At 46.2% G+C, this 144,179-nt stretch overlaps 1 protein-coding gene across 2 annotated transcripts; it reads right to left on the reverse strand.

Annotated features, from left to right (window-relative positions):
• Positions 1 to 39,262: 39,262 nt before the first annotated feature.
• LOC120933692 (N-acetyllactosaminide beta-1,3-N-acetylglucosaminyltransferase 3-like) lies at positions 39,263 to 104,159 on the reverse strand. Of its 2 annotated transcripts, none has more exons than XM_040347043.1 (3): positions 103,948 to 104,159; positions 46,647 to 47,241; positions 39,263 to 40,076 (listed from the first exon to the last, which is right to left on the reverse strand). In XM_040347043.1, the coding sequence occupies exons 2-3, from the start codon at positions 47,236 to 47,238 to the stop codon at positions 39,556 to 39,558; spliced, it is 1,113 nt and encodes a 370-aa protein (XP_040202977.1). In that variant the 5' UTR covers positions 47,239 to 47,241; positions 103,948 to 104,159; the 3' UTR covers positions 39,263 to 39,555. The 2 variants fall into 2 exon arrangements, with proteins under 2 accessions (XP_040202977.1, XP_040202976.1); XM_040347042.1 differs by lacking the exon at positions 103,948 to 104,159 and adding an exon at positions 49,477 to 49,570.
• Positions 104,160 to 144,179: the final 40,020 nt, after the last annotated feature.

Below are 144,179 nucleotides of genomic sequence, written 5' to 3' on the forward strand. Positions count from 1 at the left end.
GTCGTTTACGTCCACGTCGAAATCAATAGGCCCGTGCGGCGTACTTAGCCGCAATGCACACTGGGAAATGAAGGCGCCGGGCGCATGCGCAGTTAAAAAAAAAAAGTCAAAAACGTAAGGTCAAGCCCCATTAACATAAAACACGCCCCCCTTACACACATTTGAATTAGGCGCCCATACGCCCGCCTGCTTTAGGCTACGCCGCCGTAACTTAGCAGGCAAGTACTTTGAGAATCAAGTACTTGCCTCGCTAACTTACGGCGGCGTAGCCTAAACACGCTAAGCTACGCCGCCGCAAGTTTAAACCATTCTCTCTCAATCTACCTAAATGTGTTAAAAGGTTGGTGCATATTAAAGTGGGGTCCACACAAAAATGGAACCTCCGCTTTTCAGAATTCTCCCCCCCTCCGGTGTCACATTTTGCACCTTTCAGGAGGGAGGGGGGTGCAGATACCTGTATAATACAGGTATTTGCACCCACTTCCGGGCATAAACCCCCACGGGGGTTACGCCACTCCCCCCCCCCCCGTCTTCTGGAAAACACACAGGTCCCAGAAGGCAGCAGGGACCAGTGAGGAGGCAGTAGGTAGACAGGCAGACAGGTGTACATGTAGGCGTTGAGTAAGGTATGGCTTATTTTATTTATAAAAAAAAAAGGAATACCTATGAGCAGGCTTCCCCCGGGTAGTAAAATATACTTTTTACTTTGAACAGTTGAACAGTATTGAGTGGGCTCCATGCTGACTTAGATGGGGTGTGTGCACTTCCATCCCCTTCCCTCCTGTGAGTGCCCTCCCCTTTACTATTAATCATTTCCTGTCATGTCATTTTGTATTAAGGGAAGTGATTGGCTGTTGGGTCCCTCACTTCCTGCTTTGTTATTCTTTTGTTTCCAGTGAATAAAAGAACCCGAGTTTCTGTGCTCTGCCCAGACGCTTGAGATTCCAGCTTGAAGCAGCACCGTTTCTGATTCTACCTGGTGCCATTGAAGTACTTCATATTCCTTGTACCAAACAGCTTGATACAAATGTGCTTTTAAGCACGAGGGAATTGTTTTGTGCTTTGTGTGCATTTAGACGCTGGTGTGGATTTGCGTACAAAGCCCAAGGGAATTTTTCCACGACATAGGGAACTGCTAACATCGAACGCTAACATCAAAGATACTTATGACAATGCATTCCTCGAGATATTGTTTACAGGGCCGTTTGAAGGAATTTGGGGGCCCCAAGCAAAATGGGGGCCCCCAAGCACCCCCCCTGCACACAAAGCCTACGTTAGCGCTACACTAATTTTTTACGCCCATGTTCTTACTCCTCCCCCCCTCCCTAGTCCCTATGTTTTTCTATTCTCACCTCCCCTTCTTCCTTGTAGGCTGCCGCTGTAGCATGGCCGAGATCCTCTTCCTCCTGTCAGTCCAGTGTTCTATCATTATGGGTCCCCAGTCCCCTATCAGATAGTACCCGGGCCTGGTACCGCTTGGTACAGGAGATTCAGTTTCCTGTGTTCCCGGCCGGACTGAAAGGAAGTGAGTACTCAGTGTGCACTTCCTGTCAGTCCGGCCAGGAACAGGAAACTGATTCTCCTGTACTGACAGGACTCTAGGAGGAAGGAAGAGGAGCTGGGCCACGCTACAGCCTGAAAAGGGGAAGTTGGGGGCCCCAGGCCAGCTTGGGGCCCCAAGAAATTGTTTGTTTTGCCTGTCCTGTAGCGACGGGCCTGATTGTTTTGTCAGCTGAGCTCAAGATGGCAAAAGAGCCATGAGGCACACAGAAGCAAGCTAAAATCCAAAAGAGACGATTTTTCTTCTGTGTGTACTTTTTACACATTCATTCACACCCACTCGTAACCACCGCCACTTGCCTCCTGTCCAATAAGATATTGCCAAGAGGTAGTCCCTTTAATATATTATATTTCTGTCCGTCTTCCTGTATTGGCCACTAGGGGCAGCATTGTCCATGTATCATGTCTATCTGCACTGGGCCGTCTTCAGTGTTAGCTAGCCCTTGTTCTCTTTGAAGCCTGTAATCACACATATAACACCAGGTGGGCTTGAGCCAAGCTCCTGTTCTACAACGCTTTGATGTATAATTGGTTACATTCCAACTTGGGGCTATCTGCCTGTATCAACCAGGAAGTAAAATTCCAGAAATATGATATTAAACCATGTTGCCTTCCAACAGAGGTTATCCTAGCCTGGCATAGCTGGGGCACAGGTCAAACATTCTTAAACCGATCTGCCTACCCTATAGTGCTGATCCCCCTGAGATTCCCACCATAAATCCATGTCTATAAGTAGTCATCCATGGTACCTGGTATCATTTTTTTAATATTTTTTTTCCCCTGTGGGTTCAGCCTCAGGCACCCATAGAAGCATAAACATGCAATACTGTGTGTGGCAAATACTCCCTTAAATATTGGGCTTAAAACTTGAGTCTATTCACTGTATACATGGAAACAATTGGCACAGTCACTGTATCCTCAAAATATGCTTTCTTTTCGCTGGCAGAGCAATTTTTGGACTGAAGATTCATTAAAAAAAAAAAAAATCATTATATATATTACTTTTATTTTTGTGAACTTTTAATATTTTTTTACTGTATTGCTATTACATGGAGGACCAATGGCTCCTGATGCTGATCAGTGCCCTGATTACATGTGTAGATGTCCCCCTGCGAGGTGATGCCGCTGATCTGCGTTTCTCGCCACACATTCTGTCAGTGTGAGGCGAGGAGTGCCGATTACAGGCATCTCCGTGTTTACATGTGACCGGCTGTGATTGGACACAGCCGATCACATGGTTAAAGAGCCGTGGCTCCTTACAGAGATCGGGTTTGCACCGTGACCTAGCAATACGGTGCAGCCGCGATTAGTGCGCAAGAGCGGCTGTTGTGGGACAACGTCATATGACATCTTCCCAGAATGAGAGCCGCACCGCCCGTCCATCATTTGACGGTGGGCGGGCGGCAAATGGTTAAATAGGTCAATGGACACCAGGTGCTAATTGGTATGTGCATGTGCTCATGCACGAATATTCGATTGAAACAGTATATCTAGTGTAGTACTACCCCACGAAGGAGCTGCTGATTTAGATTTGGGCCTGCCGTTACCTTCTCCTTGAAGAGGTGGTTAAAGGAAGAAATGTCTGCACCAAACACCAAGTCACTTTTTCTCCCTCCTACAGAGAGGGTTTTTATTAAAGTCAACTTCAGAAAAGAGGGATGGAGGTTTAGGGGGGATTCAGGCATCTGACTTGCGGATCACAGATATTCTGTTAGGTCCAGAGGAACAACTGTCTCCACGCTGGACTCAGCGACCACTGGATAGGCCCACTCTGACTGGCCTAGCAGCCGATGCGAAGCTCGATCAAAAGATAGTCTCTGCCACAGACTTAGTAAATTGTAGAACTTGTTCAATAGTCTCTGCCATAGATTAGGTGAAGGTAGAACTTGTTCGATAGTCTATGACACAGACTAGGTTACCTTCTGAGGGAAGAACTCAGCTCTCAGTGTCAGGATCTTTCAGCCGTTCCAGCAACACTGTGAGGTAAACTTTGAGATCCGGACATATCCTCCAATTGAGTCCTCAATTGCTTGGTCCCTTCCAGCAGGTAAGGCGACACAGGATCATCCCTGGATCGGTAGGCCCCAGTAGCTCCTTCGCCTACATCTCAGTTGCGAGGCCTCAGGCCAACGTGGCCCTAAGACGGTAACTGGCAACACATTCCTGAGGCTAGGAGGGCCCTCAGGTGAGGATTGGGAGACGAACCCCACAAAAATGGTGTCTATTCCTTAAGTACTCTCTCCCAGAATGAACAGTGGGTTGACCACGCCCTCTGGGCTGCTTCTGGGAAAGAGGTACCCAATGCATCCAGCCTGTTGCCTTTCCAACCCTGACCAGCGGTGACAGCGACACCAACTGTCAGGGGGAAAACCATGCGACCTGCTAAACTGAAACAGAGCCATGAATTTGAACAAAATCTCTCTGGGCCAAATTACTGCCCAGGCAACAATAATTTCAACATATAGCGCCCACTCATTGGGAGCAGCATTGGGACACTAGCATTGCCCCTTCACTTGTAAAAATTAGGACATGTGCAGTGCACACGAGCATGAGCACGAGCACAAGCACAAATCCTCACTGGCTTTCTGATGCTAGGAATCCGGTTTACCTTACGTAAGGGTCTGGTAGATATTTTTAGTGAGATCTCATGTTTTTTTCTTTATCTTTTATTGGGGTCCCCCTTAAAATTCTTATCAGATCTAAAGGGCCTGGTATGAATTATGAGGGAACGACCAAATCATTTTTATCTTTTTTTTAACTAAACTATCACAGACTTCTTTCCTTACATTGCTGGAGATTCCTGGCCATGTAAGTGGATAGGTCTGCTGACAGCACTCTTTGTCAAGGACACAGTGGTGCCTGCACCCCCCAGCGTGTTTATTGACAGCATGAAGCTGTCATGTATAACAGCAGTAGTCATACTACAATATACTGTACATAATGTTAACAGGTCAATGTTTTGATATTCATCTAAATGCCCTACTTGCCACGGCTCGGTCCAAACATAAACATTAAGCTCATCCCTATTCCGTATGTAGTACCCTCTACCATGGGTAGGTGCTAGAGTGAGGATTTTTGTGAGGTAAGCTGTCAGCACAGGTAACTTTAGGCAGGCCTATGCTTCAGGCTAGGCCTGCTTGTTTTGATCTGGGGGCAGGGAGTGGTTAGTGTAGCAGTGGGTGTAACCACCTGTGCTTCAGTGCTTGGGCAACTCCCCTGCTTCCAGGGAGATTGTTCTGGAAGAGGGACAGGGCCAGAAGCTGGAGTGACAGGCATCTCATGTGAGGAGCCCTGACCAATTCCCACTTGGAATTGGCAGGGGGCAGGCCTCCCATATAAGCTGAGGTAACAGCTCACTGGGGAGGAGTTTTCATCCAGGAGACCTGAAGAATGGAGTCCTAGATAGCAGCAGAAGCCCCATCCCCATCTGGGGAGGGGGGGTGTGAGGCCCAGAGGAGGAGCCCGTGAGAGCTGGGAGGGAGCCTGATCCTTACATGGAGGAGGTGTCCTGGAACAGAGGGGCTGGAGAACCTATTGGAATGGATGTCTGGTTAAAGTTCTCCATCATGGGCTCGGGGCAGGTGAAGGTCGGTGAGTGTGACACAGTGGATGTTCTGGAAGAGGCATGCCAGGGGAGCTAGGTGCGAGGCCAGAGGAGAGACTGTGGGATTCGTGTCAAATCGATGTGGCCTGCGGGCGCAGGATTTGCAGGTTGGTCTAGCTGGGATCAGTAGTCGTTCAACTAGAGCTACTAAATTACTAGGACGCCGGGGAAAGGTGCTGCAGACCTCTGGCCTAGTAACTACACATCAAATTACAGCCAAGTACAACTAATTACAGTCAGCAATCTGGGATTATTCAGAGTGATCCCTTGTCAAGTGACGATGATGGGACATAACAGTTTACAGAAGAAGTTTTGTGCAGGAGGAGAGAAGTCCTGGGAGCAACAGTCTGCAGGAGCTTTGCAGAGAATGAGCAATAGTCTGCATGGGTTATGCAGGGAAAGTGACTGTAAATGTTAGGGTTCATCAGTTCTTCAAGGCTCAATCTACTCGTTCAAATTACTTAAATGTGATGACAAAGCAACTTGTTCTATAGGCATCCCATATTCCCTTTCCCCCAACCAAGTTATATCCCCCAATAAACAAAAACAAAAACAACGCAAATGACTGTTCATTGTCTCTGAGGTGATAGATGGAGGTCTGGCCGCAGGGTGATATGGCGGATGTTAGTAACTAGTAGAAACCATATGCTACACGTAGTTATGCCCTTTGTGATACAGACTGCTACATCTATATCTAGGGAAACTGTTTCTGGATGAGGTCCACTTTAAGGTGACCTACCTTTGCTTCCATTGGAAATCTCTGCACCTCCCTCTACCTCATGTGGTTACAGTTTACCATATGCCTATCACCCGTGCCGTTTTTCTGCCCTCTCTCCTATAGCACCTTACAGCCGATGAAGACCTGTTTCTAGACCCTGGTCAGAGGTACAGAAGACAGATTTTCTGGTAACAGTCCCATACTGTCCATAGGCAGAAATTCAGAATTCCAGCCAAGAATTGAGGTCTCAGATTACCAGAAGGGAAATTCCAATATTTCTATGGAATGTTTCTCTTTCCTTTGGATGAGGTCTTCTTTAGATATGATTCTGAAGAACCCTAGCTCATGAATCATGTCATTGTGCCAAGTGTGTAAGAGCAAATCCCCAGAAATCTTCGGAAGTAGCCAGGAAGCCTCTATATGACCCGGATGTCTATCTGTCCCACTTTCACACAAAGACAGGGAAGACTTGAATAAAAAAAGATTAGATATGGACACATTGACTATAAACCACTGACCTTTCACTGAAAACGGAAACTTCGCCGCACACAGGGAAGAAATAACATCGCCTTAAGTTTATCTGTTTTGTGCAGAGGGGGTTTTAGAGGAGAAAGTACTCTGGAAGTGAGTCTAGGACATCCGGCAATGGGGATTCCCAGCGTGTGGCACGTCAATCATTGGTGGCATTCCGGAAAATGACTAGCTGTGCTGTACAGGGCCTAAGCAGTCTACATGCAGATAGGTTACGTAGTTAGTCAGGTTGAAAAAAGACACAATAACCAGCTCTAAAAGAGCTGACTGGGGCAGTCTGGGACTGGTTGAATCTCGTCTATTAGTAGAAAATGTCTTGAGGTTGGAGTGTGATGTTTGCGGTGTGGGCATATGTCCGCCGGCGAGGGGCCCTCTGTGCATTAGCGCGGACGATCGCTGAGGAGGGGATATGTTTGCTCCGCAAGGACATTAGTGGTTATAGACGGATGTGCTCTCTTTTCTCTGCTGTGTCTGATCAGCATGGTTTGGGATTCGTAGCATAAGCCTGTAGATAGCCTCCATTCCACCTACAATAATGGTATAATCTGAATATGCGTTATTCTATGGAATGGCGCAAAATAAGGATTCTATCAGCGATAATATGGGAGCTTGTGAGCGTTTTTGGAGTCAGGGAAGGCGTACATGCATTCCCTGCCCAGACACGCCCGTAAGACTTTAGCCAGCATTGTATGTATTCCATTCATGTATTCTATTCATGTATTGTATTCATTGTATAGGGCAATCCTGTTAGAGGGATGCCCTTATATGGTGCTTGTTGTGTGGAGAGGACATCCTGTGATGACGACTCCCATGGGGAGGTGATTAACTGGTGGAGTGATCACTTCCTGTTTGTGAGAATAAAGGAGCCGTGAGGAGCTTAAAAAAGGCAATGATGGCGGCGATGGCGAACTGAGAACAAGATGGTTGATGTTTGGTTATTTGAATGAATGGTAGACCTAATGCACGGTGAGTGAACCTTTTAGCTTAAAGATGGATTCTTTTACTAAGATGAAGTGTGTGCTTACTAGCACAGGCAGAATGGCGGTGTGCTCTGCATACCACCAAAACGGCCACATCATCCATCCACGTCAACCATAGTAAAAAAAAAATATATATATATATATATATATATATATATAATATATCGTACAATCCCATAAACCCAATTCTATACCAACAGTTGATCAAGAGGAAGGCGAAATACCCCAGCAGAGCATGATCCAATTTGCTATAACAGGGGAAAAAAATTCTTCCTGATCCCCTGAGAGGCAATTGGATTTTCCCCGGATCAACTTTACGATAAATGTCAGTACTCAGTTATATTATGTACATTTAGGAAAGAATCCAGGCCTTTCTTAACCTCCCTGGCGGTATGATTCTTTCAGAAAAAACATGCTGAAAGCGGTACAATTATTTGCAAGGAAATTTGGCGTTTTATACTGTAGGCCTGTAATTTTTAGAATTAACTCACTTAAATCTGACCAAACAAGATTCTAATAGGCATCCCGGGTATGACATTTTTTTAAAAACAAAATTATAAATTATAATATAATAAATAATTATAAATAATTATAACAAATAATAATATAATTCTAATAAAAATTATTTTAGATCAAATCAAAATCACTGAAATTTGGTCAGTTGCAGAATTGTCGCTGTCATTATTTTTTTTTATGACGAATTTCCCCACAAATCGCTATCGCACAATTCTGCAAGTGATTATAATTTATTATCGCTGTTTTTTGCTGCTCTAAAACTATTTTTGACATAAAGGGACACTTTTGGTTGCTATGGACAATCTACAGTTTGCAGGCAGAAAGAAAAGTTTTTATTATATAAAAGAACATGCAGGGCACTGGGCAGACCACTAGGGACAAGGGGGGTGTGTATTTCTTACATACAGTACTGTAATCTATAAGATTACAGTATACTGTATGTAATGTGTTTGTTTACGTTTTTGAATTTGGCGCCGGTCTCTGCTCCCGTGCGTCATAACGTCGCAGGGAACGGAGATCGGCGGCACAGGAGGACGCTGTGTGAATCGAGCGAGGTCCCGCTCGCTCACACAGAGCGGTGGCATCGCTGGATCCAGGGACAAGGTAAGTAAACAATGCCTGTGGATCCAGCTAGGCGAGCCCGAGTCTGACTCGGGGTTACCGCTCGCAGCATGAAAATCTAACCCCGAGTCAGACTCGGGAATACCGCCAGGCAGGTTAAAGCAATCTCCTGATCTGGCCAGAACCACCTCTGGAGGGAGTCTATTCCACATTTTCATAGCCCTTACTGTGAATAAACCTTTCCGTATTTGAAGGTGAAATCTCTTTTCCTCTAGACGTAAAGAGTGACCCCTTGTCCTCAGTGTTGACCGTAAAGTGAATAACTCAACACCAAGTTTACTATATGGACCCTTTATATATTTGTACATGTTGATTATATCCCCCCTAATTCTCCTCCTCTCAAGAGTGAATACATTTAGTTCTTCTAATCTTTCCTCATAGCTGAGCTCCTCCATGCCTCTTATCAGTTTGGTTGCTCTTCTCTGCTCTTTCTCCAGTTCCCCGATATCCTTCTTGAAAACTGGAGCCCAAAACTGAACTGCATATTCCAGATGAGGTCTTACTAATGATTTGTACAGGGGAAAAATTATATCTCTCTCTCTGGAGTCCATACATGCTTTGGAAACCGCAGCTTGGCATTGCATGTTATTATTGAGCTTATGATCTACCAAAACCCCCAGATCCTTCTCCACTACAGATCCCCCCAGTTGTACTCCCCCTAGCATGTATGATGAATATTCTTAGCGCCCAAGTGCAGAACTTTATATTTATCAACATTAAACCTCATCTGCCACATAGTCGTCCAATTAGACAGAGCATTGAGGTCGGCTTGTAAATTGTAGACATTCTGTAAGGACGTTATTCCACTGCATAGCTTGGTGTCATCTGCAAAGACAGAAATGTTACTTTTATCCCAGACCCAATATAATTAAAAAAGATATTAAAAGGTAAGGGTCCCAACACTGAACCTTGGGGTATCCATTTACCACGATATTTCCAATTCTGTAGAACTTACCTTACACATGAGCCGTGTGTACGGAACTGTATCGAACGCAGGTAAAGCTGTCCCACATAGATCAGTTCAACAAGTTCAACATATACACAGGAACTGAGGCCAAAGCTTTTATTTTCTAGTTTGGATAGACTGTAGTAGCGTTAGAAACCCTGTCATGTTATGGTTGCTAAATGGGGAATCTGGGATTGAAGCACCAGGCCACAGGTTAATAGTCTGAATACAGATTTATTCCAATGTAAAATCAGGTAGAAGACTATATGAAATGGCCAATGTGGGTTCAGAACTTACTCCATCAGGGCTGTGTGATAGGGTATAGGGCAGTGATGGAGAACCTTGGCACCCCAGATGTTTTGGAACTACATTTCCCATGATGCTCACCTACACTGCAGAGTGCATGACCATCATGGGAAATGTAGTTCTAGAACATCTGGGGTGCCAAGGTTCGCCATCCCTGGAATAGGGTGAAAGGGGTAGGTTCTGGCCTCCAAAACACGTTGGCCTTTCCTATAGTCTTCTATGTGGTGTTACGTTTGAATAAATATGTATATGGTCTATTATAGTGCAGTGCTTGGAAATCCATTTTAGTTGTATCAAACCAAGGAAAATGTGGAGGTCCTTTTGGGTGTAGAAGCCACCAACTCTAGTCGTAGGGTCTATCCAGTGCTAGTTATTCTTTCTTCCAAAGTTATTCTTGCTGTCCCTGCTGAGGCAATCCACCCTTTCTATTTGTCCTGGTGGTCATTGTCCATGGAACAGATAGTGATGGTATAGGTAAATTCATCACTGAAGCAAGACGTGATGACAAATCTTCCAGTCAAGATACTTGTTCCAGTACATAGACATAGGGTAGAGGTAGTGTCTCAGTCCCAAAGTAGTATGCACACAACAAATACAATTTAGCCCACAGGACTTTTAAAGAGTCCCACCTCAAACAAAATATATGAAAAATGTATTCTCATACATTTAAAAACCACATACAATATAACAACTAGTTAATAAGCATCACTGCATTAATAGTGTATCACATGAAAAAACCTTTTTGATAGGACTTACAAATGCCATAAAGATACCACCATCAATCTGTAGCAACTGTGCCACTAATCTCAACGCGTTTCGTGAGACAACTCTAGTTTCTTCAGGAGATGCACAGAGGAGTATGGTTGATTGCAAGATGATTGCCAACTCACGCCATGGTGGTCAGGCTGCAAAGTATATGAAAAAACTCATATATAGCCATGTATATGGTACCCCAAAAGGGAAAAAGAAAAATCAATAGAGGTTTACTATTCTTCCCCCGGGAGCTGTGAAGGGGCGGGGAGATGACAAAAGGTTCACAATAAAGAAGGTAAGATTATCCAAAGGTTCCGACAGGATGCCGTCTCAGGGGACACAGCCAGATGCAACAGAGCTTGTGAGTTCATATCATGGCCCTGCCAATAGGGCTGCTTCCAGACATACCTACCCTTAATTTATCCATTGCTATTGTAGGGATATGCCGCCCTGTACTGTATGTATTTGTAAGTAACTTTTGACTATGAATTACCACAGAGTTAGTTGAATACAGACAGGTACTTCCTGTCCCTGCTAGCTGGGTCATAAAACCCTGATTGGAGGACTTCGATGTAATATAAAAGGGAGTTTCCAGGAAGTAGACTCAGAGAACTGAGCCACGTGACCTTATACACACACAAGCTGCTGTATTTCACCCAGACCAGAAGCCAAGACTATTATGTCTTTGACACAAAGATGGGCGCCACTTCGATATCTTCCTCAGGGGCCCCTTGAACTGAATTCATCAGGCGGTATTTCTATTAATAGCTATAAATACTGGGTATATGTGCACAATTCCACCAGGATGCCTATCGGGCCCTTCGCTGATAAAACCTTTTTTGTACATTGGATGTACTGTTATTAATCTCTTGTTTTATAAAGCTTGTATTATTTCCATATTTGCGTGCATCTATATTCTTATGGTGAATGTTGCAGTAGTTATTCTGCTCCCAATTACTTTGTTTAGATTACTGGTTCATTTCCCAGAGGCCCTGTCTTGGGTGGCGGCACTGCCAACTTTATTATTGTAGCCAGGTGCTGGACTACTGAAACATGGAGAAGGAGATATTGCCCTCTTCACAGTCAGTTTAACTTTAATTTCTTATTGCCATTCTGGATGTTGTTTTGCACTATCCCCTCTAGTCAGCAGGGGGGCTATACCCAGGAAAGCCAATGGACTTCAATGCAGAGCACTGAGGATCATGGGAATTGAATCCCGGTACAGCAGCCATAGAATGGGACTCATGGACTCTTTACACTACAGTTCCCAGAAGACACTGACGCAGAGGGTAGTGGTGGAATAGCTGTTGTCAAACTGCTCTTTTAACTTATTCCTCTACACAGTGCAGGAGACCATCTGAGAACATCAGCCTGTGTGCCCACATCTCAGCATGAGACCAGACCGATGGAGACCAGAGCCTGAGAGCAGTGACACAGAGGCAGCGCTGCACAGACTGCAACAGTCCCACTCATTGGGTCCTTGCTGCAGGTTTACTGGAGTGTGTTCTTACTCTCCCATCCTCCACTCCTGTTCACCAGATGATCCATTTTCACAGAGACAATGGGTCCCTTTCTACAGTGGGATTCTAAAGCCACACCGCATGGACTGGTGAGAGAGCTCACCTTTTGCACACTGATAGCAGGGACTGATTTACTGGAGGTAGGATACTTCTTACATAGCACCAACACTGCATACTGATTGACCAAGACCGTTGATCAGTGCACCAAAGCTGCATATGGGCCCCAGCGCTAGCCAGCAATAGAACCCAGTAAAGAACTGCCCCCTTTAATGCCATTCTATAAGCCCTGATCCATTTTTCATTTAAAGGGGTACCTTTTTCCAGTGAGCTTAGGCTTAGCATAGTCACTAGTAATGCACTTTGGCAGTATAGTCTCCTGAATGTAGTTTACTACTGTTTACAGTATGCTGATCCTGGTGCATAGGGTTATCCTATACCTACTGCAGGATACTGATCACACTATTACTATTGCTAATCCACTACACTACACTATTACCATCCACTACAAGTTTCAGCATGGTCTGTATACACTGTGTGATATGTGACCAGAACTACAAGTCCCAGCACAGCCTGCATTCACTTTATAATATGTGACTCAGACTACAAGTCCCAGCCTGGCCTGTATACACTGTATAGTATTGGACTGAAGACTTTAAATCCCAGAATTGTCTGTATACACTCTATACTATAAGTTTGAGATAATGTGACACTGTTGCTCTCACAGTCCGATAACTGTGTCCAGGTGTCACAAAAGCACGTGCCACTCATAGTCTGGCTACCAAACATATCTGGCTAGCCTTTCATGCAGTGGGGGGGGGGGAGAACAATTTGTGCTCTATTAAAAAATGCATCAATAGCATTTTGCTGTTTGTTTAGGCAGAGTCGGCTTTGACCTTTATATTAGCCGCTTCACCACCACTTCTCCCTGCCAACCTCACATGCCGGATTTATCTGTTACTCGAGTCTCTAAAAAAAGGAACGGAACTGTTGGTGAAGCAAGAATTCAAGGAACCATTTACTCGATGTTCCTGTATACATTTACCCAAGACTTCCATTTTGGCTGTGGGAACCGCATTCCTTCTCTGACCATGGTCACGTACGAATGCACATTGAAGGGGCAGAGAATGGGAATGAGAGTATCAGAACAATGGCTGATTCTCCGTTTTTTTATTTGCCTGAATATTTCAGAGTAGGTCCTTTGAGAACTGGGTAGTGTAGAAATGACTATGGTCATGGTGATAGTTCAGGGTCAAGGTTCATGGTCATGGTTTTGGTTTATGGTTTTGGTTCATGGTCACGTTCATGGTCTTGGTTATGGTTCATGGTCTTGGCTTTGGTTTATGGTAATGTTCATGGTTATGGGTCATGGTCTTGGTTATGATTCATGGTCTTGGCTTTGGTTCATGGTTACGTTCATGGTCTTGGTTATGGCACCTGGTCTTGGTTTTGGTTCCTGGTCTTGGTTATGGTTCCTGGTCTTGGTTATCGTTCCTGGTCTTGGTTATCGTTCCTGGTCTTGGTTATGGTTCATGGTCTTGGTTATGGTTCATGGTCATGTCCATAGTCATGGTAATATGTCATGGTCACATCATGGTTATGGTTCATGTTTATAGATCATCATCTTGGTCATTATTATGGTTAATGAATTGTGTGACTTCCTGCAGACTCTATATAGTTCTATGATGAGTTTTGCGAGATTCACAAAACACCAATTTGCTGAATCAGCTTGTCTTCAACTCATTTACTCATCACTAGTAGAGACATTGGCCCGGATTCACAGAGAGCGGGCGCACATTACGCCGCCATAGCGCAAACCAATGTACGCCACGCTGACGCAGCGCAGAGAAGCAAGCATGGAATTTAGGAAGCCAGTGCTCCCCATGCTGCGTCGGCGTGGCGTAGGTTTCGAAGGCGCAGGCCGGCGTAGGTGGAAGTGGGCTTGACCCATGCAAACCCATGCAAACCCATGCAAATGAGGAGTGACCCCATGCAAATGATGGTCCGAGCGCCAGACAAGTACGTTTAACGAACTGCGCATGCGCCGTGACGTAGGCGCATCCCCCTGCACATGCTCACAACCATGTCGGAACAACTGCCTAAGATACGCCGGATCACTGCGTACGCCATGAACGTAACCTACGCCCAGCCAGACACACGTTCAACATAAAATACGCCGGCCGGCTTGTGTTCCCTGGTGCAGACCTTTGCATGTCTGCTGCTGGGTTACACCTCCTTTATGGGGCTTAACTTTACACCGGACGTACAACTTACACGCACCTTTCGTAGCCTGCGTCGGGCATGTTTGAACAGCTAATCAATGGGAGCGTCACTATGCGCCCAGCCTAAATGTGCGCCCACTCTACGCCGGCGTAAGCAAGTTACGTCAGCAGAGTGAAGCCTATTTTTAGGCGCATCTCTGTTTGTGGGTCTTGCGCACAGATACGACGGCGCACATTTACACTTACGTCGGCGTAACTTGATATACGTCGGCGTAAGTGCTTTGTGAATCTGGGCCTATATTCTGAAGATAAAAGATCTAGCTGGGCCAGTAATAAGGGCCCATTATTTCCCCCCCAAGATATCCTTTAGAGACAGGTTCATCCTCCATTAGGGAGAGGAAAGGGTGCTGGAAACTTGGAAAAGGACATTTGCCTCCAGCCAAACCCGAAACATACACTGCAAAAAAGAATGCAGAACCAGATATGTAGAACCTGCCTAAATAACTGGACTTTGAAGGTTTAACACAGGAGACACCAGATTAAAAATAAAAATAAAATTATTATACAAAATGTATAAAAACAAGGCATACAAGCCTAAAAAAGATTCACAAATAATTATTGCAAAATGTCTCTACTACCATACCAGAAGACCATAATTGTAAACAGCAAACAGTAAAAATCACTTTTAAAGCTAAATGCTTCCGATAACCCAATCTGCCAGGTCAACATTGCCAATAACGCGGCTTCTTCAGGACCCGATATGGCAGAGTAGAGCAACAAATATTACAGTGGTTCATGTGCGTCCAAAAACATGCAGCCCGGGGGCGGGTACAGGGGCACCAGGGGCCCGCAGTCACGCATGAGGGAACTCGTCATGGGCAGGGTGAAGACAAGAGCTATTTGTTAGAATTCACAGGAATGAATGTCATAAGAGGGCCCCTGATGTTGGTAGACAAGATAAAGCACAGTATGTGGCAAGAGGTCAGATGACTCTCCTCCATACAGTAAAGGAGATTTCAAGTATATTTTAACCACTTAAGTCCCGGACCATTTGGCTGGCCAAAGACCAGGCCAATTTTTGTGATTCGGCACTGCGTCGCTTTAACTGACAATTGCGCTGTCATGTGACGTGGCTCCCAAACAAGATTGACATCCTTTTTTTCCCACAAATAAAGCTTTCTTTTGGTGGTATTTGGTCACCTCTGCGATTTTTATTTTTTTGCGCTATAAATAAAAATAGAGCGACAATTTTGAAAAAAAATACAATATTTTTTTATTTTTGCTAAAATAAATATCCCCCAAAAATATATATATAAAAAAAATGTTTTCCTTAGTTTAGGAGTTTAGGCCGATACGTATTCTTCTACATATTTTTGGCAAAAAATTGCAATAAGCGTTTATTGATTAGTTTGCGCAAAAGTTATAGGGCCAGATTCACAGAAGAAATACGCCGGAATATCTACTGATACGCCGGCGTACTTTCAAATTTGCCGCGTCGTATCTTTAGTTTGAATCCTCAAACCAAGATACGACAGCTTCTGGCTTCGATCCGACAGGCGTACGGCTTCGTACGCCTTCGGATCGTAGGTGTAATACTTCAGCGCCCGCTGGGTGGAGTTTGCGTCATTTTCCGCGTCGGGTATGCTAATTAGCTTTTTCCCGCGAAAGTACGCGCGGCCGTCGCATTCTCTTACGTCGTCGCTAGTCGGCTTTTCCCGGCATATAGTTAAAGCTGCTATTTTGTGGCGTATAGATAGACTTGCCATGTTAAAGTATGGCCGTCGTTCCCGTGTCGAATTTTGATTTTTTTTTTTTTTGCGTAAGTCATCCGTGAATAGGAAAGCACGTAACTCACGTTGAATTTCAAAACATGACGTGGGTGCGACGTCATTTTGCGCAAAGCACGGCGGGAAATTTCTAAACTGAGCATGCGCATTTCAATCGGCGCGGGGACGCGCTTCATTTAAATGAATCACGCCCCCTACCCGCCCAATTTGAAATACTCGCCGAGAAATACACTACGCCGCCGTAACTTGCGGCGCAAAATCTTCCTGGATTCGAAATTTCGCCAGGTAAGATACGGCGGAGTAGCGTATCTCTGATATGCTGTGCCAGGGCAAATGTCTGTGAATCTGGCCCTGTGTTTTTTTACATCTGAAATGTCCCTTACCGGCATCCTTTTGGTCTAAAAATCCCAAGATTATAGATTCCCCGCCTCTCAAGTACCTTTTCAGTGTGTGTATGTGTATACTGTGTGTGTATACTCTCTGTGTGTGTGTATTCTGTGGGGCCCTATAATCTATTGCCTGGGGGGCCCCATAATCTCCTATTGCCTGGGGGGCCCCATAATCTCCTATTGCCTGGGGGCCCCATAATCTCCTATTGCCTGGGGGGCCCCATAATCTCCTATTGCCTGGGAGCCCCATAATCTCCTATTGCCCAGGGGCCCCATGAGTTGTCAGTCCGCCCCTGGGTATATGTGAATTATATGGACGGCCAGGGCAGTATTTGGGGGCTCACTGCCTGTCGACCTGCCCCTTCTCCACCCACCCTCCCCGGGAATTACCTTCCCCCCTCTTTTTTTGAGGGAGGGTGCACGATTTGTTTTCAATATCTTTTTATTAATCTTTTTTTAAATACTACAATTTACGATTATACAAGATTCTGTTATAATATGCTTTTGTTCCTTCTCATTATTCAATATACAGAGTTCTTTATCTATTAATTTGTTTATCATAAAAACAGAATACCCTTCAACATTTACCTACATATATTCCTACTATCTTCCATACCCATTTATCCTAGCATCCAATCATTCAACCAGACAAAAAAAAAGGGGGGGGGGGAGAGAAAATATCTCCCCCTTATTCTCTCTTCCATCCATTTCCATTTACTAATTTTTCACTTCATTTACATGTCCCCTTTAGATTTCTCTTTGTTTTTCATTAATAAATAATCTTTCATTTTTTTTAAGAACCAAAATTCATCCAATTTTTGTCATATTTCTGGCATTTGGCTATTTATGTATCCTTCTTCTCTTATTTGTCTTTCTATATATTGCATTTCGTTCATTTCACATATCCACTCTGCTATATTTGGGCTTTTATTTCTTTCTCCAATTGTGAGCTATTATTGTTCTAGCTGCTGTCGTCATATGATGAAAAATATCCTTCTTAATACTCTTTATTGATTCTGGCATCAAAGATAGTAATGAAATATCCATATTTGGATTCCTCTCTACTCCCGACACTTTCCGATATACCGTATTTTCCGGCGTATAAGACGACTTTTTAACCCATGAAATTCTTCTTAAAAGTCGGGGGTCGTCTTAAGGCTCGTACACACGATAAGTAAACCAGAGGACAACGGTCTGAAGGACCGTTTTCATTGGTCCAAACCGATCGTGTGTGGGTGCCATTGCTTTTTTTTAACCGAAGGTTAAATAACCTAACTTGCTTTAAAATTTAACCGATGGTTTTGCATACTAACGATCGGGTTTGACCTATCGGTTAGCAATCCATCGGTTAAATTTTAAAGCAAGTTAGGTTATTTAACCTTCGGTTAAAAAAAAGCAATGGCACCCACACACGATCGGTTTGGACCAATGAAAACGGTCCTTCAGACCGTTGTCCTCTGGTTTACCTATCGTGTGTATGAGCCTTAAGACGACCCCCAACTTTTAAGAAGAATTTCATGGCTTAAAAAGTCGTCTTATACGCCGGGAAATACGGTATATCGGAAAGTGTCAGGAGTAGAGAGGAATCCAAATTTGGATATTTCATTACTATCTTTGATGCCAGAATCAATAAAGAGTATTAAGAAGGATATTTTTCATCATATGACGACAGCAGCTAGAACAATAATAGCTCACAATTGGAGAAAAAAATAAAAGGTGAAGGTATCCCAGTGCGCATGCTCCTAATCACGTCGCAAATAGTCAATGCTTTAGACGTGAACGTAATTTACGCAAAGCCCTATTCGCGAACGACTTACGCAAACGACGTAAAATTTTCAAAATTCGACGCGGGAACGACGTCCATACTTAACATTGGCTATGCCTCATATAGCAGGAGTAACGTTACGCCGGAAAAAGCCTAACGTAAACTACGTAAAAAAATCCGCCGGGCGCACGTACGTTTCTGAATCGGCGTATCCAGCTCATTTGCATACTCTACGCTTTTTTCCTTTTTTTTCGGAGGGGGGGAGATTTTTTTTTTCTCTTTCATTTTTTCTTTTTTCCTTTTTTTTACGGAGGGGGGAGGGGGAGTGTGGGGGAGTTTTATTTTTCTCTTTCTTCTTTCCTTTTTTTTTTGCGGGGGGGGAGTGTAGGGGAGTTTTTTTTTTCTCTTGCTTTTTTCTTTTATCCTTTTTTTTGCGGAGGGGGAGGGGGGGTGGGAGGAGTGTTTTTTTCCCCTTTTTTTTGTGGAGGGAGAGTGTGGGTATGTTTTTTTTTCTCATTCTTTTTTTCTTTTTTTTGCGGAGGGCGAGGGGGAGTGTGGGGGAGTTTTTTTTTCTCTTTCTTTTTTTCTTTTTTTTGCGGAGGGCGAGGGGGAGTGTGGGGGAGTTTTTTTTTCTCTTTCTTTTTTTCTTTTTTTTGCGGAGGGCGAGGGGGAGTGTGGGGGAGTTTTTTTTTCTCTTTCTTTTTTCTTTTTTTTTTTTTTTTTTGCGGAGGGGGGAGTTTTTTTTCTCTTCACTTTTTTCTTTTTTCCTTTTTTTTGCGGAGGGGGGTGGGGGAGATTTTTTTTTCTTTCATTTTTTCTTTTTTTTGCGGAGGGGGGAGGGGGAGTGTGGGGGAGTTTTTTTTCTCTCTTTCTTTTTTTCTTTTTCCTTTTTTTTTTTGCGGAGGGGGAGTTTTTTTTCTTTCTTTTTTCCTTTTTTTTGCGGAGGGGGGAGGGGGAGTTTTTTTTCTTTCTTTTTTCCTTTTTTTTGTGGAGGGGGGAGTTTTTTTTCTCTTTCTTTTTTCATATTTTTTTGCGGAGGGGGGAGGGAGAGTGGGGGGGAGTTTTTTTTCTCTCACTTTTTTTCTTTTATGCTTTTTTTTTGTGGAGGGGGAGGGGAAGTGTGGGGGAGTTTTTTTTCTCTCTTTTTTTTTCTTTTTTCCTTTGTTTTTGTTGCATGATTTGATGAAAACCACAATGGTGGTAGAGAGATGAGACTCTCTCCTCCTCATGATTATTAAAAAAAAAGGTAGAGGCAGATCACAGATTCACTTATAAAATAATATTTTTTTCAAGAGGTATTATTAAAGTGGGCGGGGAGGAGGAGAAGGGGGAGAAGGGGGATGGGAAGATGAAAGAGAGAAGGGTAAAAGGAGGAGAGAACTTTAAAAAATGTGGCCCTCAGGGAGAAGTGTTCTATAGGATAGATCCATTTTTGTGTTTTTGTGTAAATACATTTTTATTCAACAACTTGACAACCGAGGACGTCATATGACGTCCTGGGCTTTGTGCGGTGATATCTGAATTATGGGTGCAGCTAGAGGCATCATTCAGATATCATCGTCTTCAGCCGCCGATTCTCTGCACCATAAGAACAATCAAAGCAGCAGTTCCGCCACTTGATCGTTCTTATAGGCAGCGGGAGGGGACGTCCCCCCCTCCCGCCGCCATCCGGTGCTTCTCCGAGCTCTCCCGAGCCATCGGGGGCACGGAGAGTGAATCGGCAGGTGCCGGCTCATGACGATAGAGATGACTGGTGACCAGATGGTCTCCAGTCATCTCTATGACCGTCGGAGGCCCCTGGAGCGACGTTGTGACATCACGCCGGGTTCCCGGGAGTAAACAAATCCGCAATCGCGGCTGTCGGCATGAGATCGGTGAATTTTTTTTCAGGATCTCATGCTTTCCAGCCTGGAAGAGATAAGTGGGGTCTTATTGACCCCACCTCTCTCCATAAAGAGGACCTGTCACACACTATTGCTATTACAAGGGATGTTTACAATACTTGTAATAGGAAAAAAGTAAAGTTAAAAAAGTGTAAAAATAAAAAAAATGAAGTAAAATAAAAATATATATATATTTTTTTAAAACGCCCCTGTCCCTGGTAGCTCGTGCTTCGAAGCGTACACGCATTCAAGTCCCGCCCACACGTGTAAACGCCGTTCAAACCACACATGTGAGGTATTGTCGCGTGCGTTAAAGCGTGTGCAACAATTCCAGCCCTAGACCTCCTCTGTAACATGAAAATAGTAACCTGTAAAAAAAATTAAAGCCTCGCCTATGGAGATTTTTAAGTACCAAAGTTTGGCGCCATTTCATGAGTGTGCGCAATTTTAAAGCGTGACGCGGTAGGTATCTATTTACTCGGCGTAACTTCATCTTTCACATTATACAAAAAAATTGGGCTAAATTTACTGTTTTGTTATTTTTTGATTAATGAAAAAAGGCGTTTGAAAAATTATTGCGCAAATACCCTGCGAGAAAAAAAGATGCAGTGACTGCCATTTTATTTCCTAGGGTGTCTGCTAAAAAAATATATATATATGTTTGGGGGTTCTGTTTGGGGGTTCTGATTATTTTCTAGCAAAAAAAATTTGATTTTTACATGAAGGAGAGAGGTGCCAGAATAGGCCCGGTGGACAAGTGGTTAAAGTGGGCGGGGATTGGGACGGGGAGGGGGAGAAGGGGGGATAGGAAGGGGAAAGAGAGAATGGGAAGGGTAAAAAGAGGAGAGAACTTTTGAAAATTTGGCCCTCAGGGAGAAGTGTCCTATAGGATAGATCCATTTTTGTGTTTTTGTGTAAATACCTTTTTATTTAAATGTAGTGGCCCGGATTCAGAAATGACTTACGACGACGTATCTCCAGATACGCCGTCGTAAGTCCAAATGTGCGCCGTCGTATCTATACGCTTATTCAGGAAAGCAGATACGCCTGAATTTTGGCAAGATACGACCAACGTAAGTCTCCTACGCCGTTGTATCTTGGCTGCATATTTACGCTGGCCGCTAGGGGCGCTTCCGTTGATTTACGCGTTGAATATGTAAATGAGCAAGATACGCCGATTCACGAACGTACTTGCGCCCGTCGCAGCAAGCTACGCCGTTTACGTAAGGCGTACGTCCGGCGTAAGTTTACCCTTCATAAAGCAGGCGTAAGTCATGTTAAGGTATGGGCGCGGGAACAGCGTCGTATTTTACGTCATTTACGTAAGTCGTACGTGAATGGGGCTGGGCGTAGATTACGTTCACGTCGCATGAATGGAGCCGGCGTATCTTAGGGAGTAAATTCGACGTGATTCTGAGCATGCGCCGTTCGACCGGCCATGCATTTACATGGGGTCGCGCTTCATTATAATACAACACGCCCACTGCCTTGCTACTTTGAATTACGCGGGCTTACGCCGGATCATTTACGTTACGCCTGCGTAAATATGGGAGCAAGTGCTTTGTGAATACTCAGCTTGCCTCTCAATGTTACGTCGGCGTAGCGCATATGAGATGCGCTACGCCTATCTAAAGATGCGCCGATCTCTCTGAATCCGGGCCAGTGTATACTTGTTTTTGAAATGTCATGAATTGTTTATATGTGTATAAAAATGTAATATAAATAATTGAAACACATGAAGTAATGTTGCCAAACAGATCATTTAGGCCAGTGATGGAGAACCTTGGCACCCCAGATGTTTTGGAACTACATTTCCCATGATGGTCATGCACTCTGCAGTGTAGTGGAGCATCATGGGAAATGTAGTTCCAAAACATCTGGGGTGCCAAGGTTCACCATTACTGATTTAGGAAATAATTGTCCAAAATGTAAGAAATCTGCACATTGAAGGGTAGCGCCCTCTTCCGGATGTCACCCTTCATAAACCGGTAGATCTTTGTGTGTGGACATTCCCCTGAACAATGGTCAGAAATGAATACTAATGATCATAAATTGCTTGCTCAGCACGGTGATAAATAACATTGCGTTGTAGAATTCTGTAAAAAAAATAAAATAAAATTGTCTGTTTAGCTTTCTCCCCGAGAACCTGGAGTTCTGCAAATATTTTCCTTTGCCGTGGGTGTCGTAGCATTTGGACTGGACTCAGAGGGGCCCCAGAATAGTCCGGCCGGGTGTTGGTGTTTGCTCACGTCCAGTGGAGCCTGAATGTCGTGTTTGCGCGTGGGGTCAGAGGTCGCAGCGGTCAGAGGTGGAAGTACTTTCAGCTCGTCAGGTTTTCCCAGAGACGTGCAGAGTGTGCGAGGTGTGTGCCAAGACCCGCGCTGTCATCCCGCCAAGGTCTGACTTGCTGTCTCTTCCAAAGGCCGGGCCGCCTGCCAACGCAAACAGATAAATATTAATATCGCCCCGTCGTGATTTGTGAGAGAGGGGGAGAGAGACGCGTCTCCTCGTGAAGGAGCGAGATCACAAGAGACATCAGGGGACAGCAGAGCTAGTCTCTTCATACTAAACAAGCTTGGGAATTGTGAGCTGGATATATTAAAGGGGTTGTAAAGGTTTTTTTTTTTTTTTTTATATATAGGTTCCTTTAAGCTCGTGCATTGTTGGTTCACTTACCTTTTCCTTCCATTTCCCTTCTAAATGTTTTTTTTCTTTGTCTGAATTTCTCACTTCCAGTTTCTCCTCAGTAAGCTTGCCCCCATCATTCGAGCCGTTCTGGCTGGGGGTTAGTCAGCGTGTTCTCCCCTCCCTTGGGACTACATCCCTGCGGGGAGACGCTGTTGTAACAATCGCCGTTGCGCCACCTGTTTTTTATTGTAACAGCCGCTTTCAGCGTCGTAGTGCGTTCCATGCTGGAACGCATACGGCGCTCGCGCGATGACGTCGCTTTGCTTCAATCAGTGCTAATGCACTGCACCTTTCCACTGCCTATAAATGCATTCATTTTAAATAGATACGGCGCTCGCGCGATGACGCCGCTTTGCTTCAATCAGTGCTAATGCACTGCACCTTTCCACTGCCTATAAATGCATTCATTTTAAATAGATACTTCGTTCTCGCTCTACCAGCTTTGCACATCTAGAGAGGGACATTTCTGCCCATTCTTCTTTGTAAAATATCTCAAGTTCTGTCAGATTGGATGGAGAGCGTCTGTGATCAGCAATTCTCAAGTCTTGCCACAGATTCTCAATGGGATTTAGGTCTGGACTGTGACTGGGCCATTCTAACACATGAATAGGCTTTAATCTAAACCATTCCATTGTAGCTCTGGCTGTATGTTTAGGGTCGGTGTCCTGCTGGAAGGTGAACCTTCGCCGGTCTCAAGTATTTTTCAGACTCTAATGCCCTGTACACACAACAGGTTTTTTTTTTTTGGAATAAACTCGGATGGTTTTTCCAACGGAATTACGGTCACACCAAATTCCGACCGCCAAAAACGCGGTGACGTACAACACGTACGACGCCAGTATAAAATGGAAGTTCAATTCCAATGGCGCCACCCTTTGGGCTGCTTTTGCTGATCTTGTGTTAGTAGAAGTTTGGTGAGAGACGATTCGCGCTTTTCAGCCTCGTGCTTTTCAGTCCATTGCAGCGTGACGAATGTGCTATCTCCATTAGGAACGCTAGTTTCACCAGACCGATAGCTCCCGTCTCATACTTGATTCTGAGCATGCATGGATTTTAGTGCGTTGGAATTGCATACAGACGAACGGATTTTCCAAAAGGATTTTTTTCCATCGGAAAAATTGAGAACATGTCTTCTATCTAAGTCTGTCGGAATTTTGGACGGAAAAAGTCTGATTGGGCATACACACGGTCGGAATATCCGATGAAAAGCTCCCATCTGACTTTTTCGGATATTCCGACCGTGTGAACAGGTTTTCTTCTAAGACTGTCCTGTATTTGGCTCCATCCATCTTCCCATCAACTCTGACCAGCTTTCCTGTTCCTGCTGAAGAAAAGCATCCCCACCACATGATGCTGCCACCACCATGTTTCACGGTGGGGATGGTGTGTTCACGGTGATGTGCGGTGTTAGTTTTCCGCCAAACATAGCATTTTGCTTTTAGGCCAAAGTTACATTTTTGTCTCATCTCACCAGAGCACCTTCTTCCACATGTTTGCTGTGTCCCCTCCCCCACGTGGCTTCTCACAAACTGCAAACAGGACGTCTTATGTCTTTCTTTCACCAATGTCTTTCTTCTTGTCACTCTTCCATAAAGGGCATATTTGTGGAGAGACCACTAATAGTTGTCCTGTGGACAAATTCTCCCATCTGAGCTGTGGATCTCTGCAGCTCCTCCAGAGTTACCATGGGCCTCTTGGCTGCTTCTCTGATGAATGCTCTCCTTGTCCGGCCCGGTCAGATTAGGTGGACGGCCATGTCTTGATAGGTTTGCAGTTGTGCCATACTCTTTCCATTTTCAGATGATGGATTGAACAGAGCTCCGTGAGATGTTCAAAGCTTGGGAGATTTTTTTTCTTATAACCCAACCCTGCTTTATATTTCTCCACAACTTTATCCCTGACCTGTCTGGTGTGCCCCTTGGCCTTCATGATGCTGTTTGTTCCCTAAGGCTGACCATACATGTTTACCTTTCTTGTACAATTGTCCTTTTGATTTACCAGAAACCATATAATATGAGGTAAAACAAACCAAACAACTTTTGGTTGTATAGAATTAGGCAGGCCCTTGCCTATGCACTACATAGTTCGAGGTAAATATAAAGGAAAAATGTACAAGAAAACATGTATGGCCAGCCTAAGATTCCCTAACAAATCTCTGAGGGCTTCACAGAACAGCTGTATTTATACTGAGATTAAATTACACACAGGTGGACTCTATTTACTAATTAGGTGACTTCTGAAGGCAATTGGTTCCCCTAGATTTTAGTTAAGGGTATCGGAGTAAAAGGGGCTGAATACAAATGACCCCCCACACTTTTCAGATATTTATTTGTTAAAAAAAATTGAAAACCATTTTATCATTTTCCTTCCACTTCACAATTATGTGCTAATTTGTGTTGGTCTATCACATAAAATCCCAATATTATACATTTATGTTTTTGGCTGTATTCAAGGGGTATGAATACTTTTTCAGGGCACTGTAGATAGTCAGTTGATAGACATTGAACTTGTAGCGCCATGGTGATGAAAACTTAATAAATGTGAAACCTACCAAGCACATTTATTTGGCAATATACCCACTAAACCGACTTAGGGTCAATTTTGCTCACTAAGCCACTTACTACTACTAGTGATATACCCACTAAGCCCTCTTACTTTGCAATAAGTCTAATAAGCCCACCTACTTTGCAAATACCCCCTAAACCCACTTAGGCCCCGTACACACGACCGAACATGTTTGCTGAAACTGGTCCGCGGACCAGTTTCAGCAGACATGTTCGGTCGTCTGTGCAGCCGAGCGGACAGGATTCCAGCGTACATTTGCCCGCCGGGCCTTTTTCGAGCGGGCAAATATTTCTAAACTTGCTTAGAAACATGCCCGCTGGAATCCTGCCCGTCGGACATGTTCGGTCGTCTGTACAGACTTACCGTACATGTCCGAGAGCCCGCCATCCCTCGCATGCGTCGAATGACTTTGACGCATGCGTGGAAGCATTAAACTGCCAGGGCCACGCACGTCGCCGTGTCACCTTCGGGGCGACGGCGCGGCCTCGTCGCCGCGTATCGTGTACGCGCGGATTTCTGTATGATGGTGTGTGTACAGCCATCATACAGAAATCTCCGGGCGGACATGTACGCTGAAAACGGTCCGGCGGACCGTTTTCATCGTACATGTTTGCCCGTCTGTACGAGGCCTTGGGGGCAATATACTCACTAAACCCACCTACTTGGCAATATATCCACTAAGCCCACTTACTTGACAACATATCCACTAAGCCCACTTACTTGACAACATATCCACTAAGCCCACTTACTTGGCAACATACCCACTAAGCCTACTTACAGTACTTGACAACATATCCCCTAAGTCCACTTACTTGACAACATATCCATTAAGCCCACTTACTTGGCAACATTTCCACTAAGTCCACTTACTTGACAACATTTCCACTAAGCCCACTGACTTGGCAACATTTCCACTAAGCCCACTTACTTGACAACATTTCCACTAAGTCCACTTACTTGGCAACATTTCCACTAAGTCCACTTACTTGACAACATTTCCACTAAGCCCACTGACTTGGCAACATTTCCACTAAGCCCACTTACTTGACAACATATCCACTAAGTCCACTTACTTGACAACATTTCCACTAAGCCCAATTACTTGGCAACATTTCCACTAAGCCCACTTACTTGACAACATACCCACTAAGCCCACTTACTTGGCAACATACCCACTAAGCCTACTTACTTGACAACATACCCACTAAGCCTACTTACTTGACAACATACCCACTAAGCCCACTTACTTGGCAACATATCCACTAAGCCCACTTACTTGGCAACATACCCACTAAGCCCACTTACTTGGCAACATACCCACTAAGCCTACTTACTTGACAACATACCCACTAAGCCTACTTACTGGACAACATACCCACTAAGCCCACTTACTTGGCAACATATCCACTAAGCCCACTCACTTGGCAACATTTCCACTAAGCCTACTTACTTGACAACATATCCACTAAGCCCACTTACTTGGCAACATACCCACTAAGCCCACTTACTTGGCAACAAACCCACTAAGCCTACTTAGTGGCAATATACTCACTAAGCCCACCTACTTGATGATATACTCACTGAGCCCCACCTAATTGGTGACATTCCCACTCAGCTCTTTTACTTGGCAATAAACCCACTATGCCCATCTGCTTTAGCAACAAACCTACTAAGCCCATTTACTTGGAAACATACCCTCTAAATCCACTTAATGGCAATATAGTTACTAAGCCAACCTACTTGGCAACATACCCACTAAGCCCACTTACTTGTTTTACTTGGCAATAAGCCCACTAAGGCAACATCTTTGTCCATATACCCACTGAACCCACCTAGTGGCAATACAGTCACTAAGCCCATATACTTGGCAACATATCCACTAAGCCCACTTACTTGGCAATAAGCCCACTAAGGCCACTTCTTTGGCAATATACCTACTAAGCCCACTTACTTGGCAGTAAGCCCGTTTACTTGGCGAAGAGGAAGGAAGGTGGAGGGAGCACAGGATACCTGAAGGTTTTTACATAGATATATAGATGCTTAATTTTCCCATGGGGGTGGGGGGGTGTAAGGTAGGGCACAGGGGTGGCCTGTTGTAATTCCCATTTTGGCCAGTGGATGTCCCTATAACCAGGAGTCAGGGAAGACTCAGGAGTTAGTATAGATAAAGCGGAGCTCCACCCTATAGTGGAACTTCCGTTTATCGGAACCCTCCCCCCTCCGGTGTCACATTTGACACCTTTCAGGGGTTAGGGGGGTGCAGATACCTATCAAAGACAGGTATTTGCACCCACTTCCGGAAGTCCTCTCTGCAGGGATTCTGCGGGTAGTACGTCACTTCCCGCCCCTGCCCGCTGTGTTCTGGGAAACCCTCGGCTCCCAGAACACAACGGGGACCAGTGAGGGCGCCGTAGGGAATCAGGCAGTGAAGCCGGAGCGATTCACTTCCTGATTCCCTCACCGAGGATGGCGGTGGGGGCAGCTGATAGACGAGCGATTGCAGACGTCGCTGGACTCCAGGGGGGGTAAATGCCCTAATATTAAAAGTCAGCAGGTGCAGTATTTGTAGCTGCTGGCTTTTAATATATATTTTTTTTTACAGCGGAGCTCCGCTTTAAGTGCTTGCCCTGCCCGTGCTAGAACAGGGGCGCCTTGGGTATGGGCCTATTAGGAAGACAAGGAGCTTCCTAGGTTAGTTGCCTCGAGGAGGGTGATTACTGGTTGTGGGTGCACCAGACAAGCATCTGGGCCTTATTCATGTAGCTTCACCTTAACCACTTAAGGACCGCCTAACGCAGATATACGTCGGCAGAATGGCACAACTGGGCACAAGCACGTACCTGTACGTCGCCTTTAAGAGCCCAGCCGTGGGTCGTGTGCGCACGCCGCCGGCGCACGCACGCGACCCGGTCCGAAGCTCCGTGACCACGCCAGCGGGACCCGCGGACCCGATCGACGGTTGTGCCACTTAAGACCCGGACCATTATGCAGGTAAAGGACCTGGCCAGTTTTTGCAGTTCGACACTGCGTCGCTTTAACTGACAATTGCGCGGTCGTGCAACGTGGCTCCCAAATAAAATTGGCATCCTCACGGAGCTTCAGACCGGGTCGCACGCGCGCGACCCACGACTGGGCTCCTAAAGGCAATGTACAGGTACGTGCCTGTGCCCAGCCGAGCCATTCTGCCAAAGTAAATGTGCAGGAGGCGGTCCTTAAGTCGCTAAAGCTTATTTGGTTGCGAGCCGGATCGGCACCTTCTGTTTTTATTTTATAAATCATGGAGTTCAGCTTTAATGTCTTCCCAACCAGTTAACCCCACCCCCTACCAGTCTGCTGATTGGCTGAGTCACTAAACATTCATAACACAGAATGATACTTCTCTAGCACACCCTGCTGGAGCTAACTCAAACAGCAAGTGACTGAGATGATACAATCTGTATGTAGAGAATGGCAACATGCATATACGGACAAGATGAATACAGCCCTCAGCTTCCTACAGAATCACAAAAAGAGAATTTATAAAAATGCTGCATCCCTGCACAGTATCACTTCTCTTGTCCTGTGTAATTCTCGGTATCTGTTCTTATTCTGTATGTATGGACTTTGCACAGTACCACTTCTCTTGTCCTGTATGTCGGGTGTAATTCTTGGTATCTGTCCTTATTCTGTATGTATGGCTGGTGCGGGGAACCTCTTGTACTCTTAGAGCTAGATTCACGTAGCTCGGCGTACCTTTTGGCCGGCGTAGCGCATCTCATATGCGCTACGCCGGCGTAAATCTGGGAGCCCAGAACGGTATTCAGCAAGATCTGGCGCCGTACGTTGCGCCGGCGTAGGGTAAATAGGCAGGCGTAAGCCCGCCTAATTTAAATGTGTAAGGTAGTGGGCGTGTTGTATACAAAGTAGCCGTGACCCCATGTAAATTTTTTCACGTACGAACGGCGCATGCGCGTGCTCATAGTCACGTCGCAAATACTCCCTAAGATACGCCGGCTCAATGCTTTCGACGTGAACGTAACCTACGCACAGCCCCATTCACGTACCACTTACGTAAACTACGTAAAATTCTACGGCTGTTCCGACGTCCATACTTTAACATTGGCTGCGCCTCATATAGCAGGGGGGTAAAGTTACGCCGGACGTAAGCCTTACGTAAACGGCTTAGCGGGCGCAAGTACGTTGTGAATCGGTTGTATCTAGGTCATTTAAATATTCTATGCGTAAATCTACGGAATTTCCCGGCGTGCATTGCTCCCACTGACGTCGCTAGGACGTCAGTGGTTGCGACGCTTACGTAAACGACGTCCGTCCGTATTCGAGAACGACTTACGCAAACGACGTTAAAAAATTTAAATTCGACGCGGGAACGTCGGCTATACTTAACATTGGCTGCGGCACCCTAGATACGACGGGGTACTGACACTTACGTCGGTCAGAGGAAGCTAGAATTCAGGCGTATCTAGCTACCAGAATGGCACGCATAGATACGACGGCGCATCTTTCTACTTACGCGGCGTATCTATAGATACGCCAACGTAAACCTATGCTGAATCTAGCTCTTGGTATCTCTACATTGTAAGGTTTTCTCTGTCTCCCTCTGCTGGACATTCCAGGAATATTCTCTGTCATATTCTCATATTCCCTTCGGCTGATGCCGGTCCTGTGTGATGGTGAAGGTTCGTTGTGCGGAGGTGTAAGAGGCATCAGTGTGGGAGGGGCTAGATTCTGATTTAAAGGATAACTCCAAATAAAATACTGTAAGTACAATATGGAAAGATTGGATCTAAGGTCCCCGAACCAGAGAACCAAGGGGAGGGGAATAGGACTATTACGATACTGATACAAAGGTAAGCAGTGAAAGTAAATATTTAAAACAAAAAAATAATTTTATTAAAGCACAGACAAAAGAAAATACAAAATTAAAATGGTGATAACCATCTACAACACCACAATAGAGGGGGAAACAGCACGATGGGTTGAAGGTTATGACAATCTCAACTAGTTTCGCGGTGTGTACCGCTTCATCAGGAGCAAATCTAAAAATGATTAAAGAATAAATCAATAATTGGATTAAAAAAACAACAACAATATATAAATCAATGTACCTTGATAACAAGGAGGGTGATGGTAAGTAGGGGGGTCCCGGGGGCAGGAGCCCAATGGTAGCACATGTTGGGGTATATGTGAACTCAACAAAGAGCGTGAGGGTAATGGTGGGTATATGTGATGAGGGGGACCACTCATGGTCCCAAGGGTAGCATCAGGGTGGTGATGCTAGCCTGTGATGCCTAGCGAGAGAGCAGGGGGAGAGTGTGGGATTAATGGTAAGGTATAATGACAAAAAATAAGGCAGGCTGAAGGTAAGGAAATAGAGCTAAGGAAGGACTTACTGTGGGCTGGATGAAGCCGCAGCAATCCCGGGACCCAGCGTTGGTAATCGCTGGGGGCAGGAGGTCCTATTTATGTGTCCTGCACCCGGCGCTGCTGACCCACATAGGTGGAAGTCGTGTCGCAGCGTCGCCGGGAGGAGCCGTGCGCATGACGTCAGTGTCACAGACGTGAGGGCGGAAGCCCGCACTAGGACACTTGCAGGTGAGGCACAGCTCTAATGATGGAGCCGCAAGCCTCACCAGGGCAACCCCAAGTCACAGTAGAGGGATGTCTGGAAACGCCATACTGGCTCACTAGGTGGCAGGAGATGGTGAGCAGCTAAGCCCGGTTGGTATTGCATAAAAGGCATGTATATATGTATATATATATATATATATATATATATATATATATATATCCCCCAGTTCTGGTGCCAGTTTCTGCAATAATAACCCCCAGCATTAGTGGCAGTTTCTGCAATAACAACCCCCAGCATTGGCATCAGTTTCTGCAATAATAACCTCCAGCACTGGTGCCAGTTTCTGCAATAATAAGCCCCAGTTCTGGTGCCAGTTTCTGAAATAATAACCTCCAGCATTGGTGCCAGTTTCTGCAGTAATATCCTCCAGCATTGGTGCTAGTTTCTGCAATAATACCCACCAGCATTAGTGCCAGTTTCTGCAATAACAACCCCCAGCATTGGCATCAGTTTCTGCAATAATAACCTCCAGCACTGGTGCCAGTTTCTGCAATAATAAGCCCCAGTTCTGGTGCCAGTTTCTGAAATAATAACCTCCAGCATTGGTGCCAGTTTCTGCAGTAATATCCTCCAGCACTGGTGCTAGTTTCTGCAATAATACCCACCAGCATTAGTGCCAGTTTCTGCAATAACAACCCCCAGCATTGGCATCAGTTTCTGAAATAATAACCTTCAGCATTGGTGACAGTTTCTGCAATAATAACCTTCAGCATTGGTGCCAATTAGCCAGATTTAGATACAAGAGTGTATCTGTCAGCGGGGCGTAACGTATCTCATATACGTTACGCCGCCGTAAATTAGGGCGCAAGTTCCGTATTCAGAAAGAACTTGCGCCCTAAGTTACGGCAGCGTAGCGTATGTGGTTCCGGCGTAAGCCCGCCTAATTCAAATGTGGATGATGTGGGCGTGTTTTATGTAAATTTAGTTTTAACCTACGTATTTGAAGTTTTTTACGAACGGCGCATTCGCCGTTCGTGAAAGAATCCCAGTGCGCATGCGTCGGATAGAATGCCTAAGATACGTCGAACACTGCCTACGACGTGACGTAACTTATGCACAGCCCTATTCGTGTACGACTTAAGCAAACAACGTAAAAAGATAGGCCTGTTCCGACGTCCATACCTTGCATGGGCTGCGCCACCTAGGGAGCAGCTTTATCTTTACGCCGGCGTATCTCTAACGTAAAGGGCGTAACTAATTGCGACGAGCACACGTACGTTCGTGAATCGGCGTATCTTGCTCATTTGCATATTCGACGCTGCAAACAATAGAAGCAGCATCTAGCGGCCAGCGTAAATATACACCCTAAGATACGACGGCGTAGGAGACTTACGCCGCTCATATCTTAGCCTAATTTAAGCGTATCTGGTTTCCAGAATACGCTTAAATTTACGACGGCGTAGATTCAGAGTTACGACAGCGTATCTCTGTGAATCTAGCTAAATGTCTGCAATAATAACCCCCATCATTGGTGCCAGTTTCAACAATAATAATCCCCAGCATTGGTGCCAGTTTCTTCAATAATAACCCCCAGCATTGGTGCCAGTTTCTTCAATAATAACCCCCAGCATTGGTGCCAGTTTCTTCAATAATAACCCCCAGCGTTGGTGTCAGTTTCCATAAGTCACTTGTGGTCTCCTTTATTATAAGAAAAATAAACTTTAGTGAAAAAAGCGTAAAAACATTACACCCAAACACTTAACCCCCACAAAAATAAGGGTACATTTCAGTCGGGGTTCCTGTATAGGGAAGAATATGTGAGAACACACATTTGTGGCGGATATCACCTTCACAGATATAGGTTTATTTTTGCTAAAATATAAATATACAGTAAACCTGCAACTTGTAAAATTTTCCACATTGGAAAATTCGATTTTTTTTTCTACATATATACAAATATATGAATAAATTATACTCCAAAATACATAAATAATAACTATGTATTCACTGTTAACAAGTCCATTCCTCCTCCTGTGGAGTGATGCAGACTGAAGGCAGCTATGAGGCTCTTCATCCTCCAATGCAAAAGGGGAATTCAAGACTGCCCCTCCTCCGTAGGGTGACACAGACAGAAAGGGACTATGGGGTTCTCAATCTTTCATAAGGTGACACAGGCAAAAGGGAACTATGGGGCTTTCTATTCTCTGGTGACACAGACAGAAGGGGACTATGGAGCTTTCCATTCTCCAGTGACATGGACAGAAGGAGGCTATGAGGCTCTCCATTCTCCATAGGGTGACACAGCCAGAGGGGGTCTTTGGGGTTCTCAATCCTACATGGCATGACACAGACAAAAGGGGACTATGGGGCTTTCCATTCTCCAGTGACACAAACAGAAGGGGACTATGGGGCTTTCCATTCTCCAGTGACAAAGACAGAAGGGGACTGTGATGCATTTGCCTATATGTCTCATTGTAATTCTCCCTGCTTGTTTGATGCTGTGTTAGAGGTAGAAAGTCATTTAATGTGTGATTCAGTCCTCTGCTAAAACAGCATGTTGAAGTGCTAATGTCCCCTCACTATTCTAAAGGTTAATTGGTCTATTGTGTTGTGTGAAGGAGATCTGTGTTTACCCTTAAAAGATGTGTATTGTATCATCAAGCTAAATGATTAGATAAGTGGCATGTTAATTATTCTGATTGCTTCATTGTAATAATTACCCCCCACTGATGTCAGTATCTAAAGAAATGTGTCTGGCAGGTTTGGTGCCAGAGGGTCTAGAGACTGATTAGTTCAAGGAGAGATCATTGTTTCCAAGGATCTGTATTGAAGACCCCTACTGTGTGAGGGGGGGCGGAGATTGTCATTAACAGCTTGTAACCTGCATATAACCAGCTGAATGCTGGCATTAAAGTGTGTTGTTCCAGCAGTAAGCTTGGCATGTGTGCCTTATTGGGCGATCCCAGGAATATCCCCCCTTGTGGAATATTGGGGTGATTATCTTTATGGGAAGAAGGGAAGACTTTGACGGGGATATCATACCAATACCGTCACAATTGGTTGGCAGCAGAGGGATTTTCCCTTCTACTCTCCTTTACACCTGGAGTCCAAGCAGACACTGGAAGAACTACTGGAAGTTCGTGGAAGGATTGCTAGCAACAAAACCAAGCAGGTCATCATAGCAGAATTAATGGAGCTAGACCAGGAGAACGTGATTGCAGCAACGCCAGCAGTACAAGAGATGGAGACACCCGTGATTCAGGAAGAGGAATCACCAGCCAACAAGCTAATGAGAGAGAAGCTAGCATGGTTCGGTCCGAACCCAACGCCGGATGTGGTACTGAAAGTGATGGACCTGTTAGTAAACGCAGAACTACAGTTAAAACTGGCAGCAGTCCAACAAGCAGCCGCACATTCTCCAAACAGTGAGTACAGCACAGCAGACGCAAGGAAGATTCCGTTTAGCGCTTTTAAAGCTTTTGATGAAAAGGACTGTGAAATTGATAACTACCTGGCAGATTTTGAGAGACAATGTAACCTGCACCGAATAGCTAGAAGAGAGTGGGTTGCAATATTGTCAGGCAAACTGTCAGGCAAAGCTTCTGATGCTTTCCGGACCGTGCCAGATCAGGATATCCATAGCTACGCCAGGGTTAAAGAAGCGCTCCTAGCTCATTATGCAGTAACCCCAGAGTCCCACCGACAGAAGTTCAGGGACTCACGCAAAACCACAAAAGACTCTTACGCGGAATGGGCATGCCAGTTGTCCCTGTCGGCCTCTAACTGGGTTAACAGCAGCCAGGCCACCACCGCAGAGGACATTTTGCAACTAATGCTCCTGGAGCAATTTTACAATCACATCCAGACGGATGTCAAAGATTGGGTGAGAGATCGCAGGCCCATGACTCTACCAGAGGCCGCGAAGTTGGCGGATGAATATGCGGATACTCGCAAGACAAACCAGGTCACACCACGGGTACAACCTCCACGACCAACGGCGCCCTCACACCCACCAGCCGCTAGATACCAACCTCCTAACAGACCGATGACATCTAGCCCTCGCTATCCACGCCAGGAGGACAACGAACAACGATGCTTCCGGTGCAAACAGCTGGGTCACTTCAAGCAGAATTGCCCCCTGAATGACAACACCAGGTCAAATTGGTCTCAACCTGGGTACCGCCCACCAGCAGCAGCCCATTGTGTAGACTCGGCTTGGGATCTCCAGGAGCTGGGTCCGGAAGAACCATTGGACACCCTTTACGAAGTCCTCACGGTACAATCTGGTATTACGGACAACAGGGAACACCATTGTCAGCTGGTCATGGGTGACAGCCATGAGCCAGAGGGGCCCTGGAGGGAGCTGGGCAGAAAGAGGCACCGCCGGCCACCCTCCAAGAAGAAGAGGTCCTGGAAGCCGTATAACAAGCTGACCTGGGAGGAGAAGAAGCGACTGGAGGAGAGGGAGTCGCAGCGGGCGTCCCAGATGCGGGCCGAGATGTTCGCCAAGGGCCCACCGGTGGCCCCTTACACCACCACCCAGTTCCTGATGATGAAGGACCACGTGGAGAGCCTGCAGGACATGAGCAAGCAGGATCTGATCCGTGAGTACATAGAGCTGGAGGAGTGCATAAGCCGCATGGAGGAGGAGAACAACCACCTGAGGTCACAGCGGGCTGACCCCCCCAGGCTCCATGAACTGGAGATGGAGCTGGAAAAGCTCAAAGAGGAGAACCGGCGGCTGGGGAGGGAGCAGAGGGTGGCTGACCCCATGGGGCACTGATCCCCCCCCCCCCGGACTCTGAGCACCAGTGCTACAGCATTTCAACAAATATAACTTTTTATTTTTATGAATCTCCTGTGATTGTCACTTCAGAGCCATAACCTGCCCCCTCCCATAGCGGGACACCTAGACGGCGGCGCACAGACCCATTCGCCGTCTTCACACTGACTGCTGGTGACTCTGCAGATCGCACAAAGACTTGGGGACTGAACGGCGTGTGATCTGACGACCTGGTGGCATACCTGAGTCTGAAACAGTTGCCAAGGGAGGTCAGTCACGCCAAACGGAGTTAACCTCGGACTAAAAGCTCTGAACCCGTCAACCCTACTGGACCAGGAAAGGTCCAACCGGGTTTGCCGGAGCAGGGAGAAAAAGGGGGGCCATTGTGATGCATTTGCCTATATGTCTTATTGTAATTCTCCCTGCTTGTTTGATGCTGTGTTAGAGGTAGAAAGTCATTTAATGTGTGATTCAGTCCTCTGCTAAAACAGCCTGTTGAAGTGCTAATGTCCCCTCACTATTCTAAAGGTTAATTGGTCTATTGTGTTGTGTGAAGGAGATCTGTGTTTACCCTTAAAAGATGTGTATTGTATCATCAAGCTAAATGATTAGATAAGTGGCATGTTAATTATTCTGATTGCTTCATTGTAATAATTACCCCCTACTGATACTGATGTCAGTATCTAAAGAAATGTGTCTGGCAGGTTCGGTGCCAGAGGGTCTAGAGACTGATTAGTTCAAGGAGAGATCATTGTTTCCAAGGATCTGTATTGAAGACCCCCACTGTGTGAGGGGGGGCGGAGATTGTCATTAACAGCTTGTAACCTGCATATAACCAGCTGAATGCTGGCATTAAAGTGTGTTGTTCCAGCAGTAAGCTTGGCATGTGTGGCTTATTGGGCGATCCCAGGAATATCCCCCCTTGTGGAATATTGGGGTGATTATCTTTATGGGAAGAAGGGAAGACTTTGACGGGGATATCATACCAATACCATCACAGGGACTATGGGGCTTTTTCCATTCTCCGGTGACATGGACAGAAAGGGACTATGGGGCTTTCCATTCTCCAGTGACACAGACAGAAGGGGAATATGGGGCTTTCCATTCTCCGTTGACATGGACAGAAAGGGACTATGGGGCTTTCCATTCACCGGTGACATGGACAGAAGGGGACTATGGGGCTTTCCATTCTCCGGTGACATGGACAGAAGCGGACTATGGGTCTTTCCATTCCCTGGTGACATGGACAGAAGGGAACTATGGGGCTTTCCATTCTCTGGTGACACAGGCAGAAGGGGGCTATGGGGCTTTCCACTCTCTGGTGACACAGACAGAAGGGGACTATGGGGCTTTCCATTCTCCAGTTACATGGACAAAAGGGGACTATGGGGCTTTCCATTCTCTGGTGACACAGGCAGAAGGGGACTATGGGGCTTTCCATTCTTTGGTGACACAGACAGAAGGGGACTATGGGGCTTTCCATTCTCCAGTTACATGGACAAAAGGGGACTATGAGGCTTTCTATTCTCTGGTGACACAGACAGAAGGGGACTATGGGGCTTTCTATTCTCTGGTGACACAGACAGAAGGGGACTATGGGGCTTTCCATTCTCTGGTGACACACAGAAGGGGACTATGGGGCTTTCTATTCTCTGGTGACACAGACAGAAGGGGACTATGGGGCTTTCCATTCTCCAGTGACACAGACAGAAGGAAGCTATGAGGCTCTCCATCCTCCATAGGGTGGCACAGACAGAAGGGGTCCTTGGGGTTCTCAATCCTACATGGGATGACACAGACAAAAGGGGACTATGTGGCTTTTTTCCATTCTACATTGACACAGACAGAAGGAGGCTATGGGGCTCTCCATCCTCCATAGTGTGAACAGACAGAAGGGAAATTTGAGGCTCTCGGCCCTCCGTAGGGTGACACAGACAGAAGGGGACTATGGGGTTCTTAATCCTACATGGGATGACACAGACAGATACAGTAGGAACTATGGGGCTTTTCATTCTTCAGTGACACGGACAGAAGGGGACTATGGGGCATTCCATTCTCTGGTGACATGGACAGAAGCGGACTTTGGGTCTTTCCATTCCCTGGTGACATGGACAGAAGGGGGCTATGGGGCATTCCATTCTCTGGTGACACAGGCAGAAGGGGACTATGGGGCTTTCCATTCTCTGGTGACACAGACAGAAGGGGACTATGGGGCTTTCTATTCTCTGATGACACAGACAGACGGGGACTATGGGGCTTTCCATTCTTCAATGACACAGACAGAAGAGGACTATGGGGCTTTCTATTCTCTGGTGACACAGACAGAAGGGGGCTATGGGGCTTTCCATTCTCCAGTGACACAGACAGAAGGGGACTATAGGGCTTTCCATCCTCCAGTGACACAGACAGAAGTGGACTATGGGGCTTTCCATTCTCCAGTGACACAGACAGAAGGGAACTATGGGGCTTTCCATCCTCCAGTGACACAGACAGAAGGGGATTATGGGGCTTTCTTTTCTCTGGTGACATGGACAGAAGGGGACTATGGGGCTTTCCATTCTCCGGTGACACAGACAGATAGGGACTAGGGAGGTTTCTATTCTCCAGTGACACTGACAGAAGGGGACTGTGGGGCTTTCCATTCTCCGGTCACACAGACAGATGGGGACTATGGGGCTTTCCATTCTCTGGTGGCACAGACAGAAGGGGACTATGGGGCTTTCCATTCTCCGGTGACACAGACAGATGGGGACTATGGGGCTTTCCATTCTCCAGTGACACAGACAGATGGGGACTATGGGGATTTCCATTCTCTGGTGACACAGACAGATGGGGACTATGGGGATTTCCATTCTCTGGTGTAACAGACAGAAGGGGACTGTAGGGCTTTCCATTCTCCGGTGACACAGACAGAAGGGGACTATGAGGCTTTCCATTCTCCGGTGACACAAACAGCAGGGGACTATGGGGCTTTCCATTCTCCGGTGACACAGACAGATGGGGACTATGGGGCTTTCCATTCTCCGGTGACACAAACAGAAGGGGACTATGGGGCTTTCCATTCTCCGGTGACACAGACAGAAGGGGACTATGGGGCTTAATATTCTCTGGTGACACAGACAGAAGGAGACTATGGGGCTTCCCATTCTCCGGTGACACAGGCAGAAGGGGACTATGAGGCTTTCTATTCTCTGTTGACACAGACAGAAGGGGACTATCCATTCTCTGGTGACACCGACAGAAAGAGACTATGGGGCTTTCCATTCTCCAGTGACACAGACAGAAGGGGACTATGGGGCTTTCCATTCTCTGGTGACACAGACAGAAGGGGACTATGGGGCTTTCCATTCTCTGGTGACACAGACAGAAGGGGACTATGAGGCTCTCCAATCCTCTATAGCAGGGATATGCAATTAGCGGACCTCCAGATGTTGCAAAACTACAATTCCCATCATGCCTCTGCCTTTGGGTGTCATGCTTGTGGCTGTCAGAGTCTTGCTATGCCTCATGGGACTTGTAGTTCTGCAACAGCTGGAGGTCCGCTAATTGCATATCCCTGCTCTATAGGGTGACACAGACAGATTGGAACTATGAGACTGTCCATCCTCTGTAGAGTGACATAGACAAGGAAAATCTGAGGCTCTCTGCCCTCCGTAGGGTGACAAAGACAGAAGGGAAATATGAGGTTCTCCTTCCTCGGTAGGGTGAAACAGACAGAAGGAAACTAGGAGGCTGTCTGCCCTCCATAGGGTGACACATGTAGAGGCGGCTCTGCCCTCCATAAGGTGACACACATAAGAATGAACTACCAGTCTGTTTCCTCTGCAGTAAAAAAAAAAGTGGGACTTGGGGCTATTGGTCTTTCATTTTCTTTTTCTTCTTCTTTTTCTTTCCCTCCTCCTCCTCTTCATTTTTGTCTAGTTCTGGTGGACAAGGTTTCAAATACGGTAGTTCCTTCCACACTTCCAGAAGTCGATGTGGAGTTAGGCCATGGGCAACCAGAACATCTGCATATCGGCAGTTGTCGTCACTCTTCAGGCCAAAGGAATGGAACCTTGGCTCATGATGGAAATGAACCTTGGCCGCCAAAGCTAGGAACCCGAAGAAGACATCGTCCAGTGGGAAGGTAGGAATAATGGACGCCGCCCAGTGAAGAGATGGCACCAACTCCGACGGGAGGAGGAAACCACCACCAGAGACAAATGCAGGGTAGTAGCCATGGGGATAGACGGAGATGGGCACAGCGTACTTTCCCCAGCGCTCGGGAGGTGCGTGGATTTGCTGTTGGCCATGGATGTGAAGTCGATATTTCCGAGGAGAGGCGTGAATGTAGGACACCAAGGCATGTGGGTTCACAAATTCATCATCATCACCTGTGAAAGGAAATAAGAGGGAAATATTTCAGAATTGCAATTTTTTGAAAATGTCTTCAAACATAAACCCACTTGCCGAACTCAATACGTATGTATGTATATATGTATACACACATATACACACATATACATACACACATATACATACACACACCTTGCTGTCTGCAAGTGGTTTACCAAGATTAAGGCTGAAGATATCAGCCAAAACCCCAGTACTGTTTTTTTCAGCAGGTGGATGTCTTTCTCAGGAAACCAACCCGAGCAGCTCATGACAGGGCTGTCTTAATGCATGGGCACCTCTGGGCACTGCCCAGGGGCCCCAGGTGCATGGGAGCCCCCATGATAATCTTGCATTTCATCATACTTGTCAACTGTCCCAGATTTGCCGGTGTCTTGTCACATTTCGCTCCCCATCACAGATTGCTCCAGAAGTGACGTTCCGTCGCCGCCATCTTGCTACACCTCACACTCCTGCACAGTAATGATAAAGTGTGAAGGGGGCAAGCGGACATCTTGTTACACCCTTCAGAGTTTTAGATTTCACAGTTATTTTCAACACAAAATGGAGCTTATACGCTTAATTACATGATTTTGAAATCCGACGGACTGTTTACATGTTACATGTGAAAATCAGAGGTGTTCTGTCACATTAGCAACCATGTAAGGTCAGCAGGTTTGCTGCTGCTTTTAAAATTTAACATGTAAACAGTCTGTCAGATTTCCAAATACTGTATTTAAGCATATAAGCTCCGTTTTGTGTTGAAAATAACTGTGAAATCTAAAACTCTGGTGGGTGTAACAAGATGTCCGCTTGCCCACTTCTCTATCATTACTGTGCAGTAGTATGGGGTGTAGCAAGATGGCAGCGACAAAACGTCACTTCCGGAGCATTCTGTGATAAGGAGCGGAATGTGACACTACACCGGGACAGTCACGCTTTCTACTAAGCTGTGTCGGGATGGCCATGTCCTGGCCAGCGTCCCATAAACTGTACTGTGCCCCCCTGATCCCAGCATTCTGCCCTCCTGACTCCCCCATGTACTGTGCCCTTTGTGTTGATTAGTCTTTGATTTATGGCATGTTTTCTTATTGTTTAAGATCAATTTTATTATGTTTAATTCTATCAACTATTTATACTTTAATTCTTGAGAGTAGGTGAGTAAATTGGGACAGGCTGGTAGGGGCCTCAGTGCATTACTTTGCCCAGGGGCCCATGATGCTATTAAGACGGCCCTGGCTCATGAGCCGCTGGAAAGGTTCCGCCAACCAGTGTTTCTTGGGCTTACCGTTTCCACCGGTTTGCCCGAGAATGAAACGAACAAGATGTGCTTTAACTGCAGACTTTCAGCTTTAATTGAGGGTATTTACATCCAAATCGGGTGAACGGTGTAGGAATTACAACAGTTTGTATATGTGCCTCACACTTTTTAAGGTACCAAAAGTAATGGGACAATTGGCTGCTCAGCTGTTCCATGGACAGGTCTTTGTTATTCCCTTATTATCCTATTTACAAGGAGCAGATAAAAGGTCCAGAGTTCATTTCAAGTTTGCTATTTGCATTCAGAATCTGTTGCTGTCAACTCTCAATATGAGATCCAAAGAGCTGTCACTATCAGTGAAGCAAGCCATCATTAGGCTGAAAAAATAAAACAAACCCATCAGAGAGATAGCAAAAACATTAGGTGTGGCCAAATCAACTGTTTGGAACATCCTTAAAAAGAAAGAATGCACCTTTGAGCTCAGCAACACCAAAAGACCCGGAAGACCATGGATAACAACTTTGGTGGATGCCTGAATAATTATTTCCCTGGTGAAGAAAACACCCTTCACAACAGTTGGTCAGATCAAGAACACTCTCCAGGAGGTAGGTGTATGTGTGTCAAAGTCACCAATCAAGAGAAGACTTTACCAGAGTGAATACAGAGGGTTCACCACAAGATTTAAACCATTGGTGAGACTCAAAAACAGGAAGGGCAGATTAGAGTTTGCCAAACCACATCTAAAAAAGCCTTCACAGTTCTGGAACAACATCCTATGTACAGATGAGAACAAGATCAACTTGTACCAGAGTGATTGGAAGAGAAGAGTATGGAGAAGGAAAGGAACTGCTCATGATCCAAAGCATTCCACCTCATTAGCGGAGCATGGTGGTGGTAGTTTTTATGGCGTGGGCATGTATGGCTGCCAATGGAACTGGTTCTCTTGTATTTATTGATGATGTGACTGCTGACGAAAGCAGCAGGATGAATTCTGAAGTGTTTTGGCCAATATTATTATCGGCTCATATTCAGCCAAATGCTTCAGAACTCAATGGACGGCGCTTCACAGTGCAGATAGACAATGACTCGAAGCATACTGCGAAAGCAACCAAAGGAAAAGAAGTGGAATGTTATGCAATGGCCAAGTCAATCACCTGACCTGAATCCGATTGAGCATTTCACTTGCTGAAGACAAAACTGAAGGGAAAATGCCCCAAGAACAAGCAGGAACTGAAGACAGTTGCATTAGAGGCCTGGCAGAGCATCATCAGGGATGAAACCCAGCGTCTGGTGATGTCATCGCGTTCCACACTTCAGGCTGTAATTGACTGCAAAGGATTTTCAACCAAGTATTAAAAAGTAAAAGTTTGTTTTATGATTGTTAATCTGTCCCATTACATTTGGTCTCTTAAAAAGTGGGAGGCACGGATACAAACTGTTGTAATTCCTACACCGTTCACCTGATTTGGATGTAAATACCCTCAAATTAAAGCTGATAGTCTGCAGTTAAAGCACATCGTGTTTGTGTCATTCCAAATCCATTGTGGTGGTGTATAGAGCCAAAAATATTACAATTGTGTTGATGTCCCAAAATTTATGGACCTGACTGTATATACCGTGCCATACATATAACACAATATATAAAATACCTACACATATATTAATATATATATATATATATATATATATAACAACAGTTGGTACCTTGGGGGAAGGCCTGGAAACTTCATTGAAGGATGCACCATACACTGAAAGGCTTGACAGTGTCGCCTGTCGGATCTAAAAGTTCTAAAGAAGCCAAGCTAAAGAGATCTGGGTGCTGAATCCGGATTCAGCACCCAGAATCCGGATTCCGGACCAAAGTCTACAAAGGAAGGTCTGTGGCAGAGACTGTACTTTACTTTGTGCGCCATCCCGGCTGCTGGGCCAGTGGGGGGGGGAGCTGTCCGGGTGAGCAATACCCACTCTGGCTAGAGTGGCGACGAGAACTGTTTGCTGGAAACAGGAGTGTTTCCTTATTTTGATTACGCACCTAAACCTATCTACCCTTCCACCCCTCATCCTTCTTTTATTCTGAAGTTCTCCCAAATAAATCCAAGAAAAATAAGTGTATTGTGTGGACATTTCAATTTCTCAGACTCTCATTTCACCCTGGACAGCGAGAACACAGAGGTAACGTGCCACCCAAAAATATAACCAGCAGCTCCTACGGGGGTAGCGCTACATATATTTGGTGAGCATATGGGATCTGTGGGCCAGATTCAAAAACGAGATACGACAGCGTATCTCCTGATACGCCGTCGTATCTCTGAGTGCGGTCGGTTGTATCTATGCGCCCGATTCAGAGAATCAGTTACGCATAGATATCCCTAAGATCCGACTGGTGTAAGTGTCTTACACGGTCGTATCTTAGGCTGCATAATCACGCTGGCCGCTAGGTGGCGCTTCCGTATAGTTACGCGAGGAATATGCAAATGAGCTAGATACGCCGATTCAGAAACATACGTCCCGCCGGCGCATTTTTTTACGTTGTTTACGTTCGGCTTTTTTCGGCGTATAGTTACCCCTGCTATATGAGGTGTAGCTAATGTTAAGTATGGCCGTCGTTCCCGCGCCAAGTTTTGAAATGTTTATATTGTTTGCGTAAGTCGTTCGCGAATATGGCTGTACGTCATTTACGTTCACGTCAAATCCAATACGTCCTTGCGACGTAATTTGGAGCAATGCACACTGGGATATTTTACGGACGGCGCATGCGCCATTCAAAAAAAAACTTGAAAAACTTGAATCCGGCCCTGTGTCTTTTTCTAGAAAGGAGAGGTCCAGTTTGGGAAGGGGCCGTTGCCTCTTCCTGGCACAGGATGCCATGGAGCCTCAAATGGGTGACCTGAGGGCCTGAATACTAAAGGCTGAAACCTGGGGTGCTCCTGAAAGCTGACTGAGGGAGGATGTCCATGGGTTCTGTGTGGTATATCGGGGGAAGGTGACCTGCGACCAGGGTCTTGTGAGTACAGACCCCCTAAATGGGATCCTAGAAACTGTTGCTGATGAACGTCCCTTTGAGTGCTAAAAGTCAGCTGCTTGGTGTAGGCTAAAGGGGACACTGGCTGGTGTCCTGAAGAGCAGGGTCTACTCAATCCCTTCTACTTAAAGGGGACTTTGCTTCACTTTGTACAATTGGCTACACAGTTCCAGAGAAAAAGCTGTCCTCCAAAGTAAATAGTTAATTTGGAGTATTTTACTATATCCCTTCCCCTATGCGAGTTTAGTGGCAGCTGGTGATTAACATTTTTGGGGATGCGCAAACAAACTTAAAAAATGTAACTGTTAGTAATGCAGGACTGTAAATAGCCATTTATCAGCCCTACCATCCCTGTGCTAATTTCCTGGGTCTGTACACCTGCTGTGTGCATTATGAGGGGTTCCACCATCCCTGTGCTGAGTTACTGGGTCTGTAGACCTGCTATGCTCTTATTAGGGGATCCAACCATCCCTGTGCTGAGTTCCTGGGTCTATACACCTGCTGTGCCCGTTATGAGGGCTTCAGACCTTTCTTGTGCTGAGCACTGGACATGGGGCACAGAGGTGAGCACTGGACAGAGGGCGCAGAGGTGAACACTGGACAGGGGGCGCAGAGGTGAACACTGGACAGGGGGCGCAGAGGTGAACACTGGACAGGGGGCACAGAGGTAAGCACTGGACAGGGGGCACAGAGCTAAGCACTGGACAGGGGGCACAGAGCTAAGCACTGGACAGGGGGCACAGAGCTAAGCACTGGACAGGGGGCACAGAGCTAAGCACTGGACAGGGGGCACAGAGCTAAGCACTGGACAGGGGGCGCAGGGGTAAGCACTGGACAGGGGGCGCAGGGGTAAGCACTGGACAGGGGGCGCAGAGGTGAGCACTGGACAGAGGGCGCAGAGGTGAGCGCTGGACAGGGGGCACAGAGGTGAGCGCTGGACAGGGGGCGCAGAGGTGAGCGCTGGACAGGGGGCGCAGAGGTGAGCGCTGGACAGGGGGCGCAGAGGTGAGCGCTGGACAGGGTGCGCAGAGGTGAGCGCTGGACAGGGGGCGCAGAGGTGAGCGCTGGACAGGGGGCGCAGAGGTGAGCGCTGGACAGGGGGCGCAGAGGTGAGCGCTGGACAGGGGGCGCAGAGGTGAGCGCTGGACAGGGGGCGCAGAGGTGAGCGCTGGACAGGGGGCGCAGAGGTGAACGCTGGACAGGGGGCGCAGAGGTGAGCACTGGACAGGGGGCGCAGAGGTGAGCACTGGACAGGGGGCGCAGAGGTGAGCACTGGACAGGGGGCGCAGAGGTGAGCACTGGACAGGGGGCGCAGAGGTGAGCACTGGACAGGGGGCACAGAGGTGAGCACTGGACAGGGGGCACAGAGGTGAGCACTGGACAGAGGGCACAGAGGTGAGCACTGGACAGGGGGCACAGAGGTGAGCACTGGACAGGGGGCACAGAGGTGAGCACTGGACAGGGGGCAAAGAGGTGAGCACTGGACAGGGGGCAAAGAGGTGAGAACTGGACAGGGGGTGCAGAGGTGAGCACTCTACAGGGGGCACAGAGGTGAGCACTGGACAGGGGGGCACAGAGGTGAGCACTGGACAGGGGGGCAAGTAGATTGGGACCCTGAAGTCGTTTTTTATTTAAAATTTCCACACCCCTGAATTAATATACACATTTTTACCAATACATTTTGGTCTAAATTCATGAAAAAATATGATTTTATTTGATATGTTTTATAACAGAGTATAAAATACCACCAAAAGAAAGTTCTATTTGTGCAAAAAAAGTATATGCATTTTTTTGGGGTACAGTGTTGCATGACCAAGTAATTACCAATTAAAGTAGCGCAGTGCTGAATAGCAAAATATGTCCTGGTCATGAAGGGGGGTAGAACCTTCCGTGGATCAAGTGGTTAATAGACGTAAAGTTAACTTGCTGATCAGTGTTCTCCCGCTATCCTCTCCTTGCTCCCGTGCCTCCTGACCAGGACACATATTTGGTTTAAGGAAGGTCCCGTCCACACCCGAGTCCAGAACCAAGGTCACCTGTTACCCCCCCAGACTGGAGAGCTCCCTCAAAGGCCACAACAGCCTAACACTCACTCTTCAGCTTCCACCTGAACACAACTCCTCCCCAGCTGGGCTGACCAATCAAAGTTGGAGATTATTTAGGGCCCTCAGAATACTCCAGGCAGCTCCACCTCACCTCCCCTCCACTCCCATTCTTCTAGAAGGCACCAGAACATTTGAGAAGTTAACTTTACATCTACATACAGCACACCTGTTGATGGTCCCTTACCTTTAAATATATAGGTAGCCTCTGGACACTGGTAGTTTAGCCACTCGAGAAAACATCGTTCTTTCAGAGACAAGTTATGGTGGCTCTCTATGAAGTCCCAGAGAATGATGTCCCTGTGGGTAGAAGCCTCCTCAATCAGCCGCTCCATCTCCCTCCTCAGCCCGGAACTGGCCACCAGAAACATCCGCTTTAAGTGATATCCCCCCAGCTTTCTCTCTCTGGCCCATGTGTTCCTGAGAGATTCACGTCTCTGTTTGTTGGCCGGATGGGACTTCACCGCCAGAAGGATCAATGGCTCCTGGGTCTCGCAGTATCCAAAGAGGCCTATAACAGCTCGGCACCTGTACTTCTGGAGGGCCGGGTACCACCTGGTATATTCGGACAGGTTTAGATAGAAGCTGAAGTTTGTGTCGTAAAGAGTGGCTGATCGGCGTAGAGATGGGGGAGAGCTAAGATTGGCTGGGATAGGGTGATGGAGGTCTGGAAGGTCGCCTATAGGCTCACTCTCATAAAGGGTATAGGAGAGGAGAGACAGGGTGAAGCACAGAGAGATGGAGAGGACGGTGATGGACGATCGCCTTCGCCTTACCATACCCTGCAGAGAGAAACAAACAGGAAGAATCTATTTAGATAAAGATTCATATATATATATATCAGTCCTTGCACCAGAGGAGCTTACACTCTAATGCCCCCCCCACAGTCACACACTATTATTATACATTTATATAGCTCTGACATATACCACAATGTTGTACAGAGAACACTGAGGCAGTCACATCAGTCACTGTACCAAATGAGCTTACACTCTAATGTCCCCTCCCCCACACTCACATATTCATATTGTTATACATTTATATAGCTCTGACATATACCGCAGTGCAGTACAGAGAACACTGAGCCAGTCACATCAGTGTCTGTACCAGAAGAGCTTACACTCAAATGCTCTGAAAGCAACAACCTCTGCTTGTGGTAGAAGCTGTGAAAGTTTATTTCGAAGAGAAGAGTCAAAAAGTTGTAGTGCCCACCTCTGGTTAGGCTGCTGGTTTCAGTTTTGTTTTTGGTATCACTGTAGTCCGCGGAGCAGCAGTTGATTGTTTTTGTCTGATCAGGGTTTCCTAGCTGGGTGTTTTATTCCTCTCACCTGCTTCTGAAAGAAGGTTCCAGAATATAGGGCAGGGAGAGTCAAATGACCAGCATGAATAGCTGTCATGCCCCAGCCAATCTCTGGAAGGAAGGCATCTAAAAGAGGGTATAAATGTTTGGAAGGCCTTTCCAGAGTGTTCTTTCCTCTTCGGGAAGGGGTCTTGTTCTCCAGGGGCTGCTGCCCCTAGGAAAGAGCTACTGAGACCAGACATTGCAGTCTGGGCCTCAGCAGGAACTAGGCTGAAGGCCTGGAGGAGTTTGCTAGTGGACTTTTCCTGGAGGGCACTGTCCTGAAGTCCTGGTTTGGAGAAGGATCCACTGAGGATCTACCTGTGGGTGCTGGATGAATGACAGCTCCTGGGACATTGTGAGTAAGGCCGCGTACACACGATCAGCCCATCCGATGAGAATGGTCCGAAGGACCGTTGTCATCGGTTAACCAATGAAGCTGACTTTTGGTCTGATGTGCCTACACACCATCGGTTAATGAACTGATCGTGTCAGAACGTGGTGACGTAAAACACATAGACGCGCTGAAAAAAATGAAGTTCAATGCTTCCAAGCATGCGTCGACTTGATTCTGAGCATGCACGGGTTTTTAACCGATGCTTTTGCATACTAACGATCGGTTTTGACCTATCGGTTAGGCGTCCATCGGTTCAATTTTAAAGCAAGTTCTAATTTTTTTGACCAAAGGATAACTGACCGATTGCGCCCACACACGATCGGTTTGGACCGATGAAAACGGACCTTCAGTCCGTTTTCAACGGATGGACTGATCGTGTGTACGCGGCCTAAGACTTGAGTTTGGACTGGTGTGTGCTGCTCCTGTTGGGATTTCTCTCTCCTGTAAGAAGTTTGTCCTCTCATTGATTGGCATTATCATTTTGGGGTATCCTGAACCCCTCTCCTGTTCCTCAGCAATAAATTCTAAAAAGACATCCCCTAGATCACAGGTGTCAAACACAAGGCCCTCCAGGCCATTTCATGTGGCCCTTACACCCCCTTGTCTCCGCCCCTACCTGGTCTCAGCAGTCAGCAGCAGAAAGGACAGGACTCCTCCACTAGATCCTGCACTTCTCTGTCTAGCCCTCCTGGCAGCAGCACAAGGCAAGGGGGTGCACTGATGTAAGGGATAGTGGGGGGATGCTCGACTTCTGATGGTGGGTGGCTCTTGACATCCGATGTAAGGGGAGTGGGGTGCTGATACAACCGGTCCTTTGAGGGCAACCATAATGCTGATGTGGCCTACAAAGAAATGGAGTTTGAGACCCCTGCCCTAGATGGAGTCATTATTTTCGGGGGGCATGGAACTGTGCTTGTGACTGGCAGCCTCTGTACAAGTGAGGGAGACCCGAGGTATATTCCCAGCAGCCCTTCTGGGGGGCTAGCACTTTAATGTAAAAGTAAAGATTAGGAAGTAAAGAGATTAGCATGCATGGAGATCCCTCAAAATGGCGGCAGTTTCCTAAGATCTGAACTCCTGATCAAAACCAGAAACTTTTAGACACCGGTCTTGGACAGTTGCCATGTTTCACCCTCCCAAACATGAAATATTTAACATAGTTAGCACAAGCAGCATATCGTTAGCTACAAGAGACATTAATTTCTGTTATTTCTGGACACCTTTTTAGCTTGACCAACCTCAAGACTCCCAAATACTTCACTGTAATATAAGAAGACTAACTGTTTGTATGGTCCATAGCAAGTCAATCCAAGGTTCCAGAGGAGAACAGTCTGTTCCTGCTATATCTTTCTGCCAAGTCATTCTAGCATGTGAACCTGTTATTGTATAAAGAACCTAACATTAGCACATAAGCACTTAATAATTTCATTGAATTGTTAGTAAAATGCATAATAATTATTTTCAATTATTTGTGTCTTCGTTATTAATCATGTATATAGCTCTGACATACTGCATGCACTATTTTAGTAGTGAAAGCTTGCAGTGATTTAAAGCCTGAGGGAGCCAGCATCCTTAACAACTAGTAACTGTCATGGTTGTTAAGAAGTGGGAGGCCGTCATGTCTAACAACTGATGAGGTGTTCCCCCCCAAGTGGTCTGGTATGTATTTTGAGGGGAACCCCACATCGAAAAAAACATTTAAAATGGCATGGGGCCCCCCAAAAATCCATACCAGACCCTTATCCGAGCATGCAGCCCGGATAGCACATGGGGACAAAGGCCTCTTCCCCAAATTCCTGGCTGGTGGTTATGGAGGACTGTGGGCAGAGGGCTTATCGGAAACTGGAAGCCCCCTTTAATAAGGGGCCCCAGATTCCGCTCGCCCCCATGTAAATAAGTAGGGCCTACTCATTCACCAATAAAGTGCTGAAAAATAAAAAATAAAAAGGCAGCCATAATTTAAACAAAAAATTTCCCCCTGGTGTAGATCCAGCATCAATCATGATGCCTGCTGCCGCCGCGACCCGAAAAAAAAAAGGTCTACACCTGATGCTGGCTCTCACCATCTGACATCTCCGTCACCTCCCGCCACTAAATAAATGAAGTGGTGGGACCACCCGGCGGTGACACCGGGTGGCCCTGCCCCTTGTGATGTCACTGACTGGGGCATGCTAGGTCAATGAAGTCACAAGAAGGCGTGGACACAAGGAAGAGGCCCTTTTCCCCCCCATTAACATGGGAGGGGGAGCTCCCCTGCTCCAAAATACCCCCCTATGTTGAGGGCATGTGGCCTGGTTAGGTTAAGGAGGGGTCTGCATGGTATAGTATGTTTTTTTGGGGACCCCACTAATTTTTCATTTTTATTTTGGAGTGGGGGTGCCCGGCCCCTCCAAATCCATACCAGACCTGAAGGGACTGGTATGAATTGGGGGGGGACCCTACGCCATTTTTTCCATGATTTTTTTCTTTACATTCAGTTGTCACGGAACCTCTGATGACTCATCGGTAGTTAAAGATGCAGCGGCCGCCTGCTCCTTAACAACCATGACAGTTACTGGTTGTTGAGGCCACCGGCAGCCGCCCGCTCCATAACAGCCACTTATAATCATACACATTCCTTAAATACCGCATGCCTGGACCACTACTTAATTACCGCATGCATTTAATTATTTATTTCCTTCTGTGAATTGAGCTTAAGGCCTATGCATGCGGTATAGTGAACTGGAGGTTTTAGGATCACATGCGATATTTAAAGAAAATGTGTTCGGACACCTAAATACCACATGCGAGATGTTTTTGTGAATTGCGCCCAATGTCTCCCATCATTCAAATTTTTTTTATGAGACTAACAAAAAGAAAAAAGTTAAATTAAGCATTTAAAGTCACACAAACAAAATATTAAAAAAAATGGGGAATAATAGAAATACACAAATACAAAGAAATGGCTCCTAATGATTACAGAAGCTCCTTTCATCAACTGAAGACCTCTTCTTGAGTCATAAAATGTATCCCCATTATCCTCATTATTTTATGAGGCTTACAAAGAAAAAAAAGTAAAAGTAAAATAAAATATTTAATCCTACAAACCCATATTAAATAAAAAGAGAAAAAAAAATATATATATAAATACAAAAAGGAATTGCTTTTGAGGGTCAAAGAAGATCCTGCCTACTATTGAGGACCTCTTCTTGTGCCAAAAAAATTCCCCCCTTTAGTTTCATTATTAAGGCTAACAAAAAAGACAAAAAAAAGGGTAGCGTAAAATATTTAACGCTATAGTATAAAAAAAAAAATAGGGAATAACAAAAATAAAAAATACAAAGAAATTGATACTGCGGGTTACAGAAGCTCCTGTCATTGAACACCTCTTTTTGGGCCACGAAATGTCCCCCCCCCCCCCTTCTTTAGTCTCATGATTTTATGAGGCTAACAAAAAAGACAAGGCAAAGGGTAACGTAAAAATTTAAAGCTATAGTACAAAAAAGAAAAAAACAAAATAGGGAATAACAAAAATAAATAAGTTAAAAGGATTTGCTACCGAGGCTTACAGAAGCTCCTGTCACCTTTTGAGGACCTCTTCTTGTGCCAAATATTGGTCTTCTTTTTACAGGGGTATAAAAATGTAAGGAAAATAAAAGCAAAATAAAGTATTTTTAGTCTTATTATTTTATGAGGGTAAAGTAAAATATCTAAAGCTATAGTACAAAAAAAAAAAAATAAAAAAAGGAAAAACAAAATGGGGAATAACTAAAATAAATAAATAGAAAGCAATTTCTACTGAGGGTTACAAAAGCTCCTGTCTACTATTAAGGACCACTTTTTCTGCCAAATATTGGTCTTCCATTAGCCTCATTATTTTACAGGGGTTAAGAAAAGTAAAGAAAAAAGCAAAATAAAGTATTTAAAGCTGCATAACAAATTATTAAATAATAGGGAATAAAAATAAAATAAAAAATACAAAGAAATGTATGCTGATGGTTACAGAAGCTCGGGTTGTCCATTGTGGACCTCTTGTGCCCAAAAAATGTCCCCCCTTTAGTCTCATTATTTTATGAGGCTAACAAAAAAGACAAAAAAAGGGTAACGTAAAATATTTAAAGCTATAGTACAAAAAAACAAAACAAACAAACAAAAAAAAAAAATAGGGAATAACAAAAATAAATAAATACAAAGGAATTGCTACCGAGGGTTACAGAAGCTCCTGTCATCTACTGAGGACCTCTTTTTGGGCCAAAAAATGTCCCCCCCTTTTGTCTCATTTTATGCGGCCAAAAAAAAGACAAAAAAAAAGGGTAACATAAAATATTTAAAGCTATAGTACAAAAAAGAAAAAAAAAAAACATAGGGAATAACAAAAATAAATAAATACAAAGGAATTGCTGCGGAGGGTTACAGAAGCTCCAGTCATCTACTGAGGACCTCTTTTTGGGCCAAAAAATGTCCCCTCCCTTTCGTCTCATTATTTTATGAGGCAAAAAAAAAAAGACAAAAAAAAAAATAGGTAACGTAAAATATTTAAAGCTAAAAAAGAAAAAAAAACATAGGGAATAACAATAATAAATAAATACAAAGAATTGCTACCGAGGGTTACAGAAGCTCCAGTAATCTACTGAGGACCTCTTTTTGGGCCAAAATATGGTCTACCATTTAGTAGACAAACAAACAAATAGAAAAAAAAATAAGAAATAACAAAATCACACCAATAAAAAGAACACTATTATGAAATGAAGCCAAGCTATTTAAAATACACAAAAAAAAATCAAAATTTTGATGGAACTAAAACCGGTAATTTTGCGGCAAGGTGAGTCGAGTCGCCCTACAGTTGGGGGGTTTTCTGACTCTTTATTGATTTGTATATCGGAGCGAGGAGCGCAAATTCACCGCGAAAGCTTCCCATCGCTTACCTTTGTTCGGCGCCGTCCCGTCCTCACCTGCCCCCCCAGACGCCGTCTTCCTTCGGGGACCTCGGCTGGATGTGTCAGGCTCCTCGTCCGTAGGACAGACGTGACACAAACGCGAGACTCGTCATCGGGAACAGCCAGAATCACAACTTCAAAACCCTTTGAGCTGAGTGGATGAGGTCTTTAAAAATGAGGGATCTCATTCCGTCTTAATAGGCACCCTCATTAAAGTTATGACAATCCTAGTAAACGCTGTCAGGGCGTGCCCGGGCTCTGCGCAGCTAAATATGTCTATTTCTATCTGTGCGACGCAGATACGGGATGACTGTGCGGAGATCAGAGGATAATATTTCTAAAGGTGGAATGAAAATTGCTGGGGGAGGGGGGAGGAGGTGATCTGAATTCACCTTCTAAGGTGTCCATGGGCAGGTATAACGATGAATAAATACATATAAATATAAATATATAAATAGCACAAAAAAAATATGAGTCTATTCTCTTAAAGTTGGACTTACTAATGCAAAAAAATAAACAAATAAATAAATTATCTAAAAAAAATGAAAAACAAATAAATAAAAAAAATGAAAAATAAACAAATAAATAAATAAAAAAAATGAAAAATAAACAAATAAATAAATTAAAAAAATAAAAAAATCAATAAAATAAAAAAAAATGAAAAATAAATAAATAATAATAAATATTATTATTTATTTATTTTTCATTTTTTTTATTTATTTGTTTATTTTTCATTTTTTTTATTTATTTGTTTATTTTTCATTTTTTTTATTTATTTGTTTATTTTTCATTTTTTTTATTTATTTGTTTATTTTTCTAATTATTTGTTTCTTTTTCATTTTTTTTTATTTATTTATTTATTTATTTGTTTATTTTTTGCATTACTAAGTCCAACTTTAAGAGAATAGACTCATATTTTGTTTGTGCTATTTATTTATATATATATATATATATATATATATATATATATATATATATATATATATATATATATATATATATATATATATATATACACACATATATATACACACACACACACAAATGTCCTGCGAAACATCAATGAGAATCAAAAAAACATGTTGGAACATACTGCATTACGGCCACTAGATGGCGCTGATCGTAACAGGAAATAAAACATTTCTGGCCAATTGAATGTTATTAAACTATTTTCTCTCCAGGTCAAATGTCTTTCATTCTAAAGCATGGATGGAAATGAGTAAAATACTGCATTATGGCCACTAGATGGCGCTGATGATAAAAGGAAAAAAAAAAAAAAAAGAATCAGCTCCATCTAGTGGCCAATTGAATGTTTGTAAGCTATTTTCTCTCCAGGTCATGTGTTCTTTGTTCATAGGAATGGGTGAATTAGGAAAATACTGCATTAGGAAAAGATAGCATTATAGCCACTAGATGGAGCTGATCGTAAAAGGAAATAAAACATTCCTGGCCAATTGAATGTTATTAAACTATTTTCTCTCCAGGTCAAATGTCTTTCAATTCTAAAGCACAGATGGAAATCAGGAAAATACTGCATTATGGCCACTAGATGGCGATGATGATAAAAGGAAAAAAAAAAAAAAGAATCAGCTCCATCTAGTGGCCAATTGAATGTTTGTAAGCTATTTTCTCTCCAAGTCAGGTGTTGTTGGTTCATAAGAATGGGTGAATTTAGGAAAAAAAAATGCATTATGGCAACTAGATGGTGCTGATGAAAAAAGGAAAATAAAAAAAATATCAGCTTCATCTAGTGGCCAATGAATGTCATTAAACTATTTTCTCTCCAGGTCAGATGTTCTTTATTCATGTAAAAAATTATCAGCTCCATCTAGTGGCCAATTGAATGTTATTAAGCTTATTTTCTCTCCAGGTTAAATGTTTTTCATTCATAAGAATAGGGTAAACATCAGGAAAATATATCATTATAGCCACTAGATGGAGCTGATAATAACAGGAAATAAAACTTTCCTGGCCAATTGAATGTTATTAAACTATTTTCTCTCCAGGTCAGATGTTCTTTATTCATGTAAAAAATTATCAGCTCCATCTAGTGGCCAATTGAATGTTATTAAGCTTATTTTCTCTCCAGGTTAAATGTTTTTCATTCATAAGAATAGGGTAAACATCAGGAAAATATATCATTATAGCCACTAGATGGAGCTGATAATAACAGGAAATAAAACTTTCCTGGCCAATTGAATGTTATTAAACTATTTTCTCTCCAGCTCAAGTGTTTTTTTCATTCATAAGCATTGGCGGAAATTAGGAAAATACTGCATTATGACCACTAGATGGCGCTAATGATAAAAAGGAAAAAAAAACATCAGCTCCATCTAGTGGCCAATGAATGCCATTAAGCTATTTTCTCTCCAGGTCAGATGTTCTTTATTCATGTAAATAGATTGAATTAGGGAAATACTGCATTATGATTACCAGATGGAGCTGAGGATAATAGAAAAATGCTGCATTATGGCCACTAGATGGCGATGATGATAAAAGGAAAATTTAAAAAAAATCATCAGCTCCATCTAGTGGCCAATTGAATGTTATTAAACTATTTTCTCTCCAGGTCAAATGTTTTTCATTATAAAGCATGGGTGGAAATTTGTAAAATACTGCATTATGACCACTAGATGGCGCTGATCGTAACAGGAAATAATACATTCCTGGCCAATTGAATGTTATTAAACTATTTTCTATCCAGGTCAAATGTTTTTCATTCGTGAGCATGGGTGAATTAGGAAAATGCTGCATTATGGCCACTAGATGGCGCTGATGATAAAGGGAACATAAAAAAAATATAATCAGCTCCATCTAGTGGCCCATGAATGCAATTAAGCTATTTTCTCTCCAGGTCAGATGTTCTTTATTCATGTTAATAGATTGAATATGGGAAATACTGAATTATGATTACTAAATGGTGCTGATAATAGAAAAATTAAAATTAATGAGCTCCCTCTAGTGGCCAATTGAATGTTATTAAACTATTTTCTCTCCAGGCCAAATGTTCTTTATTCATAAGAATGGGTGAATTAGGAAAATGCTGCATTATAGCCACTAGATGGAGCTGATAACAGGACAATACAAATTCATCAGCTCCATCTAGTGGCCAATTGAATGTTATTAAGCTATTTTCTCTCCAGGTCAGGCGTTCCTTTTTTCATAGAAATGGGTGAATTAGCCACATACTGCATTATGGCCACTGGATGGCGCTGATGATAAAAGAAAAAAATATAAAAATTATCAACTCCATCTAGCGGCCAATGAATGCCATTAAGCTATTTTCTCTCCAGGTCAGATGTTCTTTATTCATGTAATTAGTTTGAATTCGGGAAATACTGCATTATGATTACTAGATGGAGCTGATCATAATAGGAAAAATGCTACATTATGGCTACTAGATAGTGCTTATGATAACAGCAAAAATTAAATTGATGAGCTCCATCTAGTGGCCAATTGAATGTAATTAAACTATTTTCTCCCCAGGTCAGATGTTCTTTATTCTTCAGAATTGAGGAATTAGCAAAATACTGCATTGTGGCCACTAGATGGAGCTGATAACAGGAAAATAAAACTCATCAGCTCCATCTAGTGGCCTGTTGATTGTTATTAAGCTATTTTCTCTCCAGGTCAGATGTTCTTTGTTTGTAAGAACAGGGTGAATCAGGAAAATAAAGCATTACGGTCAATACACGGAGCTAATTATAATAAGAAATAAAGATTAACAAGAATGGATGAATTAAGAAAATGCTGCATTATTGCCACTAGATGGAGCTGAGATGATAATAGGACAATAAAAATTCACCAGCTCCATGTAGTGGTCATTTGAATGTTATTAAGCCATTTTCTCTCCAGGTTAGATGTTCTTTATTCATAAAAACAGGGTGAATCAGGAAAATAAAGCATTATGGCCAATACACGGTGCTAGTCATAATAGGAGATAAAGATTCGTCAGCTCCATCTAGTGGCTAGTTGAATGTTAAGATATTTTCTCTCCAGGTTAGATGTTCTTTAACCACTTCAATACCGGGCTTTAATACAAATCATCATTCTTTTGTTAGAAAATTACTCAGAACCCCCAAACATTATGGCCCGGATTCACAGACATTGGCGCATATTTATGCCGCCGTAGCGTATCTCTTTTACGTTACGCCGGCGCAGCACGGAGAGGCATGCACTGCAATCAGCAAGCCATTGCTCACCAAGATGAGCCAGCGTGGCGTATTTTCGAAGGCGCAGGCCAGCGTAAGTGTAAGTGGGCGTGACCCCATCCAAATGATGGTCCGAGCGTGGCGCAGTGGTTTACGCCCGGCGTATCGCAAACGGCGCATGTGCCGTAACATGGGCCTATGTCCCGTACCCCTCTGTGCATGCTCACAACTATGCCCGGCGTAACCGGGCATAGTTATAAGATACGCCGACTCACCGCCTACGCCCAGAGCATAAATATACGCCCAGACATGCGCCCGTCGAGCGCAAAAGTACACCAGTCTTCCGTGGTGCAGGTACTTTTGCATTCTGAGCGATGTCTGCTCCAGTGACTGAGAGGGAGAGGAGGAAAAAAAAATTACGCCTGAGGAGAAGGCAATCCTGATCTCTGCCATCTCAAGGTACGATGTGTACCTCCATGGCGCTCAGAGTGGCATGATCAGCAAGGTCAGGAAAGACGAGATCCTCCAGGAGGTCACCCTGGAGGTCAATGCTCTTGGACATGAGAGAAGGACCTCCAAGGACATCTCAAAAAAAATCAATGACCTGTGTCGTCTGGTCAGAGATAAGCTGGCCAGGATGAAGAGGCACGCCAGGGGCATGGGAGTCGGACCAGCCAGTACTGTCAGGCTCACTGCCGATGAGGAGGTGATCGCCAGATGTCTGGAGAGGGATCAGGTGGAGGGCCTGGAGGGCTTTGACCCCGGTGAACAGGCCTTGAGGACAGGTAAGTGTGTTTTATCCCCCATCCGGTGTGTAGCATGTGAGGGGGTGCAAGGGAACATGTGACAAGTGTGTGGGTCCACCAACATGTGAATGCTTTGTGTCATCCACAGATGTGCTGGAGGGAGCTGGGCCATCCTCTGCTGCTGGACAACCCACGTCATCCCCGGAGGAGAGTGCCCACACCTCTCTAGAGGTAGTTGAGAAGGAGCATGTTAATCTGGAGGAATATGTCTACCTCGAGGAGGATAACATCTTCCCTGGACCCTCCCAAACCTCCCTCCCCATCAGGGGAAGCCCCTCAACCTCCACCCCCATCAGGGGAAGCCCCTCAAGGGCCACCCCCATCAGGGGAAGCCCATCAGGGGAAGCCCCTCAAGGGCCACCCCCATCAGGGGAAGCCCATCAGGGGAAGCCCCTCAAGGGCCACCCCGTACAGACGGGCCCAAGCCTCTCCAGCCCCCAGGAAGGCTTTGCGGAAGACAAGGGGTGTACCCGAATCCCTACAACAAGGGCTTGCGAGGGAACAGGCCCGCCAGATGCGCCACATGGGTGCTATTGCCTGTGACCTACGCCGTGTGGCAGACAGCCTGGCCTCCTCAGCCAAGACCCAGGCTGAATGCACACTGGCTGTGCAGGGCACCGAAGCCACTGTGCAGCAGTGCCTCACACAGCAGGCTGAGCAGAGCACCTCAATCTCTGACAGCCTGCAGGATGTGAGTGCTAACTGCGCTGCTATGGTGACCTGCATTGGGTGACCAAGCCCAGACCCTGGAGGCCATGCGGGACCACATGGTGGCAGGGGGTCCCTCACCATCTGGTGACCAGGGCTCTAATATGCAGGCCAGCCTGGAGCGACATACCCTGGCCATTGGGGAGCTAGAGGCCACAGCAGCAGGCCTCGTGGCAGAGGTGAAGAGCCTGGGAGTGGCTATACAGGCCAACACTGCTGCCATCGAGGCGGAGGGAAGGCAGACCAGGCGCCACCAGCGGCAGACCACCACCTGCCAGCTGCGGATGCAGGCGCAGACGAACTCTGTCCTCACCCGCATTGCCCTTGCGTTGGAGGGCACGCAGCCAGCATCTGCCAGGAGTGACAGACCAGGGGGATGATCCTCCTCCTGATGCACCACCCCCCCACCCGAGGCTCCCCCCAGACAACCGAGGAGCCAGAGCCGTGGCACCAGGCCTGGCCCACGACAGGGCAAATGAGTCCTCTTTTTTTTGGTTTGCTCAGATTATGAGCTTTTTTTTTTTGGAGAGACGTGCATAGATGTATGTGCCGTCCTCCAGTAAGGGCATGCCATGTCGGCCAATGGCATGATCCCTTTTATTTTTTTGTAGTGACTGCACACGGTCAGTAGTGCAGGCTACAGTGTGACTGGTGTGTGAATGTGGGTGAAATTCCTGCCAGCAAGGCGTGTCACCTTGGGTCGTCAGGGAGAGGTTATCCCCACGACCGTGTGAATGTGGTATGAATGGACAGCAACACCATTGGGGCCTTGGCGTGGCGTTGCTGCTCCCATGTCCTGCATGGTGGACTTGGGCTAAACCAATGTGAGGTGGATGTGGTGTGTGTGAGCACAGGACCCCAGATGGCAAGTCCCCTTTTTTTTATTTTTTTGAAAAAAAAATTGTTTTTGATATTTTTTATTTCTTTTTTTAATCTTTTTAGTTCCTTTTTTATAGCCTATTTTCAGGAGTATCTAGTTTTGTGGGCACGATGCACAGATACGACGGCACATATTAACACTTACGCGGCGTATCTCTAGATACGTCGGCGTAAGTGCTTTGTGAATCCGGGCCTATATATGTTTTTTTTAGCAGACAACCTAGGGAATAAAATGGCGGTCATTGCAACTTTTTATCTTGCACTGTATTTGCGCAATAATTTTTCAAACGCCTTTTTTTTGTAAAAAAAAATGGTTTCATGAATTAAAAAATAACAAAACAGTAAAGTTAGCCCAATTTATTTGTAAAATATGAAAGATGATGTTACGCCGAGTAAATAGATACCTAACATGTCATGCTTTAAAATTGCGCACACTCATGGAATGGCGCCAAACTTCGTTACTTAAACATATCCATAGGCAACGCTTAAATTTTTTTACAGGTTACCAGTTTAAAGTTACAGATGAGGTCTAGTGCTAGAATTGTTGCACACGCTCTAACGCACATGGCAACACCATACATGTGTGGTTTAAACGACGATTGCATACGTGGGCGGGACTTACATGTGCCTTCGCTTCTGAGCGCGAGATACCGGGGACAGGGGCGTTTAATTTTTTTTTTTACTTATTTATTTTTTACACTTTAAAAAAATAAAATTGTGATCGCTTTTATTCCTATTACAAGGAATGTAAACATCCCTTGTAATAGGAATAGTGTGTGACAGGTCCTCTTTAAGGAGAGAGGCGGAGTCAATGAGACCCCACATCTCTCCTCCAGGCTGGAAAGAATGAGATTGTGAAAAAAAATTCACAGATCTTATTCTTACTAGGCGCAATTGCGGTTTGTTTACTTACGGTTACCAGGGGGTATAGAGGTGGGGCAGATGTGCAGGGGAATAGTGGTGGGACAGGTGAGCAGGGGGGGGGTACAGAGGTGGTGCAGATGTGCAAGAGGGACAGTGATCTGAGGCGTGAGTGCAGCATGTTAATTTCCCACTATTGCTCAAGTAGTTTACAGCATTTACTTCATAAAAAATCATTTTTCGTGATTGAGCGTGTGAAGTTTATATTTTTTGTTATAAAATCGTCACTCTCAATTTCTTTGAAAACATTTTTCGGCACACTGTGCTCAAAAGGTTGCCTACCCCTGTGCTAGTCATTAATTTGTATATCCTGTGTATTGAATAAACTCCTAAAGTGGCAACACCTTGCCTGGAGATATGTATCTATACATGTATCTTTTTTATATCATAAGTAATAATAAAGTTATTGCCAGAGATATAATGATTCATTATATAAAATTATGGTTCAAAGAGAATATACAGTAGGCAGCAATTAAAAAGTTCACCAAAAAAATCTGATTCCACCCTACATATAAATTATGGCTTATGAGAAAGTGAAGTATATCATCATGCTTTAAACGTATCAATTATGAGTAGAGTTGAGCAGACACCTGGATGTTCGGGTGTGTTTTTTTTTACAAGACTTTACACTTCCTTCGTGAAATGGTAGGGGTACAGTGTACCCCATTACCATTTCACACAGGGGGGGTCAGGACCTGGGGGTCCCCTTTGTTAAAGGGGTCTTCCAGATTCTGATAAGTCTCCAGCCCGCAGACCCCCACAACCACCGGGCAAGGGTTGTGGGGATGAGACCCTTGTCCCCATCAACATGGGGACAAGGTGCTTTGGGGGGCACCCCAAAGCACCCTCCCAATGTTGAGGGCATGTGGCCTGGTGCGGTTCAGGAGAGGGGGGGGTCGCACTCTGTCCCCCCCTCTTTTCTGCGGCTGGCCAGGTCAACATGTTCGGATAACGGGTCTGGTTAAGGATATTTAGGGGGAACCGCACGTCATTTTTTTTTTAAATTGACGGCGGGGTTCCTCTTAATATCCATACCAGACCTAAAGGGTCTGGTTATTGAATTTGCGGGGACCTCCGCGCATTTTTTTTCCCGAACTTTTTCCAATTATTCGGGTTCGGGGTCGGGAAAAACCCAAAGTCCGTACCGAACCCGAACTTTACAGTTCGGGTTCGCTCAACTCTAATTATGAGGAAGACATTAACAAAATAAGTTGTATAAAAAGTACAGACTGTTTATATTAAATCTGTATTCAATCACACATTGCAAAGATGCATGCCAATAAAGTTTCTTTTTTTTTCTTTGCATGCCTATAGATTAATTACGTCTGGTAATTAGTGTCACGCATGCGATCCTCCTCATCATTATTATTATTATTATTATTATTATTATTATTATTATTATTATACAGGATACTGCAGTGGCGTCACTAGGAGGTGGCTTCTGGTGCTATAGCCCCGAATCTGGGGCCCATAGCCCCGAGTCTCTGCAGGGGTCCCCAATCACTGAGCTGCATGACAGAGCCGGAGAGCTGGCGAACAGCACAGGGGAGTGAGAGAGTTTGAGAGAGCCATCCAGCGGGACACACGGGAGAACCAGAGAGAAGGCAGCAGCATGAGAGACACAGCCGTCAGGACACACAGGAAAGCAGAGAGCGGGCCGGTAGCATGAGAGAGCCAGCCGGCACATATTATATACCTGTGTATGCCCGCCCAATGGGGTGCAAATAAAAGATTTGCATGGCTCTATACCACTGTTCCAAAATAGGGAATAATTCTCTTATTTTTGGGACATGTGATTAAGTTCTGTTCTAAGAAGGCTTTAATGTGCAATGCATTCTACTAAAAAACATTGTGGAATTATCCAGAAACCACTTCCAGTCCCCCCAGACCCACAGCCCTCAGGAAGTAGGAGCAAATCATCCTGTAGAGTTGCATGGAGCAAAATAAAAACGTAGTCTCTATCCCATTCCTGCTCTATACAGGACCAAACTCTCGGAACTATATTGGACTTTTATAAAACATAAAACTACTGTATTTAGAATTTTCAAGAAGCAATTCTGGTTACCAGTGTTTTGATGCGATCAGTGGCGGTGCGTAATCGGCTTCCAAATAGTTAACCAGAGGGCGCACGGGGTGTGCGTTCCCTGGTTAACACTGACAGGCATCTCAGCCAATCAGGTTCACCGGGGTCTGGTTACTGGTAACCTGATTGGCTGAAGCGTCATCGAGGGCGGGGGAAGACATCGAGGGACGGTGGAAGGAGGTGGCAATCTGGCAGCATTTTACAGGGCACAGTGGCAACAATTTATGGCACAGTGGTAACAATTGATCTCACAGTGGCTGCGTTTGATGGCATGGCACAGTGGCGACAATTGATGGCACAGTGGTTGGGTTTGATGGCATGGCACAGTGGCGACAATTGATGGCACAGTGGCTGGGTTTGATGGCATGGCACAGTGGTGACAATTAATGGACACAGTGGCGACAATTGATGGCACAGTGGCTGCGTTTGATGGCATGGCACAGAGGCTGTGTTTTATGGCATGGCACAGTGGCGAAAATTGATGGCACAGTGGCGACAATTGATGGCATGGCACAGTGGCGACAATTGATGGGCACAGTGGCAACAATTGATGGGAACAGTGGCGACAATTGATGGGAACAGTGGCGACAATTGATGGGAACAGTGGCAACAATTTATGGCACAGTGGCGACAATTGATGGCACAGTGGCTGCGTTTGATGGCATGGCACAGAGGCTGTGTTTTATGGCATGGCACAGTGGCGAAAATTGATGGCACAGTGGCGACAATTGATGGCATGGCACAGTGGCGACAATTGATGGGCACAGTGGCAACAATTGATGGGAACAGTGGCGACAATTGATGGGAACAGTGGCGACAATTGATGGGAACAGTGGCAACAATTTATGGCACAGTGGTAACAATTGATGGCACAGTGGCTGCGTTTGATGGCATGGCACAGTGGCGCCAATTAATGGGCACAGTGGCGACAATTGATGGCACAGTGGCTGCGTTTAATGGCATGGCACAGAGGCTGTGTTTGATGGCATGGCACAGTGGTGACAATTGATGGCACAGTGGCGACAATTGATGGCATGGCACAGTGGCGACAATTGATGGCATGGCACAGTGGCAACAATTGATGGGAACAGTGGCGTCAATTGATGGGCATAGTGGCTGCATTTGATGGCACAGTGGCGACAATTGATGGGCACAGTGGCTGCGTTTGATGGGCACAGTGGCGGCACAGTGAGGCTGCCACTGCTCTATACAGGACCAAACTCTCGGAACTATGTCAGACTTTTATAAAACATAAAACTATTTCGAATTTTCAAGAAGCAATTCCCGTTATCATTGTTTTGATCCGATCGACCTTTGTGTTTGATTAGCCCAAATAACTCAGGCGTGATAAATAATGCAAGACAAAAGTGTGACAAGTCAATAGCAAATTACCTTGTTTGTCACTGGAGATAAGATTGGTGCTAAGTATAGGTTGTTGTTCTTCACCTCCCCTCCCCTCCCCGGTTACATTGGAACCTGTAAATTTGGTTTAGAATATCCCGGCCCCTCGGTGTTGGGGCAGGACACACCGCATCAAATTATTTCATTCTTTTTTGGTGGCGCAGTCAGTTAACTGTGGGTGTTGTTGAATGTGCAGAGCTCCTTTAATCCTATAATGAAGAGTTTGTCATCCAGATGTGGGATGGAAGGGAGGAATCGGATGGAGAGAAAGAAGAAAAACAGGTCGGGCGGGATTGTTCTTGCTATTCCGTGATAGAACACGGGTTTTAATTGTTATGCAGCTTAATGCAAAAAAAACAAGACAGTTACTTCCAGTGGAAGTCCTCCTACAACCCCAGTAAAGGACCAGCAAAAGCTTTTTGTATATATATATATATATATATATATATATATATATATATATATATATATATATATATATATATATATATATATATATATATATATATATATATATATATATATATATATATATATATATATATATATATATATATATATATATATATATATATATATATATATATATACATATACACATACATACATACATACATACAATGGAACCTCGGTTTACGAGTAACTCAGTTAACAAGCTTTTTGAAAGACGAGCAACTTTTTTAAAAGAATTCTGATTCAGTTTGGGAGTGTTGTCTTGTAAAACGAGCAGAATTCAAGCTAATGGGGACTGCAGTAACGCATTTGGCCTGAGGTAGGGGGGGGGGGCGCCGGAGCCAAGCACCACCGCCGATCAGTGCCATTCGAAAATGCACGGAAAGGCCCGAGAACAGCTCGGCCGACCTTGGCAAATCTCGGGAACAAAGTCTTTTCGAGGTTTGCCGAGGTCAGCCGAAGTGTCCTCTGGCCTTTTCGGCCGCTTCCGAGGCTCTCCGGCGCCCCTCCGCCTCCGGTATTGCATGCCATTGAAGTCAATGCGGAACTAATTATTTTAGTTTCCATTGACTTCAATGGGGAAACTCACTTTGATATGCAAGTACTTTGGATTACGAACATTCTCCTGGAACGGATTATGCTCGTAATCTGAGGTTCCACTGTATATATACCGTGTTTCCCCGAAAGTAAGACATCCTCGAAAATAAGACCTACTTACAGTTTTGCCTCTCACTGAAATATAAGGCATCCCCCCCGAAAATAAGACCTCCCCGATAATAGGGCCTCCCCAGAACATAAGGCATCCCGATAATAAGGCCCCAAGAAAATACCGTAACTCTGTACCCTGGACAGTAGCGGCGGGCGCCGCCGTGCAGCTCACTATTGGGCGCAGCGCAGACGGAGCATACAGGAAGTGCGTGGCCTCTTTTCATCAGAGAGCCCACGCCGCCGCCAGGACAAGCTGCTCGCTCTTCCCTGACGGAGTCTGGCCGACTCACAATTAGATAGTGAGTAGCGCGGAGCAGGAGTCGGGAACATTGTGTGGACACACAGGGGTGACTGAGGTAGGGGGGAAATGTCTGATAAAGGGGTGGGGGGGATGTCTGGTGAAGGTGTCCACTGGCACAGGGGTGGGGGAGGGGGATCACTTAAAATGACATTTGTTCAACAATAAATGTGTACCGTATTCTTCTTCATGGAAAAATAAGACATCCCCTGAAAATAAGACCTAGCGCATCTTTGGAAGCAAAAATGAATATAAGACACTGTCTTATTTTCGGGGAAACAGGGTATATATATATATATGCAGTGCTACCCCCGAAGGAGCCGCTGAGATTTAGACATGTTCTCCTTATGTAGCTCAGTGGCTGCCAGTCACATAAACAACAGTCCATTCACTCCGGCTCCATTAAACAGTCTAGGGGGTGCCTTTTAAAGCTTTATTACTGGCAGAACTTTTAACAAGAGAGAGAAAAGGGGCCTGAGATACTCCAAAACACGTAGGAATGGTAATCAGAGGACACTATTCTCTTGGTAATGGTAGCACAGTCTAGATGTCACAGCTGGGAACCATGGGGTAGTTTATAGCAGGGGTGTCCAAACCCGCCGGACCGCAGCCCACTGCCGGGCCGTAGCCTGTTTGCACCTGGGCTGCGAAGGCTGCCCTTTTTAGAGGTTTCAACGGGAGCGGGCAAGCTGTTCCACCCACATAGCCGGTGTACATCTCTGCGCCTCTGCCCGCCTGCCCACCCGCTCGAGCGAACATGATTTTCCTTGACTCGCAAATACCTCCCGCGCATTCGTGATTAAGGGTGGTGAAGTCGCGCAACACGCGATAAAGCCCCGCCAACAGCTGTTTGAGTGACGGGGCCGCACCAGAAGTGATGCGTTTGAGCTTCTGCATAAGTCGAGAGATTTTTTATTACAAGGGCACGAACACTACACTGAGGTGTGGCCCCGTAATAACATTAACAAACATACCATACTTACCTCCACTGTGCAGTTAGTTTTGCACAGAGTGGCCCCGATCCTCGTCTTCTGGGGTCCCTCAGCGGCTGTCTCGGCTCCTCCCCGCAAGAGCTAACCTCCCTCTGGGAAGTGCTCTCCCTAGGGGGTCAGCTTGCGGGTTCGCTCCCGTGTGATAGCGTTGGCGGCCATAGCCGCCAATTGTATCACTCGGCCCCAGTGTGCGCCAGGTCATTGATTTGATTGACAGCAGCGGGAGCCAATGCCTGCGCTGATATCAATCATCCAATGAAGAGCCGACTAGAGCTCAGTGAAAGCGACGGTGGGATCGCGCAGGTCTCAGGTAAGTAAAACGGGGGCTCGAGGGGGCCGGTGACTGCAAGGTGTTGCATTAAGGTGCATTAAGCTGAAAAAAAACACAAAGCTTTCCAACCTCTTTAACTGCAGTGGAGGAAAGTCGGGTCACAGATCTGGCTGTGTTGTTCAATCACAAGACAGACTGAACAGAACTGGAATTCCTTCCTTGTGTATTTAGATGCTTGCATGGAATTCAGCCTCTGCCTTGCAGGAGTCGTGTGAGATCGGTGGTCCTCCTTTGATTCCAGTTAGGGACCTAAAGACAGGTGGGGGCACCTAGTGGTGAAAAATGAGAAAGACGACAAAATCTCACTAGAGAGAAACAATGGAGAGCATTCACCCCTTACAAGCCGTAACGCATTTCCTGTCCTAGGGTGATGGACTGACCATTCGGGCACTCGGGCACTGCCCGTGGGCCCCATGCCACTAGGGGGCCCCATCAGGGTGGCCAGCCTCAGTAAAACCAGGGACAGTATGTAAAAATGTGTGTTTTTAATAAAAAAAACAAGATTATAGATGCCCCGCCTCTCCAGTACCTTTTCAGTGTGTGTATGTGTATTCTGTGTGTGTATACTGTGCGTGTATATTATGTGTGTGTGTGTGTGTATACTGTGTGGCCCCAAAATCTATTGCCTGGGGGCCCCATAAACTCCTATTGCCCAGGGCTCCCATAATCTCCTATTGCCTGGTGGCCCCATAATCTATTACCCAGGGGCCCCATAATCTCCTATTGCCCAGGGGCACCATAATCTCCTATTGCCTGGGGGCCCCATAATCTATTACCCAGGGGCCCCATAATCTCCTATTGCCCAGGGGCCCCATAATCTCCTATTGCCTGGGGGCCCCATAATCTATTACCCAGGGGCCCCATAAACTCCTATTGCCCAGGGGCCCCATAATCTCCTATTGCCTGGGGGCCCCATAATTTTCCTATTGCCCAGGGGCCCCATAATTTTCCTATTGCCCAGGGGCCCCATAATTTTCCTATTGCCCAGGGGCCCCATGAGTTGTCAGTCCGCCACTGGTGTTGTCACCATAGACTTTGTAGAACTGATTTTTTCCAATAAAATCTTTCTGCAAAGTCATTCTGGCAAGCGCACCGTTATTATATAAAGAACCTGACATTAGCATATAATCACTTAATAAGGTAATTTAATCATTACTTGGAGTTTTATCAACATTAGTACCGTATTTGCCGGCGTATAAAAGACGACCCCCTAATTTTCCAGCTAAAATGTTGGTTTTGGGATATACTCGCCGTATAAGACGACCCCCTTCCTACTAGTCATGCCTCGCCTCACCTCACTGTGCCATTACATGCCAGACCGTGCCACCATTACATGCCAGACCGTGCCATCATTACATTCCAGACCCATTACATGCCTCACTGTCAGGGCTGTCTTAATGAGAGGGCACACCTGGGCAGTGCCCAGGAGGCCCCAGCTGCATGGGGGCCCCTTCACTTTGCCCAAAGAAGCTGGTCCAGAACGCTGCCCCAAAATGGGGGGGCCCCCCATGGTGGCACTGAGAGTGATAGATACACAGAGGAGACAGTCTGTCTCCTACCTACTTGATGTCTGTTTACCTGCGCTGTCATCATTGTAGGGGCCAGGGCCGCCATCAAGGGGGTACAGGAATTACACCTGTAAGGGGCCCGATGGTCCCCAGGGGCCCGGCTGGCACCCCTCCCGTTTTTATTTATTTTTTTATTTTTGCATTACACCTGTAAGGGCCCCCCCGCATTACTTTGCCCAGGGGCTCAAGATGCTATTAAGATGGCCCTGCTCACTGTGCCACCATTACATGCCTCACTGTGCAACCATTACATGCCAAACTGTGCCACCATTACATGCCTCACTGTGCCACCATTACATGCCTCACTGTGCCACCATTACATGCCTCACTGTGCCACCATTACATGCCTCACTGTGCCACCATTACATGCCTCGACAATCCCTTACCTTATCCCTAACATGCAGAATCTCAGTCAGACCGCGGGCATCCATTTTTCAATAGCCGCGCCTCCTCCTCGTGCTGTTTTGTGATAGGCGGAACACACGGCTTCCCAGCAGACACTGGGCTAGATTCAGAGAGAATTTACGCCGGCGTATCCATAGATACGCCGCGTAAATTCAAATCTGCGCCAGCGTATCTTCTTTCTGTATTCAGAAAGCAAGATACGCCGACATTAGCCTAAGATACGACTGGCATAAGTCTCTTACACCGTCGTATCTTAGGGTGCATTCTCACGCTGGCTGCTAGGTGGCGCTCCCGACGTTTTCGGCGTAGAGTATGCAAATTACCTAGTTACGCCGATTCACAAAAGTACGTGCGCCCGGCGGTAGTTTTTTACGTCATTTGCGTAAGGCTTTTTCGGCGTACCATTGCTCCTGCTATTAGGTGGCGCAGCCAATGTTAAGTATGGACGTCGTTCCCGCTTCGAAATTTGAATTTTTTGCGTCGTTTGCGTAAGTTGTTCGCGAATAGGGCTGGACGTAATTTACATTCACGTCGAAACCAATGACGTCCTTGCGACATCATTTGAAGCAATGCACACTGGGATATGTACACGGACGGCGCATGCGCCGTTCGTAAAACACGTCAATCACGTCAGGTCATCACATATTAGCATAAAACACACCCCCCCTTCCACATTTGAATTACGCGGGCTTACGCCGGCCCCATTTACGCTACGCCGCCGCAACTTACGGAGCAAGTGCTTTGTGAATACAGCACTTGCTCCTGTAAGTTGCGGAGGCGTAGCGTAAATACGATACGCTGCGCCGCCGTAAAATAAAGCGCAGCTAACTGAATCTACCCCACTGTGTTCAGTGTTCCGCCTATCACGGATGCCCTCTCGTCCAAGACCTAGGACGAGAGGGCATCCGTGATAGGCGGAACACTGAACAGAGGCTCTGCTGGGAAGCTGAGTGTTCCGCCTATCACGGAACAGCATGAGGAAGAGGCGCGGCTTTTGAAAAAAGGACGGCCGCAGTCTGACTGAGTCTGCATGTTAGGTACCGGCGTATAAGACGACTCCCGACTTTTAAGTAGAATTTCTTGTGTTAAAAAGTCGTCTTATACGCCGGAAAATACGGTATATTAGTACTAGAGTGGAATACGTAAGGGCACTCCAAACATCTTTTTAGATCACTAGCGCTGTTTTTAGCACGGCAGCGGGCACACAAAGGGCATTTTAGAGGTTGGCGCTGACATAGACTGGATTTTTTTTATATATTTATGTTTGGGAGGGTCCAACATGGCAACTTTCCAGGACTGGAGCCTGAACTCCTCCACTGTCATCAGAAGTTTCCTTATTAGTATATATACTGTAAGGGCCAGATTCACAAAGAGTTACGCCGGCGTATCACTAGATACGCCAACGTAACTCGGAATCTAAGCCCATCGTAAGTTTAAGTGTATGCTCAAACTGAGATACACTTAAACCTAGCTAAGATACGACGGTCTGCGCCGTCGTATCTTAGGGTGTAATTTTTTTAGCTGGCCGCTAGGTGGCGCTTCCGTTGATTTTGGCGTAGAATATGTAAATGACTAGATACGCCGATTCACGAACGTACGCTTGCCCGTCGCAGTAAAGATACGCCGTTTCCGTAAGATATACGCCGTGTAAAGATAAACCTGCCCCTTAGGTTTGCGTAGCCAATGTTAAGTATGGCCGTCGTTCCCGCGTCGAAATTAGAAAATTTTACGTAGTTTGCGTAAGTCGTCCGTAAATGGAGCTGGACGTAATTTACGTTCATGTCGAAACCAATGACGTCCTTGCGGCGTAATTTGGAGCAATACACACTGGGATATGTACACGGACGGTGTAAAAAAACGTCAATCACGTCGGGTCACCAAACATTTACATAAAACACGCCCCTCATCCTCATTTGAATTAGGCGCGCTTACGCCGGCCCCATTTACGCTACGCCGCCGTAACTTAGGAGGCAAGTGCTTTGTGAATACAGCACTTGCCTCTCTGACTTACGGCAGCATAGCGTAAATACGATACGCTGCCGTAAAAATGTGCGGAGCTACGTGAATCCGGGCCTAAATCTCCTGTCACAAATTTGTAAAAATGAACGTCTTTGTAAACCCGACTTATGTGAATGATAACCAGACAAGCTACACAAACAGATGGTTTATTCTGGGTGCGTCCCACTGCAATGTCAAAAGGGGGAAACCACTCTAATGCCGCGTACACGCGATCGGAATTTCCGAGAAGAAAAGTTCGATGTGAGCTTTTGGTTGGAAATTCCGACCGTGTGTAAGCTCCATCGGACATTCGCTGTCAGAATTTCCGACAACAAAAATTTGTGAGCTGGTTCTCAAATTTTCCGACAACAAAATCCGTTCTCATAAATTGCAAGCAAGTGTAGACAATTCCGACCCACAAAATTCCACGCATTCTCGGAATCAAGTACGAGACGGGAGCACTCGGTCTGGTAAAACTAGCGTTCATAATGGAGATAGCACATTCCTCACGCTGTAACGGACTGAAAAGCACGAGGCTGAAAAGCACGAATCGTCTCTCACCAAACTTCTACTAACATGAGATAACCAGAAGGAGCCCAAAGGGTGGCGCACTTGGTATTGAACTTCCCTTTTATTGTGCCGTCGTACGTGTTGTACGTGACCGCGTTCTTGACGGTCAGAATTTCAGACAACATTTGTGTGACCGTGTGTATGCAACACAAGTTTGAGCCAAAATTCCGTCAGAAAAAAAATCCACGGTTTTCTTGTCGGAAATTCCGATCATAGCTGTATCTTTCAATCTTTTTATTGAAAAAGTATGTAAGCTAGAAATACAAACCTGGTAGTATCTGAAAACAAATCAAACCAAGAAGACAGGCCAGGTACAGAGCACCTATAATGTATTCACAGCGCTTCACTTTTTACTAATTTTGTTATCTTACAGTAGGATGACCACGTGTCCCGGATTGCCCGGGACAGTCCCGCATTTTGCAGGTCTGTCCCGGCCACCTTCATTCCAGAACAATAAGCTGACACAACCACCCCCTGGGCCAATCTGATGCCCCCAAAAAAGGCTGCCACATCACCGCTTTACTCGCTGACAGTACTTGTCCTGGCCGGGAATGCCTGGAGGAGCACAATCCCCGCCCCCTGCTTGTGATTGGAGAAATCATAAATCCCGCCTCTTGTGTCCAATCACTGTGCTGTGATTCGTTACAGTGCAAGCTGATTTTTGGGAAGGGGGGGTGTCCCTGAATGGTAGTTTGGAAATGTGGTCACCCTATGTTACAGCCTTACTCCAAATTGGAATAAATTCATTATTTTCCTCAAAATTCAACAAACAATCCCCCACAATGACAATGTCAAAGAAGTTTGTTTAAAAACTTTGCACATTTTTAAAACTTGTGGTAAATGCATTTGATTGGACATGATTTGGAAAGGCACAAACCTGTCTATAGAAGGTCTAGGGGAGGGCTGGGCTGGGGGGCAGGGTGGCAGTTGCCTCCCAGGCCGCCCCAACTTATGTTCAAAATTCCCGCTACCATTTTATTTTTTATTCTGGTCTTGGAAGTCGGGCCGACCACTAGCTGTTGCATTCCAGGAGTTGTAGTCCACATTCAAGCTCCCGGTGGGTGGAAAACAGAGCAGCGCAGAGAAAACTACAACTCCCTGGGACTGGATTCTTGGAAGCAGCAGAGGTGGGTCATGCCAGGGAATCGGGATGCAGGGCTGGGCGCTGGCTGCAACTTGACCCCAGGACTAGGAGCATTACCCCCCCCCCCCCCAGGAGGCCGTGGCGTGCAAGGACCTTTTGAGCTGAGATCACTGAGGTGAGACCCTGACCCCCATACACCCCATGTAACCTGTGCCAGTGATCAGGCTGCATTGATGGGCACTGGAGTTTGATGCACTGGTGAGGCTGCATTGAAAAACCAGATTAGCAATGGATGGTGAGCTAATTTGGCGGATCAATGCCCCCCAGGCCTAAGGCTGCCAGCCCTCCCTTGAGAAGGTCCCACAGTTATCAGTGCATGTCAGAGCACAAACCAAGCCATGAAGTCCAAGGAATTGTCTGTAGACCTCCAAGACAGGATTGTATGGAGGCACAGATCTGGGGAAGGGTACAGAAAAATTTCTGTGGCATTGAAGGTCCCAATGAGCACAGTGGCCTCCATCTGTAAATGGAAGAAGTTTGGAAACACCAGGACTCTTCCTAGAGTGGGGCGTCGGCCAAACTGAGTGATCGGGGGAGAAGGGCCTTAGTCAGGGAGGTGACCAAGAATCCGATAGTCACTCTGACAGAGTTCCAGCATTTCTCTGTGGAGAGAGGAAAACATTCCAGAGGAACAACCATCTCTGCAGCACTCCACCCACATGGCTCCCAACTGTCACTAATATTGAGGGACTGTCCCTGATTCGGAACAAAGTCCCTCTGTCCCTCTTTCCTCCTCATTTGTCCCTCATTTTGGTCTGATCTGTATAGTTGTACATAAAACATAATTTGTATCTTTCAAGCTGTGTTTCCTAGTGCTAAACCTTCATTTGTAAATTTCCAAATTTCCAAAGCCAGTATAAAGGAATAGTAGTGGTTAAAAAAGTATGTGTGGGTTTAACTAATATTTTTTTTTTTTTTTGGATAATGCTCCTTTAAGCGGGTGTGGCAAGAGGGGTGTCCTATGCCTACAGACTTTTGCTAATAAATGCCCCTCATTCCCCTCTCAAAAAGTTGTAGGGTATGCACCAATCAGGCCTGTATGGTAGAGTGGCCAGAGGGAAGCCACTCTTCAGTAAAAGGCACATGACAGCCCGTAAGGCACCTGAAGGACTCTCAGACCATGAGAAACAAATTCTTCTGGTCTGATGAAACAAAGATTGAACTCTTTAGCCTGAATGGCAAGCATCATGTCTGGAGGAAACCAGGAACTGCTCATCACCTAACCAATACCATCCCTACTGTGAAGCATGGTGGTGGCAGAATCATGCTGTGGGGATGTTTTTCAGCGGTAGACACTGGGAGGCTAGTCAGGATTGTGGGTAAGATGAATGCAGCAATGTACATCATTGATGAAAATCTGCTGCAGAGTGCTCTGGACCTCAGGCTGGGGTGAAGGTATATCTTCCAACAAGACACCGACCCTAATCACACAGCCAAAATAATAAATGAGAGGCTACGGTACAACTCTGTGAATGTCCTTGAGTGGCCCAGCCAGAGCCCAGATTTGAACCCGATTGAAAATCTCTGGAGAGATCTGAAAATGTCTGTGCACCGAGGCTCCCCATCCAACCTGATGGAGCTTGAGAGGTCCTGCAAAGAAGAATGGGAGAAACTGCCCAAAAATAGGTGTGCCACGCTTGTAGCATCATTCTCAGAAAGACTTGAGGCTGTAATTGGCGCCAAAGGAGCTTCACCAAAGTATTGAGCAAAGGCTGTGAACACGTATGTACATGGGATTTTTTTTTCTTTTATTTTTAATAAATTTGTAAAGATTTCAAACAAACTACTTTTGCATCGTATGGGGTATTGTTTGTGGAATTTTGAGGAAAATAATGAATTTATTCCATTTTGGAATAAGGCTGTAACATAACAATTTGTGGAAAAAGTGAAGAGCTGTGAATACTTTCCGGATGCACTGCAAATATCAACATATGTGGAAGGATACATCATAAGAAACAGGCAAGTGTCTTTGGAGCGCCACTTTACGTAGTTGGAGCATTTGTAATGCATTCGAGTCATCAACAATACAACCTAAAGAACAATAACCAATGGGGTAGATTCAAAAAGAAGTTACGCTGGCGTATCTATTGATACGCCGCGTAACTTCTAGGATGCTCCGGCGTATCTTTTTTCTGTATTCAGAAAACAAGATACGTCGTAATTTTGCTAAGATCCGACTGGCGTAAGTCTCTTACGCCGTCGTATCTTAGTTGCATATTTACGCTGGCCGCTAGGTGGCGCTTCCGTCGATTTATGCGAGGAATATGCAAATTAGGTAGATTCAGAAACGTACGTCCGCCCGGCGCATTTTTTTACGTCGTTTACGTTAGGCTTTTTCCGCGTAAAGTTACCCCTGCTATATGAGGCGTATCCTATGTTAAGTATGGACGTCAGGCCAGCGTCGAATTTTCCGTCGATTACGTCGTTTGCGTAAGTCGTTCGCAAATAGGGCTGTGCATAATTTACGTTCACGTCGAAAGCATTGGTTTGTTGCGGGTTAATTTGGAGCATGCGCACTGGGTTACATTCACGGACGGCGCATGTGCCGTTAGTCAAAAATGTCAATTACGTGGTGTCAGCCTTCATTATCATAGAACACGCCCACTACATGGATAATTTGAATTCCGCAGGCTTACGCTGGACCACATATGCTACGCCGCCTTAACTTAGGGCGCAGGTTCTTTCTGAATACAGAACCTGCCTCACTAAGTTACGGCGGCGTAGCGTATCTGAGATACGCTACGCCCGCACAAATTTATGCCGGGCTATTTGAATTTACCCCAATGTGTCTAGATTTAGACACTGCCAAACCCCTAGTAGACGTAGTAGGGGAATGAGACCCCATATTGTGTATTGTGTCAGCTCGACTAGGGCAACTTCACGAAGGAATTCAGGAGCAGAGAAGTCGAAGGTGCAGGGCAGCGATGCAGCCAGTGAATGTAGACAGGAAGTGGCTGAACCAAGGTGGACCAAGGTCTTTTCTTCTTCCTGATATATCTGATTTACCATACCCTTGTCCAGTGGGTGTACATCGTTGTGGGCTGTTCTTTCTTTCCTTGGAGGACGCATCTCTGCTCTACATGCCTGTTTTGACAACAACTCCTACAACATGCTCCCAGTCTCCAACAACAATCCCCCAGTCTCCAACATCTCGTACAACTTGATCCCAGTCCCAACAAGACCTACAGCATTCCCCTAGTCTCCAACAACTCATACATGACCCCAGTCTCCAACAAATCCTACAACATCATCCCAGTCACCAACAACTCCTACAACATTACCCCAGTCTCCAACAAGTCTTAGGCCCCGTACACACGACCGAGTTTCTCGGCAGAATTCAGCAAGAAACTCGATGGGAGACATATTCTGCCGAGAAAACCGGTCGTGTGTACACTTTTCGCCGAGGAAACCGACGAGAATCTCGTCGGGCCAAAAAGAGAACATGTTCTCTATTTCCTCGTTAGTCAATGGGAAAAGTTGGCTCGCCGAGATCCTCGACGGCTTCACAAGGAACTCGACGAGCGGGGCCTGACAGAATGTCCCCAGTCTCCAAGAACTACAGTAGCATGTCACTAGTCTCTGACAATTCGCACATCATTTCCATAATCTCCAAAATTTTCTACAGCATGCACTTGTTCTCCAACAACTCCTAGAGCAAGGCCCCCCTCCCAACAATTCTTACGGCAGGTCCCCAGTCTCCTACAATTCCTACAGGATGTTCTAACTATCCCACTATTCCTGCAGCATGTCCTCGGTCTCCAATAACTCTTATGCCGCGTACACACGATAATTTTTCGGGTTGAAAAAAACTATGTTTTTCAGGCTCTAAAAACCTCATCATTAAAACGACGTTGCCCCTACACGATCGTAAAAAAAAAAGGTCTAGCAAAGTGCGGAGACGTACAACGTGTACGACGGCACTATAAAGGGGAAGTTCCATTCGGATGACGCCACCCTTTGGGTTGCTTTAGTTAATTTAGTGTTAGTAAAAGACGATTCGCGCTTTTCTGTCTGTTACAGCGTGATGAATGTGCTTACTCCATTACGAATGCGAGTTTTACCAGAACGAGCGCTCCCATCTCATAACTTGCTTCTGAGCATGCGCAGGTTTTTCACGTTGTTAAAGCCCACACACGATCATTTTTTACAACCCGAAAAACTACATAGTTTAAAACGTTGTGAATAGAGCATGTTCGGATTTTTTTTTTTTCGTTTCTCAGAACCTGAAAAAAGGCTCTTAAGCCCACACACAATCGTTTTAAATGACATTTTTCAAAAACGTAGTTTTTTACAACCCGAAAAATGATCGTGTGTACGCGGCATTACATCATGGACCCAGTCTCCTACAATTCTTACATCATGGACCCAGTCTCCTACAACTCTTACATCATGGACCCAGTCTCCTACAACTCTTACATCATGGACCCAGTCTCCTACAACTCTTACATCATGGACCCAGTCTCCTACAATTCTTACATCATGGACCCAGTCTCCTACAATTCTTACATCATGGACCCAGTCTCCTACAACTCTTACATCATGGACCCAGTCTCCTACAACTCTTACATCATGGACCCAGTCTCCTACAATTCTTACATCATGGACCCAGTCTCCTACAACTCTTACATCATGGACCCAGTCTCCTACAACTCTTACATCATGGACCCAGTCTCCTACAACTCCCATAGCATAAACCCACAACTCTTAAGCCGCGTACACACATTCAGAATTTCCGTCAACAAATGTTCGATGTGAGCTTTTGGAGCCGTGTGTAGGCTCCATCGGACATTTGCTGTCGGAATTTCCAACAACAAATTTTTGAGAGCTGGTTCTCAATTTTTCCGACAACAAAAGTTCCTGTCTGAAATTCCAATCGTGTATATCCAATTCGGACGCACAAAAAATCTATGCATGCTCGGAATCAATTTGACGCATGCTTGGAATCATTGCACTTCATTGTTCTCGGCTCGTCGTATTGTTGTACGTCACCGCGTTCTTGACGTTTGGAATTTCCGAGCAACATTTGTTCGACCGTGTGTATGCAAGACAAGTTTGAGCCAATATCCGTCGGAAAAAAATCCACGGTTTTGTTGTCGGAAATTCCGATCGTGCGTACGCGGCATTACGCGGTCTACAGTCTCAATTGCAGGATTAATTTATTCTCTTACCATCTTCTGTTGCAGGCTGACACCATCTCCTGCTGTATGTACGCAGTCTCATTCTGACCAACTGATGTAGTTTGACTGCAGTCTTTGACCATCTCTTGTAGTATGTCCTTGATCTCTATCTCCCATAGTAAATCTACAGGCTCTGACCATCTCCCGTGCCACGTCTGCAATCTCTAACCATAACTTAAGCCCCGTACACATGGTCGGAATTCCCAACAGAAAAAGCCGAATGGGAGCTTTCCGACCGTGTTTATGCTCCATCTGACTTTCTCTCTCGGGAATTCCAACAGAAAAAGATTGAGAGCTGGTTCTTAATTTTCTGTCTGAATTTCCGACTGACTTTTTCCTGTTGGAATTTCCGAACGTGTGTACGGGGCTTAAGTCTCTGATCATTTTCTGTTGTAGATCTGTAAGTTCTGACAACTTTCTGTAGCTTTACATTCATTGAATATTATCTGTGGACCTTTGGTACCATTAGGAGCTGTACAAATGTCATGAAAGTGGACCATTATTGGCTTACAGGTACAGAGGTAACCAGGGCTGCCATCAGGAATTATGGGGCCCCTTACACAGCTTCAGGCATGGGCCCTCCTGGAACCAGGGGGGGGGGGTGTGCTGCCGTCTTAAATTAAGAAGCGGGGGGGGCTGCCGCGAATTGAGAAGCTGGGGGGGGGGGGCCCTTTACAAAGAAAAAGAAAAATATATATAAAAAAGGGGGGGGGGTAGCCACCCGGGGCCCTGGGGACCTCTGGGCCCTTTAATTTAAAAAAAAATATATATATATATATAGGGGTGGTTGCCATCTGGGGCCCTCTGGGCCCTTTATTAATAAAAAAATATTATATAATAAATAAATAAAGAATATAAAAAAATATATAAAAAAAAAATATAGAATATAAAAAAAAGGTTTGCCACATGGGGCCCTGGGGACCTCTGAGCCCTTTAATTATATATATATATATATATATATATATATATATATATATATATATATATATATATATATATATATATATATATATATATATATATAAGAAATAAGAAAAAAAATATAAGAAAAAAATAAATACATTTTTTAATAAAAAAAAAAGGAGGGTTGCCATCCAGGGCCCTGGGGACCTTTACTAATATAAAAAAAAAAAAAATACAAAAATATAAAACAAATATATAAAAAAAAAAAAAAAGGGGGGGTTGCCATCTGGGGCCCTGTGGGCCTCCGGGCCCCTGGGAACCTCCGGACCCCTTACAGGTGTACTGCCTGTACCCCCCTGGTGGCGGCCCTGGAGGCAACGATTTCAAGTTTAAGACCGGTAAGGAACTGTAATAGTGGAGAACAGTGTGGCAAATATCTATATAGACAATGTTGTCTATTATCAAAAATAATGAAATAGTTACCAAGTAAAGCTTTTCCAGGATGCAGGCAGTCCTCCACCTCTTTACAAGCAACAGGTTGCTCAAATGCTCATCATTTGGGTCGCTAGGCCACGCCACATCATACCACGCTACGTTTTTGCATATCTTGAACAATCCTTCCAGAAGTGCCTATCTGGGTCTGGGCACCCACACCAATGTACACCTAATGAGTTGTCGAAACTTCAACCTCCAGATTTACGCAAACTCCCTTTTTTAAAGGGTAGGCAGATGAGACCCTTTCCTGCTGGGGTGGAGCTACATCTCACAGAGTGAGACGCCGCTGCAGCACTTAGATGTGCAAAAGAATTTACAAAACATGACCCATTGTCAGAAGTGTCATCTAAAAATGATTGAAAAGCTAGAGAGGCCCGGAGCAAAAACAACAGGACATCAGCGCAGGGCCGGCCATGACGGGGTTAAAGAAAAAGCCCTGCCATGGTCGGAGGGAGGGGTCAGTGAGGAAGGAGAGTGGAGGGAGGGAGGTTATATATTTCCCCTCCCACGCTTCCCGGGTAACACGTGGGGAGAAGTTTCTGTGCCTGCTGGGGACTTGCTGCTCTGCCAGAAACGGAAAGGGGTGAGGTAGGCCGCGATCGGGTACATTTTTTACCGTTTTTTCGGCGTTTTAGGCCAGCGCTGCTGGGGGAAGCTAGGCCCTGCTATAAAAAAAAAAAAAAAAAAAAACGAGCGCCGCTAGGCCGCAGCCGGGGACTCAATTTTAAGCTCACCCAGCGGCCTGTACCATGGCTGGGGTCGAGGCTATGCTCGCCCAGCTCAGGCAGGAGGCGGATCGCCGCGGTGAGGGGTGGCTGCAGTCTATGCTGGGGCCGCTCCTCCCGCACGGGGACACGGGGAACGATTCACCCGGCCGGGCGAGCGGGGGGGGCTCATACTGCCACCCAGGATATAGCCAGCAATCCACCCGTCCGGGGGGGGGGGGGGAGTACACCCCGCGATCCAGGGTGTCCCGGCCTCCGGCACGCAATTCCCCGGGACCGTCCACCCGGTCCCACAGGAGAGGGGGCAGCCCCATCCGGGCCGCCTCGGGCCCACCCGCAAAACGGACAGCGGCGGCGGCGGGGGGCGCCAGGAGGACACCGATCGGCAGCGGGGAACGGGGAGGGGGCGGCCAGGGGGCTCCAATGCGGCGGCCAGGTCCGCTCGGCGAGAAGATCGGAGGGATGCGGGCTCCAACCCCGGTTGTGCACCGGTGGGCCGAGAGCCTCGGCGAAGCACATCTGTCCCTGCGGTGGCTAGCTCTTCAGCATCCGCGGCTAGCCACCTACAATCCAGCCACGTGGTGAGGGAGCGAGGGGGAGGGGAAGACGGCAGAGTGTCCGAGGCGCCGAGAAAAGCTATGCGGAAGTCGGTGCACGGGTCCAGGGCGCGCAGCGAGAGTGAGTCCAGCTCTGGGCCCGCGGCTCCCAGGCCCGAGTCGCCTGGAGGGCTTTCATCTGGTGAGGAGGGTCGGCATGGAGATCGATCGGAAGGGGAGCTGTCGGAGGAGGAAGTGGTGCCCAGGACGGAGGTCGCAGCGCGGGAGCCAAGCCGGACGGCTGGTGGGATTGCTTCCAGACAGCCCGGTGAGTCGTTTTTGGCTTTGCCTTCTATTTTACAAAATGTGGGGGTGTTAGCGGGGGGACAGGGGGGGGGTCCCCGTAGTCGTGGGGGGGTGCCCGCAGGGGTGAGTAGTGGTGATTCTGGTACACTGGGGGAACAGTCGAGAGAGGATGCCGGTTTGCACCGGTTCCTGGCGGGTTTGGAGACGTTGGTTAGCCAGCTGAAGGGTGGGGTCAGCCCCGCCGTTAGCCCGGCGGCAGCATGGGGAACGGCGGGGGGATCCGGGGTTACGGCACCTGCATTAGCGGTCGCCGTGCCGGGGGCTGTGGTGCCTGTGGACAAGGGACAAGAGGTAGGGGCTGTGGCGGCAGGTGCCGTGGTGCCGCCTACGGAAAAGGGGGATGCGGGGGTCGATTCCGCGAAGAAGAGAGAGTTGGTCCGGTTGGCGGACGCGGCTAAAGGGGAGGTTTACACGTGTTGGGAGGCACCGCTGGGTTCGCATTTGAAGCCGGAGGTGCGGGAAAAGATTTGGAAGAGTGAATATGTAGAGATATTCGCGTTGTTACCGCTGGAAAAGTTTAACCTTGATAGGGTTAAGCCGGAAGAGTCCAAGAAAGAGGACGAGGAGAAGAGGAGGTATAGGCTTATACCTAGGACTTTTGCGAATTGGTCGCAGGCCTATTCGATCATGGCGAGCGTGATCGGTGAGAAAAACCCCGAACATTGTTCGGCGCTTTTCAGTTACCAGGAGGCGATTAGCGAGGCCTACCGGTGTTACGGGGGCACGGGGTGGCTCCGGTATGATGAGCAGTTCCGGCAACGCCGGGCTATCAGGCCGGATATTAGGTGGGACACTAAGGACATTGGCCTTTGGATGCGGCTTATGTCGGCCCCACGGACGTCCACGCCGTTTTTTCAGGGGGGGGCCGGTGGAACCTCTTCCCCAGGACAGTCGGCCGGAAAGAAGAAGGGGGTCTGCTGGCAGTTTAACGAAGGAAACTGCAGGTTCGGAGGGTCCTGCCGGTTCAAGCACGAGTGCTCCGGCTGTGGTGGCAATCACCCCTCTTCCCGGTGTTTTAAGCAAGGCAAGGGACGTCCCGGAGATTCTTCAAGTAAGAGGGAGGACTCCGGTGATGGTGGAAAGGATGCGACCGTTTCTCGGTAGATATCCTGATAGGGCGGCCGCCCTGTCGTTGGAAAGGGGATTCTCGGTGGGTTTTAACATTCCGTGCTCTTTGGCCGTGGTCCCCCCGGTGGCTAAGAATTTACGTTCAGCGTTACAACACCCGGATGTGGTTTCGGAGAAACTGCAGAAGGAAGTGGCATTGGGCCGTATGGGGGGCCCATTCGTCTCGCCTCCCTTGGACGACTTGGTGGTTTCCCCGTTGGGGGTGGTGCCTAAGAAGGAGCCGAACAAATTTCGGCTTATTCATCATTTGTCGTTTCCGAAGGGGGGGGGTCGGTGAACGACGCCATCAGCATGGAGGAGTGTACGGTGAGTTACACCTCTTTTGATGCTGCGGTGGGCTGGGTCAGGCGGTATGGCCGGGGGGCCTTGATGGCCAAGTCGGACATTGAGGCTGCGTTTCGGCTCCTGCCGGTCCACCCAGATAGTTTCAGGCTCTTGGGCTGCCAGTGGGGTGGGGAGTTCTACGTAGACAAGTGTCTGCCGATGGGCTGTTCCATTTCCTGCGCGCTGTTTGAACGGTTTAGTTCGTTCCTGGAGTGGGTGGTTCGGGATGTGTCCGGCGTAAGCTCCGTGATCCACTATCTGGACGACTTTCTCTGTGTTGGGCCGGCGGGGTCGCAGATTTGCGCAGTGCTGTTGGCCACTTTGGAGCACATTGCGGAGCGATTTGGTGTGCCGCTGGCGCCCGAGAAAACGGAAGGACCGAGATCGGTCATCCAATTCTTGGGCATTGTGATCGATTCAGAGAGGATGGAATGTAGGTTACCGCTGGACAAGTTGGTGGGCCTCAAGGCCGAGATTCAGGAGATGGTGGGCTTGCGGAAGGTGCAACTCCGAGCGCTTCAGTCGCTCCTGGGGAAGCTAAATTTTGCTTGCCGCATTCTCCCCATGGGGAGGGTCTTTTGCAGGCGCCTTTCGGCGGCCACAGCGGGTGTCAGGTCGCCCAGGCACTATGTGCGCCTGGGGAAGGAACATAGGGAGGATTTGTTGGTATGGCACTCCTTTTTGGACTCCTTCAACGGCAGGGCCTTGTGGATGTCCGGTCCGGTTAGCAACTTTGACATGGAGTTGTTCACAGATGCGGCTGGAGGCGCAGGTTTTGGGGCATATTTTCAAGGGCAATGGAGTGCGGGCTCCTGGCCTCAGGCCTGGTTGGAGGCGGGGTTCACAAAGAACTTGGTGCTGTTGGAATTGTTTCCGGTGGTGCTGGCAGTAGAATTGTGGGGTGCGGCCTTCCGGGATCGGAAAGGTGCGGTTCCATGGTGACAATATGGGGGTGGTCCAGGTGATCAACAGAGTTACGGCGTCTTCTCCTCCAGTTATTCGGCTGTTACGGCACCTGGTGCTGCGCTGTTTGCAGTTGAACATATTTGTATATGCGGTGCATCTACCGGGGGTGGAGAATGTAGTAGCTGACGCTCTGTCTCGCTTTCAGTGGGACAGGTTCCGGGAGCTGGTGCCGGAGGCAGAGGAGCAAGGTGTCCCCTGTCCAGAGTGGCTTTGGAGGATTCCGTTGGAATCGTCTCCGATTGGATCAGAAGGTCGGTAAGTGTGAACACCTGGAGGGCGTATGAGAAGGTGTGGGCGGAATGGCAGGCTCTGGTTAGGGAGGCCGAGGTGGACCCGGCCGGTCCCGAGGTCAGGGGTTTGGTGCTGTATTTCTTGGTCAGGAACATGGAGGCCGGGGTTTCTCCGTCCATGATGGACAAAAAATTGGCTGGATTGGCTTTCCTGTTTAAGTGGCAAGGGCGCCCGGACTTTACTAAGGAATTTTGTGTCCGGCAGGCTCTAAAGGGTTACAGGAAGCAGGGGCGTCAGGCGGATTCCCGTCGCCCTGTGTCGTTTGCAATATTGAGGGGTATTATGGAAAAGTTGGGGACATTGTGTTCATCCCGGTTTGAAGTGTTATTGTTTCGCGCGGCGTTCGCTTTGGCGTTCTTTGGAGCTTTTAGGGTGGGGGAGTTGGTTAGCCCCTCGAAGACGGTGCAGGGTGGCATGTTGGCTGATGATGTGGTGTGGAATCAAGACAGGGTCGCTTTGTTGCTACGCCGGTCCAAGACGGACCAGAAAGGGAGGGGTAAAGTGGTGCGAGTCTTCCCTATTGAAGGGTCGGAATTATGCCCGGTTAGGGTAGTGCGGGAATTTTGGGATGTACGGCCAGAGTTAAGTGGCTCATTCTTGCTGCACGAGGATGGGACGGCGTTGTCGCGGTATCAGTTCGTGACAGTGTTCAGACGGTGTTTGGGGGCATTGGGCCTGGTGGCTCAGGAGTTCTCGGCGCATTCCTTTCGGATTGGTGCCGCGACAGAAGCAGTACGTTGTGGCTTGGACGATGAATTGGTGAAAAGGATTGGTAGATGGGAGTCGAGGAGATTTCGATTATATGTCAGACCTCAGCTCATGGTAGAACTAGGGGGGAGCGGGGGTGCAAAACAATAGATGTCCAGGGAAAGTTCATGTCAGGCCACCTCCAAGGGGGATGGGGAGTGGATCGGGGTTTTGTTTTGTTTGGTTAAGGGAACATGTTGGGAGTCGGGATGGGAGCGTCTCCCGATGGGCTTGTGGTGATGGATTTCTTACTTGCTGTCTTTCAGGTGCGGGACAGGGACTGGTATGGATAATAGGCCACTCCTTCGTTCGTAGGGGGGCTGCGAGAGCGGATATGTGGCCGAACGGTCGCCAGCTGGGGGTCCCCAGACAGGAAGCGATGGTGCGGTGGTTGGGGTTCCCGGGGATGTTGTGGAGCAGGGTGGTGCCGGAAGTGCACAAGTTTGCACGCTTGGACCGACCGCCGGACGTTTTGTTGATCCATGCGGGGGGAAACGACTTGGGGGTGCGTTCTATGTTGGATGTTGCACGAGACATCAAGTTTGATTTCTTGAGGATTCGCATGTCCTACCCGGAAACGGTAGTGATATGGTCTGACATTGTGGGCAGGTCTTCATGGCGGATGGCTAGATCGTGGGAAGGTGTGAACAGGGCCAGGAAAAAAATTAATCGGGACGTTGCTAAATTTGTGATCCGGAACGGCGGGTTGGTGGTTAAACACCCTGAGTTGGAGGTGGATACGTGGAGGTATCAGCTGAAAGATGGAGTTCATTTGACCGACGTGGGGATTGACATGTGGGTGTTGGGCCTACAGGACGGGATACAGCGAGCATTGAGGGTGTGGAGGTGCGCCCAAAGGTAAGGAGTTACCTTTGGGTGCTGGTGGCGGGTGTTTTGGACTTTGCAGGAGAAGAAATTACCCTGAAGTGGATGCCATTACCCAGAGGTGGTATGGGTTCTGAAGGGGCTGTTAGTCCAGTCTACCAAGGTGTAGCTGGCAAGTGGTTAATGGGGGTACTGCGGTCAGTTGGTCGTCTTTGAGTCAGTTTCGGCTTGAGGCCAAAGACCAGAGTTAGGTACTGCAGTGCTCATAAAACTTTTTAGAATGGTTACAAGTGTGTTAATGTGCCTGCAAAGTCCAGCACCAGCAGGGTTAAAATGTGGTATCTCAGGTCTAATAAAGGTTTATGTGTGAAAATGTTATTTAATGTTATTTAATATTTAAAAGGTTATTTAAAAATAAATGGAGGCTGCTACGGCCAGTTTTTACTCCAAAGATTACAGTAGTGGTGTCAGTTATTTATTAAGGTAAAGGTTGAGTAAAAATGTGGGGGGCTTAGCAGATAAGGGGTTAATGTATTTATACCATAGTCAAGAGAGGCCCGGAGCAAAAACAACAGGACATCAGCGCAGGGCCGGCCATGACGGGGTTAAAGAAAAAGCCCTGCCATGGTCGGAGGGAGGGGTCAGTGAGGAAGGAGAGTGGAGGGAGGGAGGTTATATATTTCCCCTCCCACGCTTCCCGGGTAACACGTGGGGAGAAGTTTCCCACCCACCCTCCCTTTGTTGGGCATTTTAAAGGGGGTCATTGGTGTAGTGGGTAGTGTTGCTCACGAATATTCGCATTGCGAATATTCGACTCGAATATAGCATATTCGAGAAATCGCGCTATATTTCGAATTTCACGGTGAATATTCGCAATTCCGAATATTCGCATTTTTTCAATTTGATTTTTAATACAGATCACATCCTATCGACGTCTAAAAGCATTGCTGGTATGATTAGAGACCCTGGGCCGAGTAGCTAAGCTGAGGCGATCCTTTTATGTTGCCAAATTGAAAAAAAAAAAATTGCGATTTTTCGCTATTGCGAATGCGAAAATTATTGCGAATTTTCGATAACTGTGGTAGGAGAACTCTGATTGTCTCTGATGCAAAAGGGGGGGGCTTTGTGTATGTTTCTGTTATGAATATTTGTATGTTTGATATTATTTTTTTTTGTAAGAAGGAAAAAATTGCGCATACCTTAAAAAAAGGGGAGAATACAGCAGCAACTCAAAAATGTTATACAACATAATTTAATACAAGACAGAAAATGGAGTCGCTCTACAAGAATAAAAAATATGTCTAGTGACAAGACATGTGGGCAAATTATAAAATAAGCAAGCGCAAATAACTTGTGAAATACACAGTAAGGCCCCTTTCACATTGAGGAGTTTTTCAGGCGGTAAAGCGCTAAAAATAGCGCTGCTATCCCGCCTGAAAAACTCCTGCCCAGCTACCTCAATGTGAAAGCCGAAGGGCTTTCACACTGAGGCGATGCGCTGGCGGGAGACAAAAAAATCTCCTGTCAGCAGCATCTTTGGAGCGGTGAGAGGAGCGGCATGTATACCGCTCCTTCACCGCTCCTTCCCATTGAAAACAATGGGAACCGCGGCAATACCGCCCGCAATGCGCCTCTATAGAGGCGCATTGCGGGCGATATTAACTCTTTATCGGCCGCTAGCGGGGGTTAATACCGCACCGCTAGCGGCTGATACCCGCGGCAATTCCGGCGGTATAGCGCCACTATTTTTAGCGGCGCTATACCGCCACCGCAGCTCCCGCCCCAGTCTGAAAGGGGCCTAAAACAAATATATAAGGAAATATAGTCCCAATAATAGAAAAATAATCTTTCATAAAAATGTCTTTGATATGTGAAGTGAAAAAAAGTCCAAAGCATGCAGCATGAACGTGTTCAATCTTCAAGGTGTTTGATTGACAAACGGCTGTGACAGATGGATAGAGTAAAGAATCACCACCAATGCAAAACACTTTTTATTTTCTATTGTAAAATATCACGAATATTCTGAGCCAATCAGAGTGCTCCTTCTGCATTTGCCGAATATTCGCAATTATTTTGTATTGTAAAATATCAAGAATATTCTGAGCCAATCAGAGTGCTCCTTCCGCATTTGCCGAATATTCGCAATTATTTTGTATTGTAAAATATCAAGAATATTCTGAGCCAATCAGAGTGCTCCTTCCGCATTTGCCGAATATTCGCAATTATTTTGTATTGTAAAATATCACGAATATTCTGAGCCAATCAGAGCGCTCCTCCAGCATTTCTCGAAATTGCGCAATAAATATCGCATTCGCATGTTGCGATATTTCGATAAAATATCACGAATATTCTGAGCCAATCAGAGTGCTCCTACCGCAGTTATCAAAAAATCGCAATTATTTTCGCATTCGCAATAGCGAAAAATCGCAATCATTTAATTTCGATAAAATATCACGAATATTCGAATTTAGCGAATATATCTCGAATATTCGAATATATATTCGAGATATATCGCGAAATCGAATATGGCATATTCTGCTCAACACTAGTAGTGGGATGTCATGGTATGTGATACGGTGTTGGCGGTTTTGGGTGCTTTTCTGGTTTTTGTTTTCCACACAGGTACGAACTTAGGATGTCGTGGCGGCGGCGGGTGTTTTGGACTTTGCAGGAGAAGAAATTACCCTGAAGTGGATGCCATTACCCAGAGGTGGTATGGGTTCTGAAGGGGCTGTTAGTCCAGTCTACCAAGGTGTAGCTGGCAAGTGGTTAATGGGGGTACTGCGGTCAGTTGGTCGTCTTTGAGTCAGTTTCGGCTTGAGGCCAAAGACCAGAGTTAGGTACTGCAGTGCTCATAAAACTTTTTAGAATGGTTACAAGTGTGTTAATGTGCCTGCAAAGTCCAGCACCAGCAGGGTTAAAATGTGGTATCTCAGGTCTAATAAAGGTTTATGTGTGAAAATGTTATTTAATGTTATTTAATATTTAAAAGGTTATTTAAAAATAAATGGAGGCTGCTACGGCCAGTTTTTACTCCAAAGATTACAGTAGTGGTGTCAGTTATTTATTAAGGTAAAGGTTGAGTAAAAATGTGGGGGGCTTAGCAGATAAGGGGTTAATGTATTTATACCATAGTCATGCACTTAAAAGTATATATGCTTGGGTGCTTCACAGCATCCTTATAATGGCCCCTTGTGTTTTCCTTTCGCAGACACAAAGGCTCAGAGTCCTATAAATGTGAAATGGCATTTTGTATGTACTGTAACTTCCCCATTAAAAAACCAACAACAAAATATCTTTATCTCGTTGTTCGTTGGGTGGGTGTGGTAAAACAAGACTGGTTCCAGCACAAATATACAAATTCAACCTGCCTTGTTCAGGCAAATACATATTAAACCTGAGTTATGTAATGGTAAAAGTAAAAAAAAAAAAAAAAAAAAGAAAAAAAGGATATAGAAAGTTTGAAATGACTCTTATGCCCCGTACACACCATCACTTTATGTGATGAAAAAAAACGACGTTTTTAAAAACGTCACTTTAATTGACCGTGTGTGGGGGAAAACGTCATTTTATGTCTTGTAAAAAACGACCAAAAAAAATTGAAGCAAACGTCGTTTTTTACTTCACAGAAATTGACCGTGTGTAGCAAAAAACGTTGTTTAAAAAGACGTTTTTACACCCTCGCATGCCCAGAAGCTAGTTATGAAGCGAGTTTCAATGGAAAAAGTGGTGAGAACGTAACCTCGCTTTGCTAGAACATTGTGAGAAAAACGATGGTGTGTAGGCAACTTCGTCTTTGAAAATTGAAGTTTCAAAAACGTCGTTTTTTACTTCACAGAAAATGTCGTTTTTTTTCATCACATAAAGTGATGGTGTGTATGCGGCATTACAGCAAATTTTTGTATTATTTTATGATTTGGTTTGGTGAATTGTTTAGTAAATGTAGCACCCTCCTAGTGTAGGAAGCTAGGTAAATTTAAAATGACTTGCCATTTAACGCAGTATATTTCTGTGCGCTACGTGCCGTTTAACACAGTATATTTCTGTGCGTTAGTGCATGTTTATCGCAGTATATTTCAGTGCCTTATTGCAAGTTTAACGCAGTATATTTCAGTGCGTTACTGCACGTTTAGCGCAATATATTTCAGTGCGTTACATGCCTTTTTAACACAGTATATTTTATAGCGTTAGTGCATGTTTAACGCAATATATTTCAGTGCATTAGTGCATGTTTAACGCAGTATTTTTCAGTGCGTTAGTGCACATTTAACACAATATATTTCAGTGCGCTATGTGCCTTTTTAACACAGTATATTTCAGTATTGCAGTATATGCAGTATTTCTGTATGTTAGTGCAAGTTTAACGCAGTATATTTTAGTGCGTTACTGCACGATTAACGCAGTATATTTCTGTGTGTTAGTGCACGCTTAACAAAGTATATTTTAGTGCTTTACTGCAAGTTTAACGCAGTATATTTCAGTGCGTTAGTGCATGTTTAACGCAGTATATTCTAATGCATTAGTGCATGTTTAACGCAGTAGATTTCAGTGCGCTATGCGGCGTTTAATGCAGTAGATTTCTGTGCGTTAGTGCAAGTTTAATGCAGTATATTTTAGTGCGTTACTGAACATTTAACGCAGTATATTTCTGTGTGTTAGTGCACGTTTAACAAAGTATATTTTAGTGCTTTATTGCACATTTAACACAGTATATTTCAGCGTGTTAGTGCACGTTTAACGCAGTATATTTTAGTGCTTTACTGCAAGTTTAAACGCAGTATATTTATTTCAGTGCGTCATTGCAATTTTTGACAGCAAGGCCAAATCTTGCTTTCATCAAGAGTACCTCTATAAAGTTACGGTATGAAGGCGCCACAGACACCCAAAGCCCAGGTTTTTTCACACCAGTTACTTCTATCTCTGTGGAAGAGATGCCAGAATTTATTCAAAAAATCTCTAATCTTGTTCCAAGTGCACTACATTGTGGCCTCTCATCATACAGACTGGCTAAAAAAAGCTTGCAGGGAAAATGTCATTGTTTGGGCTTTATAAATGCAATTATTGCTTCTGCAGCTTCTATACACAGTACAGATGTGCCACTTTAGCCCCCATTCACATCTAGGCGTTTTAACGCCTGTAGTGCTACGCCGCTGCCGCCAGAGGGATGAAAACACATGTCCCTCTATGGAGATGGTTCACATCTCCACGCCGGACGCCTGCCGCTCTTTTTTTCAGGCGGCGTTCGGCTAGGAGATGGGAACCATCTCCATAGAGGGGGTCAATCTGGGGCACATCTAGGCGGACAATACCAGCGTTTTGTCACTGCAAATCGCGGTACAAAACGCCGCTATTTGTACCGCGATTTGCGGCGACAAAACGCCGCAAATTTGTCTGCCTAGGTGTGAATGGAGCCTTACCGGTTGTCAGAGAAATAGCCAAAGAAGGACTGGTAATCCCACCCAAGACAATCATGGACGCCGCCAAACACACAGTGTGACTGATGTGGGCAGTAAAATCTTACAATCTTTATTTATTGATGCATGTCTTACAGGGCAGTACCCGTACCCCCATAACTATTGTATGCCCAGTTACTTGCATACAAGCCTTCAAAATGGGCACTTCTGATTTTTCCAGCTTCGGTCCCATAGACTTCAATGGGGTTCGTTATTCGGTTCTGAACTTTTGCTCGAAATGTTCGTAAGTTCTGGTGCGAACCAAACAGGGGGTCGTTCAGCCCATCCCTAATCCTGTCAAACTTATAAGCCCTTCACCCAAAGTGCCAGTTCATGTTGAAGGCATCTATACAACGGCTCCTTCATTCAGATACTCAATTGAACTTGATCTACAGAAACTCCTGCAACAAGCATCAAGATAGATAAGAAAGATAAGCTAAGATAAGATAAGATACTTTATTGTCATTGTATACGTACAACAAAATGTATCTGGATACTCTTTACAGCAGCAATAAAACACTTCTCAACAAAACCACACATACATACTCCTAGAACATGCCCACATATCTATTTAAATATAACTGTAGCACTACCCCAGTAGGAGCTGCTGGATTAGATTTGGGCCTTGCACATTACCTCAACATTCGTTGTCTAGGGGAAAAAAGTCTGTAAAGAACTCCAATGTCCACACAAGTTGTAAAACCTTTAGCTTTAGGTTTTATTTTTCTCATAACTTTCAAGAAAGTAGAAGGATTGAGGAGCAGGGGAAGGTTCAGGCGCATAGTACAGATCGCTAGGGAAAACTTCTAAGTTCCAAAAAAGTCACTCACCACTTCCTCTCGAGTGGGTATTGCTCACCCGGATAGGCCCCTCTCACCTGGCCTAACAGCCGTCACCTGGCCTAGCAGCCAGTCTCTGCCACAGACTGGTTGCAAGCAAAAGTGAACAGTCCAGAATCCTCTGCCACAGGATTTGGTACTCGAACTTCCAGCCTTACAGTTTAAGAGCCTTTAAGCCCACCCAGCGAAACTGTAGGGTACCATGGATTGTAGATCATCTCTTAATAGAGTCATCCCAGGACATCAGCCTTCCGCTTGGTCCCATCCTGGACAGGTCCTCCCCTGGTTTCCTCCATTAAGTAGCTTCCTCTCATGAGACGGACAGCTCAGGATCACTTGAAATCATAGGCCCCAGTCAGGATGGCTGTGCCTACTTGGTAGAAGTACAGCCTCGGGCCAACAAGACCATCACAGACCTCGAGCCAGGGGGGCGTCGAGGCAGAGCCTCTCACAACATTGCATCTGTCTCTTAAGTATCCTTCCCCAGCATGCCCGGTGGGGAGACCACGCCCACTGGGCTGCTCCCAGGAAAAGACACCCAATGCACTGTAGCCTACCTGAGTTCCAACATTGGCCAGTTGTGGTATCACCACCTACAGGCAGCAGTGGGAAAATCCCTACAAGCACAGCCACAGCCAGAGCAGAGGCTGATTTTGTATCAATCATCAAAGTCTGAACCAATTATCAACTCAGACATCCATTAAATTTAACATAGTGCCTGGTCATCAGAAGCAGGGCGCTACATAACAAAATATAAAATGTTACTTAAAAACATTCAAATTCCACATAAAAATCCCAAAACACTGTAATGTAACGAAAAGTCCCACACTCCGCTTGAGTGCTTTTGTCATATACCACTTCCTCCCAGTCTGAATATAGATATCAGATACTCCCAATCACAAAACAAGACGATACTTGATAAGTTGCTGAACATGGACTGATTATTAGAACCAAAATACAAGTCTAATATACAGTACAGTGGAGGAGAATAAGGTTCCCCCCTCCTGCTCATATTATTCTAACAATACACTTGTAACCAGAAACCTAATTAACATGAGCTAATTAACTAATCCCTTAAAGTAGCCAATGTGACACCGTTGCCGTCAGGATTTCACTACTGGTCAGACTTGTTGTCACAGAGCTTCACACAATAGCAGAAGCTCCAGTAGGAGTCGGCCCATCTCCTACATTGTACAGAGCCCAATGTGATCCTCTCTCTTAACTAATATGTTGAGTTCAGAATCAAACAAACCAAGAATAGTCTTTACATATATCATGGGAGATATTGTGGATAAATATCACTGTCCTATTTTAAGTAATCCAAGATATATTTTCTCAGTCACCCTGTGCCAGGATGGCACAGGGTGACTTAGACATAATAGGTACATAATAGCTGAACCAAGGGTTTCCCAACCTTTCCAAAGGATTCTGGGTTCCACAGTCCCTCCCGTCACACATTGTACCTGGTGGGGTTATGGACAATAAAGCCCTAGAGGAAAAAAACTATACTTTAAGCGATTAGTGTGTGTTTTAATTGTCCTTTGGGCCAGATTCTTGTAGATCCTGCGGCGGCGTCACGTAAGCCATTTACACTACGCCGCCACAACTTACAGGAGCAAGTGCCGTATTCCTCAAACACTTGCTCCGTAATTTGCGGCGGCGTAGTGTAATTGGCCCGGCGTATCCCCGCGTAATTCAAACGGGGCGGCTTGTATTTAAATTTAGCGCGCCCCCGTGCCGATCGAACTGCGCATGCGCCGGGCTTAAAATAGCCCAGTGCACATGCTCCAGTTCTCGACGGAAAACGTCAATGACGCCGACGTGTGCGTCATTGACGTAAGGTCCTATTCAAGAACGACTTAGGAAAACAACGTGCCCAACGGGAAAAGACGACGCGGACCCGATGCCATACTTAACATGGCATACGGCGGACTGGCGTAAGGTTACCCCTCATATAGCAGGGGTAACCTTACGCAAACGACGGCTACGCGACGCAAATTTGTTCGGGAATCGGCGTATCAGGCTCATTTGCATAAACAAATGAGACCTGAACGTAAACGCCACCTAGCGGCCGGCGGCGAATTACATTTAAGATCCGACCGTATCTATGCGAAAATGATTCTAGGAATCACTCGCATAGATACCCGGGCCAAAAAACAGAGATACAACGGTGTTTCCTGAGATACACCGTCGTAACTCTGCTGAGAATCTGGCCCTATATCTTTTCCCTGATGGCAATGGGACAAACACACTGGAATACTATAATGGTCAGGGGTGAACGCCGTTACGATATTCCATTCCACCAACCCAAGACAGCTTCCGACACTCCACAATCCAGCAGACAGGACCCATTGGATTTCCCCCAGAATAACGAGACACAGCTCTGTTCTCTGGTTCCAAACAGAATGACACTTTAATGGTAAACTTAGGTTTCTTATATACAGTTAGAAAGCATGCTGCAGTAATCAAAAGATACAATGACACACTCCACCCCCAACATCACACATTGGGTGCTAACGAGTCCCCCTCAATCCACATCTTAGACAGACTTTCTGACTCTGCGACAAGCTATTCTCACCTGCTACACAATACACATTCCTTTAGTGAACATAAGTCAGACGTCTGACCTTTAGAGTGTGTTAACTCACAACACATATTAGCATCAATAGAACTTTCACACAATACAGGGTTAGTTAGCATAGCACCATGAAATATCTTAGGAGCCAGGCTTAATTAACACAATAGACGATAGAATGCAATCACAGCAAGCTTTCATCACTACAGCCAGGTAGCTGGAGGTGATTAACATCAATTAACATCTTAACAGTCTATGTTCCACATTGAATGACTCACACTAATTATTGACCTGTTGGGTTAGTTCTTCTAGACATTCTTCAGTATATTGTGGATTACTGTCCCATGCTAAAACAATCCAACATGTGTCCCTTATTTCCTGGCTCAATCTGTGCCCAAAAGTGACTCCTGTTACAAATACTAATAGCTTTTGCTTGTATTTTTAATCGGCTGGCATATGCTGTGCCCAAATTCGGTAGCTCTGTTCCTATGATCCGCTGTGCTGTTTTTAACCACGCGAGACAGGCACTTCTTATCATCCGTCCTGCAGCTGGCATACCACACTACAGCTCGGTGGAGAAGAATACTTTCAATGGTACAATGATAGAAATTGACCAGAAGCCTTGAGGGCAATCCAGCCTTTCCACCTCCTTACCACCTATATATACCGGGCAATGATTGATCTTCCTTGATCTCCTATAATCAGGGCCGGCGCCAGCATAAGGCAGCCAAGGCGCCCACCTGAGGGTGCCAGGAGAGGGGGCGCCAAAGCCAGGGGTTCCCTACTCGGTTCTTATCCTAGCCCTGCTCACACCTGTACACAGTTTAGCAGGTAGGAGGCGCAGCATAGCTCCGGCCGGGCGCCATTAACTTTATCCGTTTTCCTCAGTCTCCTGACTCTAGTTCCGGCGCCACTACTGTACTCCTCCTCTGCAGAAAGCGACAACCTCATCTCAAAGAAACCACCCCCCAGGTAATTCCCGGAGCCGCAGCACTATCAGGGCGCAGAATGCACTGTGCGTTCGGCAGGGCGAACACCCTGCAAATTCAAGTGCTTCCCAAAGGGGGCAATCAGTCAATGTTCGGCCCAAACGCATGCTCAGGCTGAACTGTTCTCCCAGCACTACTAAAGGGGTATAATGCAAGTAACAAGCACACACAGCCTACAGCTTGGGTCACTAGCACATTGGGGTATGAAGACATCAGTACAAAGAGTTAATACAGTGGTTATTATGGGTAACGAAGGTTTGGCAAGTGACAGTCCCAACTTATGGTGGCACCAACGTGATAACCGAGAAAGTGCAGTTACGTAGAAGATATTAACCACTTCCATACAGGGCACTTACGCACCTTCCCGCCCAAGCCAATTTTCAGCTTTCAGCACTGTCGCACTTTGAATGGCAATTGCGCGGTCATGCTAGACTGTAACGAAACAAAATTGGCGTCCTTTTTTCCCCACAAATAGAGCTTTCTTTTGGTGGTATTTGATCACCTCTGCGGTTTTTATTTTTTTGCGCAACAACTAAAAAAAGACTGAAAATTTTGAAAAAAAAATACGTTTTAATTTTTTTGTTAATTTTTTTGTAAATAAGTAAGTTTTCTCTTTCAATTACGGGCACTGATATGGCGGCACTGATGAGATGGCACTGATGGACATCGATGAGGTAGTACTGACGGGCACAGATGAGGTGGCACTGATTGGCGGCGCTGGTATGCGGCACTGATGGGCACACATAGGCGGCACTGTTGGGCACTCATGGGCGGCACAGATGGGCACTCATGGGCGGCACAGATGGGCACTCATGGGCGGCACAGATGGGCACTCATGGGCGGCACAGATGGGCACTCATGGGCGGCACAGATGGGCACTCATGGGCGGCACAGATGGGTGGCACTGATGGATATTTATGGGTGGCACAGATGGGCACTGGGCATGGATGGACACTGTTGGGTGGCACTGATGGACACTGTGGGGCGGCACCGATTTACCCATGTTGTCGGTCAGTGCCCATTTGTGGGCACTGATTGGCATCTTTTTTTTTTAATGCTTTTTTTTTTTTTTTAGACTTTTTTTTTGTTTGCCCTTCCCTGGTGGTCCCGGGTGGGCTTCCCTGGTGGTCCAGTGTGGCGATCCGAGGAAGGGCTGCGCTGATAAACAATCAGCGTGAACCCCCCCTGTCAGGAGAGCCGCTGATCGGCTCTCCTCTACTCGCGTCTGTCAGACGCGAGTGGAGGAAGAGCCATCAACGGCTCTTCCTGTTTACATCGTGATCAGCCGTGATTGGACAAGGCTGATCATGTGGTAAAGAGTCTCCGTGAAAGACACTTTACCTTGATCGGTGTTGCGGGGTGTCAGACTGACACCCTGCAACAACGGTCGCCGCGATGCGCGCCCCCGGGGGCGCGCAGCGACTCAGAATCCTGAGGACGTCATATGACGTCCAGTCAAGATTCTACAACCACTTTGCCAATGTCAAAATGTCATTGGCGGGCGGCAAGTGGTTAACTTCTAAAGTCATTGGGCCAGTGAGGACACCCCTGCTGGAATCTTCTGTAAGATTGTGGGTTCCACAAAAAAGATATGGGCCCAGATTCAGAGAGCAATTGCGCCTGCGTAACCATAGTTACGCAGAGCAATTGCTTAGTAAATGATCCCCCTACGGGATCATTTACATTAGGCGCCCTTACGCAGGGCAAGTTTACACAGCGCCCCCGCAATTTACGGAGCTACTGCTCCGTGAATCGCGGGTAGTGCAGTAAATTTGCGGGGGCACAGGGCAAAAACACAGACCGCCAGGCTCCGCCCTGCCTCCCCCACTCTCGTCTCACTGAATTTTATTGACAGCAGTGAGAAAAATGGCACCCGCTGCTATCAATCTGTCAATCTGTCCGACGTGACGTCATCGGCACATGCGCACCAAAGCAATTGCTCGTTCATGCCGTTGCTTCAGCTGACGTGCAATAACCAGCCTCTCCCGTGGACATGCGTGGGAGTGATGTCATCGCGGCTCTGGCCAATCACAGCGCCAGAGCCTGCAATACCCGGAAATAACTGCGGGAGACATGTCGCTGGGCAGAGCAGTGTGCCGGGACCACTGCGGGGGCTTCGATCTAAGGTGAATATTTCATAATGAGCTAGTATTCTATCAATACTAGCTCATTATGCCTTTGTCTTAAAGGTTTTTTCTTTTTTTTTTTCTAAAGTTCATGTAAGAGCAGGTGTACCAATACTTTTGGTAATATAGTGTAGTTCTTCAAAGAACTTGAAGGAAATGTCTGCTGCCATGGCCTTTGGGGTTCAAATCCTGACCATTCTCCTGTTAACATCCCTCACACATACAGTGAGTCCCCATGTTAACACGGAACTGTTTCCTGAATAGAATCATAGGCCCAGTTTTTTAAAGAATTACAACGGCGTATCTCCAGATACGCCGTCGTAAGTCCGAATGAGCGCCGTCGTATGTATGTGCCTGATTCATAGAATCAGTTACGCATACATTCTGCCAAGATACAAGCGGCGTAAGTCTCCTACGCCGTTGTATCTTGGGTGCATATTTACGCTGGCCGCTAGGTGGCGCTTCCGTTGATTTCCGCGTCGAATATGCAAATGAGCCAGATACGCCGATTCACGAACGTACGTGCGCCCGTCGCATTTAGTTACGCAAGACATACGCCGGTGAAAAGATAAAGCTGATCTCTAGGTGGCGCAGCCCATGCAAAGTATGGACGTCAGAACAAGCGTATCTTTGCGTAAGTCGTACGCGAATAGGGCTGTGCGTAAGTTACGTTCACGTCGTAGGCAGTGTTCGGCGTAGCTTAGGCATTCTATCGGACGCATGCGCACTGGGATACGTCTACGGACGGCGCATGTGCCGTTCGTTCAAAACGTCATTTACGTGGGGTCATGCTTTATTTACATAAAACACGCCCACCTCTTCACAATTTGAATTAGGCGCGCTTACGCCGGCACATTTACGCTACGCCGCCGTAATTTAGGACGCAAGTGCTTTGTGAGTACAGCACTTGCCTCTCTAAGTTGCCGCGGCTTAGCGTAAATACGATACGCTACGCCCGCCCACACTTACGCCATAAAGTCTATGGCCTAGATTCACGTAGGGCGGCGTAAGTGTGGGCTGCGTAGCGTATCGTATTTACGCTGCCGCAACTTAGAGAGGCAAGTGCTGTATTCACAAAGCACTTGCGTTCTAAGTTACGGCAGCGTATCGTAAATGTGCTGGCGTAAGCGCGCCTAATTCAAATTGTGAAGAGGTGGGCGTGTTTTATGTAAATAAAGCATGACCCCACGTAAATGACGTTTTGAACGAACGACGCATGCGCCGTCCGTAGACGTATCCCAGTGCTGATGCGTCGGATAGAATGCCTAAGATACGTCGAACACTGCCTATGACGTCAACGTAACTTACGCACAGCCCTATTCGCGTACGACTTACGCAAACGACGTAAAAAGATACGCTTGTTCCGACGTCCATACTTTGCATGGGCTGCGCCACCTAGAGAGCAGCTTTATCTTTACGCCGGCGTATGTCTTACGTAAACGACGTAACTAAATGCGACGGGCGCACGTACGTTCGTGAATCTGCGTATCTAGCTCATTTGCATATTTGACACAGAAATCAACGGAAGCGCCACCTAGCGGCCAGCGTAAATATGCACCCTAAGATACGACGGCGTAGGAGACTTACGCTGCTCGTATCTTGGCAGAATGTATGCGTAACTGATTCTATGAATCAGGCGCATACATACGACGGCGCTCATTTGGACTTACGACGGCGTATCCGGAGATACGCCGTCGTAAGTCTTTGAGAATCTGAGCCTATATACCTAACTGCATCTCCGTGTCTATGGCAATGTATCCATGATTGCTGTGTCATGTCTTGAATGGAGTCTTGTATGCAACAAAAGCAAACAGTCGTTCTGGATATGCAAACATGTCCACCTTCATCAAATCACACAGGACAATGTCCCAACCTTGTCGTAAAACTTCAAACGTTGATGCCTGAATTCATAAATCTGGAGTCTCAAAAAGTACATAGGTTGGCTCTTTAGGCTTTGTGTTCATTCTAGGGCTGTGCAAATTAACTTTTAATTAATCGATTAATCTTTAATTTTTTTGATCGATCAAAATCTTTTTGATCGATTAAAATTATTTTGATTGGTACTCACCTCTCCGCCGGCTTCTGGGCCTTCAGGGAGTTCCGTCGAAGATCCAGTAACGTCACGGACACCGGCGGGGCTTGCCGTGTCCATCTGAAGGGCTCCTTAGCTGTGCCTTCATATCTGCATGCCGGCGGGACCTTACTATCTGCCACACGCAAGGGCTGTTACACTTCCCTCTATCATGGAAAAACTTTCTCATGGAAAAACTGTCTGCCCTCAAATACCAGCGTTCCGCCATTTTGGAAATGGGAAAAAGCGGCTAGAACGAGGCTGCCATTCTCTCATTTCCAAAATGGCGGAACGCTGGTATTTAAGGGCAGACGTGACGTCGTGGACGCAGCAGCCAATCCCTGAAGACGTTATCCTCTGACGAAACGCGTAGGCGTGGCTTGCGTCCCGACGCTATTACGTCTCACATAGCAAGCTGGGACAGCGGGAGAATTGAGGAGAAGACGCCGAGATCGTTCGTTTAAACGGCAGTCCGTCTAGGTGGATGCCATATTTTTATGTGCCTGCACTCTCGATTTAAATGTAAGTGCAATACTTTTTATTAAACATCGTTGTTCAATACAATATCACGCTATGGGGATTCCATGTTTTTCTTTCCCTTCTGAGATACATTGTGAAGGTACTGCCTAGGACCTAGAGATCGGATGTCTTTTAGTCTTGTTGGGAGACTATAAATATTACCCTGGGCCTATTCTGACCGCTGCAGTGGTCAATATTTCTGGTAAGCGGACTACAATACCTCATCACTCTGGGTGCCTCACTTTGGTGGATAAAGATCTTTTCCCTTACCTAGTTCATTCATAGGTATTCTCATCAGTCACTAATAGTTTTTGCGCTGTACCTCTTCCTTTTTCACTTCCCTCTATCACTTCCCTCTATCACTTCCCTCTATCAACCTGGGATTCTACAACCATCCACTGGGAGTTGTGATAGTTCCCTTCATGGGACATCTACATGCTGACGGACTGATGTTAACCTCTCCTCATCTGGATTCAGCAGTGGTATCGTTGTACACATTTTTATACCAGTATCATACTTAGCTACATGTTTTTATGACTAAGGCCCCGTACACACGAGAGGATCCATCCGCTGGAATTGATCCGCGGACCGGCTCCAGCGGATAGATCCCCTGGTGTGTACAATCCAGCGGATCTGTTTCCGCGGATTTTTATCCCCTGGGATGGATTTCCAGCGGATAAAAATTTGAAGACATGCTTTAAAATCTATCCGCTTGAATCCATCCCAACGGATTGATCCGCTGGTCTGTACAGACTCACCGGATCAATCCGTCTGAATGGATCCCCCGCATGCGTCGTAATGATTCGACGCATGAGTGGAATTCCTTACATGACAGCGTCGCGCACGTTGCCGCGTCATCATCGCGGCGACGGCGCGACACGTCATCGCGATGGGATTTCGGCGGGGATTTCGATCCGATGATGAGTACACTCCATCGGATCCAAATCCGTGGAAATCCTCGAGAGGATTTATCCGCGGAAACGGTCCGGTGGACCGTATCCGCGGATAAATCCTCTCGTGTGTACTAGGCCTAAAAGGGGGTGTAGTGGCGCTTGCCAATAAAAATTAATGAATGGTCAATGTAAATAATCACACATAAACGTAAATGCACATCAACGTAAATGCCTGACCAGTGTATCGAATTTAACTACTAGCCGACCAGCCACCGTCATTATACGGCGGCAGGTCGGCTCTCCTGGGCGAGAGCCTGTAGCTATACGTCCGCTTTTCGAGCGGCCACTAGGGGCGCGTGCGCGCGCCCCCGACTCCCGTGCCCGGCGGGCTCGATTGCCGCCGGGCACCCGCGATTGCTCGTTACAGAGCGGGGACCGGGAGCTGTGTGTGTAAACACACAGCTCCCGGTCCTGTCAGCGGTGGAAATGCTGATCTTCTGTTCATACAACGTATGAACAGAAGATCAGTGTTTCCCCTAGTGAGTCCACCCCCCCCTACAGTTAGAACACACCCAGGGACATACTTAACCCCTTTCCCGCCCCCTAGTGTAAACCCCTTCACTGCCAGTGGCATTTTTATAGTAATCCAATGCATTTTTATAACACTGATCGCTATAAAAATGATAATGGTCCCAAAAATGTGTCAAAAGTGTCCGAAGTGTCCGCCATAATGTCGCAGTACCGGGAAAAAAAATAAAAAAAAAAATCGCTGATCGCCGCCATTACTAAAAAAAAATATATATTAATAAAAATGCCATAAAAATACCCCCTATTTTGTAAACGCTATAACTTTTGCGCAAACCAATCAAACGCTTATTGCGATTTTTTTTTACGAAAAATATGTAGAAGAATACGTATCGGCCTAAACTGAGGAAAAAAAATGTTTTTTTATATATTTTTGGGGGATATTTATTATAGCAAAAAGTAAAAAATATTAATTTTTTTCAAAATTGTCGCTCTATTTTTGTTTATAGCGCAAAAAATAAAAACGGCAGAGGTGATCAAATATCACCAAAAGAAAGCTCTATTTGTGGGAAAAAAAGAAGGACGCCAATTTTGTTTGGGAGCCACGTCGCACGACCGCGCAATTGTCTGTTAAAGCGGCGTGGTCCCGAATCGCAAAAAGTGCTCTGGTCTTTGGGCAGCAATATGGTCCGGGGGTTAAGTGGTTAAACGCGTTTCACTCTTATTTCCTTATATCCCACCATACATCAACAACCATGATGTGAGGGATGGATAACGTGAAGATAATGAAATCCAAAATGAAGTGACTAAAAATAATTTTTTCAGTCAAAAAAATAATTGCAATAATAAATATAAAATGTGGCGAAAATCCCTTAATAAGTGAAAAGTCCCATGCAAAATTTTTTTTTTTAAATATAATAAATAGTGAAAAGGTAGAATCCAGAATAAATAATCAATAATAAATCAATTCAAAAGAGTCTATATGTGCACACAAACGTGCTAAATTAAATAAATAGTGGCCCAGATTCAGGTAGAATTTGCCCCTTTCTTACTGAGGCACAGGGCAGCGTTTTTGCCCTGCGCCCCCGCAAATTTACTGCGCTACCCGCGATTCACGGAGCAGTAGCTCCGTAAATTGCGGGGGCACTGTGTAAACTTGCCCTGCGTAAGGGCGCCTAATGTAAATGATCCCGTAGGGGGCGGGAATCATTTAAATTAGGCGCGCTCCCGCGCCGAGCGTAGAGCGCATGCTCCGTCTGGAAACTTTCTCGACGTGCATTGCGGCAAATGATGTCGCAAGGACGTCATTTGCTTCAGAGTGAACGTGAATGGCGTCCAGCGCCATTCACAATCACTTACGCAAACGACGTAACATTCAAATATCGCGACGCGGGAACGACGGGTATCCTTTAGCATTGGCTGCGCATGCTATTAGGATGTGCAACCTTACGCGAAACCCGACGTACGCAAACTACGTCAATTGCGTACGCAGGGCTCGCGCAACGTTGTGAATCGGTGTTAGTATGCAATTTGCATACTATACACTGAGCACAATGGGAGCGCCCCCTAGCGGCCATCGCAAGAATGCAGCCTAAAATCTGCGTGGCATAAGAGTCTTATGCCACCCAGAGTTTAGGCTGCAGTCGGCGTTACGATGTTCCTGAATCAGGAGCATTCGGAACGCCGGGGCAAGTAAGCAATTGCGCTGTGTAACCTATGGTTACACAGGCGCAATTGCTTCTTGAATCTGGGCCAGTGTTCAAAATAATAACAGTGCTTAACCACTTGCCGACCTCCTCATGTACATATACGTCAGCAGAATGGCGCGGACAGGCACATGTACGTACCTGTACGTCCTCTGCTAGACGTGGGTGGGGGGTCCGATCGGGACCCCCCCCGGTACATGCGGAGGTCGGGTCCGCTCGGGGAGTGATCCGGGACGACGGCGTGGCTATTTGTTTATAGCCGCTCCGTCGCGATCGCTCCCCGGAGCTGAAGAACGGGGAGAGCCGTGTGTAAACACTGCTTCACTGTGGCGGCGCATCGATCGGGTGATTCCCTTTATAGGGAGACACGATCGATGACGTCATTCCTACAGCCACACCCCCCTACACTAGTAAACACACACTAGGTGATCCCTAAATGTTACAGCGCCCCCTGTGTTTAACTCCCAAACTGCAACTGTCATTTTCACAATAAACAATGCAATTTAAATGCATTTTTTGCTGTGAAAATGACAATGGTCCCAAAAATGTGTCAAAATTGTCCGAAGTGTCCGCCATAATGTCGCAGTCACGAAAAAAATCGCTGATCGCCGCCAATAGTAGGAAAAAAAAGAAAAAAAAGAAAAATGCAAAAAAACTATCCCCTATTTTGTAAACGATATAAATTTTGCGCAAACCAACCGATAAACGATTATTGTGATTTTTTTTTACCAAAAATAGGTAGAAGAATACGTATCCGCCTAAACTGAGGAAAAAAATATTTTTTATATATGTTTTTGGGGGATATTTATTACAGCAAAAAGTAAAAAATATTGCATTTTTTTCAAAATTGTCGCTCTATTTTTGTTTATAGCGCAAAAAATAAAAAACGCAGAGGTGATCAAATACCACCAAAAGAAAGCTCTATTTGTGGGGAAAAAAGGACGTCAATTATGTTTGGGAGCCACGTCGCACGACCGCGCAATTGTCTGTTAAAGCGACGCAGTCCCGAACTGTAAATACCCCTTGGGTCTTTAGGCAGCAATATGGTCCGGGGCTTAAGTGGTTAAATAACATTTCCAAGGTGCACAGTGCTCCAAAAAACAAAGTCCAGTAATCAAGTGCTTGATTGGATAATCCCCAAGGTGCAATAGTGCTTGAAAAACGATGCTGCAATCCACCGCACCATCATTTGGCGTAGTTGTGCAGATCAAGCCTTATTATAAGGTATTCTAGCCTCTCACCTCAGATAAGGCTAAATTGAGCCTATTAATGATGTCAAAGAAGCCCCAGCAGGTTCAAATGCCAATCGGTTTCTCCAGGTCAGCCCAGCTTGCTCCAAACATCAGAGGGCAGATTTCCCAGATCGCGCCCACGCTGGCACTCTTTTCTCACATGAACAGCTGAAGGGGTCCCAGGACCAAAGACAAAAGGCTACCCAACTGGACCTGGAGTGCTCTGGTAGCAATTAGGGAGGAGCTCATCACAATAGTTGGATCTTTAAGTCCTGAAGATCCAACTATTGTGATGAGCTCCTCCCTAATTGCTCTGGATTCTACCTTTTCACTATTTATTATATTTTTAAAAATATTTTTTGCATGGGACTTTTCACTTATTAACCACTTAAGGACCGGACCAATACGCAGCTAAATGACCCAAGGGGTTTTTACAATTCGGCACTGCGTCGCTTTAACTGACAATTGCGCGGTCGTGCGACGTGCCCCCCAAACAAAATTGGCGTCCTTTTTTCCCCACAAATAGAGCTTTCTTTTGGTGGTATTTGATCACCTCTGCGGTTTTTATTTTTTGCGCTATTAAACAAAAATAGAGCGACAATTTTGAAAAAAATTCAATATTTTTTACTTTTTGCTATAATAAATATCCCCCAAAAACATATCTAAAAAAAAAATTTTCCCTCAGTTTAGGCCGATACGTATTCTTCTACCTATTTTTGGTAAAAAAAATCGCAATAAGCGTTTATCGATTGGTTTGCGCAAAATTTATAGCGTTTACAAAATAGGGGATAGTTTTATTGCATTTTTATAAAAAAAAATTTTTTTACTACTAATGGTGGCGATCAGCGATTTTTTTCGTGACTGCGACATTATGGCGGACACTTCGGACAATTTTGACACATTTTTGGGACCATTGTCATTTTCACAGCAAAAATGCATTTAAATTGCATTGTTTATTGTGAAAATGACAGTTGCAGTTTGGGAGTTAACCACAGGGGGCGCTGTAGGAGTTAGGGTGCATCTAGTGTGTGTTTACAACTGTAGGGGGGTGTGGCTGTAGGACTGACGTCATCGATCGAGTCTCCCTATATAACGGATCACTCGATCGATGCGCCGCCACAGTGAAGCACGGGGAAGCCGTGTTTACACACGGCTCTCCCCGTTCTTCAGCTCCGGGGAGTGATCACGACGGAGCGGCTATAAACAAATAGCCGCGCCGTCGTCTCGGATCGCTCCCTGAGGGAACCTGACCGCCGCAAGTACCGGGGGGGGTCCCGATCGGACCCCCGACCCACGTCTAGCAGAGGACGTACAGGTACGTACATGTGCCTGTCCGTGCCATTCTGCCGACGTATATGTACATGAGGCGGTCGGGAAGTGGTTAAGGAATTTTCTGCACATTTTATATTTATTATTGCAATAATTTTTTGACTGAAAAATGTATTTTAAGTCACTTCATTTTGGATTTCATTATCTTCACGTTATCCATCCCTCGCATCATGGTTGTTGATGTATGGTGGGATATAAGGAAATAAGAGTGGAACGCGTTTAAATTCGATACACTGGTCAGGCATTTACGTTGATGTGCGTTTATGTTTATGTGTGATTATTTACATTGACCATTCATTAATTTTTATTGGCAAGCGCCACTACACCCCCTCTTCTTCATATGATCTTCGGTGTGTGAGCACCTTTTAGTAGTGGCTGCTGCTTTTAAATTTCATTTATTTTATCTTAGTATTTTAATATTTAGTTTTTAGTGCCCTTGTTTAGAGTGGTTTTGCGCATTAGTTCCCCCCTTTTACATGTTTTTATGACTGCTTTTGGTACCGTTTGGTATAACTTGCACCATTTTTTACAGTTTATGTAGCTACATCGATTTTATCTCCAGTGCAATATTTATTTGGTTACCTACTTGAAGACTATAAAAGTTTTAATGCTATTCCCATCGAGCGCTGCCTTTGTGTGTTTTTTGTATCCTGCTATCCATTTTTCCCGTGGTTGGTAGCTGCACTGGGAATCAGCCTGCAAGGAGATCAGCTAAAAGTAGTTGGATCTGTATGTGCGTTATAATTAATCGAAATTAGTCGATTAATCGATTAAAAAAAAACGATTAATCGAACAGAAAATTTTTGATTAGTAACAGCCCTAGTTCATTCACAAAAGAATTCCTCATGATTTAGTCCACAACAAATATGGCCCTGACTAAGATCAATGAGACTCACCTAATGGTATAATAACTGGTCAACCTCTCACAGTGCTCCCTGTGATCCCCCACAGCCCACAGTGCCCCCAATTTCACAAGTGCCCCAACCTTCTACAGTGCCCCCTGAGATCCTCCACAGCCCATTGAGCCCCCAACTCCCTAAGTGCCTCAACCTTCTACTGTGCCCCCTGAGATCCTCCACAGCCCACAATGCCCCTAACTGCACAAGTGCCCCAACCTCCCACAGTGCCCCCTGAGATCCTCCACAGCCCACAATGCCCCCAACTTGACAAGTGCCCCTACCTTCCACAGTGCCCCCTGAGATCCTCCGCAGCCCACAATTGCCCCCAACTTCTTAAGTGCCCCAAACTCCCACAGTGCCACCTGAGATCCTCCACAGCCCACTGTGCCCCCAACTGCATGCGTGACTCAATCTTCCAAAGTGCCCCCTGTGATCCTCCACAGCCCACAGTGCTCCCAATTTCACAAGTGCCCCAACCTCTCACAGTCCCCTCCCTGAGATCCTCTACAGTGCCCCCAACTTCACAAGTTCCCCAACCTACCACATTACCTTCTGAGATCCTCCACAGTACCATACCTTCACCTTTACACATGCCCAAACCTCCCACAATGCCCCCTAAAATCCACCACAGCCCACCGTGTCCCCAACTTCCTAAGTGCCCCAACCTCCTATGGTGTGCACCAGCCTTCTGCAGAGTTTTTAATCCCCAACAGCACCTCCAACAGTGTCGTGTTCCACAGTGCCTACCAGTCTCTTAGTGCTCTACAGTCTTCCACAGTGCCCCCACAAATGCCCCAACTATCTGGAAAAAAAACAGCTCCACACTCCATAGACCCCATTCCCTCAGCTGCCCCAAGCTCCTCTCCAGAATTCCTTTTTCCCAGAGGATGACCTCCACAACCCACAGTGCCCCCAACTTCACAAATGCCCCAACCTCCCACAGTGCCCCCTGAGATCCTCCACAGCCCACAGTGCCCCAACTTCACAAGTGCCCCAACGCCTCACAGTACCCCCTGAGATCCTCCACAGCCCACCGTTCCCCCAACTTCCTAAGTGCCCCAACCTCCCACAGTGCCCCCTGAGATCCTCCACAGCCCACAGTGCCCCAACTTCACAAATGCCCCAACCTCCCACAGTGCCCCCTGAGATTCTCCACAGCACACAGTGCCCCAACTTCCTAAGTGCCCCGACCTCCCACAGTGCCCCCTGAGATCCTCCACAGCCCACAGTGCCCACAACTTTACAAGTACCCCAACCTCTCACAGTGCCTCCTGAGATCCACCACAGCCCACTGTTCCCCCAACTTCCTAAGTGCCCCAACCTTCCACAGTAAGGTGACCAGACTTTAGTGATAAGAAATAACTGGACAGTAGAAATAGTCTAGGATTAACACAGGGTTTGCATATGGGTCCCCAGAATGGTCCAAAGAAGATGCAACTGGAGAGAGTGCCTCAAGTCTACAGTGATTTCAGTAAACATTTATTGGTTTTGATAAAAACTCAGAAGGCACAACCAACGTGTTTCGGGGGTTCCCAACTCCCCTTCTTCAGGGCTTGTGTACTGGCAGTGATAGAAGAAATACCAGATAATTAAATAGTCTTGGATTACATAATAGGCAATGTGGGTGTCAGTACAGCTTTAGCTTTGCTAATCCTAGACCCTTTTTTACTGGGCAGTATTTCCTCTATCACTGCAAATCCCTGATGAAGGGGAGTGATGAGCCCCTGAAAAGTGTTGGCTTATCATCTGAATTTTTATCAAGACTAATAAGTGTATGCTGGACTTACTGTAACCTGGAGGAGCTCCCGTCTTTTGCATTGTCTTTACATCCTATTGGGAACTCAACATTGGATATGAGGAACACAGCGGGGTATTAAAACAGAACCCCCCATCCCGTCCTATACATTTTCACGTATCCTCACCATATTTCCTCCTCGGTTCATTGCTGGAGGTCCTCAGGGCAGAATTGTGAACCAGTCATTTACACTCAACCAGGCTGGCCTCACAGTACTCCAGAACTGAGGGGCGCTCATGCTTCATTACATGAGGGCCGCTCAGTCCTGGAAGGAAGCCCACTGCAAATGTAAAATACAGTGGCATCATAGGACTGCCAAGAAGACCTTGAGAAAAGGGTTTCCTAGGCGTAAGCCGGCGTATGTGGAAGTGGGCGTGAGTCATGCAAATGAGGCGTGACCCCATGCAAATGATGGGCTGAGTCTTAGACAGATACGTATAATGAACGGCGCATGCGCCATCCCATGGACGCATCCCAGTGCGCATGCGCAGAATCACGTCGGATCTACTCCCTAAGATACGATGGATCACTGCCTACAGCGTTAACGTAACCTACGCCCAGCCATATTCACGTCCAACGTAAACGACGTAAAATACGATGGCTTGAGTTCCCTGGTGCAGACCTTTGCATGTCTGCTGAGTTACACCTCCTTTATGGGGAAAAACTTTACGCCGGACGTACGACTTACGCAAACCGCATATAGCATGCGCCGGGTGCACTTACGTTCGTGAATCGACGTTTCTCCCTCATTTCCATATTTGAATAGAAAATCAATGGGAGCGCCACATGCGTCCAGCGTAAATATGCGCCCACGATATGCCGGCGTAGGCAAGTTACGTCGGTCGGATGAAGCCTATTTTTAGGCGTATCTTAGTTTGTGGGTCGGCGCATAGATACGACGGCGCACATTTGTACTTACGACGGCGTATCGGCGCAAGTGCTTTGTGAATCCGGGCCTATGTGTATACCCCATCTGACTTTTTCTGTCGGAATTTCCGCCAACAAAAGATTGAGAGCTGTTTTTCAATTTTTCCAACAAAAAAAATTCCTGTCGGAAAATCCAATCGCCTGAAGCAATTCCAAAGCGCAGAATTCCGACGCATGCTCGGAAACAATTCGACGCATGCTTGGAAGCATCGAACTTAATTTTCTCGGCTCGTCGTAGTGTTGTACGTCACCGCGTTCTTGACGGTCGAAAGTTCACAGAAATTTTGTGTGACCCGTGTGTATGCAAGCCAAGCTTGAGTGTAATTCCATCCAAGGTTTTTCCGACGGAAAATCCGATCGTGTGTACGGGGCATAAGGTTTATAAAGCCCAGTGGGATGGGGGTTGAGGTTAGTGGTGGAGCTCTAAACCCTGTCCAAGATTTTTTTTCCGTCTGTGCCTCAATAGGGAGATTTCCTATCACTCACACTGAGGGGTGCTGTCTCCAAAGTGAGGAAGCCCACCACCGGTTAGACAGGCGTCCCCATTGGATCACGTCCCCTTTTTTTGCGGAGGTGACTTCAGGTTTTGGATTTCCCATTACTCTCTGTCCTGGTGACAACAGGACAAATAGAGAGGAAGAACCACCCCCGAGGAGACGCAGACAGTAATAGTACTTCCTATTCCCATCGCACACATTCCTGGATGAGCTCTGGAATTTGGGTGCTGCAGCAACAACCAGCTGGATACTGGTTCTTGTCACAGTAAAGATATTTGCCAGCACACAATGGAACGACATAAATAGCATCCGAACCGATAATTTATTGCACAATCACAACACAAGGAGAGCGCGACATTTCGGGGTCACGCAGGACCCCTTCGTCAGGCATGTGATGGGGGGGTGGTGTCGGGACCTGGAGACCCCCTTGTTAAAGGGGGCTTCCAGATTCTGATAAGCCCCCACCTGCAGACCCCCACAACCACAGCCCAGGGTTGTCGGGAAGAGGCCCTTGTCCCCATCAACATGGGGACAATGTGCTTTGGGGTGGGGGGCGCAGCGCCCCCTACCTCAAAGCACCAAACCCCCCATGTTGAGGGCATGTACGTGACCTGGTATGGTTCAGGAGGGGGTGCACTCGTGACTCTGAAACGTTGCACTCTCTTTGCGTTGTGATTATGCAATAAATTATCCATTTGGACGCTATTTATGTTGTTCCATGGTGTGCTGGCAAATATCTTTACACAGACAGGAATAAGACCCTGACTGGGGGGGGGGGTCTGACCCCCTCGCCGCTCCATCAAAAAAATAATAAGAAAAAAGTTTTGGATTTAGAAACAAGGTAAATAATATATAAAGCTGATGATTTGTCGGGATCTTCGGTTTCTGGTGCAGTGAGGTCCATGATAGTAGGGGTGTGGGACATCACATTGTGCCCGGTGAGTAATAGAGAGATGTTATAACTTATAGATTGCTCCCCCCCCCAGATAATGTACACAGACCTGAGCCGTCCCTGGCACACTCCCCAATGTGGGATCAATTCTTAAATAATATTATAAAAAAATCTCACCTACCAATATAAAAACTCCCCGTGAAGATCCTCCGATCATCGTCTGCCTGGCAAGATGGGACAGCTCTGTGCCAACGAAGAGGAGGGTGGAAAATGGCACTTCCTCATCCTCAACTGCCAGCTCTGCAGGACACACACCTCTCTATGTACTGGGGTTGTATTCTCCCTCTGTATAATAGAGCATCACCTCTGCAGGACACACATCTCTCTATATATGGTATCTGTATCCTGTCTATAATTATTAGAGTGTCATCTCTGCAGGACACACACCTCTCTATGTACTGGGGTTGTATCCTCCGTCTGTATAATAGAGCATCAACTCTGCAGGACACATATCTCTCTATATATGATATCTGTATCCCTGTCTATAAAAATTTGAGTGTCAGCTCTGCAGGACACACATCTCTCTATATATGATATCTGTATCCTTTCTATAAAAAATAGAGTGTCAGCTCTGCAGGACACACATCTCTCTATATACAGTATCTGTATCCTGTCTATAAAAATTAGAGTGTCAGCTCTGCAGGACACACATCTCTCTATATATGGTATCTGTATCCTGTCTATAATTATTAGAGTGTCAGCTCTGCAGGACACACACCTCTCTATGTACTGGGGTTGTATCCTCCCTCTGTATAATAGAGCATCAACTCTGCAGGACACATATCTCTCTATATATGATATCTGTATCCCTGTCTATAAAAATTTGAGTGTCAGCTCTGCAGGACACACATCTCTCTATATATGATATCTGTATCCTTTCTATAAAAATTAGAGTGTCAGCTCTGCAGGACACACATCTCTCTATATACAGTATCTGTATCCTTTCTATAAAAATTAGAGTGTCAGCTCTGCAGGACACACATCTCTCTATATATGGTATCTGTATCCTGTCTATAAAAATTAGAGTGTCAGCTCTGCAGGACACACATCTCTCTATATATGGTATCTGTATCCTGTCTATAAAAATTAGAGTGTCAGCTCTGCAGGACACACATCTCTCTATATACAGTATCTGTATCCTGTCTATAAAAATTAGAGTGTCAGCTCTGCAGGACACACATCTCTCTATATATGGTATCTGTATCCTGTCTATAATTATTAGAGTGTCAGCTCTGCAGGACACACACCTCTCTATGTACTGGGGTTGTATCCTCCCTCTGTATAATAGAGCATCAACTCTGCAGGACACATATCTCTCTATATATGATATCTGTATCCCTGTCTATAAAAATTTGAGTGTCAGCTCTGCAGGACACACATCTCTCTATATATGATATCTGTATCCTTTCTATAAAAATTAGAGTGTCAGCTCTGCAGGACACACATCTCTCTATATACAGTATCTGTATCCTTTCTATAAAAATTAGAGTGTCAGCTCTGCAGGACACACATCTCTCTATATATGGTATCTGTATCCTGTCTTCAAAAATTAGAGTGTCAGCTCTGCAGGACACACATCTCTCTATATACAGTATCTGTATCCTTTCTATAAAAATTAGAGTGTCAGCTCTGCAGGACACACATCTCTCTATATACAGTATCTGTATCCTGTCTATGAGGGATAGAATCTCGCGCCAAGAAATATTTTGTAACCATACGATTGAGTGAAAACAAGAGGCGCTAGCACATAAAGCATCCGTGTATAAACAAATGAATAAAATAACAATAACAAAGAATCGTTTAAGTGATGAGTGATAACAGAAAATATACTAAACTAATCAAACAGTGTAGGAATTTCCATTTGAAGTAACAGCCCCCAATTGGGGGAAAAACATTTATAAATGAATAAATGATTAATTATCGTGCAAAAAAAGTCTGTAGATTAAAGTAGATGAATAACAAATGCTTGAAGGATGATAGAAGCCTGACGACGACGTGGCAATCACGAAACGTACGTCGAGGCGTACTGGTCACGCACGACTGACATACTTCCTGGTCCAGCTGGCTCTCCTTCCTTGAGAGCTGGAACGCACGCTACATACGGCTCTGCAGGCTTTCATTGCAAGCATGGGACCGTCTCTCTCCACTTATAACCAACGCCTTCAACCTCAGTGCCGGGGCAAGGCACTTTTTTAAGTAAGAGGCCATTTGGCGTTGTTTTCGTTTTTAAACTTTTAAAAAAATGGTATTATTCTATGGCGATCTCTTTTTCTTTTTGAGTACTTCATGTGGTGTGGAGTGTGGCGGCATCAAGACATCAAGAATCTAGCCTGGAATCTGTTTTTGGTTTACCTCATGCCTTATTTGACCTCTTTTTAATTAAAGTGGTCAACAGTTTGCGGTAAGGTGCCATCCATGAGCACTTATGTGGTGATTTATCTTGTTCTGGTGAAGGTGGAAATCTCTATTAATTAGGTTGAATAATCCTTCAAGCATTTGTTAATTATCTACTTTAATCTATGGACTTTTTTTGCACGATAATTATCGTATTTATCGCGGTATAACGCGCTCCCGCGTATACCGCGCACCCCTAAAGTGGCCCCCTAACCTGTGGAAAAAAATGTTTTTAGTTTTTTTTGTACTTACAGTTTTGGTGTCTTGCGCAGCGTCCATCGGCGGCCTCGTTTGGTCTGGCGTCCTCCTGCGGCTTCGGGTGTCCTCTTCGGTGGGTCCGGCGTCTGTCTTCGGCGGGTCGGGTGTCCTCTTCGCCGGGTCGGGTGTCCTCTTCGGCGGGTCGGGTGTCCTCTTCGGCGGGTCGGGTGTCCTCTTCGGCGGGTCGGGTGTCCTCTTCGGCGGGTCGGGTGTCCTCTTCGCCGGGTCGGGTGTCCTCTTCGGCGGGTCGGGTGTCCTCTTCGGCGGGTCGGGTGTCCTCTTCGGCGGGTCCGGCGTCCTTCTGCGGCGTCCTCGCGGCGTCCTCCCCGCTTGTTTCCCGCCACGAGTTTGAATACTGCGCCGGCATATACCGAGCGCAGTACACTCGGGTATCTTCGGGCAGGCTCGGCAACTCTCGCGCTGACGTCCTGTACGCTCAGGACGTCAGTGTGAAAGGCGCCGAGACTGCCCGAAGATACCCGAGTTTACTGCGCTCGGTATATGCCGGCGCAGTATTCAAACTCGTGGCGGGAAAGCGGGTATCGGCGTTTATCGCGCACCCACGATTTTGCCCTGATTTTCAGGGCAAAATAGTGCGCGGTATACGCCGATAAATACAGTAATCATTTATTCATTTATAAATGTTTTTCCCCCAATTGGGGGCTGTCACTTCAAATGGAAATTCCTACACTGTTTGATTAGTTTAGTATATTTTCTGTTATCCACTCATCACTTAAACGATTCTTTGTTATTGTTATTTTATTCATTTGTATCCTGTCTATAATTATTAGAGTGTCAGCTCTGCAGGGCACACATCTCTCTATATGCGATATCTGTATCCTATATATAAAAATTTGAGTGTCAGCTCTGCAGGACACACACCTCTCTATGTACTGGGGTTGTATCCTCTGTATATTAGAGTGTCAGCTCTGCAGGACATCTATATACTGTATCTGCATCCTTCAGTAGAAAAGAGTGTCAGCTCTGCAGAATACACATCCCTCTATATGCTGTATCTGCATCCTTCTGTATAATATAGAGCTCTGCAGGATACACATCATGTACAGTGCCTTGAAAAAGTATTCACACCCCTTGGAATTTTCCACATTTTCTCACGTTACAGACAAAAACATAAATGTATTTTATTGGGATTTTCTGTGATAGACCAACACAAAGTGCCACATAATTGTGGAGTGGAAGGAAAATGATAAACGGTTTTCAACATTTCTAACAAATTAATATGTGATAAGTGTGGGGGGGAAGATTTGTATTCAGCCCCTTTACTCTGATACCCCCAAATAAAATCTAGTGGAACCAATTGCCTTCAGAAGTCACATAATTAGTAAATGGAGTCCACCTGTTTGTAATTTCATCTCGTTATAAATACAGCTGTTCTGTGAAGCCCTCAAAGGTTTGTTGGAGAACCTTAGTGAACAAACAGCAGCATGAAGGCCAAGGAACACACCAGACAGGTCAGGGATAAAGTTGTGGAGAAGTATAAAGCAGGGTTAGGTTATATAAAAAAAATCTCCCAAGCTTTGAAGATCTCACGGAGCTTCTGTTCAATCCATCATCAGAAAATGGAAAGAGTATGACACAACTGCAAACCTACCAAGACATGGCCGTCCACCTAAACTGACCGGGCCGGGCAAGGAGAACATTCATCAGAGAAGCAGCCAAGAGGCCCATGGTAACTCTGGAGGAGCTGCAGAGATCCACAGCTCAGGGGAGAGAATCTGTCCACAGGACAACTATTAGTGGTCTCTCCACAAATCTGCCCTTTATGGAAGAGTGACAAGAAGAAAGACATTGGTGAAAGAAAGACATAGTGGGCCAGATTCACGTACCTGGGTGCATCTTTGTGCGGGCATAGCGTATCTTTTTTACGCTACGCCGCCGCAACTTAGAGAGGCAAGTGCAGTAGTCACAAAGCACTTGCTCCGTAAGTTGCGGCGGCGTAGCGTAAATTGGCCGGCGTAAGCCCGCCTAATACAAAGTAGGAAGCAGGTGGGCGTGAAATTAAGCGTGACCCCATGTAAATTAATGGCCGGTCGAACTGGGCATGCACGCGCATGCTCAGAATCACGTCGCATATACTCCCTAAGATACGTCGGCGTAATGCCTAGGACGTAAACGTAACTTACTCCCTATTTTTTTTTTAAGTGTATTTTGTGCGTGTACTCAAGAGAGGAGTCGGACTGCAGGAGTTGGGAGTAGGCAGGCCTCCCCCAGAGGCAATCTGCCACCTTTCTCCATGCCCCAGGTGGCAATGGCGGGTGTGTGAGGGGGTCCTCCCACACAGCCCGCCCTACCTGCTCCGCTTTGAAGCCCAACGGGGCAGAGGGACTCCCTATAAGGGAGTGAGAGGATTAGCCCGCTCAACCAGCCCCGTTAGTCCTTCGCCTCTCTTTTTAGAGACCGCGTGGTCAAAGTGCATGCATGTTAACCCAATTTCGAGTGTGTGTAAGTGTGGTGGTTTTTGTGGGAGGGGGGTGGGCGTACTAAGCGCAGGCTTACCTCGCATAGCACACCCACCGGGAGCCAGGCTGAGACCACCAAACTCAATTCACATGTAGCCGAGACCGGGATCCGAACCCCTAGCTGCAGAGGTGAATGGCTTGTCAGCGCAGTGCCAATCGCGTTGAGCCACCGCAGATCCCACGCACAGCCCTATTCACGTACAACTTACGTAAACAACGTAAATTTCGACGGTCGTTCCGACGTCCATACCTTAACATGACTTACCCCTGCTTTATGAGGGGTAGAGTTACGCCGGTCGTACGCCTTACGTAAACAGCGTACATTTATACGCCGGGCGCAAGTATGTTTGTGAATCGGCGTATCTAAGTCATTTGCATATTTATAATGCGTCCAGCGTAACTATGCGCCCACGATACGCCGGCGTAGGCAAGTTACGTCGGACGACTGAAGCCATGTTTTTGGACGTATCTTGCTTTGTAAATCGGCGTAAAGATGCGACGGCGCACATTTGAAATTACGGCGGCGTATCTGGAGATACGCCGGCGTAGAAGCTTTCTGAATCTGGCCCAAAAAGTCCTGTTTTCAATTTGCGAGAAGACATGTGAGGGACACATCAAAAGTGTGTGTAGTACCCTCTAGTTAGGTAGGTGCTAGACTGAGGACTTTTCTGATAGAGTAGGAAAATTTAGGTAGGCCTAGCTGGTGGCTAGGCCTGCTTGTTTTCATTCTGGGCTGGGAGTGGCTCAGGGCAGGGCTGGGTGACTCACAGGTAGCATTACTGTCCAAACTGTAGAACTCTCTGGATTCCAACTGAGAGGTCATCAACCAGCTGACTAATCAAAAAGATTAGTTGGTCTCCAAACCTCTGGAAATTCTGTTTGGTTCAGACAAAGCCTTGTTGTCACCCAACCAGTAAAACTAGTGTACAAGTATGTGCCAGTAAAGAACGTTACTGGCATACAATACGCTGTCCTCACAACCACCCAGCCTCCGAGCCCTACCCAGAATCGGGAGCAGGATCTTCGGCTCACCGGCTTTTAAAAGTTCCCAGGTATACCGGTGAACGGTGGGCAACCATGTCTCAGACTCACAGTGGCAGGTCATTGGCTGCCCCAACCTGTCCCTGGCCGTCAGCAAAGTCCTCCTCCATGTTTTGGTTTGGTATTTCCCTCGGACCTTCTCTCCCCGACTCTCTCTCTGGGTTTCATGCCCTTTCCACCTTTACAATGTCTGGAGCCTGTCCAGATTATAAGCTCCCCATATCACAGGCTGACAAGGTGAAGGGCTGGATCTGTTCCACACCTGTAGTGACTCCGCCTGTCTACTGTAGGATTAGCGTAGGAATTTGCATCATTATGACTTTGGCTAAAATCCTCATCCCATGTTTTCTTTTCTTTTTCTTTTTTATTTGAATTGCTAGTTACACATCATTGAAAATGAATAATATTATTTAATCAGGACTTATAAGTAAATGGAGACAGAACAGTTCCCGGGATTAGGAGTGCCCTGCTTGTAGGTGGGGTGCCGCGTGGTTGTGTGGCAATAATTCACACAGTCAGATGCAAAGAAAACGTGTATTGAAGAAATACAGCAACGGTCCAAAACAAACCCAGTGGGAAAACGGTCCAATCAGGTGGCTCGCGGTTTCCAGCGACGGGTAGAGAGCAGCATTTGTTAAGAGGACAGAATGAGGCCTGGCCAATCTCGTGCCCAAGCGGGAGGATGTCCAGAGGAGTCACGACCCCAGGGCTGTCTTAATGAGAGGGCACACCTGGGCACTGCCCAGGGGCCCTAGCTGCATGGGGGCCCCTGATCTTTCCCCAAAGCAGCAGGTCCTTGACCCCTGGCTGCCCCTGAAATTGGGGCAGCCTGGGCTGCCCCTCTATATCCCAGATATCCCCCCAGCCCTCTGACCCCTCTAGACCCTAGATACCCCCCGGCACTCTGACCCCTCTACACCCCAGATATCCCCCCAGCACTCTGACCCCTCTACACCCCAGATATCCCCCCAGCACTCTGATCCCTCTACACCCTAGATATCCCCCTGGCACTCTGATGCCTCTACACCCCAGATAACCCCCCAGCACTCTGACCCCTCTACACCCTAGATATCCCCCCAGCACTCTGACCCCTCTACACCCTAGATATCCCCCCGGCACTCTGATGCCTCTACACCCCAGATAACCCCCCAGCACTCTGACCCCTCTACACCCTAGATATCCCCCCAGCACTCTGACCCCTCTACACCCTAGATATCCCCCTGGCACTCTGATGCCTCTACACCCCAGATATCCCCCCAGCACTCTGACCCCTCTACACCCCAGATATCCCCCCAGCACTCTGATCCCTCTACACCCTAGATATCCCCCTGGCACTCTGATGCCTCTACACCCCAGATAACCCCCCAGCACTCTGACCCCTCTACACCCTAGATATCCCCCCAGCACTCTGACCCCTCTACACCCTAGATATCCCCCTGGCACTCTGATGCCTCTACACCCCAGATAACCCCCCAGCACTCTGACCCCTCTACACCCTAGATATCCCCCCAGCACTCTGACCCCTCTACACCCTAGATATCCCCCCAGCACTCTGACCCCTCTACACCCCAGATATCCCCCCAGCACTCTGACCCCTCTAGACCCTAGATATCCCCTCGGCACTCTGACCCCTCTACACCCTAGATATCCCCCCAGCACTCTGACCCCTCTAGACCCTAGATATCCCCCCAGCACTCTGATCCCTCTACACCCCAGATATCCCCCCGGCACTCTGATGCCTCTACACCCCAGATAACCCCCCAGCACTCTGACCCCTCTACACCCTAGATATCCCCCCGGCACTCTGACCCCTCTAGACCCTAGATATCCCCCCAGCACTCTGATCCCTCTACACCCCAGATATCCCCCCGGCACTCTGATCCCTCTACACCCCAGATAACCCCCCAGCACTCTGACCCCTCTACACCCTAGAAATCCCCCCAGCACTCTGACCCCTCTACCAGCCAGATATCCCCCCAGCACTCTGACCCCTCTACACCCCAGATATCCCCCCAGCACTCTGACCCCTCTACACCCCAGATATCCCCCCCCCAGCACTCTGACCTCTCTACACCTTAGATATCCCCCCGGAACTCTGACCTCTCTACACCATAGATATCCCCCCGGCATTCTGACCCCTCTACACCCCAGATATCCCCCCAGCACTCTGACCCCTCTACACCCCAGATATCCCCCCAGCACTCTGACCTCTCTACACCTTAGATATCCCCCCCAGCACTCTGACCTCTCTACACCCTAGATATCCCCCCAGCACTCTGACCCCTCTACACCTTAGATATCCCCCCGACACTCTGACCCCTCTACACCCCAGGTATGCCCTACCTCCTACCTTCTTGATTTCTGTTTACCTGCACTGTCTCCTTTGTAGGGGCCCCAAATCATTACTTTGCCCAGGGGCCCATGATGCTATTAAGACAGCCCTGCACGACCCCTTGCTTTTCCTCCTCTTAACCACTTTAGCCCCCGGACCATTTGGCTGGCCAAAGATCGGGCCACTTTTTGGCGATTCAGCACTACTTCGCTTTAACTGACAAGTGTGCGGTCGTGCGACGTGGCTCCCAAACAAAAATTGTTTTCCTTTTTTCCCCACAAATAGAGCTTTATTTTGGTGGTATTTGATCACCTGCGTTTTTTTTTTTTTTTTTTTGCGCTATAGACAAAAATAGAGTGACAATTTTGAAAAAAAAAACAATATTTTTTACTTTTTGCTGTAATAAATATCCCCCTACAAAATATATAAAAAACAATTTTTTACTCAGTTTAGGCCGATACGTATTCTTCTACATATTTTTGGTAAAAAAATAAATAAAATTGCAATAATCGTTTATTGATTGTTTGCGCAAAAGTTATAACGTCTACAAAATAGGGGATAGATTTATGGCTTTTTTATTAATATTTATTTTTACTAGTAATGGCGGCGATCTGCGATTTTTATCGTGACTGGGACATTATGGTGGACACATCGGGCGCTTTTGACGCCATTTTGGGACCATTGTCATTGATACAGCGATCAGTGCTATAAAAATGGCACTGTTAGTGAAGTAGGGGCGCTGAAAGGGCTAAGTGTGTCCTAGGGATGTGTTCTAACTGTAGGGGAGATAGGCTGCGTGTGACATGACACTGATCACCGCTCCAGATTACAGGGAGCGGTGATCAGTGTCTGTGTCACTAGGAAGAACAGGGAAATGCTTGTTTACATCAGCATTTCCCCGTGCTTCCTCTCCGTAAGACGATCGTAGGGTACATCCGTGGACATCGAGCCTGCGGGACCCATGGTCAGACTCATGGAGCTCGCTGGCAGGCACGCGCCCACAATGCCACATCTTAAAGGGGACGTACCTGTACGCCCATTTGCCCAGCCGTGCCATTGTGCCGATGTATTTCGTCGTGCGCTGGTCGGAAAGGGGTTAAGGAACTTTTCCCTACCGCTAGTACTGTCCTAAACAGATGGGTTTCCTTTCACTATGCTACCCACTCGCATAAAACGCAAACCTGGGAGCCAGGGCCTTAAATAGGCTGTGCCTGACCCAAGATGACTGCCAGAGTCACATGGGGAGACAGTATCCAACCGGATAGCTTCCCCAATGACCCAGGAAACCATTGAGGAACTACATATGTATGTTCCTCTTGACTTCCTCTGCCGCTGCAAGGATTCTGCAGGTGAGCGCCTCCTGTGGTGGAGAAAGTAGACATGTGCAGAACGGGAAAATTTGTTTCGCATAGGTTCGTTATGTTACTAATTTCATTTCGTTATGGAATTCATATTAGTTTGGTTTCGGAATTGGTTTAGTTTAGTGTTGTTTTCGTAAAATTTTGTTTTGTTTTTGTTAAAATTTGTTTCCTTTATGAATTTTCTAACGACTTCCAACTTTTCACAACAATTATAATTTGTGTAGCGCCTGTGTACTTATCAGTACAGGTGCTATGTTTAATTTAGTAAGATAAGAGACTTATTTGTTCTCATCTGTGTTTGATTTGTTTAAATTTGGTTGTCGCTGACCCTGAACACAGGTACAAGGTCCTGCCGTGTTCATGGACAATTGTGGGTGCCCGGCGGACATCGCGGCCGCCGGGCTTGCGCATTAAGTGCTGAGTGACGCGGCGGCGGTGTGCCCCCAAGAGGCTCAGGAAGAAAAAGTCGTCATATGACGCCGGCCCGGAGGGACAAAGGGTTCCTGTCGCCATCATATGTCTATGTGCACTAGGGAAGTGGGTTAAATTGAGCATCATTTATGCACCATGGCCTACCTGAGTATTGTTGCTGACCATGTCCATCCCTTTATGACTACATTGTCCCCATGTTCTAGTGGCTCCTTCCAGCAGGATAATGCACCATGTCACAAAGATCCAATCATCTCACCACTGGAAAATGAGGTCACTGTCCTCCAATCATCTCACCACTGGACAATGAGATCACTGTCCTCCAATCATCTCACTACTGGACAATGAGGTCACTGTCCTCCAATCATCTCACCACTGGACAATGAGATCCCTGTCCTCCAATCATCTCACCACTGGACAACGAGGTCACTGTCCTCCAATCATCTCACCACTGGACAATGAGGTCTCTGTACTCCAATCATCTCACCACTGGACAATGAGGTCACTGTACTCCAATCATCTCACCACTGGACAATGAGGTCACTGCCCTCCAATCATCTCACCACTGGACAATGAGGTCACTGCCCTCCAATCACCTCACCACTGGACAATGTGATCACTGTCCTCCAATCATCTCACCACTGGACAATGAGGTCACTGTCCTCCAATCATCTCACCACTGGACAATGTGATCACTGTCCTCCAATCATCTCACCGCTGGACAATGAGGTCACTGTCCTCCAATCATCTCACTACTGGACAATGAGATCCCTGTCCTCCAATCATCTCACCACTGGACAACGAGGTCACTGTCCTCCAATCATCTCACCACTGGACAATGAGGTCTCTGTACTCCAATCATCTCACCACTGGACAATGAGGTCACTGTACTCCAATCATCTCACCACTGGACAATGAGGTCACTGCCCTCCAATCACCTCACCACTGGACAATGTGATCACTGTCCTCCAATCATCTCACCACTGGACAACAAGGTCACTGTCCTCCAATCACCTCACCACTGGACAATGAGGTCACTGTCCTCCAATCATCTCACCACTGGACAACAAGGTCCCTGTCCTCCAATCAAATCACCACTGGACAATGAGGTCCCTGTCCTCCAATCATCTCACCACTGGACAATGAGGTCACTGTCCTCCAATCATCTCACCACTGGACAATGAGGTCACTGTCCTCCAATCATCTCACCACTGGACAATGAGGTCACTGTCCTCCAATCATCTCACCACTGGACAATGAGGTCACTGTCCTCCAATCATCTCACCACTGGACAATGAGGTCACTGTCCTACAATCATCTCACCACTGGACAATGAGGTCACTGTCCTACAATCATCTCACCACTGGACAATGAGGTCACTGTCCTCCAATCATCTCACCACTGGACAATGAGGTCACTGTCCTCCAATCATCTCACCACTGGACAATGAGGTCTCTGTCCTCCAATCATCTCACCACTGGACAATGTGATCACTGTCCTCCAATCATCTCACCACTGGACAATGAGGTCACTGTACCCCAATCCTCTCACCATTGGACAATGAGGTCACTGTCCTCCAATCATCTCACCACTGGACAATTAGGTCTCTGTACTCCAATCATCTCACCACTGGACAATGAGGTCACTGTCCTCCAATCATCTCACCACTGGACAATGAGGTCACTGTCCTCCAATCATCTCACCACTGGACAATTAGGTCTCTGTACTCAAATCATCTCACCACTGGACAATGAGGTCACTGTCCTCCAATCATCTCACCACTGGACAATGAGGTCACTGTCCTCCAATCATCTCACCACTGGACAATGAGGTCTCTGTACTCCAATCATCTCACCACTGGACAATGAGGTCACTGTCCTCCAATCATCTCACCACTGGACAATGAGGTCACTGTCCTCCAATCACCTCACCACTAGACAATGAGGTCTCTGTACTCCAATCATCTCACCACTGGACAACGAGGTCACTGTCCTCCAATGGCCTCCACACTCACCACATCTCATCCAATAGAGACCCTTTGGGATGTGGTGGAATGAATGTTTAATGTTATCATGTCCCTGGGGACCAAAATCTCAGAGGAACGTTTCCAACACCTTGTTGAATCTATGCCATAAAGAATGAAGGCAAAAGGAGGCCCAACCCGGGACTAGCAAGGTGTACCTAATAAAGTGTCCGGTGAGTGTAGATTGGCAATGTAATTCATAGAGTCGTAATAAACTCTTCACACACAAACTCCACAAGCAACACAAAGAAGAAATAAGACATGAATAAAATATAAATTCTTTATTGTCGATGGCCCAGATAGAATATTGACTCGTGAGAGAATTATTTTTTATTAGGAAATTGAACTTTTGTCATTATAAGGACATCTAGTTCTACTATGACACCGTGCCTGAACCATCAGCTCCCTCTGGTGGCCACAATATGAACTTGCCGACTGCCTAACTGGGAAAATACGGCATTCCTTTTAGCTAGATTCAGGTAGGACGCTGCATCTTTAAGGCGGCGTAGCATATCGTATTTACGCTACGCCGCCTTAAGTCAGAGAGGCAGGTACTGTATTTACAAATCACTTGCCTCCTAACTTACGGCGGCGTAGCGTAAATGTGGCCGGCGTGAGCGCGCCTAATTCAAATGAGGATGAGGGGGGCGTGTTTTATGGAAAAGATTGGTGACCCGACGTGATTGACGTTTTTTACGAACGGCGCATGCGCCGTCCGTGTACATTTCCCAGTGTGCATTTTTTCCAAAGTACGCCGCAAAGACGTATTGGTTTCGACGTGAGCGTAAATGACGTCCAGCCCCATTCACGGACGACTTACACAAACAACGTACATTTTTTCACATTTCGATGCGGGAACGACGGCCATACTTAACATTGACTAGGCCAGCTAGGGGGCAGCGTTATCTTTACGCGGCGTAACTCTTACGGAAACGGTGTATCGTTACTGCGCCGGGCGCACGTACATTCGTGAATCGGCGTATCTAGTCATTTACATATTCTACGGCGAACTCAACGGAAGCGGCACCTAGCGGCCAGCGTAAATTTTGCACCCTAAGATACGACGGCGCAGGCCCGTTGTATCTTAGATAGGTTTGGGCTAGATTCTCGTCCAGCGGCGTATCTTTGCGGCGGCGTAACGTATCCGATTTACGTTACGCCTCTGCAACTTAGACGGGCAAGTGCTGTATTCTCAAAGCACTTGCTCCGTAAGTTGCGGCAGGGTAGCGTAAATCGGCCGGCATAAGCCCGCCTAATTCAAATTTGGAACAGGGGGGCGTGTTTTATGTAAATGTTCTGTGACCCGCCGTCCGTGGAAATCTACTAGTGTGCATTGCTCCTAATACGCCGCAAGGCCGTATTGGTTTTGACGTGAACGTAAATTACGTCCAGCCCCATTCACGGACGAGTTACGCAAACGACGTAAAATTTTCAAATTTCGTTGCGGGAACGACGGCCATACTTAACATTTGTACGCCGCACTTACGCCACCATATAGCAGAGGTAACTATACGCCGGGAAAAGCCTAACGTAAACGACGTAACTTTACTGCGTCGGCCGGGCGTACGTTCGTGAATTCGCGTATCTAGCTGATTTACATATTTTGACACGTAAATCAGCGTACACGCCCCTAGCGGCCAGCGTAAATATGCAGTTACGATCCGACGGCGTAAGAGACTTACGCCTGTCGGATCTAATAGAAATGTATGCGTAACTGATTCTAAGAATCAGGCGCATAGATACGACGGCGTATCTGGAGATACGCCGTCGTATCTCCACTGAGAATCTGGCCCTTTAAGTGTATCTCAGTTTGAGAATACACTTAAACTTACGACGGCGCAGATTCCGAGTTACGTTGGCGTATCTACTGATACGCCGGCGTAACTCTCTATGAATCTGGCTATTTGACGTTAAATACTGGGGCTGGATGCCATGATAACACTGGTATTAGTTTTTCCCTCAGGCGCCGATCTTTCACACAAAAGTGGTCTGAATGGCGGAATTTTTTTAGAAGCGGTGGGAGGGATCCACCCCCCCCTCTTCCCGCAGTGGTTTTCGGGCCTTCTTGGCGAACCGGGAAGGCCGAAAACCAATATGGCACTGTCGGCACCTCCGCCCATCTCTATTCCCCTAGGACAGGGATATGCAATGAGCGGTCCTCCAGCTGTTGCAAAACTACAAGTCCCATCATGCCTCTGCCTCTGGGAGTCATGCTTGTGGCTGTCAGAGTCTTGCTATGCCTCATGGGACTTGTAGTTCTGCAACAGATGGAGGTCCGCTAAATGCATATCCCTGCCCTAGGGGGACCGGAGCGGCGTCGTGACGTCACTTCCAGTTCCAGGCCTGAAGTAAACAAAACCGTTTATTTTCAACCTCTTCACACCGGGGGATCGCACATATGCGGCCTCACGGCGTTTGGACCTTCACGCCTTCAGGCGGCCCAGTGTAAACCCCTTACCGTGCTGAGAGTGCGCTCCCTGTGTGCTCCCGGCGGTTACCGGAAAGCTCCCGACCGCCAATCACGTCGGTCACATGACCCGAATGCCCGCCTCCGCCTCCTGCCATTTGGAAACCTTAAAGCAGCCCTCAAAATTTCCGCTCGTATTTGGCGAGTGGAATTTAGTGGCGGGTGAGTGCGGAGCAGGGACATTTTTTGGCTGATAACCTCTGGCAGAAGCGACGCGGGCATCAGAGCGGCACGGGTGGGGGGGGGGCTCCCTGCTCCCTGGGCTGCTCTGATGCCCTGTAAAAAAAGGCAGCACCGCTTTTGCCAGAGGAGATCAGCCAGGAAACAGTCAGAAGGATCACACAGAGCGGGGATCTCCCGCTGACAAACAGCTTGTCAAACAAAGTCCCACCTCCATGACCGGCTACTATGACATCACACTGGTCCAATGACAGTCCAGGAGGCGGGACTTTGTTTGACAGCGGCCTGCTATTCATATACAAGCTGTGTCTCGGCGGGAGATCCCCACTCTGTGTGGTCCGGCTTCCAGATTATCCCGATTCCTCCCTGCTGCATTGATGGGCAATGATAGGCTGCATTGGTAGGCACTGGTAAGAACCGATAAGCCTGCACTGATAGGCACTGATAAGCCTGCACTGATAAGGCTGCACTGAAGGGCACTAATAGGCTGCACTGATGGCCACTGATGAGGCTGCACTGAAAGGAACTAATAGGCTGCACTGATGGCCACTGATGAGGCCGAACTGATAAGCTGCACTGATATGGAAACTAATAGGCTGCACTGATGGCCACTGATGAGGCCGAACTGATAAGCTGCACTGATATGGAAACTAATAGGCTGCACTGATGGCTACTGATGAGGCAGCAATGATGGATACTGATAAACTGCACTGATAGGCACCAATGAGACAGAACTGATATGCTGCACTGATGGCCACTGATGAGGCGGCACTGGTAAGCTGCACTAATGGGGCTGCACTGGTAAGGCAGCACTGATAGGCTGCACTGATGGGCACGAATGATGCTGCACTGATAAGCCAGCACTGATATGTTGCACGGATGGCCGCTGATGAGGCTGCACTGATAGTCACTGATCAGGCAGCACTGGCAAGCTGCACTGATAAGGCAGCACTAATATGCTTCACTAATGGGCACTGATGAGGATGCACCGATGGCCACTGATGAGTCAGCACTCTCTGACAGGGCTGCAATGATAATGTAGCACTGCAATGCTGCATTGATGGGCACTGATAGCTGCATTGGTGGCCACTGATGAAGCAGCACTGATGGTTACTGGATGAGGCTGCACTGATGGCCACTGATGAGGCCGCACTGATGGCCACTTATGAGACTGCACTGATGAGCACTGATATACTTTATGTTAATATTGCTAAAGTTGTTGTTAACCACTTGACCACTGGGCACGTAAACCCCCTTAATAACCAGACCAATTTTCAGCTTTCGGTGCTCTCACACTTTGAATGACAATTACTCAGTCATACAACACTGTACCCAAATGAAATTTTCGTCCTTTTTTTCACACAAATAGAGCTTTCTTTTGGTGGTATTTAATCACCGTTGGGTTTTTTATTTTTTGCGCTATAAGAGAAAAAAGACTGAAAATTCTGTAAAAAAAAATAATTTTTCTTTGTTTCTGTTATAAAATTTGGCAAATGTAGTATTTTTTCTTCATTCTTTTGCATAAATGTGAAAGATGAAGTTACGCCGAGTAAATAGATACACAACATGTCACCCTTTAAAATTGCACACGCTCGTGGAATGGCGCCAAACTTCGCTACTTAAAAATCCCCATAGACGACGTTGCAGGGTATTGTGGGGTATTGCGGAGTATTGTGGGGTATTGCAGAGTATTGTGGGGTATTGCAGAGTATTGTGGGGTATTGCAGGGTATTGTGGGGTATTGCAGAGTATTGTGGGGTATTGCAGAGTATTGTGGGGTATTGCGGAGTATTGTGGGGTATTGCAGAGTATTGTGGGGTATTGCGGAGTATTGTGGGGTATTGCAGAGTATTGTGGGGTATTGCAGAGTATTGTGGGGTATTGCGGAGTATTGTGGGGTATTGCAGGGTATTGTGGGGTATTGCAGAGTATTGTGGGGTATTGCGGGGTATTGCGGAGTATTGCGGGGTATTGCGGGGTATTGCGGAGTATTGCGGAGTATTGTGGTGTTTTGGGAGGCATTGCGGAGTTTTGCGGGGCATTGCGGAGTATTGCGGGGCATTGCAGAGTATGGGGGCATTGCAGAGTATGGGGGTAATATTGCAGAGTATGGGGGCATTGCAGAGTATGGGGGCATTGCAGAGTATGGGGGCATTGCAGAGTATGGGGGTAATATTGCAGAGTATGGGGGCATTGCAGAGTGTGGGGGGCATTGCAGAGTATGGGGGTAATATTGCAGAGTATGGGGGCATTGCAGAGTATGGGGGCATTGCAGAGTATGGGGGCATTGCAGAGTATGGGGGTAATATTGCAGAGTATTGCACAGGGAGGGATGGCTGGCTGGATCTGTGACTGAATGTGTCACAGATCCAGCCCGCAGCAGCAGCACCGTGATCCGTGATCAGTCGGGTCCGGAGGACCCGGCGATCACGGAGACTCCCGTGTGCGCGCCCCACAGGGCGCGCGGGAGCGCGATTCTAGGAGGACGTACATTGACGCCCTCCTAGAGTTAAGCAACCGCCTTGTAGATGTATTTTGTCTATAGGGCGGTTGCTAACTGGTTAATATTTATTTTTGGAGCTTAATTCCGCATAAAAAATTTAACAGTGTAATTTCATGAGCTACGTTATGAGGGCGTGTTTAGGGGCGGAGCACGGTAGGCGTTGGGTGGGGCAAGTGGTGGTGAGTAACTAAAGCCTGGCTATTGGCTCAGGATTTGAAATTGTGAACCCTGCTTAAAGGGCCAGGAGGCGGCTGGTGGGAAGGGGTTAAAGCCAAAGATCAACATTCTTTTTCTATTGGACCCCAGATCTCTCCATGAAGAGGACCTGTCATGCTGTATTGTTATACCAAGGGACGTTTACATTCCTAGCGACAGCAATAAAAAGTGATGATTTTTTTTTTTTAAAGAGATGCTGTAGAAATATTTTTTTTTAACAAAATAAATAATGGCCCGGATTCAGTAACAATTGCGCTTTTTTTACGGAGGCGCAGGGCAACGTTTTTGCCCTGCGCCCCCGCAATTTTTTTGCGCTGCCCCCGATTCACGGAGCAGTAGCTCCGTAAATTGCGCTGGCGCGCCGGCAAACTGCCCGGCGTAAGCGCGCGCAATTTAAATGATCCCGTAGGGGGCGGGAATCATTTAAATTAGGCGCGTTCCCGCGCCGATCGTAGAGCGCATGCTCCGTCGGGAAACTTTCCCGACGTGCATTGCGGCAAATGAGGTCGCAAGGACGTCATTTGCTTCAAAGTGAACGTGAATGGCGTCCGGCGCCATTCACGATTCACTTACGCAAACTACGTAAATTTCAAATTTCGCGACGTGGGAACGACGGGTATACGTAACGTTGCGCGAGCCCTGCGTACGCAAAAACCGCCGTACGTAAACGACGTAAATTGCGTACGCAGGGCTCGCGCAACGTTGTGAATCGGTGTTAGTATGCAATTTGCATACTATACGCTGAGCACAACGGGAACGCCACCTAGCGGCCATCGCAAGAATGCAGCCTAAGATATGCGGGCATAAGAGCCTTATGCCGCGCATATCTTAGGCTGCAGTCGGCGTTACGATGTTCCTGAATCGGGAGCATTCGTTACGCCGGGGCAAGTAAGCAATTGCGCTGTGTAACCTATGGTTACGCAGGCGCAATTGCTTCTTGAATCCAGGCCAATATTTTCTTTTTAAAGCGCCCACGTGCAGTGGTGAACGCATAAGTAGGTCACGCCCACACATGTGAGGTGGCGCCGCGAACATCTGAGTGAGAGCGATAATGCTAGCGCTAGACCTCCTCTGGAACTCTAAACTGGTAACCTGTAAAAAAAAAAATTAAAAAAATGAAAGCGTCGCCTATGGAGATTTTTAAGTACCGCGCATTTTTTAAACCGCAACATGTTAGGTATCTACTTACTCGACATAACATCATCTTTTATATTATACAAAAAAAATAATTGAATAGTACGTTTTTATTATTTTTTTATTATTATTCATTAATGTGCGTTTTTTCCAAAATACACATTTTGTGTGAAAAACCTCTGTGCAAAAACCTTGCGACATAAAAAAATTACAACAACCGCCATTTTATTTTTATTTTTTAAATATATAATGTTTGGGGGTTCCAAGTAATTTTCTAGCAGCGAAATACAGATTTTTACTCGTAAAAAAAAAAAAAAAAAGTGTCAGAAAAAGCACCTGGTCAGCAAGCGGTATTTTCCTGAAATATCTCAATAAAAAAAAAAGTACCGCATTGTGGCCACTAGATGGAGCCGATAATGATAGGAGATAAATAAAGCAAAACAAAAATAAATAAAATGTATCCACTGTATTCATTCTCCTGTACCAGAGACATTGCAGATTTTTTATTTTTTTCTACATTCCTTGTAATAGGAATAAAAGCGACCCAATTTTTTTTTTTTTATAAAGACAGTGTAAAAATAAAAAATAAAATAAATAAGATTTTTTTTTTTTAAAGCTCCCCGTCCCTTTGCACCCGCATATGAAAGCGGTCTCAAACCACACATGTGAGGTGTCGCCGCGATCGTTAGAGCGAGAGCAATAATTCTAGCCCTAGACCTCCTCTGTAACTCTAAACTGGTAACCTGTAGACATTTTTAAACGTCGCCTATGCAGAGTTTTTAAGGTCAAAGTTTGTCGCCATTCCACGAGCGGGCGCAATTTTGAAGCGTGACATGTTGGGTATCAATTTACTCGGCGTAACATTATCTTTCACAATAAAAAAAAAATTGGGCTAACTTTACTTTTGTCTTATTTTTTTATAAAAAAAAAGACTTTTTTTCAAAAAAAAGTGCGCAAATACGGCGTGACGTAAAGTATTGCAGCGACCACCATTTTTTTCTCTAGGGTGTCTGAAAAAAATATATAATGTTTGGGGGTTTTACTAGCAAAAAAAAAATGATTTTAACTTGTAAACACCAAGGCCCAGATTCTCAAAGGCGTTACGACGGCGCAACACCATTTGCGCCGTCGTAACTCCTCATCTGGCCCCGGGTATCTATGCGACTGATTCTTAGAATCAGTTACGCATAGATACCCATTAGATCTGACAGGCGTAAGGCTCTTACGCTGTCAGATCTTAAAAGCATATTTTTTTCCCGCCGCTAGGTGTCGCATCGTCGTTTTCCCCGTCGTCTATGCAAATGAGGTAATTACGCGAGATTCCCGAACATACGCGCGGTCAACGCTGAGAATTTACGTTGTTTCCGTAGCGTACGCGACGCGTAAGGTTGCCCCTGCTATTAGGAGGGGCAACCAATGTTAAGTATGGCCGTCGTTCCCGCGTCGAATTTTAAAAAAATTACGTCGTTTGCGTAAGACGTCCGTGAATGGCGCTGGACGCCATTTACGTAAACGTCTAAGCAAATGACGTCGGGGGGACGTCATTTAGCGCAATGCACGTCGGGTAATTTACCCAACGGAGCATGCGCAGTACGCTCGGCGCGGGAGCGCGCCTAATTTAAATGGTGCCCGCCCCATTTGAATAGGGCGGGCTTGCGCCGAGTGATTTAACGATACACCGCCGCAAGTTTACAGGTAAGTGTTCTGAGAATTAGGCTGTAAACCTGTAAACCTGCGGCGGTGTAACGCAAATCACATACGTTACGCTGCCCAGGAGCAACGTAAATGTATGAGAATCTGGGCCCAAATCTCAAAGCTTAGGCCTTAACCACTTAAGGACCGCCTAACGCCGATATACGTCAGCAGAATGGCACGGCTGGGCACAATCACGTATCTGTATGTCCTCTTTAAGTGCCCAGCTGGGGGTCGCGGGCGCACGCCCGCGACCCAGTCTGAAGCTCCGTCACCACGCCCCCACAGGACCCGCGGACCCGATTGCTGCCTGTGTCCCGCGATTGGTCACCGGAGCTGAAGAACGGGGAGAGGTGAGTGTAAACAAACCTTCCGCGTTCTTCATTGTGGCAATGTCCTTGATCGTCTGTTCCCCGATATAGGGAAAGACGATCAGTGATGTCACATGTCCTGCCCCGCCCCCCTACAGTTAGAAACACCTATGAGGTCACACTTAACCCCTACAGCGCCCCCTAGTGGTTAACTCCTAAACTGCAATTGTCATTTTCACAGTAATCAGTGCATTTTTATAGCACTTTTCGCTGGTCCCAAAAATGTGTCAACATTGTCCGATGTGTCCCCCATAATGTCGCAGTCAAGAAAAAAAATCGCTGATCGCCATAATTAGTAGTAAAAAAAAAATATTAATAAAAATGCCATAAAACTATCCCCAATTTTGTAAACGCTATAACTTTTGCGCAAACCAATCGATAAACGCTTATTGCGATTTTTTTAACCAAAAGTAGGTAGAAGAATACGTATCGGCCTAAACTGAGGAAAAAAAACGTATTCTTCTACATATTTTTGGTAAAAAAAAAAATCGCAATAAGCGTTTATTGATTGGTTTGCGCAAAAGTTATAGCGTTTACAAAATAAGGCATAGTTTTATGGCATTTTTTTTTTATTATTTTTTTTTACTAGTTATGGCGGCGATCTGCTATTTTTATCGTGACTGTGACTTTATGGCGGACACATCGGACACTTTTGATGCCATTTTGGGACCATTGTCTTTTTTACAGCGACCAGTGCTATAAAAATGCACTGATTACTGTAAAAATTACACAGGCAGTGAAGGGGCTAACCACTAGGGGCGCTGAAGAGGGTAAGTATGTACTAGGGAGTGCTTCTAACTGTAGGGGGGATGCGTCACACGACACTGATCACCGCTCCCGATCACAGGAAGCTGTGATCAGTGTCCTGTCACTAGGAAGAATGGGGAAATGCCTTGTTTACATCAGCATTTCCCCGTTCTTCATCTCCGTGAGACGATCGCGGGTATCCTCGCGGACATTGAGTCCGCGGGATCCAGAGTCGGACTCGTGGCAGGCACGCCCACAATGCCGCTCTTAAACGGGCAACGTATATATACGTTGATCTGCCCAGCTGTGCCATTCTGCCGACGTATACCTTAAGCGGTTGAAGGGAGCACATGGGGGATTCAGACAACAAAAGGAAGAGGAACAGAGAAAGAAGGGGTGGCATATATTAGTCCCGATCCCCTATATTTAACTCCTGTGGCAGCTGAATATTGACAGAAGGGAGAGGAGGAGAAGCCTACTTTCAGCTGCTGCAGGAGGAAAAGACAGATCGGTTCCACTAAATGCCACCCCCGTCACCTCTCCTGTCCAGGTTCTGAGGGTCGGCAAGGAAGGATTGCGGTTTACCCATCGCCTGTCCACCATTGAAAGGTTGCCAACCACAGGATTAGGGTGTGCCCAGGCACACCTGGCACACCCCTCGCGCACGCCTATGGTCAGTGATCAGACTGCAACATGGTAGCTGTTGTAGCAAGTCAGAATGGTGGAACCTGCAGCAGGGGCTAATTTGTCAAACCATCATTGACTGGGTCAACTGTGAGTGGACATTTCATTCCATGAAGTAGATGGTGGCTCTGGATGATGTCTGAACAAAGAGGGCCCCATCCTTCTGGAGAGGAGGCATTGTCAGGGAAAGCACTTCGCCTGGACTTCACATGAAAAATATATCTGATGACAGGTCCACTTTAACACCGTAAGTCTATGAAGTCAGATCTAGCGGGCGACCGTCTTTCTGTTGTCGCTTCCTTGTACATTTTTGACTATCATATCGTACTCTTGCTTCTCTTTATTGCTGGGCGGGCACGGAGAAGTGTAAGGAAGGGCGTTCCAGGTTTCCAGCAGCCGACGTCTCGATAAACCATGGACCACCAGGACGTCCCGGAAGCGGCAAATCTTGGTGGACTTCAGCCCGAAGGTACGGAAGCGCAGCTCGTGGTGGAAGGAGATGTTGGCAGCTAGAGCCAGTAGACCAAAGAAGACATCGTCCAGGGGGAATACGGGAATGGTGGACGAGGCTTTAAGGAGCGAGGGGACCAACTCGGCAGAGTAGAGGAATCCTCCACCAGAGACGAATGGGGGGTAGAAATCATACGGGAAGACGCTGAAGGGAATGCCGTATTTACCCCAGCGTTCCACCAGCCCCCGAGTCTGGCAGAATCCGTGGACCTGGTGAGGAAACTTCTTTACGGAGGTGGAGATGTAGGAGACCAGAGAGTGGGGGTTCACAAACTCATCATCGTCCGCTGTCATGGAGGAAACATTTGGGTAGAGATGAAAAGAAAAACAGTTTAGTTCATGCCGATCACACACAAAAAATATACAATTGACAAGCTTTCCATCAACAATGAATGAAGGCAACACTACGGCTCTAAAGCCTCGTACACACGGTCGGACAGCCGACAAACTTTCCCTTGGATTTTTGTCCGAAGTGATTTGTCCGGTCACACCCATAGCATACACACGCTCGGACTTTTCTGAAAACGTTTCTAAAACGTTCCCAACATCACGTGGTTTTTCTGCTCTTTATCGCCACCCTTTGGTTAACCCTTTCTGCTATTGTTGGTTGATTTTAACATTGGTTCTGGGCATGCGTGTTTGTACTTCGGACAAAAGTCCGATGGCTTGCTGTACACACGGTCGGACTTTGCACCAACGGACTTTTGTTGTCGGAAAGTTTGTCCGTTTGCAGACCAAACTTTTTGTCCGATGAAACCCGAAAAAGTTGGTCCGATGGAGCGTACACACGATCGGACAAATGTGAAAACTTGTTGATTTTGAAGTTTGTTGGCCCGAAAGTCCGACCGTGTGTACAGGCCTTCACAGAGATTCAATGGAAGATGATGTTGGTTGGTGATCTTAATTTATGTTTCTTTTAGGACAAATTAGAACTAGTTGGGGAAACTGGGCATGCTACACCTGCCCAAAAAAAGTGTTAATCATACAGGAGATAGAGAGATATAAAGTTCTGTGGTTTATAAACATTGATCAGACATGAGGTAGAGAGATACAAAGTAACATTGTTTATAAACATTGATCAGATGGGAGATAGAGAGATACAAAGTAACATTGTTCATAAACATTGATCAGACAGGATATAGTGTGTAGTAGAATACATTTTGGCCCAAATGTATAAAGAAATGTTATTGGGGTAGATTCAGGTAGTGCCGCGCACTTTTTACGGAGGCGCTGCGTTACATTTTTATGCTACGCCTCCGTAAATTACTTGCGCTACGCTTGATTCAGGAAGCAGTAGCTCTGTAATTTGCGGAGGCGCTCCATAAAAATGGCCGGCGTAAGCGCGCGTAATTTAAATGATCCCATAGGGGGCGTGGATCATTTAAATTAGGCGCGTTCCCGCGCCGAACGTAGTGCGCATGCTCCGTCGGGAAACTTTCCCGACGTGCATTGCGGCAAATGACGTCGCAAGGACGTCATTTGCTTCAAAGTGAACGTAAATGGCGTCCAGCGCCATTCACGATTCACTTACGCAAACAACGTAAAATTTTAAATTCGTGACGCGGGAACGACGGGTATACTTAGCATTGGCTGCCCCTGCTAATAGCAGGGGCAGCCTTACGCGGAACCCGACTAACGTAATAGACGTAAACTGCGTACGTAGGGCGCGCGTACGGTTGTGAATCGGCGTTAGTATGCAATTTGCATACTCTACGCTGACCACTACGGGAACGCCACCTAGCGGCCAGCGTAAGAATGCAGCCTACGATACGACGGCATAAGAGCCTTATGCCAGTCATATCTTAGGCTGCAGTCGGCGTATCGAGCTCTCTGAATCAGGAGCAGTCGATACGCCGGCGCAACTAAGCAATTACGCTGCGTAACTATGGTTCCGCAGACGCAATTGCTTTCTGAATCTACCCCATTGTTTTTTATTTTTTTATTAGATGTGTATTTAAAAAAATATTGTTTTCTTATCAAAATGTTTGGTCTGACAGTTCTTAAATAAGTAAGGGGCAGATACAAGGGGTGGTGCCACCAGGTGATGTTGTCAGGTGGCTCCACCCCTTGCCTCCTATTTAAGAAGTGTCAGGCGGCAGAGCAGGCAGTTGGTGGTTAGCCCCACACCCCACCCCAAAGCACCTCCCATCTTAAAGGCATGTGGTTTGACAGTTCTTAAATAAGTAAGGGGCAGAGCCACCTTGTGGCACTGCCCCTTGTAACATCACCGGCACATCATGCACCGGTCGGTGATGACACCAGGGGTGGTGCCACCAGGTGATGTTGTCAGGTGTCTCCACCCCTTGCCTCCTATTTAAGAAGTGTCAGGCAACAGAGAAGGAAGTTGGCGGTTAGCCCCCCCCCCCCACCCCAAAGCACCTCCCATCTTAAAGGCATGTGGCCTGGTATGGTTTAGGAGGGGGTGGGCGCTTACTCTTCCCCCCCTTTTTTGGCCTGTCAGACTGCATGCTCGAAAGTCTTTTATAGTTTATGGGGGGACCCCATGCCACTTTTTATTACATGTTGGCATGGGGTTCCCCTTAAAATCCATAACAGACCCAAAGGGCTGTTTTTTTTATACATTTTTGTATTGCCGGCAATGGCTTGCAGCCAGGAAAATCTATTTAAATGTAATTTTAATTTCTTTATATATATATATATATATATGTCACTTTTGCTGCAGTAGGTTCTATACATGCTACAGATGCACCACTTTACAGGCAGACTAAGGGGACCCCTTTGGCCCTATATTTAAAGGATTTTTTACTACTTTAGGCATCATTAAAATCATTGCTTCTTTAAAAAAAAACATTAATTCATGTCCCCCAGGGCAGTACCCGGAGCCCATATCCCCATAATCTTCATATAAGCCTTCAAAATGGGGACTTTAAGTTCGGATCCCACAGACTTCGGGTCTGAACTTTTTCCATAGCCCTTTGGGTCTGTTATGGATTTTGCATATGATGTGCCACAAGGCTAGGGGTCCCAACAGAGCCCCACATTACATCTGCACGCGCAAAGGCGAGGCTGGTTTGGAAGTCCCAAAGCTCTGCGTGTTTGCGCATGCGCAGAAAATCCCCCTTGCGTACACAGGCACAGCAGAGCCCCATTTGGCACTTCTGCACATGCACCAGAATAATAAAGAAGGTGACACCAGTGGGGTCAAAACCAAAGGAAATAGGAGTTTATGTCTTTAACCACTTAAGCCCCAGAGCATTTTGCTGGTCAAAGACCGGGCCACTTTTTGCGATTCGGCACTGCATCGCTTTAACTGACAATTGCGCAGTCGTGCGACGTGGCTCCCAAACAAAATTGGCGTCCTTTTTTCCCCACAAATAGAGCTTTATTTTGGTGGTATTTGATCACCTCTGCTGTTTTTATTTTTTGCGCTATAAACAAAAATAGAGCGCGAATTTTGAAAAAAATTCAATATTTTTTTTTTTTTTGCTATAATAAATATCCCCCGAAATATATATATATTAGACGCTATAACTTATATATATAAAATTTCCTCAGTTTAATCCGATACGTATTATTCTACATATTTTTGATAAAAAAAAAAAATCGCAATAAGTGTTTATTGATCGGTTTGCGCAAAAGTTATAGCGTCTACAAAATAGGGGATAGTTTTATGGCATTTTTATTAATATTTTTTTTTCTTTACTAGTAATGGTGGCGATCAGCGATTTTTATCGCGACTGCGACATTATGGCGGACACATCAGACACTTTTGACACCATTTTGGGACCATTGTCATTTTTACAGCGATCAGTGTTATAAAAATGCACCGATTACTGTGAAAATGACACTGGCAGTGAAGGGGTTAACCACTAGGTGGCGCTGAAGTGGTTAAGTGTTCCCTAGGGGGTGCTTCTAACTGTATGGGGGATGGGCTGTGTGTGACACGACACTGATCACAGCTTCCGATTACAGGAAGCTGTGATCAGTGTCCTGTCTCTAGGAAGACTGGGGAAATACTTGTTTACATCATCATCTCCCCGTCCTCTCCGTGACACGATCGCGGGTATGCCCACGGACATAGAGTCTGCGGGACCCGCGGTCGAAGTCACGGAGTTCGTGGCGGCGCGCCCGCGTCCACAATGCCGCTTCTTAAAGGGGACGTATAAATACGTCCTTTTGTCTACCCGTGATATTCTGCCGACGTATATCTGCGTGCGGCGGTCGGCATGTGGTTAAGGGAACTAAAGTAGAGATCCAGTTATTTTTTCCTTCAGTGAGAATTCAGCAGGAGTAGAAAACGGCTACAATTAAAATATAATTTTTCGGGGTGGAATGGCCTTTTAATTGGGGGACCCGGTTTTACCTTTGAGTATGTATTTGGCCTCCGGACAGCGGTAATGCAGCCACTCCAGGAAGCAGTGCTCCTTCAGGGATAAGTTATGGTGGCTCTCCATGAAGTCCCACAGGATAATGTCACCATAAAACGAGGCTTCCTCCACCAAACTCTCCATCTCAGCCCGACGGCCGGAGTTGGCGAGGAGGAACACGGGGAGGAACCTGTATCCTAGAATCCTCCTCTGCTGAGCCCAGGTGTGACGTAATATGATCCTCCTCTCAGGGGATGCCGGGTGAGATTTCACCGCCAAGATGATCAGAGGATCCAATGTCCGGCAATATCCGGAGAGATCTATAAAGGTTCGGCAACGGTACTCCTGAAGGGCCGGGTACTGCAGAGAGAATTCGACTAGATCCACGTAAAAGTCATTCTCGCGGTGGTGCAAAAACGCAGAGCGGCGGAGGACTGGGGCAGGGCTGTTATTGGCTACGATGTGGTCCAGGATCTCCTGTAGCTCCAGACGGGACTCTTCCTTCATGAAGAACTGGATAACGACTACTAGGACCGTCAACGTCAGGAACGCCGCTAGGATCAATCGCCATTTGGCCAACCGCTGGAGAGAAGAACACACATGAAAAATAGAGAGGAAACCATGTTACATAAGATGTCTTAAGGAAGAACCCCTGGAAGCAAAATATATATCTAAACCATCCCCTGACTGTAGAATGTTTTTGTTTCGATTACTTAACCACTTAAGACCCCGGACCTTTATGCAGGTAAAGGACCTGGCCAGTTTTTGCGATTCGGCACTGCGTCGCTTTAACTGACAATTGCGCGGTCGTGCGACGTGGCTCCCAAACAAAATTGGCGTCCTTTTTTTCCCACAAATAGAGCTTTCTTTTGGTGGTATTTGATCACCTCTGCGGTTTTTATTTTTTGCGCTATAAACAAAAATAGAGCGACAATATAGAAAAAAATTCAATATTTTTTACTTTTTGTTATAATAAATATCCCCAAAAAAGATATAAAAGAAACTATTTCTTTCCTCAGTTTAGGCCGATATGTATTCTTCTACCTATTTTTGGTAAAAAAAAAAAAATTGCAATAAACGTTTATTGATTGGTTTGCGCAAAATTTATAGCGTTTACAAAATAGGAGATAGTTTTATTACATTTTTATTCATTTCTTTTTTTTTACTACTAATGGCGGCGATCAGCGTTTTTTTTTATGATTGCGACATTATTGCGGACACATCGAACAATTTTGACACATTTTTGAGACCATTGTCATTTTCACAGCAAAAAATGCTATAAAAATGCAATGTTTACTGTGAAAGTGACAATTGCAGTTTAGGAGTTAACCACTAGGGGGCGCTGAAGGGGTTAAGTGTGACCTCATATGTTTTTCCAACTGTAGGGGGGCGGGGCTGGACGTGTGATGTCATTGATCGTCTTTCCCTATATTAGGGAACAGACGATCAATGAAGCTGCCACTGTGAAGAATGGGGAAGCTGTGTTTACACACAGCTCTCCCCGTTCTTCAGCCCCGGGGACCGATCGCGGGCCCCCCGGCGGCGATCGGGTCCCGTGGCCGAGGTCAGGGAGCTTCGGACCGGGTCGCGTGCACGCGCGACCCCACGGCTGGGCTCAAAGGGCCAGGTACGTAGATGTGCCCAGCCATGCCATTCTGCCGACGTATATCGGCGTGAAGGGGTCCTTAAGTGGTTAAATGTTTAAACATATTATTTTCAATTCATATATGCGGCCTCGGCTTTAGAGGGTTATACCCGGATGATGCCTGCACCGGTACCGGTACAGTTTTTTAGAGCGGGCGGTCGGCTTTCCAGGCATAACAACCGATGCGGCTAAAAGCTGCTCGGTTGTTACTCTTACCGGGCCTCCTGTCCCGGTAAGGAGTATACATTTTATTTTATAACTTTACACTTTTTTTTTATATATCACTGTAAAAAAAAAAATAATGTAAAAATAACAGAATTATAAAATAGTTTTTTTTAATAATTTTTTATAATTTTTTTTCTATTTTATAATTCTGTTATTTTTACATTCATTTTTTTACAGTGATATATAAAAAAAGTGTAAAGTTATAAAAATAAAATGTATACTTTTTATTTACAATAAACTCCTTTTTTGTTTATCGTATGACTGGTGTGGCAGTGATCAAGGACACTGGTTGTCACCAGAAAAAAATCATAAAAAAAAAAAAAAAAATTATAATTTTTTTTTTTTTTTATTTCTTTCTGGTGACAACCAGTATCCTTGATCACTGCCACACCAGTCATACGATAAACAAAAAAGGAGTTTATTGTAAATAAAAAGTATACATTTTATTTTTATAACTTTACACTTTTTTTATATATATATATATCACTGTAAAAAAAAAAAAAATGAATGTAAAAATAACAGAATTACAAAAAATTTGCAGAAAAATAACTAAGAGCAGAAGGGATCGAGGTTTCCTTATATGCAGATAAAAGGTCTTCGATCCACATAGGAAATATTGTTGGACGGAGCAGTGGTAAGGAAAAGGAGTTGGATTTAAAAACTCATCTGAAGTTTTTTTTTTTAAGTATCTGTTTTGTATAAAATCTTAATTTTATTGTAGAATTTTTCCCATTTTTTACATTATACTGAAAAAACTATCCCCTATTTTGTAAACGCTATAAATTTTGCGCAAACCAATCGATAAACGCTTATTGCGATTTTTTTACCAAAAATAGATAGAAGAATACGTATCGGCCTAAACTGAGGGAAAAAAACATTTTTTTATATCTTTTTTGGGGGTATTTATTATAGCAAAAAGTAAAAAATATTGAATTTTTTTCAAAATTGTCGCTCTATTTTTTTCATAGCACAAAAAAATAAAACCGCAGAGGTGATCAAATACCACCAAAATAAAGCTCTATTTGTGGGGAAAAAAGGACGCCAATTTTGTTTGGGAGCCACGTCGCACGACCGCGCAATTGTCTGTTAAACCTGCATAACGGTCCGGGTCTTAAGTGGTTCAGGAGATATTTCTTGCACATACAGGTAAGACTTAATCTAGGCTTCCCTGTGGGTGCAAGTTGACAAAGTGGGTTTACAACCACTTTAAGTATCTGGTAAGGATAAAATTCTAATTTCATTGTATCAATTTTGCAATTTTTTAATGTGGCACTGAAAAAAAAAATTAAAAAAAAAAATGCAAAATACCAAACAATAGAAAAACAGCAGAAAAATAACACCTAAGAAACAAAACAAATGAAAATAACAAAAAGCAACAAAACAAAAGAAATAAAAAACAGCAAAAAAAATACCTAAGGAGGGAAGTTACAACAACAAAAAGAAAAAGAAAATGAACAGTGAAAAAATAGAAATTAGGAACATTCTTCCCACTGATCACCAATGTAAGGAACATTCTTCTCACTGATCACCAATGTAAGGGACATTCTTCCCACTGATCACCAATGTAAGGAACATTCTTCCCAATTTTGTTTATTAAAAGTCTTGCAAACAAAAAGCATAAAATCACTATAAGATATACATAAATATACACATATTTACATAAATGAAAATAAATATAGCAAATCTGCTCTCAAACAAAAGACTTTACAGCAAAGCAAAAATCATGTAATCACCAGGAAAGTAAATCTTAATACAAACTCACACCACTACACCAGACAAACCTATAAGGTCAAGAAACAAACCCGCACCCATTATGCATGCAGCCCTTCTAAGAAACGTCCAACACCATGCATCCACCTATTTCTACCTCAATTACCCGCCGGCGCGTTACCATATCGGTTTCAAAAAGTACCGCAACTCCGCTGCAGGGCTCAGCCGCAAGAGACCAAAAGGAGGGACCGCCTCTCCACTCCCTTTTTGCCAGGTGGACATCGGCCAAAGTATGGAGCCAGGTCTCTTGCAAAAATAAAATCTCAGCATCAAACTCACTGAGCAAAAATAAGGCCATATCACGAGCTCTTGCAGATTTAATGCTGGCGACATTAATGGTCGCCACCTTTATCGGAGGGGGAACTGCCATCAGGATGATTGGGGTAGTCGTTTCTTGACCTTCACCACACTCTCATCACCAGAAACCGCTCTCTTCAAACAATGTGACTCATCCATAGATGAAAAAGAAGAAGACAAAGACATCTTTTCACCTGACAACACATTAAAGGTGTTACCAAGGGGAACCCCTCCTGGATCCGACTCTGAGGAAGAGACGACCGGTTTTCTTGTCTTTCTCTTCATTTTTTTCCTCCTCCTAATCTTCTCCCACCCCTCCTCATCCGAATCCCCATCAATGGAATGTGAAACATGGGGTACGGACACCCTTCCATCAGCCCCACCCTCATCCAGCACCCCCACATTCCCCTGACCACGCTTGCGCTGCCGAGGGGCAGGGACTGGAGGCTGAGTGGGAAGATCCGCTAAACCTGCCCCCCCAGCAGCCTCCGCCAGTCTGGAGGATCTACGAATAGATGGACTAGGGACAGATTTAGGGACCACATCTCTAGGGGGAACAGAAACAGATGTCACAGACACAGAAGGGACAGACTCAGGGACCACATCACTAAGGGGAACAGAAACAGATGTCACAGACACAGGAGGGACAGACTCAGGGACCACATCACTAGGGGGAACAGAAACAGATGTCACAGACACAGGAGGGACAACAAGAGTTTCAGTGGCCTCATCCTCCTTATCCAGCCTCTGCAGCTCAGCCTCCAACCCTGGCAGGTTATGTAATGCCTCCGGGCATTGACTGTACGGGTGACCAAGTTTTTGGCACAAATTGCACCGAATGTCAGTACAGTCTTTAGCCAAATGGCCAAGCTCCTGGCACAAAGAACATTTCTTGCGGGTGCAGGTGGAGGCAAAATGGCCCTTGTCACCACATTTATTGCACACCTTAGGCTGACCCTGGTAAAAAATGGTCAGCCTGTCCCTCCCCAGAAAGGCTGAACAGGGCAGATGTTGAACAACATCTCCCTGCACCCCCAATTTTAGTGACACTGTCCAGGCCCCTGTCCATATCCCATGCTGATCAAGGACCTTCCGCAGTGGAGCGAGGACTTCACCATAGCGGCGTAACCATACTACCAAATCAGCCTCTGGGATGGATTCGTTACGCACAAGGATCGTCACTGATTTTATTAGAGGCTGCCTGGAAACCACCTTTGGCATCCAACCATTCCACTGCGGAAGGTCCCTGCGCCCCCTAAAACGTTCCCAAAATAAATCCAGACCCTCAGGCTTTACAAAGGACAAATCAAATTCCCAACTTCCAACGGGACAAATCAAAGCAAAAATGTCTGCGACTTTGAACCCCATTTCCAGGATCAACTCTGCCACCCTCCCCCTTACTGGTGGGGTCCCCTCCCCCTCCCACTTCAACTGGACCACATTTCTCCGCTTATACCCACCAACCATCCCCCCACTAAACCCCCCCAAATTGTGACCACCAACATTTGCACCATTCCCCCCACCCTCCCTGGTGCGATTCCCCAAAACCGACGCGTAACTCCCAGCAGATAAACCATTGGTTTGTTTTGAACCATCTGACATATTTGCAGCGGATATCGATTGCACAGATTTGGTCTGAACAATCGGTGAGTCTTTCCTCTGCTGAGCAGGGGGAGGAATGTCATTTTGATTTTTCCCAGCAGTATTAACCCCTTCACCACCCACCACATCCATTGTTTTATCATTACTGTCATTCTTAGAACTTGCTGGTATATTCACAGTTCCTGCAGTCTTCCTAGCAGTGTCAGTTCCCACTGCTGTGCTTGTAGAAGCTTCAGCTGGTCGGTTCTCTTCTGTCAGGACAGGGTTGTCATCAGGGGATAGTGCAGGCTGGTCTGACACTGCAACAGGTGAAACCTCCATTGCTTCTTCCACTGCACATGGTACAATATGCTGATCCCCTCCCCCACCACAGGGAGGCTCAGGTGAGGCAATCTCATTGCTGGTAACAGGCATACCTTGTACAGAGGAACTACAGGTCCCAGCAGAAACTCCAGGCAGCGCTTTGCACAAGGCCTTCCCTTTCTGCTCCTCAGTCAGGACACCATCCACCACAGCAGGTTGGGCAGACATGTTGGAAGGCAGTGAGGTGTGCTGACATTTCTCCACGTGTACTGGCTTGGATTCAGGGACTGCTGTAAAAGCAGGCTTGTTTGCTCTCAGGGGTGACTCCATCTCCTGGATACATTTCAGGGTGCCATGCCCACTCTCAACCCCCTGGCTGGTTGCCGTCGGCGATTCCAAGCCCTGACATGGAGGGAGAGGTGCAGAGGCAGATGGACCCGGATCATCCATTATCTGTTGCTGGTCCCTGGAAACTGCTGTCTGGCTGGCAAATCTCCTCTCATTAGCAAACTTTTCTCCACTTTTATCTTTCAGCTTTTCCAATAATAAAGATTGTTCCTTTACCTTTTCCTCCAATTCCTGCAACTCAGGCTTCATGGCCAAACGATTTTTACTCCAGGCCTGGAAGTACTTGATTTTGAAAGATTTGTGTTCAGCCTTCAAAATTTTAAGTTTTTCTTCAGCTCTTCCAATCGCCATAAAACGATCAATGCTCTTCTGACTGAAGACATTCGCATCCACAGCAGGGCCTGGATCTACAGACAGATCCTCCACCTCCTCCTCACTAGGCCCCGTATCATCAGGGGGATCCGTCCCGGGGCCTCCCCCAGGATCATGCATTATTCCTGGG

Source organism: Rana temporaria, chromosome 3 (genome assembly GCF_905171775.1).
Source record: "Rana temporaria chromosome 3, aRanTem1.1, whole genome shotgun sequence".
Taxonomy (NCBI): Eukaryota; Metazoa; Chordata; class Amphibia; order Anura; family Ranidae; genus Rana; species Rana temporaria.

Coding starts and splice junctions, on each gene's coding strand:
- LOC120933692 (XM_040347042.1), bottom strand. CDS start 49,557: ATGACTTGGCAGAAAGATATAGCAGGAACAGACTGTTCTCCTCTGGAA. Junction 47,242..49,476: donor TGCTATGGACCATACAAACA/GTTAGTCTTCTT, acceptor TTCTCTCTGCAG/GGTATGGTAAGGCGAAGGCG. Junction 40,077..46,646: donor GGCTACCTATATATTTAAAG/GTAAGGGACCAT, acceptor TTCCTTTCACAG/GTGATGATGATGAATTTGTG.